General features: G+C 34.1%; 7 protein-coding genes across 15 annotated transcripts; 3 read left to right on the top strand and 4 right to left on the bottom strand.

Annotated features, from left to right (window-relative positions):
• Positions 1–26,574: 26,574 nt before the first annotated feature.
• On the top strand, positions 26,575–31,459 carry LOC110686237 (probable aquaporin NIP5-1). The gene is made up of 4 exons (XM_021862856.1): positions 26,575–27,378; positions 29,713–30,132; positions 30,641–30,702; positions 30,939–31,459. The coding sequence occupies exons 1-4, from the start codon at positions 27,154–27,156 to the stop codon at positions 31,132–31,134; spliced, it is 903 nt and encodes a 300-aa protein (XP_021718548.1). The 5' UTR covers positions 26,575–27,153; the 3' UTR covers positions 31,135–31,459.
• Positions 31,460–32,804: 1,345 nt separating this feature from the next.
• Positions 32,805–38,758, bottom strand: LOC110686236. Its single transcript, XM_021862855.1, has 12 exons — positions 38,045–38,758; positions 37,832–37,907; positions 36,897–36,960; positions 36,345–36,425; positions 36,132–36,248; positions 35,544–36,026; positions 34,940–35,334; positions 34,721–34,820; positions 34,568–34,627; positions 34,401–34,487; positions 33,487–33,615; positions 32,805–33,359 (listed from the first exon to the last, which is right to left on the bottom strand). The coding sequence occupies exons 2-12, from the start codon at positions 37,903–37,905 to the stop codon at positions 33,054–33,056; spliced, it is 1,896 nt and encodes a 631-aa protein (XP_021718547.1). The 5' UTR covers positions 37,906–37,907; positions 38,045–38,758; the 3' UTR covers positions 32,805–33,053.
• A 28,533-nt stretch (positions 38,759–67,291) lies between these two features.
• Positions 67,292–71,979, bottom strand: LOC110686235 (uncharacterized protein At4g19900-like). Of its 3 annotated transcripts, XR_002504165.1 has the most exons (6): positions 71,785–71,979; positions 71,141–71,211; positions 70,127–70,621; positions 69,143–69,572; positions 68,209–68,261; positions 67,293–67,672 (listed from the first exon to the last, which is right to left on the bottom strand). XR_002504165.1 is itself a non-coding variant. In XM_021862853.1 (5 exons), the coding sequence occupies exons 3-4, from the start codon at positions 70,619–70,621 to the stop codon at positions 69,168–69,170; spliced, it is 900 nt and encodes a 299-aa protein (XP_021718545.1). In that variant the 5' UTR covers positions 71,141–71,200; positions 71,785–71,979; the 3' UTR covers positions 67,292–68,261; positions 69,143–69,167. The 3 variants fall into 3 exon arrangements, 2 of the variants coding, with proteins under 2 accessions (XP_021718545.1, XP_021718544.1); XM_021862853.1 differs by having other exon boundaries at positions 67,292–68,261; positions 71,141–71,200; XM_021862852.1 differs by having other exon boundaries at positions 67,293–68,261.
• A 1,335-nt stretch (positions 71,980–73,314) lies between these two features.
• On the top strand, positions 73,315–88,531 carry LOC110686232 (histone-lysine N-methyltransferase SUVR5-like). 6 transcript variants are annotated; one of them, XR_002504164.1, is made up of 14 exons: positions 74,178–75,272; positions 76,309–76,345; positions 78,217–78,755; positions 79,153–79,455; positions 79,627–79,737; positions 80,852–80,962; positions 82,120–84,948; positions 85,727–85,888; positions 86,239–86,355; positions 86,444–86,547; positions 86,623–86,760; positions 87,471–87,558; positions 87,718–87,995; positions 88,257–88,531. XR_002504164.1 is itself a non-coding variant. In XM_021862847.1 (13 exons), exons 3-13 carry the CDS (start codon positions 78,270–78,272, stop codon positions 87,823–87,825), a joined length of 4,557 nt encoding a protein of 1,518 aa, XP_021718539.1. In that variant the 5' UTR covers positions 73,315–73,893; positions 76,309–76,345; positions 78,217–78,269; the 3' UTR covers positions 87,826–88,237. The 6 variants fall into 6 exon arrangements, 5 of the variants coding, with proteins under 5 accessions (XP_021718539.1, XP_021718541.1, XP_021718542.1 ...); XM_021862847.1 differs by lacking the exons at positions 74,178–75,272; positions 88,257–88,531 and adding an exon at positions 73,315–73,893 and having other exon boundaries at positions 87,718–88,237; XM_021862849.1 differs by lacking the exon at positions 88,257–88,531 and having other exon boundaries at positions 74,175–75,272; positions 85,736–85,888; positions 87,718–88,237.
• A 34-nt stretch (positions 88,532–88,565) lies between these two features.
• LOC110686234 (transmembrane protein 220-like) lies at positions 88,566–89,431 on the bottom strand. The gene is made up of 3 exons (XM_021862851.1): positions 89,285–89,431; positions 88,864–89,175; positions 88,566–88,749 (listed from the first exon to the last, which is right to left on the bottom strand). Exons 1-3 carry the CDS (start codon positions 89,364–89,366, stop codon positions 88,670–88,672), a joined length of 474 nt encoding a protein of 157 aa, XP_021718543.1. The 5' UTR covers positions 89,367–89,431; the 3' UTR covers positions 88,566–88,669.
• Positions 89,432–98,398: 8,967 nt separating this feature from the next.
• Positions 98,399–101,694, top strand: LOC110686231 (BTB/POZ domain-containing protein At3g50780-like). The gene is made up of 2 exons (XM_021862845.1): positions 98,399–99,721; positions 100,458–101,694. The coding sequence occupies exons 1-2, from the start codon at positions 99,080–99,082 to the stop codon at positions 101,418–101,420; spliced, it is 1,605 nt and encodes a 534-aa protein (XP_021718537.1). The 5' UTR covers positions 98,399–99,079; the 3' UTR covers positions 101,421–101,694.
• Positions 101,695–105,673: 3,979 nt separating this feature from the next.
• Positions 105,674–117,575, bottom strand: LOC110686230 (BEL1-like homeodomain protein 4). Of its 2 annotated transcripts, XM_021862844.1 has the most exons (5): positions 116,954–117,575; positions 115,292–116,761; positions 113,569–113,954; positions 111,499–111,559; positions 106,003–106,602 (listed from the first exon to the last, which is right to left on the bottom strand). In XM_021862844.1, exons 2-5 carry the CDS (start codon positions 116,711–116,713, stop codon positions 106,003–106,005), a joined length of 2,469 nt encoding a protein of 822 aa, XP_021718536.1. In that variant the 5' UTR covers positions 116,714–116,761; positions 116,954–117,575. The 2 variants fall into 2 exon arrangements, with proteins under 2 accessions (XP_021718535.1, XP_021718536.1); XM_021862843.1 differs by lacking the exon at positions 116,954–117,575 and having other exon boundaries at positions 105,674–106,602; positions 115,292–116,921.
• Between the last annotated feature and the right edge of the window lie 26,604 nt (positions 117,576–144,179).

Raw genomic sequence — 144,179 nt, 5'->3', positions numbered from 1 at the left:
TCATATTTTAGATATTTTCTGCCAAAAATTTGACTGAACTTCATTCTAGACAAAAAAAAAAACAAATAAATTTAAAAAAAAAAAAAAAAAAAAAAAAATAATAATAATAATAATAATAATAATAATAATAATAATAATAATAAAAGACAATACTCTATCTAATATTGACCATATGTGTTGTGCAAAGATTATCCATCCTTGCACCGTGTAAAGGAAAGCAATAGCATAAGCCGAGAGTGAAGTAGTCAATGCAGGCGACTCAACCGTTCAAGAGTGTAGATATTCTATGTTTGGAGTTGTACTTAATACCTTTAATATTGGGCTCTTTCGAACAATTTAGTGTTATCTAGATTTTGGGCTCTCATGTTTTAATTTTGAGGGGGTGTTTTTCCCTTTTTTTTCTCAATTTTTTAAGATCAAAATATGACCATGTAAAAAAAAAAAAAAAAAAAAAAAAAAGAAGAATACAAAGAAGGAAGTGATGACAATTAAATAGAAGTAGAAGTGAGGTTCAAAAGACGAAAATTTTAACTAGTTTGTAAATTAGGTGGTGCTAGTTAACTTCTTAAGAAACTTTGAATGTTTAACTAAAAAAATATAATAATAAGGTAATGGGGGTATTTTTCAAAAAGCACCAACTTTTTGGGGGGGATTTCACAAAGTTTCCTTAAATTTGTTTTAGAATTTAGAGGTCTCTTGTGTTCGGCCTTACTATGCAAATTTTTAATTGCACTTTGCAGTTTGCACCTTCAAATATGACGTCTTTTGTAATTTTATTGTTGTTGTTCAGGCTTTTCTATTTTAGATTACGTGAAATTACGTCTCTAATATATTTATTTATTATCCTTAAATGTTAGTTGTTGTTTAGATGGAGTATTGTTTTCAAGTTATAAGTTTTCTAAATATTTTTCAAAGACGCCTTATTATTTAATTAATTTGAATAGAATTACGTTTCCAAAAACTTGTTTCCAATGTAGAATATAATTAATTTAACTATGACAATTTATTCAGAAAAATTAACATATAACTGTTACTTAATCATGAAATTGAATGTGTTAAAAAAAAATTCAGGAAATTGAATATATTTGACATCTAAAATGTAGAATATGCTTATTTTAGAATGACATGAATTTTTACTACTTTATCTTCTTCTTTTTTGTTTTTGTTTTTTTTTTTTGACCCCTTAGGCTTACAACACTTTTCAATGTACATTTGTCAATCTTTAATCATCAATTATGTAAAACCATTCAAAATTTGTTATTAATAGGAAAACAGATAAATTACTTCGTGTAAAATAAAAGGAAATTTGAGGGCTATTAATCTATAATCATCCCAATAATTATTGGTTTGTTGATATGTGGAAACTAAGCCAAACTACTACAGTAGTATACATTTTGCTCAAAATAATCTGAACTATCACATCAATGTGTATTATACTATTGTGATACTCATTTCTAATAAATACATTATGGGATATTCTGATAGCATTTTTATCTTTAAAATTAATAAAGAAAGTAATTAAATTGTATTTTTTTGAGAAACACTTGTGTAAAGAAGTCTAACTACAAGCTACGTACCACACCCTCTGTATTATACGAAGTAAAATGCAATAGATTGATGGCAGGTCTATCTCATGTACTCAATAATAGGTATTTGTGAGTTTGGAAAACCTTATCATTACATTTCATGTCATTATCTACTAATTTGTTGTTGAATTAGCTTAGTCACAGTGTATATTTCATAATATTAAATTTACTACTCGTAATACAAGTATATGTGCATGATTACAGAAATAAATGATCAAACTATTAAATTTAAAAAAAATGCATGCATTTTTAAAGATAAAAATATATATATATATATATATAAAAAGAAGTTGTTTATTGATCTGATAACAAGAAATAACATCCGGAGTACGTAGTAATATAATTCAAAAGCTTAATAATATCATGCAACCTTCATTGCTTCAGCTGCATACACAATTACATACTTTTGTAGATATATATTTTGGTTATATATTGTTTGGGTCCAATTCACTCCAATTAGGTCGATTTATAAATGATTTAATTATAAAAGCCCAAAGAAGGTTCAACCCTTGTTGAGCCTTTTGGTTTTGATGGACAAATTGACAAACTCGACTAACGAATGTTTTGAGTCTTTGGTGAATAAAGGGTTCAAGCAAAGTTCGTTCCGGAGTAGGAACTTGGATGCGGAGTAGCATTCTCTAAAAAGCCTCATGCAAATCTCACGTTCTAGTTTTAATTGTGAGCACTCAATAATATAAAGTCGGAAAGGAACTCAATGACTTATGTTATTAAAAAGACTACTGGAATAAAAGTTAGTTTTAAAAGATTTCTTAAAGAAAAGATAATTTATAAAAGTTTTATTTAGTCATCTATTTTCGAATAAAGATAATTATCGAAGATAATTATCTAGTTGTTTTAATATAAATAATTAATTTATCTTTTCAAATAAAATCTTTTTAAACAAACTTTTGATAATCTTTTTAAACAAATTTTTGATAAAGTTAGCAAGCAGTTTTCTGTGTGAAAATCTCTGATTATACGGCTAATGTTTATCAAGTTGTTGAGATAGTGGATTAGTGAGATAAGGCTAGGAAACCTCTTCATGATCACCATCTGTCAAGATAACTCCACAAGTTGTTAGTGGGGTGTTGGCATGTGGACGTGATTATAGTGGAGGTTAATGACTAAGCCTTCTCTATAAATACTTATGCAAACTATCTCAGAAAAACATAACTCTTGAGCATAAAAATTCCAGTAGCCATCTAATAACATAAAGAGAGTTATTATCCTTCTTATATTCTTGAGTGCAATAGGTATTTGTAATCACAGATTGTATTCAAGTACTTTGGGGTTGGGATTGTGAGTTTGTGTAAGGTGAGGTCAAGGAAGCTTCGCTGCTGAATGCTTCTGTGAGAGTTGGGAACAAGTTCCTAATTTGTGGAACTTGTTAACGGGTTTGAATCTTCACTTGTAAAGAGTTTGATTACATAGTGGAAATTTAGAAAAGCCTATATCTTCTCTCGTCATTATTTCATTTAGTTAAATTCCGCAAAAGTTTTTAGATTTCACCTCAAATACAATTCACCCCCCTCTTGTATTAGCCAGTTAGACTTTCAGTTGGTATCAGAGCGGGAACTCAGAGCACGCAGGCAACCCTGTTGAGTGAGTTCCTGGGAAAATGGCTTACACAGAGGAAAAGGAATTCGGGAGTACATCCATTCAAAGGCCTCCATACTTCAACGGCAAATATTATCCTTATTGGAAGGATAAGATGGAAATCTTTATCCAAGCAGAGAATTATCAGGTATGGCGGATTATACAAGTAGGAGATTACGAAATTACGAAAACGAATGCTAACAATGAGGTAATCCCTAAACCTATGGATGAATATGAAAAAACTGATTTCGAAAAATTAGAAATGAATGCTACTGCCAAAAAGTTTCTAATTTGGGGACTTGGACCCGATGAACATACTCGTGTCAAAGGGTGCAAATCCGCAAAGGAAATTTGGGATCTTCTGGAAGTTACACATGAAGGAACGTCAGATGTTAAACGTTCCAAAATAGACATTCTTTTATCTCAGTATGAGCGCTTTGAAATGGGAAACAAAGAATCCATTAAAGACATGTTTACTCGATTTAAAAGTATTACTAATGAACTAACGTGTCTTGGTAAGATAATTCCTATAGATGAGCAGGTAAGAAAGGTCTTAAGAAGTCTTCCAGACAATGACAGATGGAGAGCAAAGGTTGCAGCTGTGCAGGAATCAAAAGACTTCACCAAGTTCAATCTAGAACAGCTTGCGGGTTCCCTCATTACCCACGAGATCCAGTCGAACAATCGGACTCAGGAGACTGTCAAAAGTCAAGGGCTAGCACTAAGAGCTAATGAAGAATCCGAAGAGAAGTCTGACATTGATGAAGAAGAAGCTGCAATGTTGGTGAGAAGGCTGAAAAAATTCTACCGTAACAACAAATTCTCAGACAAGAAGAAAGGATACAGTAAAAGAAATCAGGAATTCAAAGCCAAGTCTTCTTGTCACAAATGTGGAAGCACCAACCACTTCATCAAAGAGTGTCCACTATGGGAATCTTAGAAAGGCAAGGGAAAAGAAGCTGATCAAAACAGAAACTCCAAGCCTAACTTTTCTAAAACAAATTTCAGGAAAGCAATGATTTCCACGTGGGGAGAATCAAGTTCCGAAGAAGAGGAACAGGAACACACAGACGATGAAGTAGCCAATCTCTGTCTAATGGCAAAGCATGATGATGAGGTAGTCATTCAACCTAGTTATTTGAAATCTCTCTCAAAGGATAAATTAATCTCTTTATTGTTAGAAACCTTAGATGAATATAAAGAATTATGTGCAAAACTAAGGCAAGCCGAAAAGGCAACTGGAATTTGTAGAGATCATGTTAAGTATCTGAATAGCTTAAGAAATGATGTTCAAGGAAGATTCTTTGAATTGTTAGATAAAAATATTATGCTAAAAGAATCCCTTGAAAGAGTCAAGAGTGAGAATATCATGCTGAATATTGAATTAACTCAATATAAAATGTTGTGTACTAATATTGATTCTTGCAGGTCTACTGAAGTTCCTTTAATCATGTTTAATAATGAACTAGAGCATGTTAAGAAAGAGATAAAGGATACTAATGATAAAAATGAGAAACTAGAAAAGGACCTAGAAATTGCAAGAAAAAGTAAAAATACAGCAAGCACGGGTGTTCCCAAGTGGGAAAAGGAAGCTCAGAAAAAAAGAACAGAAGGTCTAGGCTATGTCCATAAGAAGAAGTCTACTGGAAAGAAAAAGAAGTATGTGGATTTGCCTAGTGAGACTGTTTGTTCATTTTGTGGTAAAAAGGAACATCACAGTGAAGAATGTACTAAGAAAGCAAATCAGTACAATAAGAATGTGAACTATGTTTGGCAGAAGAAAACTGATTTAAACGTGTCAACACAGGAACCCATGAATGAAAGGGTTCTTGCTACTAACCCTTAATTTCTTTTGCAGGTCGCAGTGAGGGGGAACAACCAGTGGTACCTCGATAGCGGTTGTTCTAAGCACATGACAGGAGATGAATCCAGATTTCTCTCACTGACGGCCTATACAGGGGGAACGGTGACCTTTGGAGACAATAAGAAAGGCAACATTGTTGTTGTTGGCAAAGTAGGAAGGTCAAGTTCCCATGCAATTGACAATGTATTTTTAGTCGAGGGTTTGAAGCAAAATCTACTCAGTATTTCTCAGTTTTGTGATAAAGGAAACTCTGTAAGCTTTTCTTCTGAAAAATGCAAAATCATCAACAATAACACTGGTAAAATCGTTTTGGAAGGAACTCGTAAAGGGAACACATATACCGTGGACCTTAACAAAGTTCCAAAATACAATCTATCTTGTTTAAGTGTTATTGAGGATGATCCACTTCTATGGCATAAACGTTTTGGCCATGCTAGTCTTTCATTGCTTGACAAATTAAGGTCAAAGGACTTGGTAATCGGATTACCTTCTATCAAGTTCCTAAATGACGAAATTTGTGAAGCCTGCATCAAAGGAAAGCATGTTCGATCATCGTTTAAATCAAAGAAAATGGTAAGCACCACAAAACCATTGGAACTCATTCATATGGATTTGTGTGGCCCCGTTAGAATTCAAAGTAGAAGTGGAAAAAGATATGTCTTAGTTCTTGTGGATGATTATTCTAGATTTACATGGGTCATATTCTTACATAGTAAAGATGAAACTTTTGATATGTTTATGACTTTCTTGAAAAAGACACAAAAATCAATAGGTAATCAACTTATTCATATGAGAACTGACCATGGTACGGAATTCGAAAATTCCAAGTTTGATGAATTTTGCAGGGAACAGGGAATAAGTCACAATTTCTCAGCGCCAAGAACACCACAACAAAATGGTGTGGTTGAAAGGAAGAACCGAACATTGGAAGACATGGCAAGAACAATGCTAATAGCAAGTGGGCTTCCAAGGAACTTTTGGGCAGAAGCCGTCAACACAGCATGCTATATCATCAACCGAGCCATGCTCAGACCAATGTTGGACAAGACACCTTATGAACTGTTAAAAGGGTGAAAACCTAATATTGCTCATTTAAGAGCCTTTGGATGCAAATGCTTTGTTCACAATAATGATAAAAGGAATCTTGGAAAATTTGATGAAAGGAGTGATGAAGCAGTCTTTTTAGGATATGCATCTAATAGTAAAGCTTATAGAGTTTACAATAAGAGGACTATGTGTGTAGAAGAAAGTATACATGTGATTTTTGATGAAACTAATAATTATGATTGTATACAGGAATATGAAGATGGAGATTTTGAAATTGGTCTCACTCGTTCAACAGACCAAGATGAAGAATTAATTCCCAGAAAGCAGCCTGTTCGAATTACTGAAAATACTGATAAGGAACCTACTGAAGTTCCAAATAATACTGAAGCCTCTGTTCAAAATACAGAAGAAACAGAAAACACAGAAGGCGAAGCAAATGCAGAAGCAGAACACCATGAAGAAATGGAAGAAAGAGCAACTCAAAATAACACTTTTATACCAGCTCAATCATTCCAACCAAAGCCATGGAAACATCAAAGGTCACACCCCCTGGATAAAATTATAAGTGACCTAAGCAAGGGAACTCAGACGAGATCCCAACTAAGAAACTTTTGTGCATTCAACGCCTTCCTATCAACACTGGAACCTCGAAATCACAAAGAAGCCTTGGAAGATGCTGATTGGATTGTTGCCATGCAAGAGGAATTAAATGAATTCGAAAGAAACAAAGTGTGGCACCTTGAACCTAAACCAAAGAATCAAAAGGTTATTGGTCTCAAATGGGTATACAGGAATAAGCTAGATGAACATGGCACAATTGTAAGGAACAAGGCAAGATTGGTTGTTAAAGGCTACAATCAGCAGGAAGGTATCGATTTTGAGGAGACTTTCGCTCCTGTAGCTAGATTAGAAGCAATTCGTATTTTAATTGCATTTGCTGCATTTATGGGTTTTAAACTTTATCAAATGGACGTCAAATGTGCTTTTTTAAATGGTTTTTTAAAGGAAGACGTCTATGTTGAACAACCACCTGGATTTGAGGATCCAAACTTTCCTAACCATGTTTTTAAACTTGATAAAGCACTGTATGGATTAAAACAAGCTCCAAGAGCATGGTATGAAAGACTCTCTAAATTCCTTTTACAAAATGATTTCAAAAGAGGAAAAGTTGATAAAACTTTGTTCTTAAAATCAAAAGGAACTCATTTATTAATTGTACAAATTTATGTTGATGATATTATTTTTGGTGCAACTAATGAATCCTTGTGCAAGTACTTTGCCGATTTAATGAGCAGTGAGTTTGAGATGAGCATGATGGGGGAACTCAACTTCTTCCTTGGGCTCCAAATTAAGCAAACTAACGAAGGAATAATGATCCATCAGCAGAAATATGTGAAGGAGTTATTGAAAAAATACAGTATGGAAAGCACAAAGATAAACCACACTCCCAGGGAACAACCACAAGGTTGGACCAAGACCCCAAGGGAACTCGTGTGGACCAAACAAAATACAGAGGTATGATTGGTTCCTTGTTATATTTAACTGCTAGCAGACCTGACATTTCGTTTAGTGTAGGTCTTTGTGCAAGATTTCAATCGGATCCAAAGGAATCACATCTAACAGCCGTCAAAAGGATTCTACGATACTTAAAAGGGACGGAAGACTTGTGTCTGTTCTATCCAAAAAGTGACTCGTTTGACCTAAGAGGATATGCTGATGCTGACTATGCAGGAGATTTAGTAAATCGTAAAAGCACGTCAGGTATGGTCCAATTCTTAGGCTCTTGCATGGTTTCTTGGAGTTCCAAGAAACAAAACACTGTTGCTCTATCCACTGCCGAAGCAGAATATGTGGCTGCTGCTGCATGTTGCTCTCAATTGCTATGGATAAAACAACAGTTGCGTGACTATGGCATTATTTTAGAGTGCGTTCCTATTCATTGTGATAACACAAGTGCCATTTGCATCTCTAAAGATCCAGTACAACACTCTAAAGTTAAGCATATACATGTAAGGCATCACTTTTTGAAAGATAATGTTGAAAAGGGCTTAATTAAGCTAGATTTTATTTCTACTGAATGTCAAATTGCTGATATATTAACTAAGCCTTTAAGCAGAGACAAGTTTGAAAAGATGCGTGTGGAATTGGGGATGCTACGGCTCAAGTGATTTTTGTTTGGAACCCCTAAGGTAAAATCGGATGTAACTAACAATGCTATGCTCAATCTTGTGTGCATAACACAGCTGAAATTACCCAGGGGAAAGATTTGTGAAGTATTGAAAAGTCACTTATACATACTTTTAATATGTTAAAAATATTGAGCCATGTTGTTTCAAGTTCCCTTTTCATCATTCTTTATTCTATGTATTATGATCACGTAAATTATTATCATAATTTACGATCAATTTGCACTTATCTATCTTTTTTAAAAAAAAATTCTCTTCTGTTTTCCTTCTTGTTATTATTTTTTTTTTCTTATCTTTTTCCTTCCTTATTTTTTTATGTTCAATTCTTTTTCTATTCCTCATACAATTCAAAAATACAAAAAGATTTTTTTTTTTCGTAAGATAAGGAGCTAGTATATTCACTACTCCTTACTTTCCGTATATTTCTTATCTTTTACACGTTTATCTTTTATTGTGATAAGTTTGAAAGTTGAAATTAATTCACCCTATTAAAATCCTACTACCCCTAAAACTACTCTACTACCTCACCATATAAATTGTCACTTTTAATTTCTTTTGCTTTTGCTTGTTTCATTCGGATTTCAGTTTGTAACTCTTAACTTTTGCTACTCTTTCCTGCTTTTGATTTTCGTCTATGGGAACTTGGCTCGTATTTTTCATATGATTGTGTGTGTTAGCTGATAATTTAGTACCTAACTTATTTTTGCCTTGCATTATTTGAGCTCACTATTCCCTACGTAGTCTAGTGGGAGTATAGCAAAATGTTTTTTTCAATCTTTTGATAATGCCAAAAGGGGGAAAAGACAAACTTCATGGCGGCTAAGGTGTTTACCAAGGAACTCACACATCGAAGGTACAAACTTTTGCTAAGTTCAGTTAACTCAATAAAGTCCTAGTAATCTAAGTTTTTAAAGTCTTTGTTAATCTTTCTTTTGCTCAGTCTTTTTAAAATAAATACTTTTTAGTATTTTTCTACGTTCTTTAATTACTCTGTTTTTTTGTTTTCATGTCTTGCTTTAAATTTTTGTTGCATGCCTGGATGATTTTATTTACCTAAGTTTGTCAATGTTTGTCATCATCAAAAAGGGGGAATTTGTTGAGCCTTTTGGTTTTGATGGACAAATTGACAAACTCGACTAACGAATGTTTTGAGTCTTTGGTGAATAAAGGGTTCAAGCAAAGTTCGTTCCGGAGTAGGAACTTGGATGCGGAGTAGCATTCTCTAAAAAGCCTCATGCAAATCTCACGTTCTAGTTTTAATTGTGAGCACTCAATAATATAAAGTCGGAAAGGAACTCAATGACTTATGTTATTAAAAAGACTACTGGAATAAAAGTTAGTTTTAAAAGATTTCTTAAAGAAAAGATAATTTATAAAAGTTTTATTTAGTCATCTATTTTCGAATAAAGATAATTATCGAAGATAATTATCTAGTTGTTTTAATATAAATAATTAATTTATCTTTTCAAATAAAATCTTTTTAAACAAACTTTTGATAATCTTTTTAAACAAATTTTTGATAAAGTTAGCAAGCAGTTTTCTGTGTGAAAATCTCTGATTATACGGCTAATGTTTATCAAGTTGTTGAGATAGTGGATTAGTGAGATAAGGCTAGGAAACCTCTTCATGATCACCATCTGTCAAGATAACTCCACAAGTTGTTAGTGGGGTGTTGGCATGTGGACGTGATTATAGTGGAGGTTAATGACTAAGCCTTCTCTATAAATACTTATGCAAACTATCTCAGAAAAACATAACTCTTGAGCATAAAAATTCCAGTAGCCATCTAATAACATAAAGAGAGTTATTATCCTTCTTATATTCTTGAGTGCAATAGGTATTTGTAATCACAGATTGTATTCAAGTACTTTGGGGTTGGGATTGTGAGTTTGTGTAAGGTGAGGTCAAGGAAGCTTCGCTGCTGAATGCTTCTGTGAGAGTTGGGAACAAGTTCCTAATTTGTGGAACTTGTTAACGGGTTTGAATCTTCACTTGTAAAGAGTTTGATTACATAGTGGAAATTTAGAAAAGCCTATATCTTCTCTCGTCATTATTTCATTTAGTTAAATTCCGCAAAAGTTTTTAGATTTCACCTCAAATACAATTCACCCCCCCTCTTGTATTAGCCAGTTAGACTTTCAACCCTCAAGCACATGCCAAGTCAGTCAAAGGCCCAGTTAACATGGTAAGCCCATTTGAATTCAAGGCCCATTTATCTATTGATTAAGGCATAAAAGGCTTCACTCTCCTCTCTCTACATTCATTCACTTTAAGCCTCAAGCAATTAATACTCTTGCATAGCTTTCTCTCTCTAAACACTGTATTGACTTTGGCATCAGAGAGGCCTTCTTTGGCACAACCCCCGAGGCTAGTTTACGTGTGTTTGCTGTGCAGGAAACCCTCGTCTCAGTCATCACTTAGGCCGAGTTCAGTCTTCAGCCTACAAGAAAGGTCCAGACGAAGGACCTATTATTTTCATCCGAAACAATTTGGCGCCGTCTGTGGGGAAGACATTCAAAACCAAGCCAAAATTTAAACATCTTAGTAACATGACTAAGAGCGGGAAAAGTGCAAAGAAAGCTAACCCTTCTTCCTGGAAGAAAGCTCCTTCTTCGTCATCTTCTTCAGAGGCTGCTTCGTCTGAGAGAGCCGCATCGGAGAAGTCACCATCTCATCAAACTGTGCAGTCGTTAGGCTCTCGTCGGTCAAGCCAGTCAAATGCTAAGAGTCTCACTCCTAGCTTACATTTGCGATCTCACCTAGAGGACACACACCTCTACCGGGTCCCACCTCAGAGAAGGTGGCGAAAGCCTTTGCGGGCTTCATGGACCTCATGAAGGCCCAAGCAAGCAATTTTCCACCACCTCCCAGCCATTCAGTCCACGCCGACACCCCTTAACAACCGAGAAACCTAAGAAGGAGGACCGGCCAAGAGGACGACGGGCGAGCCCTGTCTTTTAAGGAGCTCGGAGAGAAATGGGAAGAGGATACTTGGAGAACTGAACAGGAAAGAAAAAGAAGCCCCTAGTTTTTCGAGGAATTCGAAACTCGAAGCTTTAAAAGCAGTAGCGCCACCTCTGTGTGGCGGGATCCTGCTCGCCGAAACGTTCACAAACGCATCGGCTCAAGAGATGTGAGAGACGGATTTTAGTTTACATAATTCGTCTCTAAAGTAATATTTTACATAATTCGTTTCAAAAATAATTTAAAGACGGAGTTAAAAATCCGTCACTCATATCAACAACGAAAAAAAAATTAAAAAAAAAATATTCGTCTCTAATTTAGCAACAGAAAAAAAAAATCCGTCTCTAAATTTAGCAACGGGAAAAAATCCGTTTCTAATTTAGAGACGAATTTTCAATTCCGTTTCTAATTTAGAGATGGATTTTTTAATTCCATCTCTAACTTAAAAACGGATTTTTTTTATTTCCGTCTCTAAATTAGAAACGGATTGAATTTCGTCGCTAGAATTCTGTCTTTATATGGACATTTTTTTGTAGTGTTCTTCGTTGCTAGAGCAATAACCATGCTTCTCTTCCGTTCTCCAAAGCTTCTCCCGAAATTTCTCAGAAGCCATAGGTAAAGACGGATTAATGTAGTAAGGTGAGGTAGGATCAGAAGTTACAGGAGTTGGATTCGATGCCATCTTCAATCAGATTGAACTGAGAATATGCTAATATGATGATTGACTGATTCAATCAAAGAATTTATCAAAGAAATTTGTTCAAACTCTCAAGATTTCAACTAAATCTACAAAATTTGAAATTGAATACTGAAAATCAAGTAGAATTTTAAAGAAATTGATCGACTAATTGATCAATTTTAAGCAATCAGATTGAGAATTCTAATCAGAGTAATGATGCAGAAAATAAAATTGAATCAAACTTACTGAATTCACTGTATGAAATCACAGGATCGAAGAATTTCTTTCTCCTGCGCTGATACCATAATGAATTTTACAGTGAATATCAGAAAAATAGAGAGAGAAAACTAGAGAGAAGAAGGAGGAAAATTGTATTATGTTGAATGAATGAATTACAACTGCTCATTACAAGTATCCATAGCTCAGGTTGTTACAACCAACTAGCTTATTATTACAAAATCATAGATTCTGTTATAACAGAATATCTAACAATCTGCTGACTCATCATCCAAGCTAGCAGCAGTATGATCATCAACATTTTTTTTTACCAGCAACAGTACTGTTTATATGCTTTACCTTGACTGGCTTTAATGATTTATAGATAGCCAAAAATATAATCATACGGGATTCTGTTAAATTCATCTTGTTTACTATTTTAATATCAAATATTTATAATTTCTACATATTGGTAGTTAAAAATATCGACTTACGTGGAAAAAAGAAGTGTTGCAAGTATATAGTAACATTTTACAATCGTATTTCTAGGTCAAAGCACGGTTTGTGCACTAGTTATAAAATTAGAAACTCATCAATCTATGATTTGGGACTAGTAGACTAATAGTTGTCCTGTTTTCCCAAATTAATTAAGGTATGTTCTCTTCCTTATTTTCATTTAAGTTAAGCTTCATATATCTTCATATAAGATAGGTTCAACTATACTAACTTCTAATAAAGGTTACTCAAATTCAATATACAACTAGATTTAGTTTTAATTAGGCTTAATAAGTTAAAATAAGTTTATACCCCAAATAATTACTTGTATTACTTAATTTAATTTCACGACGAAACTTGATGTGCTTAGATGGAATGTACATGCATTAGTTGTACGTCTTATTACATTGATGAGCATTTGATTTTAGCCTATTAAGGATATCGATCTTCCATCTGATCTCATGGGTCATGACATTCAAGTAAAAAAATTTCCTGGCCTAGTGGCAACAAATTAAGTCATCTGAAATCTAAGATTTTACATTAATTCTGAAATCAATCAAATACTAATGATCAGCTGTGTACAACCAATAGTTTCCTTTTTGCTAATCATATATGCATTATTGTCATATATATTCCATTCTTATATACACCATTATTTATAATGAACATAGATGTTACACATTCGTAACCACTATTTAATGAAGAGTTGAGCACATGCGCAAGTTGGACATGACAAGCTAACTAGCTAATGTTTGCCTTATTATATACCTTGCTAGCTAGTCTAAGCATAGCTTGATACCTACTTAATTACTAGACCAAACTATTATTATATTCCTTATAATCTTACTTGTATAATATATGGTCTTAATTTCGATTAGAGACATCTCGGATCCGCTGCTTAAGGCGTAAAGGTAAGGGTGATAAACAAGGAACGTTCCATTCAGTTTAGGTGTTCATGTGCTATATTATATGGTCTTTATTGTTGTATATTTCATATATCTCCAATTTTTTGCACGTTCCAGTTGAAACTGTCATTAACATGTACTCCCCTCTTAATGTTGTCTTCCAAATTATTAATTATTTTTTAAAGGTACAAAAGTGAATTTAAAGTGAAACTTTATGTGCTATTTCCATAATAAAAAAAATGAATAGTATAATTACAAAATATGATTATACACAAATTTTCATATGTGGTTGGCCACATGGTGTGGCCAGAATTACTTGGTCGGTCAAAGGTTACTCGATCAGTGTTTTGGTGTGTGTCATTTTGACGCACGGTGTGGAAAGCACTGATGATTATAACTTTTTGTTTTGAGGAACAAATTATGATTATTATAATTGGCTGATGATAACTGTAGTTACGCTTTATGTGGTTGATTTTGCAACCAAAAAAAAAAAAAAAAATTTGATACGTTGTTAATTTGTGATAATTCATCTCATTTATTTGATCACTAATAATGTTTGTTGTATTACAATACTTGTATATAATGTGCTAAGATTAGTTCATCCTAAATAATTTTTTTTAGTTTTGTACATACTTCAGAAAAAGTGTTCCCATATCAAAATTAAGTTATATGCCATTTAAATGTCATATATATATAATTAATAAAGAGAGTAGCTCACAAACCATGACAATTAAAAAAAAAAAGGTAGCCAAACAAACTTTATAAACTATGAAATTCCTAACACATACCTCTTTATTGAATCAAATACAGTTACAATAATATTATGTTAGAAATACAATGTGTTTTCAAAGCTACACAAGAAGAGAATTTGAACAAGAAAGTGCTTAAGAATAATAATGAATTGCCAGGCCGTGGCTATGAATTAAAGACCTCTGACTTGAAATCAACATTCGATGCGAGCTGGGAGCTAATTAATTAATTAAATCGTATAATCCGATGTTAATGGGACACTCCACACACAATCTTGGGTGAGAGTTTGTACTCACATGAACTTATGAACAAATCGAGAAAAGAGTAAAAGATAGATTATGTAAGTAGATGATAGTACGTCGTGTATAAATTTTAAGGAATAATCATGAAATCTATACTATATATTAAAAGACGTTTAAAGGTTATACACTTACCATCTCAACCAATTTATATTAGTATTTTAAATTTCACATAATTAACATTATATAATGCTTTCAGATTAGAGGTTATTTAATTTATTTATTCTTCACAAGATTTGAAAATAAATACATATGAGGTAAAAAAAAACCGTAACATCCGAGGCAACGCCCAAAATCACACACTAGCTATACAAACAATTGAACATACTTATCAAATTAAAGAAGTATAAAGTACAAGCTAGCAATTCGGAGCATCACCCGGGACACACACTAGTTAGAGTAATGGTTAGTTGTGCATTGCTATAATTATCTACATTAATGATGTATCATCTAAAGAATTTTTAAAGGGGAAGAAGAAATGTAACAAACTAACAACTTTTCATCACCAAAGGTCACAAGTAATAATGAATAAAATAGTTATCATAGAATTGAAGAATAATGAAAGGTTTCAAAATTAAATATCCAATTCAAGTTATAATCAAGAGATTAAATAATCTTAATATATTGAAACAATACTTAATTTTTGATACATATATATTAAGAATAACTAGAGAGAAAAGATGAAAAATAATTTAAGAAATAAGTTCACCCAGTACACAAGGCGGGGAAAGCTTTAACCAAGAAAATTCAATTTTGTTACATGCCCAACAACGGAGACAAGGCAAGTTCGTGCGGTCCATTGGCCTTGGGCAAGCAAACAACCTACAATTTTTCTCATCATCAATAAATTGATACATGCATAGGGCGCAAGCAAGCAAATAACCCTTTTCAAACATTACTCTAACAATTTAATTACTAGTATTTTAATATCAATTTTTTTTTTTTTTTTGAAACCATTTTAATTACTAGTATTTTAATATTAAATTTGTAACATAGTCCTACATGCATTATACGAAAGAATAATTTCAAAGATTCTACAGCATGCATATGCACCAAACAGAAGTTGTTGATTAAATAAGCTAAGGGTTTCTTTCCTTAAGCGTTGGCTAAGGTATGCTAATCTGACGACGCCACTAATTTATAAAGCAAATTACATAATTACGTTACTAAAGCAGTGCCGTTTTGCATATTAGCATATGACCAAAATCATACTTACTTGAAACTCAAATAATTAAAGTCTTTTGCTTTATACATAATGACGATTAGTAAACTAAAAAATGACACTTTTTGAAAATTTTCTGACAATTAGAATGGATTATTAATGAGTTTAATCACCTTGAATTGGAATAATTCAATGTTGTTGTATTCTCCTGCATTGTGCTAATTTAATTGCTTTTTTATGCTTTAATTTAAACAAAGATTCAAACTACAAGTGATTACCACAAAGAATATAGATCCACCTACTATTATGCTTTGCTTGCACCATGATTAGTGTGTTAATGCGGAGGTTAGCTAGTATTCCCATGATCAGCTTTTTTTTTATGTCGCTTTTCTAAGAATATTCATATACTATTTGTTTATTAATAAGTTTTATACCAATATGTTATTAATATTGTCTTAAATTTACATATCAATGTAAAAGTACTTCATGTATGTTTAAAAATGGTATGCATTATTATCTTTACAAGAACTCCTATAAAAAATGGATTTAGATTAACGTCATAAAGAGCTAGCTTAATAAGGTCATATTCTAATCATCTTAATTTCTTTGGGATAAATTTTAATAAGGATTAATATTATAAGAATTATTCAAGTTCAATTTAATTTACAACTTAAATGAGTTTTAATAAGAACTAATAAGTTCATATAAGTGTATGTAAGTTTTGATAAGATTAGGTAAATTTGAATGCCTAAGTTTTGATAAGATGCTCATCATCTAAGTAAAAATCAAGAAATCACCCTAAATATAGAAGGATACGTAATATATGCACTAATATCTCGTGGACAAAAAATAGTATATTGAAATGTCAAAAAAATAGTGAGACCAAATGTTAGGGAGAGGTTTTGAAATTGAGAGTTGGAGATTTCAATATTCACCTAAAACCAGCTTAACTCTAATATTACAATGATAACCATGTATCAACTTTTCATAATGTTACCTATTCAATGGCTACATAGAAATTGTGGTCACTATCTTTTCCAAAAAAATGTGGCCACTACATTAATTTTTATCTAGACCCTTTATTTTTAAGGAGGAGATCTTATCCATTCATCTTGATCTTTTTTTTTTAATCTAAAGCAAAAAATATTCTTAGTAAAAACTACTTTTACCCTCCAAAAAAAAAAAAAAAAAAAAACCTGCTTCTCCATTGATGTACTTCTTATAAGTTCAGATTATCGCAGGTCCCTCTACAAACTTTTCTTTCCATAAGATATTGGGAATTAATTTCGATACTTTTCATAGGAGATTAGGAATTAATTTCCATACACCTAGTATAATAACATAATATGTTGTATTTATATAATCAAACAGCAAATACGGAATAATTAAACACGGTAGCATTAGATTACAAATTATGAAAAAGATAAAGTACAAAGAAGATGATTAATGGTAGAATTCGACGAATGAAGTTTTGATTTCTGTTATATATGATCATTGATTCTTTTAAAAGGCAAATTTCTTGGTGTATGATGGAGCAGTATGATTAGGGTAATTCTCTGTTTCTCATTGTGAGAAACAAGTTTTGTTTCTCATGGGGTATGTGTCAAGATTTGGAGCGCTCACTCATGACACATACGCGGTCCCTACTAGTGAAAACATTACATTATTTTCCAAAATGTCATTATGAGAAACAAAACATATTATGTACGTGAGGAACTGGGGCTCCCTCGTATGATTATCTAGTAGTGTAGAGAGGGAGGAGATAAAGCAACTAATTTTAATATAATAAATAAAAATTCGTCAAGTCAATTTAATGAATGATGTTGATTTAATATTGACAAATGTACGGCTATTATTTAAAAATTACAGTGGCTACAAAATTTATGTAGCCATTGTAAAACTGTCCTACAAGTATCAATTATCAAAGTTGTAGATTGCATTGACAAATATAACAGTTATATTAACTTTTTCCTTTATTTTAACTTGAAATGATTGAGAGAGTAGTAACATAGAACTGAGTTTAAATTTGGCGCCAACGCATGTCCACTGAATCTTAGTGTAATTTGCGTCATTTGCATCTAAAATTATAGGGAAAAACACGATTTATTAATCTATTAAATCAACAAATTCTATAACTTCAAACTAATTAAGATGGTCACTTGATTAAAATAGTTAGTGGTGCTTATATTCTCAAACAGGAACAATAATAATGATTTACAAATTAGTAAAATTTCTTGGTAAACTTGAGTGAGCATGCAACAAGCTAAGAAGTGCCCGATTTAGACGGAACAACTTTATTTTTATAAAGAGTACATAAAAAATATTTCAATGATGACTTTGTATAATTGATATAGAATAGAATTGTGTAAAGTAGTGACCTTCGATCCTCTAATGAAGCAACAACAGTAGTAATTTGGACACTTTAGATTGACTCTTCCACTAGAACAAACAAGGTGTGGACAGCGTTATCCTAGATCTACTAATGCAACCTTTGTCCAGTAGTAATCAAATTAATAGAGGACCCTTATAGGCTTATATGATATGATAAAAGATAAAAGGTAACACAAATATATGTATTTGATAAATAAAAGATGCAATGAATGAATATGATTTTATGGAATTGATCCATAACAAATGCACGCCTCTACTTTACAATCGGTTAGGGTTTCTTTGCATTTCTGTAAAATTCTATTCATTATGAAGTTTTTTTACAATTTTTTTTTCTATAAAAGAATTCCCTTTTGTAATTGAAAAGTACTGGAATAAAATCTTCTTTCATTTAAAAAATGGAGACTTTAATTTTAACCTCATATGAACAAATTCAAAAAAAAAAATTAATAATTAAAAAAAAGGGGGGATGGTTGAGATTTGTGAATATAATACTTTGTATATGTATATGTTTAGTTTTATACGAAGCTTGTTCTTTTCTAGTGGCGAGTTGCATACATTATTGCATTAATCTTAAGGTTAGGAGACCAATTCCTAAGCAAAATTGTTCTTGGAATAGATACATAAAGTGCTAGCTTATACCTTTCTTACCAGTGTGTGAGAATATAAAGTTAGCAGAAACTTATTGCGTCTATTATTTCTAAGCTAAGGTTAGTTTCTATACCTATCAAATATTCGACCTCCTGAATTAAAGTAGAAGATGTCATATACCTTTTGGTTGAAAAAGAGACTTCTGATTGGAAGGCGAAGAGGGAAGGAGAACCACTCAAATAACCAAGCATATGTATTGCCACTAGCTAGAAATTAAACACTATAAGCTCATAAACTATTTTTCATTTACTTCTACGTACCAACAATATATCAACCACAATTACAAAAGAAAAAAAAAATGATGCACAAGCTTCCAAACATAGAGGACTTTTAGACCTATATATACATATAAAGTACCCCTTATTACTAATCATAAAATATAAACTTCATACTAATCATATAGTTAAATTAGTATGTTGTGTAATAGGGTCTCTTTGTCCAATAAAAAAAACACATGAATTTGATTAATTAAGAACAAATCACGTATAGTACATGCTGCTGCCGACCAATTGCAATGGAAGAAATAATCATTTTTGGGTACTATGAATTTGGGAAATTTTGGATTTGCTACAGTAAATTTAAAAGTCAACGGGATCAAATATATAAATTTAAAATTAATAAAAAAAAGAAGGCAAACGTGGGAGCCAGATTAGCAGAAGGACCCATGCATATTGTACATTATTACTCTCTTGCTTCTTCATTGGATAATTTTATGTTTTCTTTTTGCTATTTTCCCATGCATTTGTCTACTGTTTTCTTCTTCTATTACTATAATAATACATGATCATTTAATATTTATATCATTAGTCAATTAGGATATTTTGATTGGGGAGAGCCAACAAAAATTGGTCGTTGTACCTTGTAATAAATTTGGAGAAATAAAATTATCAAGTTGTGTTGAATTGTGTAGATATATTAGTTATTAGGATTGCAATCATGCAAATATAAGGACGTTCATAAAATATTAATAAAATAAAATCAAGTGTCAAATTGAAATTTAAAAAAAAATAAATATTAATTTAATTAGTGAAATAGTTTAAATTATACAAGTCATCATGCAAGATTTCACATGACAATATAATATATAAACAAGCTAAGTGAAGATATAGGTTCAAATGTAACATGAGTACATCACATTACAAATGCAACTAATAATCTAGGACAGGAGGAGCATGCGACTATGCAATATATCATATGAGTACATTAATGGCCGAAACAAGTTGGACAATGTGCATGGGTGCATCTATGAAGCTAGGAAGAGATGTAATTGATCATGTCGCGGATACGTAAACAAAAGATATTATACAGATCGAGAAGTGTACACAACATTGCAGACGGATTTAGCAAATCAACGAGTGGATCGCATGAAATAATATATACATACATATAATATACTGATGGACTTAATTAGAAGTTGTTGAGGAGTCAATAATCAAATTAAAAAGGAAGGAATTGATGAAAAACATTGAGAGAAGAAGAAGAAGAAGTTATGGTCAGACTTCAGACGAGATGGAGTGACAGCAGGTGGCGGACAGTGGAGCATTGTCAGTCGCAGCCGACAGTAATGGTGGGGCTACTGGTGGTGATGGAGGTGTAGTTGTAGATAACTGTTACACCCATTTTTTTTTCTTCTGTTGGGTTACGTAATGCATTCATCTCCCTAATTATTTCAACCACTTTTTTTTTTTTCAAAAAAAGTCCAATATTGTTTACTCCTTTAACTTTTCTCAATTTTTTCCCTTTCTTTTTGGGTGCAAAATATTCTTTTCTTGCCTTTTTAATTATCTCATTAGTTACCTTTTTATTAAAAAAAATAAATAAAAAATAATGATAGATCACAACAATGGTATAATTTTGTATTAGCAGGGAGTCACATATCTATGAGATGCAAATTATAATTTTAACCTTAGGATAATTCATGTACTCCTTGCATCGTCTTTATAAGTTCATTGTGTTTGGCCGGTAATTGACTTATAAAAAAGTCAAAACAATAAGCTACGGAGTATATAATTACTTTTAAGAAGCTTTCCATATTATCTAGTTATACACATAATTTGATTAACATCACTACATTAGAGCTAAAAACTCTAGACACTATCCGTAACTATAACATGACACTGCCTAACACGAAATTTACTGAGAAACTCAAACAGTAAAACCCAACCCAATCTAATCAGATAAATTTGTTTGTGCAATGATCTTACTTTAACATGATATTGTATTTTCCTATATTTGATTAACATTCCGAAATTAATTAAACAGGAACACAAGTCGTTTATCCACTTTTGCCATCACTAAAGTGACCTACGGATAAGTACACTACACAACAATACGTACTTAGGTATATCCACAATAAATTTATGTACTTTTTGCGTGTTTATTATTAATAATATCATTTTTCATTGAACAATATATCTTAAAATGAGCAGTTGAACAGATGGGCAATGTTTAGGATTGGATAAACCAATATACTATTACAGGCTAATAAATATTGTCACATACTTCGTATATGATATATTAAACAAACTTGTATAATATGGATAAAAGAAATAAACATTATCTCATACAAAACAAAATGATACCATCATACATTCATACCATACTTCTTCAAATCTTAAAGATATAAAACCATAATAATTTTATTTTCTAATTTTCATTATTTCTTCGTTTCATAATATACACGGTTTTGAAATACTTTTTTCTTATCAATATCCTTGATTATATACTTATTTAAAAAATAAATAAAAAAGACTTGATATTCCAATAATGTACATAAATATAAAGCCAACAACAACTTACTTATCACAGTGTGTTTTCTCTACGGCTAGTCACACCGTGTAGCTGCCTGTAAAAAAAAGGAATACCTCCTATAACACAGACAAAGTAACCCCTATTATACTGACAAAATAACTTCTTATTATACTTATTGAGTAATTCTTGAATAATAAAGTAATCCTTACAACATTGGCAGATTAACCCTTATACACGTAATAGAGTAACCCTTATAATAGCAACTAAATTACCCCTATACCCGTAACAAAGTATCTCTTATAATACTAACTAATGAGTAACCTCACGATGACTGGCCACACAATTTGACAGCCACATATATAAGTTAGTATATTATATACTTATTAATAATTTATTTTATATAACAGAAAAAAAATGGTTAAAGTTATGAAAAAGTCAAACTATAACAATTATTATAAAACAAATCAGAGAAATTATTATAAAATAATGTTATACTGATGAGGTAAATTCAAAACCACATGCAACAATAATTTGATTAGAAAAGTGGTTAAGAAAAGACGAGAAGTCATATAATGTAATTTGGACCGAAGGGGTCATTAATTCGATAAAAAAAAAAAAGGGCATATATGGCCTACAGAATATGTGTTTAGGGGTTTTAATTATTTTGGATGGACAAGAGCTTTCTATTCCCCACCCTGAAACTGAAAAGAACATGAAAGAAAAAAAGTACTACTAGACCTAGTTTTATTTTGGTTTTTTCTCAAAGTGGGGACGACTATTATTAGTTCTCAACTTCTCAACAACATCATTACAATTATTGTAGTGCTCTTCTTTAATCGGAGAACGATATATATACATGGATTTGGTATGAATGTGTTTTTATTTTTCTTTTATTATTATTATGAGGTACGTAATGCTAGTTGGAGTTTTGTAATTGAGTCATTTTGTTAATTAGTAGCCTATGTACACTTAATTAATACGTTAATTTGTTTAAGGGTAATAACTTCATTCTCTAATATACTCTCTTTGTTTCTAAATAATTGACGTACTTTACTCATTCGACCATTGACACGCTAACATAAATGAAAAGCTAAGGGAGTATTTATGTTCGAAACTACAGGTAATTATCATATCATATTGTGTCTAACTCATTGTATTTTTATTACGTATTCCGATTTTTTTTCTGCCATTGTTTTATATCAACGTACTCATTGTTACTCCATATTATTCAAGACATTAAAGGGTAGTAAAAATGATTTATAATGTTCTTTCACGCAATGCCATGCGTTAAAATTCATGATTATAAATATACAAAATTACAAAATATAAAATAAAATGAATTAAATGCCAATATGATTTTGTCATCACTCATCACCAACTATTAACAAAAATTATAAATGAGGACTAAATATGGTTAAGTGGGGAACGTGGCCCACTTTCATAATCTTGCTTCAAAATCACACTAGACGAACTTAAATTGACTTGATAAATGATAAACAAACACAATCTCACCAATATATTGTCAACTAAACTACTAGTTTTGAAATATTGAGGAAGTTATTTAATTAAGATTTCAGATCAAATTTCGTCTATATTATTACAATCTCTTGATATCTCATAGCAAAATCCCAAAAGAAAATATGGAGCCAGTGGGAATAATTTGGAGCTCTTTTCCAATTAAGTCAAATAAAATAAACTTGCATAGCGCACATATACCAATTCAATTCAATGTACAAGAACATTACCTAGCTAGCTTACTTTTAAAAGAAAAATAACATACCTAGCTTACTACTATAGGAAAAAGAACATTATTGAAATAGTTTTGTAGTACAATAATGTAGTCTATCAGTGGCTCTTTCAACTCTAAGGTGGAAAAGACAAATTAATCAATCAAAGTGTTTATCTAGTGGTAGTAAAAGACATTTCAATTTTAAAGTTGGAGATTCAATAAATTTCAATCCTATCACAGTTTGAGGATGAAAATGCCCTTATTTTTCATTACTCTCAAAGACTAAGACTCAAAGTGTGTAGTCCAATCCATTAATTTGGGTCGGATTGACGTGTGATAGGTTCTAAACTGGTAAGTCAGTATATTATGTGCTCTTAAATCTAGTAGATATAATGAAAAACTTTCAATAAATGATTAAATCATGTGCATTTCCCTCATTCCATGGCTAATAATTGCATGAATAGATGCAGGGTTTAATTCTTAATTGCACCATATAATATTTGATTCATTGACCCTTAAAGGAAATCTTTTATTCTTGTTTATTTGATTTGCAAAACTATTCCCCGGCCCGTCTATCGATCTTCATAATAAATAATTAAAAAATATAAACAAAAATAGAAGAAGAAAATTTTAATATCCAAGCATTTGCATGTTCTCGCATGAAGGAAGAGGATGAGCATATAACAAACAATATCGTGTAAGACTCCTATATTAATACAAAGCTAAGTATAAGTAATTAAGTATTGAAAAAGGCAAACACAAAGTAAGAAATAAGTTTTTTTTTAAAAACAGTCCTCTGTTAATGATTTACCTAATAAGATCAGCAAGCTAATTAATTTTAGAGCTTAGTTACGCTACGATATGTCGTCATCATTTTGGTTGCACATACAAGTGTTACAATTTTCCTCAAGATAATAGTTGTAAGGGAAGTAATAACAAAATTATTATATTTCGGAGCCGTTTGGTTTGCACGGGGTAAACGGAATGGAATCAACAAAGAGAATGGAATGAAACTCTTTCCGTGTACTATGTTGTTTGTTTTAAAAAAACAAAGGGAATCACCATCACCACCACACAACCTCTCTTTCCCATTTCTCCAGCCACTCCACCGTCAGCCACCACCTCATCGGGACTCACCACCTGTCATTGCACCTCCCCCACCCCTCGCCGCCCCTTCCCTTCCCAGAAACCCTTTCCCCGCCCACGCAAATCCATCCTAGCGGCTAGATTTGTGAAGCGCGATAAGCCTTTACCCCCTCTTGGTCTGAATCCGATGTTCAAGACTTCATCGCCGGCGATCCTCTTCATGGCCCCGTCGTAATTCTCTCTCTATCATTTTAATTTCTTGGTCTGATTTTGGATCGATTTGCAATGATAGATAGACAGACAGCTAGGGTTTTGATGGTTTTGCGTGGGCGGGGTAGGTTTTCAGGGGAGGGAGAGAGGGAGGTGCGACGGGTTTCGGTGAGGAGAGGGGCATGTGCAACGGGTTCCGGCGAGGAGAGGGGCAGGTGCAGTGAGTTCCGGTACGGTGGCTGGGCGGTGGGGGTAATTGGGTAAGGTAGTGGGTATGGTGGCTTAGGAAAGGGAATGGAAAAGGCTAGGGGGGGTGGGGAATCAATGTGGAATGATTTTGGGTAAACTTAAAAATAAAAATGGGTAAAGGGAATGAAAAATGTGACAAACAAACAACAATAAAGGGAATGAAACATGTTCATTCCCTTTCCCTTTGATTATTAACCCCAACCAAACGGTCCCTTCCTCCATTTCAAATATGATGCTACACTTTAAGTTGTAAATATTTAACTTTGATGATTAATATCTATAAATATGTATGGAAAAATTGATAATTTTAAAGCATAAGTTGACATTAATTCCATTCTCATTTGTATATGAATCAATTCACAATTTCTTCAGAAAAAACAATGATAACAAGGTCAATTTTAGTATATGAGTAGTGTAAACTAGGGGGTAGATTTTTGTTTTTAACGGAAGAAAAGATTTATTGATTTATGGAGAGCCATATAGTAATATCATTGTTTACAACTTTTAATTGCATATATATTATATATTGATGATTAGAGTTATACATCACATAGGTGACCGCTTGTTGGATCAATAATACTCGATCTAAACCTAAAAAATTGTATATCCAAATTTACCAAACCCCAAATGTTAATGTGATTAAATTATCATAACAAACATTAAAATTAAAACTTTGCAAAATGAAATACTGCATGCATTGTGATCAACCCAATGTTCAAGCAAATAACTTATAACCGGAATAAAATAAGGCTATGTAAAAAATAATACAGTAGGAGAGTGAGGAATGGCTCGAGTGGTTAGAGCTCTCCTCCCGGTTTCAAGTGATATTGAGATCGATTCTTCTCACCCGCCCTTGTGGTTCTCTAAACACCAAAAAAAAAAAAAAAAAAAAAAAAAAAAAAAAAAAAAAAAAAAAAAAAAAAGAATCAACCTAAAATTGAAGTGAATTGCTTACGGAATAAATGAGACTTTGCAGAAAGCAATACAGAGGAGTCAACCCAAATTGAAGAGAATTACTTATCAATAGAATAATTAAGACTGCAAAAAGTAAAACAATGGAATCAACCCAAAATCAAAGTGAATAAACTTATCAACGGAATATAACCCCAAAATAAATCATACTTGGATTTCGATCATTTATTTCATCACCATTGATGATACCAAGACTCAAGAGCAATATATTTACTATGGTGCCCTTATTTAGACGGTCTCACTTTGTTCGCGTAATCAGGTAGAATTTACTGTCATATTATTTCACAACCATTATTAATAAAAGTATTTCTTACAACTTTACCCATTAAGGCTCTAATTTATTCACCGTATTTACACTTATATATGAAACGTAAGCTCATATAAGTACTCATGGATAAATAGTTAGTAAGGGTGGTTATCCAATTTCAGATAGGTGTAATTTCACTATGTTCACTGTTCAAGCAATAAGTGAAATCAAGTAAATATATTATTGAACCTTACCTTACATTATGTTGAATATAGATACAAAATAGTAAAAATCGAGTGAATAAAAGTATAAAACACACCATAACCTATCTAACAACCAACGAGCCATCGACACATTACTCATTATAATACAGAATATAATTGTATATAATAATAATACTATAATAGTACTCTTAGTACTAATACAAGGATAACAAGGAAAGGGAAGAAAGAAGAGGATGTTACATTTGACTTTCCAGATTGGAAGTTTGCATTAAATTAAACAAAAATAATAATACAATGAAAGAATCCATCTCACTTTTTTGATTGATTTAAAGACACGAGAGGTTCACCCTTAACATCTAGTCACATCATTTTGCTAACCCCGTTTCATTTCTTATTACAACTTCTCGTCAACTTCTTCCTCCTCTTCATCTCTCCCTCACTCTCTCCGCTCCCTCAATCTTTAATTATTATTTCGATCTACATGCTTGTTTTGTTCGAGTTTTCATATTCATCAATCAAATTATAATCCTCGTTCTTCGACTTTCGCTTTGATTTAAGTCTCCCTGGCTTGTCTATCTTTCAAAATTAATACACCGTAAATCAAATTTAATAAAAACCCTTCAAATTATGTAACTTCAGCTTATATCTTCTATTTGATCCCATAAAAAAAAACCCAAAAAAAATATTTTTCTTTTGATTATCATCTTGACATTATGATCATGTCTATCTAGCTCTAAGTCGCTTTTATCTTATTTTCATTGTTGTTCGCGGTGGCTAGCATTCAAACGAAGCCTTAAACAAAATTTTATAAAAACCTTCAAATTATGTAAATTTAAACCCACAATCCTTTAGTTTTCTCATCACAAAAAAAAAGAAAAAAAAATAAAAAAAGTTACTATGAACCCTCAAGCGGAGCCACCGGCGGAAGTGTCGTTATCGGTGCCTCCGACACCGGAGGGAACACCGGCGCCGCTGATATCGAGTCGGCGAGTTGACTCGCTGTCGTACGAGCGATCTTCGATGCCAAGGTGCAACTGTTTTCCGGATGGCCCGTTGGAATTCGGGTCGGGTCCAGCTTGCTTCACTGACTTTAAAGTTCCCGACGTCACCCTCACCCGAAAGGTATCTTTTATGGGCCCCACTTTAACGGCTTAAGTTTTTTTTTTTATTTTTTGGAAATCATAGTGTAGTAAAAAAAATTTATATACGAGTTAAATTGCTTGCATTATAATTTTGGTTAAAAATAAGTTCCGTTGATTTTAGAGTATAATTTTATTGTATTTCATGAGACGGGTGAGGTTTAGTGATTCACATTTCATAATTATAGTAATTTTTATAGAGTAATAAGTCCAAGGTCGTAAGTTTACGTATGACATAGATTCATCTATGATTTTTTTTTTTCATTCTTGTACTAAATTATTTAAATAGAGTTAAGTAATATTAATTACGCAATTCAGAGGTGGTACAACAATATAAAATTTTGTTTAGCTTTTATGTCGCCTTCAATATTTTTGAAAGAAATGCAAATAGGTGTACGATTCTGAATTTCTGATCAACTCATTGAGTAAGAGTGAAAAAATAATTATATTTCAATATAAAATTGATAAATTTAGACGCTTTTCGTGGTCTAACCTTAAAGATTTAGTATTTTATAACACTTAAAATCAATAGTGTATCAATATTGTGGCCGACGGTTTATTACAACTAATAGCAAACAGTCGTCTCAATTATCACCAAGTAATAAAACTATGACTCATTCACAGCCATACATAGAGTGAATATATAATTGCAAGTAATGAAAAAAGAAATAATTCTATTTTTTAACGGTGAGAAATTTAGTTTTGATGGTGTCATGTTTAGTACTTCATACTAGTTATAAAGGAAAAGGTGGCAAGAACTAATAAAAATTAATAATCTACCTATTATAGTGTTTAATTATGTCCTTAATTACAATTTGATCATCTTTATCACCAGATTCAGAGTTTCAATTAAATTAAGTAATAAATTAAAGTCACCCGATTTTTGCGCTTTGTGTCTAAACCTTGTGCTAGCTAGTAGCTACCACATGAACTCGCATTATTTGTCTATTGTTGTGGAAAAAGGTGTGCACAAATGTAGATGAAAGAGACAGCCAAGTAGCCAAAAAACGATACTTGGTACTGAATTTCATGATATTATCATACGGGCTATTGTTTGTGATATTATTTCGTTATATTTAAGTATACAAGTATATTTGTATGTGAAAAAAAAAATAGATGTAAACATCGATGTCAAACAAACAATCAAGAAAGGAAAATTGTCGTGTATTAAAGTACTTTATAGATATACATTTTTTTTTAAAAAATAAATAAATTAAATGGGTATTCTACATTAAAATACATTCTTATTTTAACTTTCAATAAGTCTAAAATTGGGTCTATAATCACTTATTAACATCATTTCACTCTACTTTTTCCACTATCCTTAATCACGGGATAATTTGTAATACATACATACATACATACATACCAATCGAGAGATCGATTCTCGTGTATTTAGAGGATAGAACACTTGAGGTCATACTTTTGAAATAATTATAAGAGTTGTTATATCATTTAAATTAAGCTAACGTAATGTTGTATTATTCTCTCCTAAGCATTTTCTCTTCGTAATCAGATAACTTATTTAACTAATACTTGGTGTGAGGATTATTTGCTTAGCATTTATATTAGCCCCGCGTGACGTAACGTGGGTACTGTGTAGCGTACATGTATATGCAACTTTATTGGCGGCTTTCTAGGCTTCATAATTCATATAAAAATGTACATAAACGTGAAGTACTTCTGTACTTGTACGGTTACCCATAAAATTAAAATTTGATGAAACGAAAGACTTGAAAAAATTGAAAGAACCAATGTTTGGCACATGCAGCTAATTACTGCTTTGAGGAATTAAGCTGTTCATACTTCCTTTATTATTCGTATCCATTAGGAAATTGTTAACTTCCCTTTATATTCACTGTGAAATCTGTTGTTACATTTGCAATTTAGATGATAATGCATTGGATTACTGTATAAGGGTACGGTAGATCTTCTATATTGTTAAGTTCTCGTTGTCTATCGCGAGTGTTAAGTGTGTTTGTTGTATGAATTATGAAGTCCCAATGTCTTTGTCTTAGTACTAGTGATGCTGGTGTTCTAGGGAGTACAATGTCACCCATGAAAATGTCAATAGCTAAAGCATAAGTGTTCGTTTAAACTAGTTTTTGTAACAACTAGTGCCCCAAAAGCGTTAAAAACTACCAATTACATTCGGGAAACATTGGATTATACAATAAATAAGCCAAGTTAGAGGGTATTTTGCAAGGTCATGAGCTAGTGATTAATTAATCAATACTGTTAGTTTCTTGAACCTCTTGCGTAATAGGCTTATTTCCCCTGAAAAGATTTACTCATATTTGGTCATTTGTGTAATCAGCTTGTTGCAGAGTTTGTGGGAACTTTCATCCTAATCTTCGCGGCAACAGCTGGTCCCATTGTAAACGAGAAGTACAATGGTGCAGAGTCATTGATAGGAAATGCTGCTTGCGCCGGACTAGCAGTCATGATCATAATTCTATCAACAGGCCACATATCAGGAGCTCACTTGAACCCGTCTCTCACCATCGCCTTTGCAGCTCTTCGCCATTTCCCATGGGTCCAGGTTCCAGCCTATATTGCTGCTCAAGTTGCTGCTTCAATCCTGGCTTCTCTCGCTCTCAAGGGTGTCTTTCATCCTTTCATGTCAGGTGGAGTTACAGTTCCTTCAGTGGGTGCTGGACAAGCATTTGCCCTGGAATTCCTGATTACCTTCAACCTCATGTTTGTTGTCACTGCTGTTGCTACTGACACTCGAGCGGTAAGTTATTATCATAAACAGTTATACAAGTATTAATTTGTTTTGCAGATAGAACCAAAAGTAATTGTTACTTTGTTAGAGTTTCATATACTGTTGCATATAGGAATGTAACTATGCAAGGCTTCATTTGCTTTCCCTCACAAAATCTTTGTCTGAACTTATCTTGTTAGCTATACTTATTTAACTTATTGGAGTTTATCGGAACTTATATGAACTTATTTTAGCTGTAGCTTGAACGTTAGTAGCCCAACTGCGAGATTGGAAATTAGTGTAACTTGTACGAAACATATCTCCTCAGGGTGAAAAGAACAAAGCAAAAATTTCATCAATGTGTAACTACATATGTATATATATAAATGATCTGACACCCTGCTATAGTAATAGACTTCTTTCTGAAGCTAAGTAGACCATGATATAGTCAAAATAGATACATCATCTAGGTATATTTTGCCACATGAGTTCTAATGTAAGGAAATCTTCTAATGAATCGTGGTTTACGTTGCAACAGGTTGGGGAACTAGCTGGTATTGCAGTTGGAGCCACAGTTATGCTGAACATTCTTGTAGCAGGGTAAGTCTTTTAGGCATTTTCTTAACAACTATTAATTCTCTTTCACAATTGATTTGATTGGTCAATTGGTGCAAGTAGCGCGCAGGAAAGCTACATGATTTTTGTGCAACTAAGAAACAGATTTTCTAACAGAACAGTTTAAGGACTATGCGAATTATTGAACATAAGCTTTTCTTTGAAACAAGAGTGAAGAGTAAATTACTGAAATTGAGTATAAATTCTGTTTAATGGTGCAGTCCATCAAGTGGTGCATCGATGAATCCTGTGAGGACTCTTGGCCCGGCTGTTGCAGCAGGAAACTATAAAGAAGTGTGGATATACTTGGTAGCCCCGACTCTTGGAGCTCTTGGAGGCGCAGCAATCTACAAGCTAGTGCAGCTTCAGGAGCACGAGGTTGAGCCAGCACGCCCTATCAGAAGCTTCCGTCGCTAGATGAACTGTGAATTATTGTGCACCTCTACGGCCTGGTCTCCTGCCGTGTTAATACTACCCCAAAGGAACATTTGTAAAGAATAAGGCGCTGACTATTTGTGCCATGAAACTTTGAAGCATTATAAATGGACTAAGGATGACAAACACTTGCTATGTCTTACTTGGTGCTTTGGCCTTCTACATTTCTTAAGGCCTTTTATTTTCTCTTATGTGCATGTGTGAAAAATGTGGTGTGGGTTGATTTGTAATTGTATGACAGTGTTTGTAATTGCAATGTGTTGCACATTTATAACATAAAATGGTAATATGAACTTTTATACGTGTATACTATTTATTGTAATTCTCTTTTAAGTTCGGTTAATTGTCTAACAGTTAAGCAACTAACATGGGGGGAAAGGTATAAATTGTTCCTTTTACTATACGGCCCAAAATTTTCAGTCCCACCATAGCATGCAGCTAAGCTGGATTCCAAACATAACAACACCACTCTTCAGTGAATATACATACACACTTTCTACAAGAATCAAAAGTCTTTCACATACTTTTGGAAAATCTCCTTTTGTTTGACTGTCTAAATCTAGAAAAGGATAAAGTAGGGCAAAGGAGAATATATACCATTAGGCGCATAACCAAATTGAGCCACAAATGGAAGACAATATTTTCCACGAGTGATGAGTACAAACTCAGAGAAAGTAGTTTAAAGTAAGTAAATGATGGTAAGTGCTACTTTGTTGTCTGATTGATGACAAATTAAATAAGTGTAACAGTAAATAAGTAATAAGTCCACGATTTGTAAGGTTTAAAGTCAACTAAAGTTTTGTTCTTTTTCATTTGAGGATGATAAATGGGCCCATTTTGCCTTGTTGGTTGGTAGAATATGGTGACCATGATAGGTTGGTTTGGTTTCAAGTTGTTTTCATTGTTCATACATCTGATTTTGGTGTTCATTGTTCTACCATAGTACAAAGTCACTTTAATTTCTAATCAGGTAATGGTTGGTAAAGTGGTCATAGTGTAGAGAACCTTAAGAGGATAATTACATTTAACTCGGCCTTACGGAGATTGTATATGGAGATAATACGATCTTACAGAAATTGTTTATGGACATGTAGAATCCTCACATTGGATCGTTTACTAGGATAATTCACACATGAATCCATGGCCTAAGCATGTTCGGAGTTACTTTGGCCGATCACCCATAGGATGGGAGTGGTAAAACACGCTGAAAGGTCCAGCATGTCATTTCGGCCATGTCGTGTCCAGGCCATGCTTAGGTTGTATATGTCATAGGAGCTAATCAGACTCTCAATTCCATACCTCAACTTTCTTTCACTATTAACACTATCCTGGTCGTGATAAAAGCACCATATCTTAGTTTTTGTCAACAGCTACGAATCTAGCCTTTGGCTAATCAACAAGCTAGTTTTAGCAGATTCAACTAATCAAACCAAAATACTGATATCATTTGTCTGGTTGTTATTTGTTGATCTAGTCAAATCACATGAAAATCAATCACTGATTTCAATCAATCTTGTTTCATGACCTGTTAAATCTAGCCATGCTCAATCTTTGTCTTACTGATAAATAATGACACATGAGATACCAGACAAATCAATCTCATATCTAATGATAAAAACAAATTTCATTATTTCATGTCTTAAAATATAAAATTAATAAAGAACACATTAATTTCATTTCCAAACTAAATAAATAGATAAAATCACAACATTTACAAAAGTGGAGGCTACCACTTTCTGTTCTGTACTTCCTAATACTACCCCCTCTAATAATCTCCTTTTCCTTTTGTACAAAAACCATAATTTACTCAAAGAACAAGATAACAGGATGATTTCTCCTACCAAGAACCAAAAAAATAATTTAGTACTATCGACGAATAAGTAGATTGTCAATTAAACATATCACTTTACCAATTCTCTAGATATTAAGTAGCGGAAGGTGAAATTGTGAGGCATCCATTCGATGATGCTCTTGCGAGATTTTCCAGATTGACACTTCTTAAGACTCTTCTTTAGTGGATCAGGGAGTGATTGTTGGATCATTTCAACGATACCGGCTGAGCATAAACCAGTGTCCTTGGCATATGCCTCGACTACCTTTGGCAGGACGACCTTTTGGTCCTTGCGTACACCAAAGGTGGCACGAATGTACTCATCTTTAGCAGATTCGAGATCTTGCAAAACTCTTTTCGGGGTATATACACGAAGCTGTAAATTACAAAACAAGAAAAAACAGGTAAATCTTTTCAGATATATAACTCATAAATTGGTTACATGGAACATAAAGAATGAGTGCTGCAGTAAATGAAAAAATGGTTTGAGAAAAGTAATGTACCGCAGGATCAGAGTGGCTTCCCGAACAAAGTGAAAAGTGTAGTAGGGGTTCTGGATGCTCGATTGCATAGGCCTGGCGGGCATCTCCTGTTTTGAATTTTGTCCTAGGGGAAAGCAGCATGCGTAGCCACTGGAAAATCACGAAAAATAGAAAAAGAAATTGAATACTCTACTAGAATTGCATAGATAAAATCTAGTCTAAACTACAATCTGATTGTCACAAAGATAGTTCATGCTGAGGCTGACACTGGAACAATAGGGGTGTAAAATACAAGAAACGATAAACTGATAAACACGCTTGAAAAAAATGTATTCGTGGTACAGAATTCCCAACCAATATACTACCCAAAAAACCTTTCCTCTTTCCTGCAACTAGAAAAGAAGAATCCTCTGAAAGATTTTGGCCGGGAAGTCAATGGCAGGGTCGACCTATGATACTTGGACATGCAGACAAGTATCAGTGATTTTCCAACACCACTTTCAGTTTTTAAGTCTAGTTTAATTGTCGTATGATTTGTATAAGTGCTAGTTGTAAGGAAACGAAAAATGCATTCAGGCAGCGCATTCCATTACAGAATCAGAGCCCATTAATAGAGAATCTACTTGCAGAATACAAACAATTGTTGAAGAAATTAAAAAATTAAAATACTGTGCTCAGGTGTGAAAATATTTTAGCTGAAAACTTTGGGAAACTTGTGGCTATAACTTGCTATGGGAACAAATAAGGTCCCTGCATTCAAGTTTTAGTCTAAAAGAAGTTGCCTGCATAACCCTTATTTTCCATAGGAGCAAAGATTTAGAGGATGCAAAACTAATCGCACTCATCATCACTTAGTTCAACTATTTAATGACAGCTCAAAATATGAGATTTCAGCCATCTTTATACACGAACAAAAAGCCAATCTAGGAACGAACCTGCCCTGGACGAGACATCCTACACCCCAGGATAGAGCTCTGAATGGTGTCAGCACTTATAGTATGACCCCCAACATTGTAAGCAGCCTGCATATAGGCAAAATAAATTAATACAGCAAAAAGTTACAGCTTCTCCATCCAAAAGAATTCTATTCACCGTCTTTTACCTTCAAGAGTAAGAAGACTCTCTTCACATTATTCTGTGGAATGCCATACGCTAGAAATGCCTACATGCACAGAGCTCACAATGTCATACAGTGTACAAAGGTCAATGTTAATAAAACTAAATAATCAAGTGTACTGGAAAGTGTGATCATTACATGCATCACCAAAGCATTGTGAACATTAATCCAAAATGCAACTTTCTCCTCATGTTTCAACTGCTTCGGATCTACTTCTTGTAATTGGCAAATGAGTGACCTTAAATAAGAAAGATAAACATAATCAAGTTTGAAAAATATGTGTTGTAAAGTTCAATTCTTTATATATTCCCCTGTTTCCCCATCTTTGCAATGGGTAGCATATCATGGAAGCCTTACCTGAAATTCTGTAACATATGTTCCACTTCTCCCAATTTCTGGCTCTCTCTATACATACATGGGACTTCGACCATAGTGCTATAAGGACCACTAAACTCCTTAAGCCCGTCCACATTGAATGGATTATCCAGATGCGCATCAAAAGATGAATCTTTCCCATAACCTGGACTCCATGCATCACATTGATATTGAGGAGAAAATGCACCCATCGAGGATGACGAGGAATTGGGTGATGAGAGACCATTGTTTGCTGCAGGTGACTCTCCCAACTTGCAAAATATGGCTGCCATACACTTCACCATATCTTCTGAAATTCTGTTAGGAGTCTCTGGAACATGGTCTGAGATACGTGTGCCAAGATGCTCTGCAAGGCTGATGACATTTGAGGCTACAAACTGCGCAAAGAAACATATGATAATGTTATGCACAAATAAGTACTACTCCTATTACGGATCAGGTTTCATTAAATAATTCAATTCATGTAATTCAGAGAACAGCAAAGCAAAATGCCGCAAGTAATAAGTTCACCAACTTCATAGAAATTCAGCTTATATTCTACTGGGAAGTACATTCTGATTGACAGTCATAAGGCAGAAAGAGCTACCTCAGACATGGACAATGGCTGAGAATGACATGCACGCAAAGCTTTAGCTACAGAGTCCGGAGAAGGCCTAGTAGGGTGTGCTGTACGATGTGATAAAGAGGAGTGGCAGCGATGAGCATTAGAGTCGAGTATCTTGCTTTCACCGGTTTCTTTGAATGTGTTAGAAAGCGTCCTAGGAACTGGTTGAAATGTTGATTCTTCAACCTTTGTTGCAGTTTCAGCTGCATCTTCATCTACAAAAAGTCGACGTGGAATAACTGGGGGAGACTTGAGTCTTTGATCCTTGACAGTTGGAGATGTAGTGGATATTTTCTGATTCTTTATAGTCGGAGAAATTGACGACGCTTGGTGATCCTTAGCATTTGGAGATACGGTAGACACCTGCTGATCAAAAGCTTTTCTGTACAGTGACAGAAGGTACTGCTCCAGATACCCAACTTCCAACTCGAGCACTGCAATTTCCTTTATCAAATCTGTTGCAGGCTGAAACCAAGTAATAGGCATAAACAAAGTGAAGAAATATTAGAAAAAACTAACAAACTTAAGTACTTGAAGAGAATTTTCTTAGGATTATTATATAGTACCTACCTTTGGGACTGTAGAAGGTTCATTTTTCTCATAAGAAGACGTTCCAGAACCTAATGCATTTTCCAAAACACGCCGAACAGCAAATTGGTCCTGCAACCTTTTTTCGAGTTGAAGAATCTACAAACAATGCCAAGACAGAAAATCAGTACAGAGGAACAATTGAAGAAAAGGAGCCACAATGCAGAAAGTTTAAGCACAGAGTTCACTTCTAACCTCTTGCTTCAGTGAATGAGTTTCAACTCTTGGAGATTGCTGTTTCTTAGCCTTAATAGAGCCTTTAAGTCGTCCTACGTCCTGTTAACCAATCAAATTAAAGCATCAGAATCAAATTAGAAGTGGTACAACAAGAACCCAACACCCATTGAAGTAAATTAATCCTCTAACCATTTATTGAGTTTATCTGGCAGCTATTTCTGAAGAAAAATAGGGAAATTCACAATTTGCAAGCTCGAAAAAAGAAATCACCACTTTATACAAGCATTGGTAGTATGATACATCAAAAGATAACCATATCCAAAGTTACTTAAAAGAAATAATAACATGAAAAAAGGCATAAAGTGCACATCATTATCATCATAATCCATGAAAATGGAATCTAATAAGATTCATGAAAGTTTATAGTCAAACAAACAGTATATAATAAACCAAACAAAAGCATTATATACCAAGCTTCTTTATTTATTTTTCATAAAGAAATTATGGAAAGGATCAAAAAATCAAACTGGAAAGAAGAGAAACTAAAGAAAGAAAAAAAGGTAAGCTTACCAACTTTAGACGAGGAGACTCTTCAAGGGAATCACCATTCTCAACTCTTCTTTTATCCGGAAAGCTGACAATTAGAAAGCACATTAACTTCAATTTAATTCCAGATGATTAAACTCTTTTAGAATCAACAATTTCACCCATTCATAAACACAATATACAAAATATTCTCTCCTCAATTTCTTGAATTCCTTTTTCAAAGCAAAAAAATAATAAAAAAGCAAAAGATTACTACTTTACAATACCCTTTATAATTTAATGAAACACCCTTTTAAATTATTGTAAAAGAGTTCAAAAATGGTGATAAAATAATTAAGCAAGAATCATCAGAGTAAATATCCACAATTAGTGAGCTCAACCTGCTTTTCCAGCATCTCATTTTCCTAAATTTGGTTCTAAATAAACAAAATCTCATTTTTGGTACTGAATTTTTTTTAGGATTGCTAAAAATGAAAATCTAAGCAATTAAATGGGGACCAAAGGGGGTAGTAGCAGACTAACAGTGGCAAATTAATTAGGGCATATTGTAGATAGTGAAACTAAATGGGGTCATGAAAGACAAGTACTTGAATTTAATGAGTATTCTTCCATTCTCATATTGTCTGTCTTAATTCCTTTCACTAATTTCAGTGTCATTAGTCACTTGTAGCAACACCCACTTCAACAACTCATTACTAACCCACAATAACAACAATGCCAAAGCCTTAGTCCCAATAAGGCGAGGTCGGGTTGGGTCGGGTCGGCTGCATGAACCAAGAATTTATCTCCGAATAGTTGTCCACAAACACAAATATACTTTCCCTCCATTACCTTTTATGAAGTGTCACTAACCCACAAAAAAAAGTTAGACAAATTAAAGACTTCAAACCTAAATATTGCAAACCCATGAACCCAAAATCTAGAATAAATATACTGCAAAATTGAAGATTTTAGCTTACCTTTTTGAACGTTTGTGTCTTGAAATCATTCTGAGTGCCAACATTTGCCCATCTCCAATATCTTCCAAACCCATCTCTGAAAAATAAAATTAAATTAAATTAAAATTAACGAAAAAAACAAAATAGTGCTAATGAAAAAAATGGGATTTTGAGTAATAATAATGGTCAAACAAAACATTGGAAAAATCAGAAATAGTAAACCAAGTTACCAACCTAAGTCTGAAAAATCAGAAATGAGTATGAACCAAACAGTAGAACCTCAACCCAGAAGCAAAAACGGGTCAAAACCCGGGTTCTCAAAAAACCCACCAAAATCAAGCTCTTATAACTCTCAAAAACATTCAATTTGCTGTTTTCATTGAATTTACAGCAAAATCAAACACCATTAGAAGCAAATCATGTGAAAAAAATCAGAGAATGCAGAAAAAGAGAGTGAGGGTGTAATAATGAGTAAATACAGGTGCCACTAAACAAAGATTATCCCTTTTGACCAAGGATTTTATTTCTCTAATATAGTGTCTTTCTCTTCTCCTCTTCTCAAATGAATGGAGAGAGTTTACCAAATCTCTTGTAAACTTTTTGCAAATACTGCCCTTTTTGCATCAAAAGATGGTGAGCAGTTTTTATTTTTTTTATTATTGTTTAAGTACAATAATCTATGTTACTATTACCATTGGTTAAAATGTCAAAGGATCAAAAAGGCATCAGTTTTACTTAATTGGAATTTGGAAAGGAGGAAGGAAAAAAAAAGTGTAGTAGATGACAAATAAGAAAGAAAATTAGCACTTGGCAATGAATTTCTGTTTAGTTAAATACAAATGGGTTTTTATGTACGCAATCCTAGCTATTAAGTGTATGCTATAAGTTTGACAGGTTTTTTATATACAATCGGTTGAATCAAGTGCATGATACATATAGTGACGTAGTATGAGGCTATTTTTTTGCTTCCTCGGTATGTGCTTGTACCTTGTGAATAAATAAGCAAAAAAATAGGGAATTGATTGTACAATATGAGATACAGAGTACAATTGGTTGTAATATAGTGAAAACCCACAAACAGTTCATGGAATAATATGGCACTTTGACTAGTATATTTTTTTTAGTACGTATATAATTGGGTAAATAATTACGGAGTAACATTAATAGCGGTTTTACCATATGCAGGATGTTGGGTCTAGCAAACCTAAAGTTAGAATAATTATGCAATATTATGTTATAGATTAGGTAAGTTAAATAAAATTAAGGAAAAGGATTAATATGACAACAATGCAAATAGCCCACATTCTATTCCTTGTTGGGAAGCAAGTGGGAGTTGGTGACCGTCCCTCACCTCTCTGTCTTTTCCTATTAGCATGGTTTCTTGCATTTGTATTGGCTTTGTAAGATGCTACTATTTCAGGGACTTGGACCCTTATTCTTGCCTATGTCCTGCCACCTCACTTACCTAGCTAACCTAGTACTTTTGTGTTTATGGTCACTAATTGTAAAACAGATTAAAGGGCCAAATTTTTCTTTTTGTGATAGGATTTTAGTTCATAATTTTTGGAATAAAGCTTAATTGTAGAAACTAGTGTAGTAGTTGAAAGAATTCGTTGTCATATAGGTTTATACATGTACGACATTGAGGTCTATATAATTAATCTAAAACATAATTTATTATGTTAACGTAATCAAGTGAATTCATATTCATAATCAAGTGTTATTTAAAACTTATGATTATGATCAAAACTTATTTAATAGTTTTTGCGTATTTTGTGAACATGTAAATATGTAATTATTGGCAATTAGTGATGCAACTTGTTGCTGTGGTTGGAAGTAAAAATTATGGAGTACATTAGATCTCTTTGATATACAATCAAGACACTCAAAACCTTAACTCATGCAAGTAAACAATATTTTGTTAATCGAATAACCCTGAAATCATAATTTACACACAATACATGATAAATGATATAATTCCATGTACATGTAAGAGTGTAAGACACGTTGTAAGACTTGTAACTTATTTTGTTAGTCACAAACACACAACTTATAAATTAAAAGAATTGAAAGAGATGAAAAATACTATAATTGGGTGATTTAATTAACCCAATCATTACAATTTATATACAATTTGTTGAAAACTAAGGGGAAAGTGAATCACCTTTATAAATTTAATAGTAGTAAAAGGACATGCACTAAGAAGATGTAAATATGCTTATTTAATGAATTAATTAGAACTAGTGACTCATCTTTTATATTTGGGTGAAAATATTTCCAAGTATTATTCAATGTGAATTATTTGATGATGAAGAGTCCAACGTGACAGCTTCAATGGGTCATTTTTCTAAACTAAATTAGTACAAAGCAAGCCAACAGTGGCATTAGTTAAGTTAGGATAACACTTCTGTCGTTGACTTTAGTTGCTTTCTTTAACCTGAATTGTCAAAGAGTCAAATCAATTAGGAAATCTATAGTAGTCTTTGTCGCTCAACTTACTTCATCTAATCAGTTGAATTACAGGCCAGTAATTCAGTATTAGTGGAACTACTGTATAATCTCTATATAACTTTAATTAGTATTTGTACGGTTGTACCTAATTACATACTCCCTTGGTTTCTCAAAATTTGTGTTAGTTTGACTTTTTAGTTGTCAACACATACTATTAATCATTAATAACCCTTCATTGTAGTCAACTAATCAGCCCAAGTCAAGCAAGTGCATATACTCTCTCTTTAAGGGTAATGCTATATGTAGCTCTTATTAAATACACTCTTGAAAGTTGTATAAAATTAGAAATTCAAGATTAAAAACACGCGCAAATAAGTGTAATTAGTGTTTATTTTTCTATGATTTCCTAAATTTATACGATTTTCTAGTATAAATTCAATGCTTATATGTAGCCCTAAGGGCTATTTATAGCATTTTTCTTTTTTAAATGCAGTTTGACCGGCACATTTGCCAAGTCGTAACTTTGGCCATTAATATCTTTAATTGTCTATTAGTAAAAAAATTGTAACAAAATTATATTATTAAAATAGACATTGTGATGAATTTAATGATATATTATATAATAACATTTATTTATTTTATAATAGCAAAAAAATTAAGTCAAACATAATATGTAAATAGTACAAAAGTCAAACTAATGCATTTAAAAAAAAACGGAGAGAGTATTAGAAAAGAAAGTGGCTAAGTATTATGTCACGGATTAATGGTTTAAATTGCACTGTTGATCAAATATACTTCGTAGTTTGAATAGAGATAGGAAGTATGTGTATACTTAGTACCTTCATCCGGATTTGGGATTATATCATTGTTTACGAAGTATTTGTTGAAGACCAAGTGAACCTATTTTAAGCTATTACTACTCCATTATTCCATACGTTGGCAACATTAATAATTTAAGGGGTAAAAAAAAGGATCTTCTCTAATTCTAATGAAAATATGTTTTTAACTTTGAGAGTGAGGGATAATCCAAGTGGTTAGAGCTTTCCTCCCGTTTTCAAGAGATCCTGAAATCGATTCTACCCTTGTGGCTCTCTAAACACTAAAAAAAAATTATGTTTTTAACTTCGGTAGATTTAGGTGAATAATGAATAGGATAGGAATCTTTATTAATGTATGAGTTTAAATAATTAAAATTTAGATTTTCAATATTAGCTTCTTTTATTTCGTGTTATTTATTCGTTTTTCACTTTCAGTTTATTTATTCTAAAACATACGGAGTATGTTGTGTTCCTCGTTAGTTATTGCGCATTAAGAAACCAAATTATATAGTTCGTTGCTGACAAATAAAAAAATGGAACTTCATCCAATCCATTTTAGTTAACTTCTAGTTAGACACATACAGCAATTACATCACAATTGTATTTGTACATTCGTCATTCTTGTCCACAATTCTTTTAAGCAAAAATAATTTCAAATAGGCCTACATTTTCCCTATACAGTCTACATAACAAAGTAATCCAAGTAAATCCATCCAAAAATCAACACAACTCAAATTACCCTACTAATTTATGAAAGGTTTACATCTCAAATTTATTAACTTTATTGAATAAGACTCAACATTTAGATTTATAGAAAATAAAATAATAAAAACAGAAAAAAGGCAAAAAAACTCGAGTCCTCCTTATCAATGTGTCACCTAAAAAGGGCTGAAAGAAAAGGAGGTTAAAAGTGACATTGGATGCTAGTAAATGTAATCAAGTTTTGTGGGGTTTTCTTTTGTCTAAATCTCAATTTATATTATTTTTCACCTTTTTTTCTTGATTTATTAATTAAAATAAAATATAAAAAAAATAAGAAAAAGAAGGGAAAAGGCTAAGTAGATTCCGAAATTGTCCTTGAGTTGTAAGTAGAGTAACGTTTGTCATAGAATCCTTAGAAATAAACAAAATGATAAATATGTTAATAAAACAAAAAAAGTGTTATAATAAGGTTCTGTTTGTATTTTGGTTAGTATCCTCTTTTTGTCGTCATGTTTTGCGGGGGATAAATAAAGCTTCTTTTTTGTTTTACATTTTATTTTTATATTAATTTTTTTTTTCTCTTTTTATTAATTTAAGTTTTGTGCACCCACGAATGAAGATTGATTTTGCAATTGGGTGCAGTATCAACCACATGATGTAATAATGCTATATTGGGCTCCAGCAACAGCTCTATAATCCAGATTATTATTGGATAATTATTTTTTGATTGTTTAATTAATACAAGTATGTCTTAATACATTTTTTTAATGAAAGAAAATTACTAAAGTAAAGTTAAATATTGGATATTTGGTAGTTGGGTATCCTTTATAATAAGAGCTGAGCAAAACTATCCGAAAAATCGAAAACTATCTTCGTAATCGTTTCGAAAATTAGGGTACCCGATTCGATAATTATAACGGTTCGGGTATTCGTTTCGATATTTTGTTATCGGGTATGGTTATTGGGTATCAATTTAAAATTACCGGTTACCTGATCCGATCCGATAAGCAATTTTTTGTTTTTTTTTTTCCCTACTTAAATCTATTTTTCCAAAATCTAAACTCTTACTTTACTTCATAATCACTTTATAATATCAATTATTAATAATATTATTAATAATTTGGTCAAGATCATGTAGTATTGTTGTTAATTAGTGTTAAATGATATCATAATAACTACATTATTAAGTTTAATTATCATTATTGGATATCTTATTGGGTATCCGATAACCGATTCGAAAATCCTGGTACCCGAACTTATCAGTTCAATTTATGGATACCACTTTTAGTGATATTGGTTATCGATTATCGGTTATCAAAACCGTTAGTACTAACTGCTCACCCCTACTTTAAATTATGGATGTCTACATCTTTAATTGGGTTACCTTTCAAATGGTACTTATATCATTGATATATTGTACATGACAATGAAACACTAAGATTTAGTTTGATAATAGATCAATGAAAATGAAGTCCCTTGATTAGCTAATAATGGACATTTAATTTTGATACTCCGTAATGAATTCTGTTTGATTAGCTAACTACCGCATCCTCTATTATTTGATTCGAGTCTAATAATACGCATTCTCTATTATTATCGACTAGGTTGTGTTAATTCATCATACTTTGACAAAGATTTGACTGTAATTAAAGAGAAGCATGGACTCATATTAGGCTTTATTATTATTATTTTATTTTATTTTTGACATGAGCTCAATTAACTTATACTTTTATACTCTAATATTATTGCACCAAGTTGAATTTTACAATACTACGGCATCTAATAAGCGCGATGCGCACGTCATAACTAGCCATATTCGGGAAATTCTTTCGGTTTGGTGTTATGTTATAACTTTAGTTGTTAGTAGCGTTAATGAGGGAAAATATGTAAACAAATATTTTTAAGGGTTTAATAAATGTCCACACGTTATTATTAAGAGTTCAAAAAAAAAAATATTAATGAAGGTAAATATGTAAATAAACATTTTAGGGACATAAGGGTCTCAACACTATTCATAAAAGTGTGGTCATACTTTTAAAATTGGTAAATAAGTAATTAAACATTTTTAGGGGCATATTCGTCTCAACACTATTCATAATAGTTTACTCATACTTTTAAAAAGGTAGGGATTCATACGCTCTAATCATGTATTGTGATTTATATTTACGGATAATATAGTCATTTGATATTAACTGTTTATAATTTCACAAACTATTGGGTGCGAACATCCGCACCCAATAGTTCGTGCGGGCAGCCTATTTCCCCTTCAAACACAATTGAAACTTAACCATTCATTTCAATTATCAAAGAAAACTGAAATTTTAGGGCTCACAATTCACAGAATAACATCATAATGCTTGAATCAGCCAACCAAATCGAAGAAAATGAGTTATTTTTTTTATTGAATCGAAGATGACGATGACGGGGACGAAGGTGAAGCGTTTATGCGATTTGCGATTTGTGGTTGGCGATTTGCGATCTGCGGCTGTTGTGGTGGTTGCTGTTGACAGGAGATGGTGGTTAAGATGCGGCTGGTGGGTTGCAAAGTGGGGTAGTGGAAGATTGGTGGCGAGTGCCTGGTGGAGGATCGATTGGTGGTGCGGTGCTCGGTTTGGGTGGCTGAAATTGGTGCATGCAAGGCTGCTAGGTGGTGAGACAAGGGCGTCCGGGCGTGGATTGCTGATTGGTGGGAACGCTGCTGCTGCAGCGTAAGAGCGGCGAAGTGGGTGGTGGGGGCGGTGAAGAGTGAGCGAGTGAGTAAAGCATTTCGTGTTTGGTGTTTGATTTTGAGCATTTTGGGTTGGCTGATACATTTGAAAGAGAGAGAAAGAAAGAGAGGAAGAGGGGGACAGAGGAGAGAGAAGAAAATAAAAATATTGTATGTTGTTAATCATATTAGTCAATAAATAACGCATATTAGCCATTAAAATGAACATATTAGCCAATTGATGTCTGATATCAGTCAATATTAGAGACATATCAAACATTAATAAAAAAATGTATCAGCCAACAAAAGGAATATATCTGATATGTTCATTTTATGTAGTATTTTATCCCCGTCTCTTGGTCATAGTTAGGAGTATATTTTTGGCTCTTTAGAACCACTTTTATTACTAATATACGTTTTTTAGTGTTTTCGTAGTTGTGGTATTATTTTACAGGAAACTGCAGATTTGGAGCATTTTCCCCGTACTATTTGAGCCACCGCGAGCATTGGAGCGAAACGCATTACTATGATCATATTCCGGAGCCCAGGGCCGCGTTAGAGAAATCAACCCGATGATTAAGGGCTCGCTGAAGAAAAGAAGAGCTTGAGCATTGGACCGTAATTCGAGACCCAAGGATGAAATCTTACTGGGCCAAGAAAACTAGCCCAAAAGAGATGATATAACCCTTTGCCCGGGGGCTCGCCCGATCGAGCAGGGCTTCGCCCAAAGGCGCGCCCGAACGGGCGAGGGAGATAGTAAAGGGCGAGCTTCGCCCGACCGGGCGCGAGCAAAGCATTAGAGAGGAAAAAGGCGCGCCCGACCGGGTGGGCGCTCGTGTTTACGTTAGGAATTTTAATTTGTTTTAGCTTTTTCCTTAATTAGTATTAGGAGCTTAGTATAAATACTTTGGGGTTGCTTAAATTGTATGACGTTTTTTTAGACCGACGATTACGTTTTTCATTAGATTAATTTCCAGATTTTTGCTTAAGCTTTGTCCTTGATACTCTTGTTCTCTCTACATTCTTTGATTTATGCAATTCATCCTTTCCATTTAATTGGTAATGATTTCTTTCCTTTTTATTTTCAGTAATTTAATTGCTTTGATTAATTATGTTTTGTTTGATTATTTTGTTTAGCTTAGATTTGATTATGAGTGAGTAGATTTATTTCTAGGGTTGTGGGGATCCATGAATAATATGAAGGGGTAAATTATTGTTGTTGATTATTAATGATTAATTAATTTCCTATTGATTGATTTAATGCTATGCAATTAGATTTGGCCAGATTTAATTGTATGAGTTATGCAATATTGATTCGAGATTCGAGAGATAAGAATTGATGTTTAGGCTTAGTTTCAATAGGCATGTTAATCTATAAATGGTTAAGTCAAGATTCGAGAGATGCGATTTAATACCGGTAGATTAATTATGTGATTATAATACGTAGCGAAAGCCCTTTATAATCTGATTAATTTATGCATTGATGATTGATTGTTATGTTTTTACCCTGGAATTATTTATTGGTGAACCTATACACTAGGCCTTTTATTATTGATTATTCCCTTATTTAATTTGCTTAGTTTAATTGTTAGTTTAATTCTTACAATACGAATTGGTTACTTGATAATTTAGATTATAATAATTGATTAGGAATAAAAGAACATTGTTTCCCTATGAATTCGACCCTACTTTCCTATCTACTTTAGTTAGAGGACTTAGGAATTACTTTTGATTAAGTGATACGACTAGAACCTGTCAATATCAGCTAACAAAAGATACATATCAGCCAACAAGAGGAGTATATCAGCCAATAAAAGGTACTTATCAGCCAACAGAAGGAACATATCAGCCAACAAAAGATGCATATCAGCCAATAAAAGGATGAAATCATCAAACAAAAGCAACAGGTAAGCCAACAAAATAAACATATCAGCCAACAAAATGAAACATATAAGCCAACAATTAAAATATACATATCAGCCAACAAAATAAATATATCAGCCAACTAAAGAAACATATAAGCCAAGTGATGTCTGATATCGGCCAACAAAAGAAACCTATCAAAAAAATTTTAAAAATATATCAGCCAACAAAAAGAATATATTAGCCAACACAAAATCAGCCAACACATGAAACATATCAGCCAACAAGTAAAACATATCAGCCAAGGAAGCCGCAAGGAAATTTGCGTGCGGACGTCCGCACGCAATATCTTCTCTTATAATTTTTACTAGTTAACATATTTGTAGTCAAATTGTGTGTTTAAAATAAAACTCTACATAGTGCAGTTTCTATCGGGTCCTTAATGGTCCTATTACTATTACTACAGCAAATCAAGACAAAAAGGCCTTAGGAACTAATATATTACAACACTTGTGAATTGTGATCTAGCTAGATATAATTTGACAAACTAATTTGGTTTTCACACAATTCGAACGTATATTCTTGCCAAAATAATTGGAAGAACATAGACTAATCCAAACATTATAAGATATACTTTATACCTCAATTTTTTCAAAAAAAAAAACTTGAAATACTAAAGTACTTTTTAGTTTTTACACCATTTATAAACTAACTTTGACTATATATTATTTTTACTAAATTAATGTGAAAGATTTTTTTTTTTATATAAAGTAGAATACAGGGGGAAATTAGGAATGTCTTCTCGCAAGACCGTAACCTAATTTGTCAAAAACAAAAAAATAAGAAAACTTGTTGTCCATAAACGAGTCGATATCTTGATGCGTCGGTGTAGAATATCCTAGAGAAGCAACATAATCTGCAGCTCGATTTCCTTCACGATAAATGTGGCGGGAGTCAAAAGCCGCAAATAACTCAAGAATCTTGGTGGCGTCGGGCATGAGCAGCTGCAGTTTCCAGGGGCAATTGAATTTTCCCTGCAAAATATTAATAACAATTAGATTATCACTTTCAATTAAAATATGAGAGATATTATGATCTCAGGCTAGAAGAAGGCCATTACGAAGAGCAATAGCCTCGGTCAAAAAAGCTGGGCAAGAGCCCAAATTATAAGTCGCTAGCTATGTGATTCCCTAGGTGATCACGAAGAAACACACCAGCAGTTGCCGAATTGGTTGAAGCAGACCCATCAAAATTTAGTTTACAAAATTCCGGAAGGGAAGGAGTCCACGAAATAAAAGAAGGGGCTGAGTGGGTACGCAAGGAGGGAACAGGCAAAGTAGGAGACTGGAGATTATCCATAAGAAAACGGGCTTTCCATTCTTGAAAAAGGGAAAATGAACGACAGAAGACAGTATCAATAGTAGGAAAAGAATTCTTAAAAACAACTGCATTACGTCTTTTACAAAGGCTCCAAAACATAATGACAACCTTCGGTATAGTACGGGGAGAGGAACTTTTAAGAGAGCTAAAAAGGTCATGGATTGAAGAAGTAGAGATAGGGGGTCCAACGCAGTTACTGACAGCCGGAGAAGACCAAACATCCCTTGAAAAGGGGCATAAAAGAAAAAGGTGATCTTGAGATTCAGTCATCGAATTACATAGGGCATGACAGGAAGGAACATCAATATTACGAGAAATCAAAGTTTGTCTAGTAGGGGGACTATTAAGTGGCATTTGCCATAAAATGGGAATTTCGTTGGATCTGGAAATTAGATATTCCACCCAAATCATATCATTAATAAATAAAGCCGGTCTCGCAGCCATGCCATGAGACAAAGACACTTGGCATTTCAGTTTTTCGCCAAGTGTCGCGCCACATAGGATATAAATATGTATTATTGTGACACATATGATGCTAAGTAAGCAATTTTTGGATATATTTTTTAAGATAAAATTGTTGTATAGATTTTTATTATCGATAGAATTCTAAAATTTTATATGTACAAAATTAATCATAACTTTTAATAAATTTAATATAACTCTGTTCTATTTCCATCATCAAGTTCGTTTTAAAAAGTTCTTTGAAATAAGATCCATTTATAATATATTTAATCACAAACTTTTATACGTAGCTGATCAAAGCGTGTCACCAACTATTATAAGAGTTACTTCGTTAGTGCTATAGGGGTTACTTGGTTAGTGTTATAGTGATTACTCAATCAGTGTTATAGATAGGGGTTACTGAGTTAGTGTTAGAGGTTACTCATTTAGTATAACAAGAGTTAATCGGTCAGTTTTATAGGGGTTACTTTGTCCGGCCAGATGGTGTGGCTAGCCGCATACAAAATGCATTGTTATTTAATTTATTTTTAAAAAATATTAGAGAATCAGTAAAAATAAGTTTTAATCAGTAAAAATAATTTTATTTTGGTAAAAATACTTTCAGTTCAGTGAAAATAATTTAAGTTCAATAAAAATAATTTCAAGTCATAGATATCAATTTACAAACAAAACTACAAAAAGTACACTATCATATATATATAAGCCATATGATATCGTATGTCTAAATATCCTACATTATCAGAACGAATTACTGACCGTATTTAACATTCAAGTAAAAATATTATCTTAAAATTTTATCAACCACCTGGGCATCGCCCGGGCTTTACATAGAGTTTTATTATCGATAAAATTTTAATATTTCATATATATAAAATTAATCATAACTTCTAATAAATATCCTATATCTCAATTCTATTTCCAACATCAAATTCGTTTTAAAAAGTTTTTTAACATAAGATCCATTTATAATATATTCAATCACAAACTTTTATACGTAGCTGGCCAAACCGTGTCACCAACTATTACAATATCAGAGTTACTTCTTTAGTGTTATAGGGATTACTTGGTCAATGTTATAGTGGTTACTCAATCATGTTATAGATAGGGTTACTTAGTAAGTGTTAGAGGTTACTCAGTTAGTATTACAGGGGTTACTCGATCAGTTTTATAGGGATTACTTTGTCCACAAATGGTATGGTTAGCCGCATACAAAATACATTGTTATTTAAGTTATTTTAAAAATATTAGAGAATCAGTAAAATAAGTTTTAATCAGTAAAAATAATTTTGGTTTGATAAAAAATACTTTTAGTTCAGTAAAAATAATTTAAATTCAATAACAATAATTTCAAGTCCATAATAACATAGGTATCTATTTTCAAACAAAACTACAAAAAGTACATTATTCTATAAATAAGCGATATGATACGTATGTCTAAATATCCTGTATTATCAAAAGAGATTAGATGATCGTAATATTGAACATTCAAGCCAAAAAGTTTATCCTAAAATTTTATCCACAATCCGGGCATCAACATAGATATCTACTTATAAACAAAATTACAGAAATTACACTATTATATAATATTGTAAGTCTAAATATCCTGCATTATCAAAAGGGATTAGATAACCATATTTCACATTCAAGTAAAAAGTTTATCCTAAAATTTTATCATCAATCTAGGCATCGTCTGGGCACAATACTATCTAATATCATATCATATCACTAATAAATAAAGCCGGTCTCGTAGTCAGGCCACGAGACAGCGACACTTGGCATTCCAGTTTTTCGCCAAGTGTCGCGTCATGTAGGAGATAAATAGGTATTATTGTGACACATATGATGCTAAGTAAGCGAATTTTGGATAGATTTTTAAGATAAAAATTGTTGTATAGAGTTTTATTATCAATAGAATTCTAAAATTTCATATATACAAAATTAATCATAACTTTTGATAAATTTAATATATCTCTGTTCTATTTCCATCATCAAGTTCGTTTTAAAAAGTTTTTTGAAATAAGATCCATTTATAATATATTTAATCACAAACTTTTATACGTAGCTAATCAAATTGTGTCACCAACTATACAAGAGTTACTTCGTTAGTGTTATAGTGGTTACTCTATCAGTGTTATAGATAGGGGTTACTTAGTTAGTGTTAGAGGTTACTCAGTTAGTATTACAGGGGTTATTCGGTCAGTTTTATAGGGGTTACTTTGTCTGGCTTGATGGTGTGGCTAGCCGAATACAAAATGCATTGTTATTTAATTGATTTAAAAAGATAATAGAGAATCAGTAAAAATAAGTTTTAATCAATAAAAATAATTTTAATTCAGTAAAAATAATTTAAGTTCAATAAAAAATAATTTCAAGCCAATAATAACATAGATATCTATTTACAAACAAAACTACATAAAGTACACTATTATATAAATATAAGCCATATGATATCGTATGTTTAAATATCCTACATTATCAAAACGAATTATTTGACCGTATTTAACTTTCAAGTAAAAATGTTTTTTTAAAATTTTATCAACCATCTGGACATCGCCCAGGCACAAAACTAGTTAATTATATTTTTATGGCAAATGCTACTTAATGTGAAAGATTGTTATTAAGTTAAATGACTAAAATCCTATTGAAGCAATTCCAATTGTACATCATAATAAGTTTTTTATACGACAAAGTGGAGAAACATTATATGTTGTAAAGAGTATTAAACAAATAAAGTGGTGTATATTTTTTCAAAAAAGTGATGTACTAATTATTATAATAAAATCCCATAATATTGAAGTTACGAATGAATAGCATGATGCTCTATTACCGAGAAGATATCATTCAAATATAACAAATAATTTATCTTTCGCCACGCACTCATCAAAGACTAACAAACAACATTAAAAAAAAAAAAGGAGCAATTCTTTAGTTCAGCAAAGGAAAAAAAAAAGAGAGCAAATCTTTAGTTCTCCAAACAATATTCAATTAGGACTTAGGAGTAATTCTTAAATACTTCAAGAACAACAATATGGTGTTAATTTGTTTATGATCGATAATTTTGTGACAAAAATTTTGGATTTATCCAAGTGCAAGTTTAATAAGGTCCATCAAATGAGCAACCCAAAGCAATAGTTACCACTCCAACAAATAAACAAATAATGGATCTTCTATTTTATGCTTTTTTGTGGGAGTCAGATTTGTGGTTTCCAATGTTTCCTGTTGAAATAATCCAAATCTTGATCTAGTACTATAATGTTTTTTACTATATGGTTTTTATTAAATTTTTCAAAGAGTGGAGCAAATGTAACGTCCATCTTGTTTGTTTTCAATAAAAATTTAAACACAACGTCAAAATATAAGATAAAATAAAATATTAACACTGAGAGACAGTTTATGTTTTGTAGTTATATCGGTATCATCTTGCACATCTCTAGATAAAAATATGACTAGTTACTACTTTGAAAGAAGTAGCTCATTGCTAAATATCCAAATCGTTATTACCAATTGTAACACCAAAATCACTAAACAACAAATACAAAACTAATTGGAATTGTCATTGTTTTAACTTTTCTATGATAAATTAATTTGAAATGATCTTAAGTATTAGTAGTATGTTCAAATTTTTGTGAATTGTGAGAATTGTGCTCAACAATATCGAGTAACTTGTGCATACGGAGTATAATAGTTGACTTGAATAACAACAAATGGATTCAAATTAGATTATTAGAGAAGTTAGTTTGAATTTAGCTTGATTTACGGTAAAAATAAGTTCAGATTTTTAATTTAGGAAAATTTTATGCGGTATAACAAATTTAGTTCTGAAATCCTCATGAATAATTAATTAATTTCGGCAACCGAAAATCAAGTAGGGAAATAACATACCCTTAGTTTAAATTTTTAGCACAATACTGTTTATGCATACTTTAAATCATTTTAAATTTATTGCGTGTATTTTAAGATATAAGAAACTATCCATGATCAGGGATTTACACAATATTAGAAGTCGGTCGGTGTTGTATCTGTTAATATTGTATTTATGTCAAGTTTATCTTGTTAGAAGTTTTAGGCAAGTCAAGTCTCTTTTGTATTGTGTAAATATATCGGGGTAAATATCAATACAAGGCTAAGCCATTTTCTCCAACTGTTCTTGAGTTTATCATGGTATCACAGCATCTCTACTTTTTCTAGAGAATTTTCGATCCTGGTTTGTTCTTCCGCTTAATTTTCACTACTAGAAATAGTCTTTGTTCCGACAGACTTGCTCCGACGGACTAGAATTCCCTCGGAAAATTTGAAATTTCCGACGGAAATAAGAGTTGTTGGAAAAATCCGTCGGAAAAGGTACCTTCTGACGGAAATTCCGTTGGAAAAATTCCGACGGATTTTATTTCCCTCGGAACTTGAATATTCCAGTTCCGAGGGAATAATTTCCGTCGGAACGCTACAACAATTAAAAAAAACGGTTCAATTGCGACAGAAACAGAACAACAAGTGAAGAGAGAGAAAGGGAGATGAGAAAGAGGAAGAGGAAGAGGAAGAGAGAGAGGGAGAAAGAGATTGATGCCGCCACCACCATCCCGCCGTTATGAACGCCGCCGATAAGTGTAGCATTTTAGGTTTTTTTTTTTTTTTTTTTTTTTTTTTACAATTTTGGGGAAAACCCTAACCACCACCATGTCACCTAGGCTTCACAAGAATTCAACACAACCACCGCCGATTTTCACCACAACCACCAACACTCAAAGCCGCCGCCGTTGGATAGTGGTAAGTGGTGTTCGTTTTTTTTGGTTTTTTTTATAAATTCACTGTTTTCGGGTTTTTGGGTGTTTTTTATTTTTTTTAATGTTTTTTTTTGGAGTTGTTACTAACCTAAGATGTGAACCTCACAGCCTTGAACACCAGCTGGCTGCCGGTCTGCAACCAGACGACGCCCAGCCGCCGCCGACAGCAGGTAATTTTCCCGTTTTTTAATTTTTTTATTTATATTTTAATATAAGTTGACAGCATTTATTCATTTATTTTTTATAGAAATTGCAAGCATAAACTTAGTTACTAAGTTTTTAATTTGAATTATTTGTAGGATTTGTAGATTTATTTGGTTCTTTGGCAATAACAACTTCAGATCTACAGGTTAGAGAGTATATAAAAGCTAAAATTTGGTTGTTTAGTTTATACTTGGCATGGTAGTGACTAATGGTATGAAGATATATGTTAGTTTATTGTTGTTTTTAGTGTAGTGTATACAATTTGTTGTATTTATATTTTAATATGTTGAAGTATTTGAAATGAATGTGTTTGTGTTATGATATGTTAGTTTAGTTTAGTTTATTTAAGTTTAGTTTTTAATTGTTGTATTATAACATGTTAGTTTAGTTTGGTTTAGTTTAATATAATAATGTATGTTATTTTAGATTACTTTAGTTTAATATAGTGTATGTTAGTTTATTTAGTTTAGTATTTTTGTTTGATATAATATTTAATATAATATTTAATAATTGTGCTTTTTATTTGCTTAGTTTAGTTTAATTATGATATATCTCTGTTTAGTATAATGCATGTGTCCTTCACTTTATATATATATATATATATATATATATATATATATATATATATATATATATATATATGTATAATAAATGAATCATTTGCATAATCATTTGCCTAGATACCCGTTCAAGGCATACACATTAGGTGTATGTCTTGAATAGTCCCCGGTTGGGACTGTCCTTGTACGCTTATTCTCACTTAGGTGGTGAATGTAAGCCTTGCTTTTGATTCTAGGGAAAATCCTGCCTTTTCATTTCTTTACAGTGCTCTCTGGGTACATATGTAGGTGTGTTTAATCGCCTACATCGTGTAGTTGGAGAACTGTAGGGAAATGCTGGCTGGATTTTCCATAGAATTGAAAACATGGCTTGCATTCACTAGTGAGATTAAACGTACAAGGATGGGTTAGGTTGGAGTGATAAGGACCCTTTGGAAGCATTTCAAATCTCATTTGCATTTCCATAACGCTTTGGTGGATAATGACTATGAAATACGGTTTATGACTTATGGGATTGTACATATGCGTGAATTGTTGATAAGTCTATTATATATATATTTTTATTCACCGTCCCACGGTCATATTTGTGCTTATTTGAGCTCTACGGAGCTATTTTTATTACTAATATACGTTTTCTAGTGTTTTTGTAGAGTTGATATTATTTTGTAGGAATTTGCAAATTCATGTCAATTCCCGAGCTTATTGAGCTACTACAAATATATTGGAATTTAATCGTATTTTATGATCGTATATTTAAAGCCCAAGGCCTAGTCAAACAATTTTGGTTTGGTGATTAAGGGCTCGATTAATAAATAAGTAACAAATATCCAAGTTGCAATCATAGACCAAGCAAAAGAGTAGAAGATTGGGCCAAAGCATTAAACGGCCCAAGCTTACTAATGCTCCTGCTGCCGGCTGGGCGTGAAGGCTGATCGGGCCCAATCGGGTGGCCCAATGCCCCGACCGAGCGATTATACAGCAAGGTGCATTAAGTTGGTTCTGCTGTTTTATTTGGGCCTAGTTATAACACTCCGTATCTGCCTGGGGCCTTTTCATTATAATTGAGTAATCCTTGTTTTAGTGGGAGTTGGATACTTGTATTATGGGGTTGACTTTTCTTATATAAGGAGGTAGGAGTTACGTAGGCTAGGAGGTTAGTTTAGGAGATAAGCTTTTATGTATAGTTTTGATTTTAGTTTTGTTCTTCTTTTATTATTTGTTTTAGTTTTAATTTCTTGTTCGTAGGTGTTCTTCGACTTTTCGTAATTAGTTTTATTGTTATTCTATTTTCTTGTTAATTTATTTAATGTTATTGTTTTTATTATGTTTACTTTAATCGTTTTGTTTAGTTTAGATTTAATTATGTGTGAGTAAATTTATTTCTAGGGTTGTGGGGATCCATGAATAAAACGAAGGGGTAATTTATTATTGTTAATTATTAATGATTGATTAATTTTCTATTGATTGATTTAATACTGTGCAATTAGATTAGGCCTGGTTTAATTGTATGAGTTTTGCAATATTGATTCGAGATTCGAGAGATGAGAATTGATGTTTAGGCTTAGTTTCAATAGGCATGTTAATCTATTAATGGTTAAGTCGAGATTCGAGAGATGAGATTTAATACCAGTAGATTAATTATGTGATTATAATACGGCTCGACAGCCCTTTATAATCTGATTAATTTATGCATTGATAGTTGATCGTATGTTTTACCCTGGAGTATTATTTATTGGTGAACCTATACCCTAGAGCTTTTATTATTGATTATTCCTTTGTTTAATTTGCTTAGATTTAATTATTAGTTTAATTCCTTCAAATATAAATTGGTTACTCTATAATTTAGATTATAATAATTTATTAGGAATAAAATAACATTGTTTCCCTGTGGATTCGACCCTACTTCCCTATCTACTTTAGTTAGAGGACTTAGGAATTACTTTTGATTAGGTGATACGACTAGATCCTGTCAATTGTGTAGAAGTTGTAATTATGAAACGAAGAGAACGTAGCTGGATGTATGAAAGGAAGGTTGGGCAAAGTATTAATCAACAGTTCGTGAAAGGGGTTGATGAATTAATTGAGTACGTCACAGATCATCCCGAGAGTAGTAACCCGAATGAAGTTAGGTGTCCATGTGTTAAATGTAAGAACAAACGGCTTTGGGATGCGGATACGGTTAAAATTCATCTGCACCGCAAGGGTTTCATACCCAACTACTATGAGTGGATGTGTCACGGGGAAGGGTTTCCGGGAGCTCCTGAACAGCGGTCCAACGAATATCGTGAAATGGTTTTCGATGCTTTTGGTCATTTCAAGCCCTACACACCTAAAACTATGTATAATTGACATGTTAGGAGGAGAAATGAGAACATTAGCTAAGAAATGGAGAAAATGGGCAACATAGAAGTCACCTAGGCCAATTTTGGTGCATTTCTCATGAATATGGACCCAAAACTTAGTTTCTTTGTTTTTTTTTTGGTAATTTCAAGCCCTACACACCTAAAACTATGTATAATTGACATGTTAGGAGGAGAAATGAGAACATTAGCTAAGAAATAGAGAAAATGGGCAACATAGAAGTCACCTAGGCCAGTTTTGGTGCATTTCTCATGAATATGGGCGCAAAACTTAGTTTCTTTGTTTTTTTTGGTCATTTCAATCCCTACACACCTAAAACTATGTATAATTGACATGTTAGGAGGAGAAATGAGAACATTAGCTAAGAAATAGAGAAAATGGGCAACATAGAAGTCACCTAGGCCAGTTTTGGTGCATTTCTCATGAATATGGGCGCAAAACTTAGTTTCTTTGTTTTTTTTGGTCATTTCAATCCCTACACACCTAAAACTATGTATAATTGACATGTTAGGAGGAGAAATGAGAACATTAGCTAAGAAATAGAGAAAATGGGCAACATAGAAGTCACCTAGGCCAGTTTTGGTGCATTTCTCATGAATATGGGCGCAAAACTTAGTTTCTTTGTTTTTTTTTTTCATTTCAATCCTTACACACCTAAAACTATGTATAATTGATATGGAATGAGAACAAAAGAGCTCATTCACTAAGAAATGAAGAAATTGGGCTAAGTAGAAGTCACCTATGCCACACTTGGCTCATTTTTCATGAATATGGTATCCAAAGCTTATTTATATAACTTACTAACTTGTTTGCTCCTTTTCATATGTATATCTTGTAGGAGGCCTATCAAAAGAGGGTTGATCAGGCTAGCACTCAAAGGACTCAGAAGAGTCCGAATGAGCTGTACTGGGAGACCGTGGGTGGTCGGAACAAAAAAGGGCGTGTGAAGGGACTTGGCGGAAGTGCAGACCTTTACTACGGTAGCCAGATGGGTCAACTTTCCACATCTTCCCAACAGTACACGCCCTTCCTTGTTTCTCAGATGCAGGATTAGATGGAAAACAGGGTACATGCTCTTCGGAGTGAAATCCGGAGTGAAATGTGGAGTGAAATGGAAGCCGAGATGGAAGCCCGGATTCAAGCCTCAATTCAAGCCCAAATGGAATCCATGGAGAGGAGGAACCAGGAGAGGTGGGAACAGTGGATGACGAGTCATTTCCCTAATGACACATATTCCACCTTGCGACCTCCTCATCAAGACCCCAGGGACGACGACCCGGGTAGTGGCGGAGCAGGGCAGGGTACTTCGGCAGTTGCTTAGCTTTATTTTATGTAGTGTTTATATGTAATAAAGTTGGATTACGTTTTATGGCTGTATACAACGGAATTATTAGTATATATACATAAATATTTTTGTAAAAAATACAATAATTTAATGTCGTGATATTAGGTGTAGGAGGTATAGGTATTAAATGGTAGCAATTTCCAGTCAAAAACCCCAATTACATTTTCTAATTCCATCGGAAATTCCGTCGTAACTTCCCTACGGAATTTATTTCCGTCGCAACGCACATAACTTTTCTACAGACAATTTCGTCGTAATCTTCCTACGGAATTTTATTCCGTCGCAAAGTTCTGACAGAATTAATCCGTCAGAAGGTTTGTCACGTTTCGACGGAAAAATCCTTCGAAAGGTTCGCAACATTTCGACGGAATTTTCCGTCGGAAGCTTGGTTGGTTGCGATGGAAAATTCCGTCGGAAGGTAACTCATACCGACGGAAAATGTTCCGTTGGAACATTGCGACGGACTTCCAATAAAGTCAAACTTGACTCCGACAGAACAAAATCCGTCGGAAATTCCTACAAAATGTAATGCGACGGTGCCTTCCGACAGAATTCCGTCGGAAATGGGCATTTCCGACGGAATTCAAGGGTTTTCCGACGGATTTTTTCCGTCGTTGATTGGCTGTTTTCTAGTAGTGTTTCTATTCCGCAAATTTGTGAGATTAGGGCTTCAAATTTATTTGATATTTTTTTTAATCATCATCGTTGGGATTAGGGTTCTTCTTCCCTAAGTTCTGTTTGGGTTTGGTTGAATTTAGGGTTTTTTATTTACTCTATTTTTCTGTTTGGTTTGGTTTAATTCAAGTGTGTGTTGCACTTGTTTGTTTGAGTTTGGTGCACTGCCTAGTTGTGGCGTGCTACTGCCTTGTTGTTGCGTGTGGTGCTGCGAGTGTAGTGTTGGGCGTGTGGCAGTGTGGTGTGGAGCTGTTGTGCGCTACTTGTGTGTTGAGGGCAGTGCGGTGTGGTGTGTGTGTGTGTTGCAGCGTTGCGGCGTGATTGTATTATTGTGGTGTGCGCTACTGTGCGAGTATGTAGCACTCTGGTATTGTTTGGTTCAGCGTGGTGCAACGTCTTGGCCTAATCGTCACGTGGTGTATTATTGTGCTTTGTGGTGCGTTGTTGAGGCTGGTGCTTGCTATTTTTTTTTATCAAAGGAAGAAATAGTTAGTGCATTGTGATTGTGTCCTTTTATTAGAGGAAATTATAGTGAGTGGTTCAGTCTCTATTTTTTTTTAATTGCTATCATTCCTTTTATGGGAGCAAGTGGGGTATCTCTTGTTTATTGCATTGTGGTGGTGTAATTTGGTGGTATTTGTGCTTAAATACGTACCATATTGTTTTTCGGTTGCATAACTAGTGTCTCATTTGTTGTTGAGCTAGTTTGGTGTTCTATTTTTGGTGCGTTTGGTTGGTGCTCTGTTTCGTTGTTTTGGTCTAGTGTATCTAACCGCGCATTTGAGCATATTAGTGAATCTGATTGTCGCAGTGTTCCTATTATCACCGATGAGCAATGGAAAGATCTCCTAGCCACTATGAAGTGTTTAAAGTCTGGATCTTCGTCCAATGGTACACTTGGTACCTATAATCCTATTGATTGGCTCATTGACACTGGAGCTTCAAACCATATGTCTAGTAACATTAACTTATTCACAGATTTATTTGATATTTCGTCACCTGTTGGTTTGCCTAATGGAAAGAGTACGACGACGATGAAAGAAAGGCAAGTTATTTTGTCTGATGGTTTGGTTCTTGATAATGTTCTTTATGTTCCTGTTCTCCAATGCAACTTGTTATCTGTCTCTCAATTATTAGAAAAACAATGCTATTTTATTATGTTCACTGACAAGCTATGCATTATTTAGGACCGCAGTTTGAGGAACCTGATTGGAGCGGGGGTGCAGTGTGATGGGGTCTATATTTTTCATCCGGTTCGTGCTCAGAATCTACAGGCTAACAAAGTTGTTATTTCAGATGTCAGTTTTTTATGGCATCGTCATCTCAGGCATCCGTCAATGCAAGTTGTTGGTTCTCTTCTGGGAGTCTCTAGTAGTCGTCATGGTCATAATGGTGAGTCTCATTGTTCGTTTGATTGTGACATTTGTTTTATGGGGATGCAGCTCCAAAACTCTTTTCCGTTGAGTATGAATAGAGCTTTCGAAGTCTTTGATTTGATACATAGTGATATTTGGGTTCCAAATAAAATCGCTTCTAGTTGTGATGCTCGTTATTTCCTAACCATTGTTGATGATTTTTCTCGTGCTACTTGGGTGTTTTTGATGGTTGGTAAGTATGAAGCTTCACAGTTGATCCGTGAGTTTTGTGCTATGACTAAGACTCAATTTGGCCGGAAAAGTGAAGGTGGTTCGTAGTGATAATGGTCAAGAGTTTCTGAGTTTGGAGTTGTTCTTTGCAAAGAAGGGCATCTTGCATCAAACGTCGTGTGTTGACACGGCTCAGCAGAATGGTAAAGTTGAATGTAAGCATCGTCACATTTTGAATGTGGCTCGTGCTCTTCGGTTTCAGGCAAAGCTGCCCAAGTATTTTAGGGGTGAGTGTGTTTTGACGGCTGTTCATCTGATTAACAGAACTCCGACTCCGGTTCTCATTGGGAAGACCCCTCATGAATGTTTGTTTGGTTAAGTGCCGTCTTATGATAGTATCCGGGTCTTTGGTTGTCTTGCTTATGCTGCGAATCGTCCTCGACATAAAGACAAATTTGACTCACGGTCTTGAAAGTGCATATTTGTTGGCTTCCCCCATGGGAAGAAAGGTTGGCGTCTATATTATTTGATAATGAATTTTTTGTTAGTCGGGATGTTCAATTTTTGAAGATCGGTTTCCGTATCTTGAGTCTCTTCCCGACGAGCGACGATTATTGTGGGAGGAATATTTCGCAAATCCCCCGGCATGAAATGATGATGTGGGGGGGGGGTGAGTATGTGTCTCAAGGCGGTCTTACGGAGGGGGAGTCGTCAAAATCAGTTTACCCAGCAACCAGGCTGCGGAGCATGCTTCCTAGCACCCCACGCAAGAATACCAGCGCCCGCACGCAAGCAGCTGGCCATCCCATCCACCGCCACTGGTTAGCCCGCTGGGATGCCAGCGCCCGCAAGCCTGACTAGTGGCGTGCCTGGTTCACAGCAGCCAGCGCTAGGCAGTCAACACCCCAGCCTGGTCTGGCTGGACAACAGCCCCCGCAGACCTCGACTGGGCACTCCACATCCTCTCTCATGGCTGCCCGGCAACTTGAGGTGCTTGGTGATGACTTTTCGCACAACGATGATAGTGGTGCGCGGTCTTCGAGTGTTCGAGAGCAAGAAATTGTGGATGAAAATATTGTTATAACGCCTTTGAATTTGAGGGGGAGTTCTTCTTTGTCATTAGAGGAACTTGGTCGTGGTCACCGTGAAAAACGTCCTCCTTCGTGGCATCGCCACTATGTCACTAAAATAGTTATCACTGAAAATATAGACCCCACTCCATCAGTTGTCGTCCCTCCTCAATCTTGTTCTTCAGGTAAACCTTTCTCTATAGCTTGTCATGTTGAATATAATAGTTTTTCTATGAGACACATGTGTTTTTTGGCGACGATCACTAAGGGAAAGGAACCGTCTTCGTTCAAAAAGGCGGCTAAAGATGTCGGTTGGCGTAAGGCGATGCAAGACGATGTTGACGCGTTAGAGCGTAATGGTACATGGACCGTTGAGGATCTTCCCCCTGGCAAGAAGGCGATTGGTAGTGGTTGGGTGTATAAAATCAAGTACACTGACAAGTCAAAGGTGGAACGTCTCAAGGCTCGTTTGGTTGTTCATGGTAATCGACAGTTTGCTGGAGTTGATTATAGAGAGACGTTTGCTCCTGTTGCAAAGATGAGTACGGTACGTCTTTTTCTAGTTGTCGTTGTATCTTTGAATTGGGATTTACATTAGATGGATGTTCATAATGCTTTTCTTCATGGTGATTTGGATGAAGAAGTATATATGCAGTTTCCTCCAAGGTACGGTACTCTAACACCTGGCAAAGGCAGTGGTTTTCGAAGTTGTCTCTTGCTCTGCGAGATTTTGGGTTTAAAAACTCATATGCTGATTACTCTCTGTTTAGCTATGTATAAGGCAGTGTATCTTTGCATGTTCTTGTCTATGTTGATGATTTGATTATTGCAAGGTCCTCTCATGATGCCATTGTTCGATATAAAGCTTATTTGTGCAAATGCTTCTATATGAAGGATTTGGGTGTTCTTAAGTATTTCTTAAGCATTGAGGTTGCTTGTAGTCCGGAGGGGATCTTTCTTTCTCAACAAAAGTATGCTTTGAATATCTTGATTGAGGCGGGTATGTTGGGTTGCAAACCCATTGATACTCTAATGGAGCAGAATCATCGCCTTACACATGCTACGGGTGAGTCGTTTACTCATCCGGATCAGTATCGTCGGTTGGTTGGACGATTGGTTTATTAATCGGTCACTCTGCCAAAGTTGAGTTATTCGGTGCATGTTCTGGCTCAGTTTTTGAGTGATTCGCAGGTTTCACATTGGGATGTGGCTATTCGTGTCTTGCGCTACCTTAAGGGTAGTCCGGGACAAGGCATCTTGTTACGGCCTATGAGAGATTCAAGGTTAACGGCATTTTGTGATAGTGATTGGGCAGCGTGTCCTTTGACTCGGCGTTCGTTGACAGGTTATCTTGTTTTCCTAGGTAGTTCACCTGTTTCTTGGAAAACTAAGAAACAACCTATTGTATCTCGCTCTTCGACCGAGGCCGAATATCGTTCGATGGCAGTTGCTACTTGTGAGTTGAAGTGGTTGAAAGCATTGTTGCTTTCTCTTGGTGTTGTTCATTCGAAGTCTATGCAGTTGTTTTGTGATAATCAGTCGGCCTTGCACATTGCTAAAAATCCGGTGTTTCATGATCATACAAAGCATATTGAGGTAGATTGTCATTTTATTCGTGATGAGTTGTTGAAGGGTAATATTTCTACCTCTTATGTTTCGACGAATCATCAGTTGGCAGATATTCTTACAAAGGCTCTTGGACGACAGTAGTTTGGGTTTTTGTTACGCAAGTTGGGCATTCGTGATTTGCATGCTCCAACTTGAGGGAAAGTATTAGAAGTAGGTTGGTGTTATATATGTTAATATTGTATTTATGTCAAGTTTATCTTGTTAGGAGTTTTAGGCAAGTCAAGTATCTTTTGTATTGTGTATATATATATCGGGGTAAATATCAATACAAGGCTAAGCCATTTTCTCCAATTATTCTTGAGTTTATCAAACACTTTGTTCCAAATATGAATTTGAATGAATTAGATTAAAATGGGTTGTTTTAAGGGATTTCACTATTTGGCTCTTGAAAAAGCCTTGATAACTATGACTATTTGGTCCAAGTAGTCCTATCCTATTCACCGGGTCGAAGATCGGAAATATAAATTCAAAACTTGAAGACTGGACCGGTTCTGTTTGGGCTAGTTTTAGAATATCTTTTTTTATATATTTAATAATGTTAGGAAAAAAGAGAAAGATAAATCTAAGAAATAAGATTGTTAATGCCTATTTTGAATGTCTAATATATGATAGCTCATAATATAATAATATTTATATTATACTTAAGGTAAATAAATAAATATTATAAACGTTGTTAAATGCAAAAACCAATCTAATCCAACGTTGATTTTTAAGTGGTTTTGGATTGGATCGGACTGGACCGAAGACCAAAAATTTAACTTTCTTGACTCAAAGACCAAACTGGTTCTCTTTAGTCCCAGCCAGTCCAGTCCACATCGATTTTTGAACACCCCTAGACCCTAGGTCCAAGTCATTAATAAAGTTCTGCTAATGATTTGTTGTAAAGGTTTATGGTAAAAACTTATCATTGCTTTTTAGTGATACTATTGATTTTTTTATTTTTTTAACATAACAAAATAGAACTTATATAAATAGGCTAAAGCCAAGTTTACAATCACCACATATACCTTCAAGTTGATAATACAAAACTTGGTGTAGACTGTAGAGCAAAATAAGGCAAATTAAATGCCTAAGCATACATCCGAAACTTAAACCGAGACTAAAAACTAATACAACTGTCCAGACATACTTAATACACACAACTAAGTAGGAATAGTTATCATCTTGATCAGTTAGGACCAGCAACAGCCAGAGCAACCATAGCAGCTTCCCTGTCAGTTTCATACTCAATCTTGACACACTCGGGTACCAAATAATGGGTCTTGTACCCCCCAGCCATTTCCTTCCCGTGGACAGCAAGCTTATGAGCAAGCACATTGAGCTCACGAGGCACGTGTGAAACGAAAGCAACTTCAAATATAATCCATTGATCAGAGCAGCAGCATCACAAATGGCAGCAGCTAATTCATGACGGGGGTTCCCTGCTGTAGTCAGGACCATTGTGCGCAGAGAGTTGATATCTGTTTCTATTTCAATCTTCCTTATTCCCAAGTCTTTTGCCATAACAAGCACATCAATGATAGCATATAGCTCTGTTGCAAGAGGGTTTACAGCATTGTATTTGGCAGAAAATCCAATGTACCAGGATCCATAACTGTTGATTTTAATTGTAATATGTTTTACGCCATTTGTTTTTGCATAGTGTTATGAAATTATATATTGTTATAGGAATTGTGAAAAGAAAAATGCTGCATTTTGAAATCGTAAATGTCTCAAACAAAATCAAACAGCTCCTAAATAATTAAGTTTGAAAATTGAAAGTCTTTATACAAATAACAAAAACATTTGTATACACTTAATTGACAATAAAATAATTGACTCAAAAGACTAACAAATAATAAATTTTTTTTGGTGTTTAGAGAGCCCACAATAGGCAAGGGTAAGAATCGATCCCAGAATTTTCTGAATCGGGAGGAAAGCTCTAACCACTTGAGCTATGCATCACTCTCACAAATAATAATAAATATAAGGAATTTTTTTTTGCTGTTCGGTTCAATTTAGACATGTGCACATTACAATCCATTAGTCATAAGTTCGTAACCTCGTTCAGTTGTTCCTTTATTACAAATTTCCATAAATCCATAATCCATACTTCATTATCATGCCAAAATCATTTGTTTCAACTGACGTCATACAAAAAATAAAATGCAAATCCACACACAATTACTACGTATTGTTTTGTTAATAAATTTTCAATGGGCCTATATTACACATGACTGTAAGATTATGGTATAGCGCATACAAGCCCAACTATTTTTTATTTGTTTTTTTTAAGCATAAAAAATCTAGTCTCTTTGCTAAAGGTTTGGACTTATGCCACACCCATGCAGGAGAAGTCAGACTTGAGGCAGAAGAACTGAAGAACAAGCAGCAAATGCTCGTGCTCCTGTCTTCGGTGAAGTAGCTTTAGCACGGCGATGCAGCATTTGGCACAGGCGTGCAACTCATTCCAGGAAGTTCGATGTGCACAGTTTGCCATCAGTGCAAGATAATTGAGAAATGAAAGAAAAGCCTCAATTGAACTGAGTATGGCATAATGGCTTACATTTGTGGGAAGTTTTTTTCTTAATGACAACCTATTTTAGACTTGTCCAGAAAAAGTTGTTATGATATTAGTACATGTTAAGATTTCTAGAATAGTAATACTCGTAATTTATGGTTGAGTTTATCATTATACCCTTGCTAAGATTGAGTGATGAAAAAGATAGGAAAGTGTCCAACTTTCTACAATAATTTTGAGTGATATCTTGTGTCATATGCCTAACTATAAGATGTTAAGGGCACATGATTAATATTCAGACCGGACTAGTATTGGATCTGCAGGGTCCCAAATGAATTGGTTTATTCGAAAAAAGCCCTGTTCTTTGGAAGATCTATCTCGTGGTATGCGACAAGCAATTGCATGCATATTTGGTGTGGGAGATCTTCTGTAACGAGATGAATTCTAAGACTTGGAATCCGTATTTCATATCTATAAACATCATAATATTTCTGAATCAATGTCTTTGTACCTAAATAACCTCCTCTATTCAATGAGCTTCCTTCAAACATTTATGGTTCAAATGCTTCTTGTTATAATTCACATCCTTTTGACCTAGATACAAGAAAGAAGAAACCGTAATTCATCAGCATACTACAAAGGACTACTTGTCTACTTCTATTCTCTGTTCACTCAAAATATGACAATGAGAGCCATCTATTTATAAGCCGATAAATTTACAGAGAGAGGATATGGCCAAAGATTTTTAAGCCAGTGAAGCAGATGATATTTGAACAACGGATTTCCACATGGCAAGAAGACTACACAAGATATGAGGTTTATATATGGTGCAAGGCTAGAGTGGTGATAAGAGAAGCGCCAGCTACGAAAAGAGTATGAGCTAGCATAAGATCAGCAGTGATGGAATGGCAAACTTTGTTTGCTTTTTTTTCACCCCACCTTTGCATTTTCCTACGGATTAGACTACCTTCGCCAGTTACGAAGGAAGTTTCTAAGCTGATAGACGATCAGCCGTGATGGAAATCATGGAATGACAAATTTTCTTCGCCCTACCTTCGATGAATCCTACACTCGAATCTATAGCATACATACAGCTCTGACCAGAGAAATTTTGGGCTCAGTGATCTGCCCTATGTTTTTCGGCTCCAGAAACTGAACCTCAAAGGATTGATACTTCACATATCTGCTGACATAAAACCTCAGACACTTGCTAATCTACATAATGTTTTAAAAAACACTATTTATGGCGTCTGCAAGATATCACAGCTAACTCTGCTATTTTTTTTAGCATGAACATGCAACAGTCAGGATTCTTTTTTCAGGATCTAAATTCTACAGTGCTATTCCTACATACTGATTAATTACATTCTTTCTTAACGTCAACCTCCCTCAATCAAAGGGAGACCCAATTTGATCGAATTTTGGACAACTCAATGTTTGCTGGGAGCTGTTTTCCACTAATTATAGTTCAGAGAGGTATAGATAAGTAGTACAATACTGTAAGCGATAATCAGATATGTTCTCTGAAGTAGCCATTAATGTGAATTGACAACCAAAACCTCAATTGCTCACAAGCGAACAAAGAACAATCACCAGATAAGAGCACGTAGCAAAGCCAGCAAGTAGTAGGTTCAACTCAGGTACTCAACAACATGGCTTTTAAGGCATTCGTCCTCAATCCAAAAGGTCAGGCTAATATCAACTACATAGGAGATAGGTGTTACTCAATAAATACAGACTAAAGATAACTACATTCTCAGACTTTCTTCACCAGTTAAATAACAGATAACTTAGTAAATAATTAGTATATCTATTTAACCTATTCCCTCTCCCCATTGCTACAATTCAGCTGACCTAATACAAGCTTCACCAATGTCCTTGTCTCCTCTTCCCATCGGTACATCATTTTATCAATTAGTTTCCGATTCCATTAGAGTTCAAGAAAAGTCATCTCCAAGACACTGGAATCCTTTTACCTAAACTCACCTTTCAGCTTCTATCATCAAAAATGGTGACCAAACCCTTGGATTTGATCTTCTCTACTGTTTTGGCTTCTTGCTATTCAGTCAATCTCCAGTTGTGTGGTACCACTGTTTACGAGGGTTGTTGTTAAGTAAATCAAAGAAATTTAAATCATTTCAACTCTAGTTTTTGGCAGTCCAAGATGGGATTTATAGTCAAAGAACAAAGAGACAAATAAAAGTCTACCAAATTCAGCTCATATGTGTGAACTGAGGAGTATATATTCTTTGGTCAGAATGTGCTGCTTATTCTTAAAAGTTAAAAGCTAAACTCAATTATAAGTGGAAGCTAAATAAAACAGGAAAATTACTTATTTGACATTAAAAGGAGTGTCCATTCTAAAAAAATACTTCATATATCATATATTTTTGTAATATGCCTAGGAGCAGAGATTCAAGAATAGATGGTAAAAAAATTGAGTACTTAAAGTTTAGGTATAAAATAAAAAAGGGGCCAGGGTAAACATTTAATATGGATGTTCACCATAGGTAGAATGAATACATTAGCCCCACACTAAAAAAAATTCATACAGCATTCACTATTTTCACTTGTTCATTCCCGAATTTGAGAGTAATCTTGACTTAAGATGGGTCATGATTATTCCTTCAAGAATGTATGGAAGTGTAACAGAACGTTTTCCAAATCACAAACTTAATTAAATTGCTAGGGTTCAATATCCAAATTCATATCAAACATCTTACCATATTGGTAGCATCATCCTTTGCCAGGCACTTCATCTCAGAAAACTACACACAAATTACCAAGTGAGTCTACCAAGTACAAGTACTAATTTAACAAATTGTATCAGGCAATCTAAAAATAATAATTTTTTTGATAAATTGCCATGAAGAAGATGGGGAAGTATTCCACAATTCCAAAAAACAACCTAACATATAGACAGTGCCATAACTCATAACTGCATACAACACATGGATTGGGGGGAACCAGAGAAGGGGGCTAAAATAGTTAGGTCCTTCACTCGCCCCCAGTCATGAAACTCATGAGTAAAGACAGGCCAAATACAGTTCCATATTGCCTCCCAACCGTTTCAGTAACTTTCAACTGACTATTCCAGCAGAACTCAGGGTCAGTCTCTTCTTGTAAAATTTCAGCTAGCATACTATGCTCAAATCCTTACTTAGTTACTTGTCTTCCACACTTAAAATCAGTGTTATTCCACAAATAAGACGCGGTTAAAAATAAATGATATACCCAATGCATTCTATTTTACTCTGTAGAATAATAATAAATCCATGATAAAGCTGAGACCCATCAGCCATACCTTGAAACTGATTTATAAAGCTTGAGCCAAAGTTCCTTCTAGATAACTCCTTCCTGTTCAACATAATCAAATTCAATTTAATCATCAAAGAGTTAACACATGAATGAATCATACAAGTTTCACAAAGACTTCTTACTATATATTTGAATATTTCTTTATATGCCCAAAAAAGGAACAATCCCTACACAAGCCACACCTTAATAATAGAATATTAGTGTGACCAGAATATCATTTAACCACACATGTTTAGTAACATTCTGGTTCTGGTTTCATTCCCACTCTGTGTACCCCAAATACCGATTAGGTGATATATTATGTCAGTTCTCAAGCTCTGAAATCCAGGGTGATTGTCAATATCAACAATTGTACTGAACAGACATTATTGTAAAGCAAGACTAATGAGTTCCCAAAAGACATGATTGTATATAAATAACTACCAATGTAAAGCAGCAAAATCTATCAACATTCTAAAGCCACTATTAGAAGACCGGAAAATAAAACTTAGAATTTTAATATTAAATGAGGGGGGTTTATTACAGAAGAAGAATACCAGCAGTTAAACACAAGAATACCAGCAGACTACCAGAATTCTAGCAGCACATATAAAGCTATAATAGTTAAAAAATTCTCATGCTATCAGTTACCAAAACTCTGAAAATCAGGGTTACTATGAAATCTCCATATCGTGTCCCAAAAAACTGATAACTAGGGCTATCATAATACTTCCAACAGTTTTCCTTCATAATACAAATAATTCTCCCTATAGTAAATGTTGCAGGGAAAATGATATTTTTGCTAAGTGAAATCATAGTTAGCAGCAACATAGTTTGAAGATTAGTCTATAAATAGCAAAAATGTAATTAATTTATCAACAAGAAGAGTCCAGATAGAAGATAGGAACACAAATTTTGAGTCACTAAAAAGAAAACTTAACCTTAAAACAGGTCCATTTGGGATCGTCATATACTAGCATGATTCACACTACTATGCATTTTAGCTGAGTGGTCAGCATCAGCTTCCTTTGATTCAATATTTGAACCACCCAAGGGCTTCTTTTTTTTCAATCTGTGGAGATATTCCTTCAGCACAAGCTTATCTCCTCTTGTAAGTCCAGTTACACCAAACCCATCAGGGTCCTGCAAGTGCATATTGTTCACAGGATTCAACAACTCCAAGCTGGACCTGAACATCCTATCTTTTCTCAGAAAAACACTCTTGGCATCGAACCAAGCTGCCCAACCCTCCCTCAGCGGTGAACCATGTGAATCCAACTTTAATAGAAGCACATCCTCAATTTTATTAACCTTTACCACCTTCCTTCTCACCTCCTCATCTACAGGCATATCATCTGAACCAAATGCAACCTAGTCAAACAAATCTTTTCCTTTTAATCAGAGAGATCCATATTAACACACACAAATGATATATTTTAACAAAAACATACACAAATGATATTTTATTACAACAACAACAACAAAAAAAAAAAAAAGGAAGTTGGCAACTGCCAAGAAAAATCAACTTAGAACCCAACTACAACCCCCTCTCCCCCACAATTAAAAAAAAAATGAAAAAAAAGGCAAGATTTAAAATAAAAGGATCTTGCTAACAAACGTCACCGGGGCGTTAGATAAGCATTTAAAATATTACCTAAATTGGTATTAATTTAGGAATGCATGCCAAATCACGCATCAATCGGTGTAATTAATGTTCATTTTAATTCAACATTTCTACTTTTAGTTGTCTTAACCAACACCCCCGGGGCGTACATTAGCTTTTGCCAAAATAAAAAAGGGTTTGTAGTGAGGGGCTTTCAGATCAACTAATAACATTTATAGGCATCTAGCTATCCAGAGTCTGAATTCATGACAATATATAGTAAAGTACTCCATAGAGAATAATCAAGAGAAAAAGAACCAACCTTGCTCAGCTTTTCCTCAGAAGCAATCCCAGCCTCAAACATCGTTGCATGAGCCTCCCACTGGTCAAACTCATCAATAGACTTTCCATCAAATGTACGACGAATAACATGAGATGCGTGATCAAAGAAGTAACCAGAAGATACAGTAGATGAAATCGTAGTATGCTCATTTTCCTCCCCTTCAGATTCTAAAACCCTCAGGATTTCCTCCTCATTGGAAACCTTGGAGTCATCATCGATGACATCAAGCTCATCAATTCGGTCATCTGACAAAGTGGCTCTTAGGTCAGGATCAGAGTCTTGAAGTAGTGGATCCTCAACAGCAAAAAGATCGTCAAAGACTGCAACTCCATCATTCAGGAAAGGACCCCTCCGGTTTGCTGTGAGGCGATTGTAGAGAAGAGTGACTGAAAAGAGGAGGAGCATAGCTGATGCAACTGCACACAAGTGCACTCCATACCGATTACGACGTCTTGTACGGAGTGTTCCAAGCATCTATACAAAACCAAATTTGAATAGAATCACAAACAACTTCTAGAGCTAAGACTCTCAACCTAGCCAACTTTAAAAAGGACTGTATAGACTGAAACAAATCTGCGACTTAGTTTAACTCCAAAAGGCCTACTTTATACAGTGTACATATTGCTATAAGTTGCAGCTACTTTCAAAGTCACTTAGAGGATGAACGGAAAGCGCTCAGTGGGCTCATTTAGCTGCTAACGAAAGAAAGCTATTTAGAGAAGTATGCAGATCATATGATTTAAAAATGCTACAGCCAGTACAAGGTACTGAAATGTGTGCTTTGCTTTCCCTTTGGAAGAAAAAACTGTCGAACAAACTGATTCTCTACAGCCATTCTTGTTCCTTACTTGTTTTGATTGAAAAGTTTGAAAATTTGTTTTGCTACTCAAACTAAATTATGCTAAGCACTGAATTATTTATTCACTTAATGCAAATTATGCTTGTAAGTTGTAACTATTGCAAGTATTAAGTTGGGGAAAGAGAGAAGTGTACCTCTGATAAAACTCACACAACTAGCTTCTCCAAGTAAGTCCTGATTGCACAATGAAGTGCCTGCACACCACCTTTATGAAAAACATATCATCAATTGATCGATCGCGTCTACTGATGATTTACATTCTCTATTATCAATGTTTACACAAATACTCAACACCGCGAAAAACAACTTCCAAGTTAGACCATGAACTGAACCAATATACAGTATTTCTACCTTCATTACACCATTAACAAATAAACATCTTGCTCCAAATTTGTAATTCTCAAACAATTGGATAATATCCCATTATCCCTACAAGATCCAGGTATATGTCCGAATAATTAAGCAAATTACAGTCAATAAAAATTTTTTAAAAAAAATTCCACCTTTTCTGGCAAAGAATTTTCCAACAAAACATTACTGTAATTGATTAATATAAACTTTAGAAATAGTACATGTGATAAATTTTCAATCTTAGGAGTTAATTAAATGATAATTAAACATGAATAAAACCAACACAAATTACTGATCTTTATAGCAAATTTGATTATTACGATTTACGAAGAAATAACAAACAATAGAAGTTGAACAAACTGAATTTTTTAAAAAAACTTACGAAAGATCAATTGAGAAAAAAAGGGAGAGAAGGTTAGTTACTAACCCAGTAAGTTAAACAACAATGACTGACAACATCTACGACATTGTCATTATGATCTCGAATTTTCCTGCAACTTGTTTGCCAATAAAAATGGGAAATTTATTGGACAAATTTTGATTTACAGACAATTTAATCGGGGCAGCAACGCCAAGCGCAGCAACGGGTCTAAAGTTAGACTTGTATTTGAGTAGATTAATCATATCTGGTATTCTGGTCAGTTATGTTTTTACTTGCCGAGTACGAGTGCTCCGTTTTTACCGATCAGTGGGTTACAATTAGCTACTAGAGTCAAACTGGCTACTTCTTCCGTTTCATATTAAGAGCATAGTCAATGGATGCCCATTTTGGGTAGGCATGAAGCCATGAAGTGAGAAAATAAATAAATAAATAAAGCTTAAAAAATGAAAAAGTTGTATTTTTGGTGAGAAATAGTTTATGACCAGGTCATGGCCATAATCATTTGTTGAATGTGGGCATTTAGTGGTATTTCGTCACTTGTTCAACAAAGAGAGGTGGTTCAATTTTATTTTTTTTTAAATTCATGTGGGAAATAGAAGGAAAGGAGAATCAATGCCCACAAAATTGAAGGGCAACCAATGGAAGTGCATGGACATAAGTGGATATGAGAGTTGGGCATAAATGAGGTGGAAGAAAGAGAAAGTGATAAAAATATGATGACCACCATTAGCTTGAGCATCCATTGGCTATGCTCTAAATGCAACACTAGGGTGCTCATAAAATTTAAGAAAATTTATAGGGTAGGGCCCAAATGTGAATTTTTCATAATATAAAGTATTGTCGGTAGGAGTGAGAAATAATTAAAAAAAATATTATAAGTGGGGTTTGTACGAAAAAGAAATAATAAAATATTTGTGAAAGTTGGGTTAGTGGGAGAGATAAATTATCAAATAATGGTGGGTCCTTGCCAAATATAGTAGTGTTGCAAATATTATGAAACGACCGAAAATAAAAAGTGTTGCATTTAATATGAAACGGAAGTAGTAATACTTATCGAGTACGGAGAACATGTTCTATTCGTCTCATTAATAAGTCCAGCTCAATAAGAAATATTGTTGTAAGATTTAAGAGAAGGGCCTAACTTTTTTTTTTTTAAAGAAAAGTTAGTGTTTTATTAATCAAGGTTTAGAGACAAACGATCCATGAGAAGGGCCTAATTTAAATAAGACAAATAGAACAATGCTTAATTGATTTTTGTACCATCATCAATTTTTGTGGAATGTATAGTATTGTGATTATTGCAAAACATACAGAGTAATTCTACATTTAACCGCATACTCTCTTCATTTTTTACTATTTCGTAATAATCACAACACTTTTCATTTACGTTCATTTCATAATAATTGCAACACTTCCTTATTTGGTAATAAACCAATAGGAGTACTCCGTACTATTTTATTCTTTCTCTCTCCTACCAACCCTACTTATACTACTTTTTTTACTATTTCTCTCTCTTACTAACATTTAAAAATATATCTCCACTAATTATACTTTACATAATAAAATTCTCCTTTTGGTTTATATCCTAAAACTTTGTACAACACTTACGAATGGAGAGAGTATTGTGAGAAGAATAAGTATAGTTATGTAAGGTCTAGATTTTTCTTAGCATAATAATTCACGATATCAGTTGCTTATAATTTTCAACAATAATAATAAAGAGATATTTAAGGTTCAAAATAGCGTTCTACCGTGGTCAAATTTTATTTTCGTAGCTTAGTATTTAAGGTTGGTAAGATATGAATAAAATATCTACCGACTATTACTCATTATTTGTATTACTTAGAAATCCGTAATATTCCCCTATTTTCGAAAGTTCAACTTGTTTTCCCCGTCAAAAAAAAAAAAAACTTGCTTTCCATCTTGAGTCATTATTTGTAGAATCAATGTCAAAAACAAGTATCTCGTTTAAATTTTCATCTCCAAATCTGCATTTTGAGCCCAAATTTATCGAGACCTTGCTGCAAATTCTTCGAGACCTTGTTGGATTGCTGCAAATTGAAGGTTGCTTGTTCAATTTGGTGAATTTGTTTCAAATTTCTTCATCAGCACTCAAATTTTCACTCGAGCATGCAAAATGGAGCTCATAAAAAGGTATAAGTAGATTATTACTCATAATTTCTTAAGTCTTTTGTAATCTTAGCTATAATTTGGTCTAAATTCAACAAATCGTTTCAAATTAATTTTATCTGATTTTTACTAATATAATTATAGATGTTTGGATAGAGAATTGTGCGATTTGATGTTTTTTTCTTTTTATTCAGTTCAAATTAATTAAGAGTCTTTTTATTTAAAGGTTGTACTTTTTGACAATATTATTCTTTTTTATGATTTGCCATCCTTTTTTCTTTAACTTTTTTGTACTTTTGACATTCTCTCTCATTCTCATTAATAATTCTTAATCATTTTTTTCTCTCTCTATCCCTCTCTAACCCCACATAGATATCTACAACATTTTTAATTATGTGAAAAAACCCAAATATGTTCTTAATAAAAGGGAGGAGGGAGTACCCTTTCCTTTGATTTTTTTAAAGTAGACCCTTAATGTTGATAACGAAAACATAAGAACGAATCCCGCAAGCCGTAATCTTGTCTCTTTAAGGACTTTCTCTCCAGTAACACAAACCCAAAGGCCAAAGTAGATCCATTGAACACTTTCATTTTGTGACACACATCAAGATTTAAAGACTTCTTCTTTTCCACAGTTTGGTTTTCTGACAATATCAACACTCAAAACTAACCAATCTTTGAACTATGCAGTAATTTGCACAGAAAATTTTCAATTTCATCCCCAAATTCATACAATTACTTCGTAAATCAATACTCAAAATTGTCAGAACCAATCTATTTCGTCAATTACCCAATATATATATATATATATTTTTTTTTTTAAAAAAAAAAAAACTTGAGCAAAAAGTCAAAATTACCCCTAAAAATCTACAACAAGCTTAGCTTACAGCTGCCTGTCCCACACTGACCCTACCATTAGTCCATTACCCTGATATCAGCAACAGTTTCATAGCCTATAAACCAAACTTAACCCAAAAAATATAAAATTAAAAAGAAAAATAACAAAATAAAAAAAAAGCAAACTTTGATTTACGAATCTCAAGGGTTATACCTGGAAACTTCAAACCAAATTACAGAATCCATAGTTTTAACTGTTAAGTTCCCCAAATTTGTTTTCCCACATACCCTAAATCCGCAAGACCAATTTCTGATTTTTTCCATGTTACAGAAAATTTAATTCAAGAAAAAAAAACCCACAAAAAATAAGAGAAGAAAAAGGTACATTTTGATTTTATAATAATTGGCCTAGTTAACCAAAGTCCAAACTTTTGTTAAGAGTTAGAGAGAGAAACACACAAATTCGAAGAGAGAGAAAGAAATACCACACCATTACCATTACCATTACCATTACCATTGTCAGACCACCAATTTCATTTTCACCCCCCTACCATGGCAAAATTAAGGTACACTACATTTTTCACAACATTTTTTTAATCTGCAATTTTTTTTATATCTAAGTTTTAATTTCATATAAATTCATTGTTTCTGCATTTAGTATATTTTTGGGTTAGGATTAGAATGTTACAGTATATTTTTATAAAATTTATGTCACGTTGTTACAGTACATTTTCAACCCCCTTAAAGCTAAGCTTGCTTCCCCGTCACTACCAACAAACCCAAAAAAAAAAAAAATTTCTTGGTCTAATTATGAGAATAAAACCCCATTGATCATATTATTAGATTTGAACAAACCCAGGTACAATTAAATTTTGTCTGCTTTTTAATTAATTGGTTCATGTTTTAGGATTATTTAATTTTTAAGATCTATGCCTAGGGTTTTCACCTGAAATAAACTTGTTCTTAATTTATTAATTCTTGGGTTTTAATTCATTGGTTGTGTGAAGTTTGAAACTTTATATGGGTTTCAATTCAATTTTGGGTTTTGAAGTGGATTGGATCTTGAAAATTATTAATTTGGTTGAATTGTTACAATTGGGTGTGCTGAATTTGAAAGGTGACATGCACAAGTTGTTGTACCTGTTCTTGAAAATGTTACTCTCAGTTCATAAAGTATGTTACTCTCAGTTCATAAAGTTTACACCTTTAGGAATTTATTACATGCACAAGTTCTTGATTGTTCATTAACATGCTAGTTTGTTCTGAAAGTTTATACCTTTCGCTCGAAAATCGGTTCCGGTGTTTCTTGGTGGAATTGAATTGTGTCACTTATACGAACAGCAACGTTACCTGAACTGTGCATTGCTTGAAAGCCTTGAATACCTCCCTCCCTCAAAACAGGGAAAAAAAAGGAAATAAAGAGAAGAATATATATATATTTTTTTTTGAAACAAATAGAGAGAAGAATAATAAATTCTATTTTTTTTTACGTTAATTCACTAGTGCAAAATTGGGTATGAAAACACAATTCACTCCGTAATTTAGTAATTTAGGCCATAATGTGCCACTTTCATGTATTAATTTGCCTTTTTTGGTTCACAGTTTGCGGCAAATTCAGTAATTCTCAGCGATTGATAAGGTAAGTATTTGATGATATTCTCTTTGTAATTGTGTCTATTATAGGAGTATTATTTTATGATTTTTGTAAACAAATTTTTTTCGTTGTGTAATAGCTACGATAAGTGTCACTATTAAAGCCTCATTTCTCCTAGTTATTGTATGGAAATTTTTATATACACCCGAGACGCACTAAGGTTTTTTTTTGGGTAACTAACCATTCTCATTTAGTCATCAAGGTATTGTTAATTAAAGTTGAATAAAAAAGAAGACGAAAGAAATTGTTTATTGTTTGCAGGTAGGTTGGGAAAAGCTGATTGAATTGATAATTGACCTAAGTGACCTGAAAATGGTTTTGTAAATTTGTAAAATGGTTTTGTAAATTTGTCGACATGAACCCGACCCGAAATTAAATAGGTTAGGTTAAGATTGAGAATTTTTAACTAGGAAATGACCCATGTTACCGAACTAATATAGGGGTCGGAACCCAACCTTATAACCCGAACTAAGGGGCAAACCAAACATCCTTTTAGGCCCATATACAACAGCCAATCACCCTTTGAAAACTACTCCCAGTGCAACTACCTATGTTTACAATCGACTAACCCTAGGTTTATTACCGCCTACCCTTTTTTTAACCCTCTCTTTCTCTTTGTCTCTTCACTTATTCAATGGCAGTGATTTAGTCCTTTTACTTTCTTTATAAGTCCTCACTGTTGCTATTCACCACCTTCACCGGCCCTATTGCTCCATGAGCTCACGCCAACCCAAATATGGCAGGTCAAATGGGTTTGAGTTGTCCATTTATTTCCTCTGTTCTTCTAATATTGCACCATGCTGACTTTTACATTGCTAATGCACAACTTTGATCGTTAATAGGTTTAGCTCTTAATAAATAAAATTATACAAAGTTGATATTTTAAAAGTACAACTGTATTATTTTTTACATATAAGTCACAATAGATTGTCGAAGGAGAGCATGCGAATAGTGTAAAAGTCAACATGATGCACTATCAAAAGAACGAAGGAAGTACAAAACGTTAAAACAAAATTTTAAAAATTTGGGTTAAACATGTCAACCCGAACCCGATTTGGAAAAAAAATAGGTTAGGGTTTAGAAATTGAACCTGAAAACTTAAACATGTAAGGTTTGATTTTGTGGTAGTCAAACCGATCTTAACACAAAACCAACCTAACACGACCTGGTTGCCTACCCAATTTTTAGGGGAAGTGGAAGAAACTAAAAGGGTTTTTGCTGATTGAAAGTGAATATAATAAGTTGGTGTATTACCAAAAATGTAGTTAGTGGATGATGGTCTCCACACAAATGATAAGGCTTTTGTTTAGGGACAAGAACTTCGGGTCTTCTGAACAATGGGGTTTTAATTTAAGGCAATGTATAAAAAAGCTCAAGGCGCAATGAGGTTATAAAGGTCCTGCAGCTAGGCGCTCCTTGGCCACGCTTCGGTGCACCTCTTGGAAGTCAATCAATCAATCAAACCCTTAATCCCATAAGTGGGGTCGGCTACATGAACTAAAAGTGATTATTTTGTATAGTCACTCACAAAAATCTTCCTCCTCCATCCCTTATGATCAAATACCTCATTCTCATGCAAATCCATATATTTTATATCCTTCCTAACTCCTTCCAACCAAGTCATTTTCGGTCTCTCTCTGCCTCGTTTAATCTCTCCATGATCCCACTCTTCGTACCAGTGCCCCCAAGGGTCTCCATCTTACATGCCCGAACCAACACAGGCGATTTTCCCTTAGTTTGTCTACAATGCCTGCGACACCCACTTTCTTGCGAATAACTTCATTCTTGGAAGTGAAGCGCACAATATAAATTGGTTAAAGAAATCTGCTTGATTTTGGATTTATTTTTTTGTTTAGGTATATGAATGAGTGAAGAGATTTAATGGCATTGTGGTTTTTATCTTGGTGATATGGAAGTTCTTAAGTGTCCTGCCCTCCTCTATGCTGAAAATTCTTGCCACTCTCAAGAGAAATCAGTCATGGAGTTTGTGCAAGATTCAGAATCAAATAGTGTTAAGCATGCCGAGCAAATATCTGTAGAAGAGAAGGAAGTGGATCATTTTCTGCCAAGTTTGAAAGTGGCCATAGGCACGATGCAATGTGATGGTCAAGACCAAGATGGAGAGGCTCTTATGTTAGAAGAGAGATCTAATGGGTCTTCACACTCTGGTTCTGATTTGTTGAGCCAGAATTTGTCTGGGGTAGTTCTTGATCATGATGATGATAACCTCGAGGAACAGGTCCAATATAAAGAAACTTACCTTGATTTTCAGAACTCTCATGTAGATGTGAACACAATTGAAAGTGAGCCACATTCTGAAAATAAAGAAGACGAGTCATTAATATCAGCAACCAGGTGGCCTGAGCAAGATGAATCTCTTGCATTATGGGTTAAGGTATGGTTTCTTTTGCATGGTTATTGCAACTCTGCCAATCATGTCTCACCCATTATACTGAATAGTTGGACTAAGCTGTCAGGACTTGAGTGTTAAGATTAAGATTTAAAGTTGTTGTTTTGATTTTCAAAAACTGTATTCTTAATTCAATTTTAACAATTTCAAAAGAAATTGTGACATTTTTTGTCCAAACATTTTAAAAAGCTTAACGTCCTGATCTTCTTTGTGCCTAAATAACACTCATGTGTAGCTTAAAAGTTTTCTCCTGTCATTTAAAGAAATTTAAGAAAGATTTGTGGCCTTGTATATTAGAAGACATGTGATTCTTTTTCAAAACCAGATAGTGGAGCTAAACTTTCTTTTCTAATGTCTGTCTTAATCTACTCCGCAAGTATAGTGGAGAGGAAAGTGGCAAGCTGGAATCAAATGCGAAAGGGCAGACTGGCCATTAGCGACTGTGAAAGCAAAACCAACTCATGACAGGAAGAGTTATATTGTGATATTCTTTCCACACAAAAAGAATTATTCTTGGGCAGATACACTGCTTGTTTGTGCAATTGATGAGCTTCCGCAGCCTATTGTACACCGGTCACATAAAGTTGGAGTGCAAATGGTTGAAGATTTGACTGTTGCACGCCGCTTTATCATGAAAAAGCTAGTAATTGGCATATTGAGTATTGTTGACCAGCTTCCTGTTCAGGTGCCAATTCTGTGGTCCTCTTTTCTTCTGACATTTCTTAACATATCTCTTCTTATGGTACAGTTAATGCTTTTAAAAATTGAAATATGCAATGTCTTGTTACATGCAATTTTAGTGCTTTGAGATATTCTCACTATTAGCTGTCTTGTAATGGCGATTCAATTGTCTTAGGTGTTGCTCGAAACTGCTCGTGATGTAGTTGTATGGAGAGATTTCGCTGCAGAGGCTTCTCGCTGTAAAAGTTATCCTGATCTTGGAAGATTGCTCTTAAAGCTTCAGAATGTAAACTCCTTATTCTGTTAATATACTACAACCCTTTTTCTCTATATGTTATTCACATGTCATTTTTTGCACTATTATTTCCAAATGTGAGCTGGTTACATGGGTTCAAGGAGGTTCTCTCGTAAACCGTGAATTATATAATCATATACCAGTAATTCTTTTGTATTTCATTATTTGAGTCAAATAGATGGATACTTCTGCAGAAAATATAGACCTGCTATCTGCAACTTCCTGGTGGTAATTACAGTTGCTAAGAGTATGCCCATTAATGACCAAGGGCCTTGGATTGGTCACCAATTTTTTTTTAGTCCCTTTGTCCCTAAATAAAAGGCCCATTTCCTCCAAAACTCTTGTCCCTAAATAAACGCCCAAATTCTCATTTTGGGTGGAGTCCTTCATCACTAACTTTTTTTTTATTGACTTTTAATCAACAAAACCCCTCTAGCCCACTGTATATTCCCTTCACTTCCCCTAAAATTAATAAACTATTCACACTACCTTATTTTTTATTCAACTTTAATCAACGACATCCCACTATAATTCCTCTCCTAAACCCTGTGGCCAAGGAAAATGGGGATTGTATTTAGGGACAAAGAGGGAGTAGTAAATTGTGTGGAGAGAGAAATGAGTCAAATGGTGACTAAATATTTCTCTCTTTTCACCTTTCCTCTCTCTCTCTCTCTCTTTCTCTATATATTGCTCCCCTCTCACAATTTCCCACAAAGTAAAGTAAAACACAGCCCTTGGTCATGGATTGGCATCCTCTAATTCCTAAATTGTTGAAGTGTCAGGTCATTTGAGGCTTTGAGCTGTTTTAAAATGACATGGACTTGACTGTAAAGCAACGCCATTTTCTTGTTTGGTGTGGCTCATGGCATTTAGATCTACAGGCTAGGGTTGTTACAGCTCGGAGTTTGGTTGTGCTCTAGGTGGTGTTTGAATTTGCAAGCCGTTTCTAACTCTATAATTTAACTCCTTGTGTGATATTTGAGTTGCATTATCATCTGCTGAACTACTTTCTTTTTCTTATCTAATTGTTTGATTTAAATTACTTTTAACTTATATTGATACTCTTCTTATTCTCCTCCTCTCCTCTACTCCTCCTTTGCTACAGATGGTATTGCGGCAGTACATCGATGCTAACTGGCTGCAACATTCTTTCCAACTGTGGGTAGATAAGTGCCAGAATGCTGTCAGTGCTGATTCCATTGAACTTCTGAAGGAGGTAACTTCTTACCTCAAAAGAATTTCTCTGTATACCATTGGATGTGTATATGTGAGGATGCTCTTTATATACAGAATTTTTATTTTAAGAACAATTAAGCATGACCTCAGCTTGCTTACTAGCCATCAGTGCTATATGCATAAGTTTGGCGGAATTTAATGATATCATATTAAAATCTGTGTAGAAATTAATTGGTAAGGAAGAACTATGAGATTTCTCCCTTCACTCACTCTCGATGTCACTCCCTCTCTTCACCTTCTCTCTCTGCATAAGTAGTAATTACCTTCCAAGTGAGTATTGAAGAGCTGCAAGTAGGCTCCTTTACCTTGCCTGATGTTGGTAAAAACCTTGTGGATCTAACTTGTGTAGCCAAGGGCCATTGCTTTGAAGCTTTATTGATTCTGAGCTGTTGGCCACCGTTGAGCTTTTATTGCCCCCATATCTCTCCCTATCAGTTTTTTGGATTATACCTTACAAATAATGTTTGGATTAATTGATCTAAGTCATGTAGCCAAGAGCCATTGCTTTGAAGCTTTATTGATTTTGAGCTGTTGGCCACCGATGAACTTTTATTGCCCCCATTTCTCTCCCTTGATAGTTGTTTGGATTATAGATTACAAATAATGTTTGGATTAACTTACATTATTGTATGTTATTGATGACCATGATTGTTGATGTAACTTCCAAAGTTCCAAGACTCTGTGATAATCTGTTGCTCCCTTTCTTAAAATGTTGGAATTCTGAACCAATTCTGCTGCCGTGGTTGCTATAATTCATTGAGGACAGTGACGGACCAATGACAAGTTCAACCATTTCCTGAGCTTTGCTGGAGGCCTGGAGCAGCAAAATGAATTCATGTGACATGGTTTTTCCTAAAATGATTATTGAATGATTAATTACTTTATGCACCAATGGGTTGTTGCCCCCCTCAGCCTTATTCTATTCATTGTAGCTAGTCATTCACCAACCTAATTAAGTTGTGGGGACTTGCAATTATTAGCCTCCTATTTGACCTTTAAATGTGAAACTAGAGCAAAGTAATGTGTAAACTTCCCCTCATGAGGAATGCTTTCTTGGAATATTTTTATTCAATCATTTTTTGCGGAACCTTCCTTCTAACCTCTGCTTATGTCCCATTTTATAACTTATTGCTTCAGGAATTGGTGAATTCTATTTTGTGGAGTGAAGTCAACGATCTTCGAGATGCCCAAGGACAGCCTGCATTAGGTTCTGAGTGGAAGATGTGGAAGCATGAAGTTATGAGAAGTTTCTCAATGACGCAGTCTGTGTCCGGTGGTGGAGGCGTAAAACAGCCAAGCAAAAATGGCATAGAAGATTTTAGTGTTAGTCCACCGATGACAAGTCTTCAAATTAGCCGGAAGAGACCTAAGCTTGAAGTTCGTCGTGCAGAGCCACATAATTCTGTAGGTGAAAATAAGAGCTGTCAGGAAAATACCATTGTTGAGATTAATTCGGCATTTTTTTCTGATCAGAGCACTATGAATGCTGATAATGCGCTCTTGCCTCCTAAAGAGGACCTTTTAGGCCAGACAATAGCACAAATTTCCTCACCGAGCAATGCCATAGATGGATGGGATGGGGACCATGGGGTTGTGGTCGATACTTTAAACGCAGAGTCTACCCAGAAAGAAGATAGTAGACTGCAACCCGTTAATGGAGTGGTCGAGACAAAATCCCCAGCTTCTAGAGTCAATAGTCGGAAATGCATTGCTTTTATTGAGGCTAAGGGAAGGCGGTGTGTAAGGTGGGCTAATGATGGTGATGAATACTGCTGTGTTCATTTGATGTCTCGTTTTGCAACACAATCTGTCAAAACAGAGACCTCTACACCAGCTGAATCATCTATGTGTCAAGGAACTACCACTCAAGGTACCAGGTGCAAACATCGCTCTCTCCCAGGTACCTCCTTTTGTAAAAAACATCGCCCCCATGGTGATGGAACAATGCCCCCAAGTTCACCTGGAAGTCAGTTAAAGAGAAAACATGACGAGCTGCTAGACAAGTCCGAGAACACATGTAAGGATATTGTTATAGCTGGGAGAGCTGAAAGACCTCTGGAAGGACATTTGAACACACTTATGGAAGGAACTACCTCTAATGGAGGAGAACTTGAACTGATAGTGCCTGAACAACATGCTGAGGATTCTAACAATAAGAATGTAGAGATAGCTTATTGTGTTGGATTGGGCATGCATGAGGGCCATTCAAACTGTTTAGAAAGCCCTAAGAGGCATTCTTTATACTGTGATAAACATATACCTAGCTGGCTGAAACGTGCTAGAAATGGTAAGAGTAGGATAATCTCCAAAGAAGTTTTTGTGGATCTTTTGAGGACATGTTCCTCCCAGAAGCAGAAAACTCATTTGCATCAAGCATGTGAGCGTTTCTACAATCTCCTTAAAAACTTATTATCCTTGAGAAACCAAGTTCCCAAAGAGACTCAATTTCAGTTGGTGTTGTCTGAAGCTTCTAAAGATATACATACAGCTGAACTTTTAATGAAGCTGGTTTCCAGAGAAAAAGAGAGGTTGACAAGGATATGGGGCTTTAATTTAGAGAAGGATGCGCAAGTTTCCTGCTCTCCTGTAGAGGAATTAGCTCTGGTCCCTGTAGAAGAAGAGGCTGTTGATGATGGAAGTTTCAAATGTAAAATTTGCTTTGAAGAGTTTTCTGATGATCAAACACTTGGGACACACTGGATAGACAGTCACAATAAGGAAGCACAGTGGCTTTTTAGGGGCTATGCCTGTGCTATTTGTCTTGATTCTTTCACTAACAGGAAGGTTCTTGAGACACATGTACAGGAGAGACACCATGCTCAGTTTGTTGAGCACTGCATGCTTATCCAGTGTATTCCTTGTGGCAGCCATTTTGGTAATTCTGAGGAGTTATGGTCACATGTTCTTTCAGCTCACACAGAAGGTTTTAGACAATCAAATAGAGGGCACAACGGTCACCAATTAGTGGGTTCTCAGCAGAATCTTATTCCCTCGACACTTGCCTCTGTTGATAATTCTGAGAGTCAGAGCAGTATTCGGAAGTTCATTTGTAGATTCTGTGGGTTAAAGTTTGATCTGCTACCTGATTTAGGCCGTCATCATCAGGCAGCTCATATGGGGCCAGGTTTGGTAAGCTCTCATCCAAAGAAGAAAGGCCTCCGCTTTTATGCGTATAGACTAAAATCAGGAAGACTAAGCCGTCCCAGATTCAAAAAGGGTCTTAGTGGAGCATCTTATAGACTCAGAAATAAGGGTAGCTTAGTTTTAAAGAAACGATTACAGCCTGTTAATCCTATTGGCGCTGGACAAATAAATGTGCAATCTCATGTAATGGATACTGCTGGTCCTGTTAGACTTACCGAGGCTCAGTGCTCAGCTATTGCACAGATGTTGTCTTCTGAAGCTCAGAAAACAAGAGCACGTCCTAGTAATAATGAAATCTTATCTATTGCTTGCTCTGCTTGCTGCAAGGTGAGTGTTCAGAGGTCACTAGAGCAGAAGTATGGAGAATTGCCTGAACGCTTATACTTGAAAGCTGCTAAGCTTTGCAGTGAACATAACACTCCAGTAGATTGGCATCAGGAAGGGTTTAATTGCTCTAAAGGATGCAAACCACAGGAAGATTATATTTTGGGGTCTGTTTTGTCTTGTCCCATTAATGAATGTGGAAGGCTAAATTCACCTTCTCCAAATCCACAAGAGGAATGCGAAATGGATGAGTGCCACTTTGTCATGAATCCGCAATATTTTAGTTGGAGACACTTACAAACCACCATTATCTTGTGTGATGATATAAGTTTTGGAAAAGAAAAGGTATCAGTTCCTTGTGTGGTTGACAAAAACCTGCTAGATTCACTTCATAATCCAACATATGACTTTGATGGGCAAGCATTTTTCATGCCGTGGGAGAGCTTTACATATGCGACTAAGCCACTGTTAGATATATCCCTTGAAGTCAATATGCAGGTATCTTCAAGCATCTCCCTTTGAATTTCAATTATGCTTTACTAGATTATTAAGCTTCGAATCAGGGGAATATATTCCCCACCTGAAACTGTTTATGTATGTTTCACTAATATCATGATTAAAGTGGATCACTTTATGGCTTATATGTACAGCTTATTTAGTTGGGAGGAATTGGATGAAAAAGAGAGGAAAGGATTTAAAGTATTAAACAACTTTCAGCGTACACCAAACTTATGAGAACTGATAGGATTTGGATAGAAAGGGAGGAAATAAAAGTAACTTCCTGAATAATGCATTTGTGGAAGTGTGAAATGTCATTCTTAATTTTGGCATTAGAGATGTGTACTTAGACATTTGTGAATTAATAAAATTGCTGGAAGTTGTGCTTTACCTACCTCCACTCTTCTTTGAGGGCAATGCCTTGCCCTTAAAAGCTACTCCCTCTGTTCTCTTATTTTTTTGCTCCATAGAGGTAATGTTACTTTATTAATATTTGGTTGGAAAAAATGATGAGAGAGAAAAGTGGTGGGGTTAATGGGGTGGTTGTGAGAGTAAAGGTGTGGTCCCATATGTCCAAAAATAGAATGGGGCAAAATTAAAGGGACAAACTAAAAAGGAAATTGGGGAAAAATAAGGGACGGAAGGAGTGCTTAATATCATTGATTGAGAACAAAAGGATCCTTTTCTTCTTCTTCTTCTTCTCCCCCCCACCCCCCCCTCCCCTCTTTTTTTTTAATTGTTTTTTATTTGTGTGTGTGTAATTTATCCTTGCTTTCAGAATTTGCAGTTAGGGTGTGGCTGTTCACAATCAACTTGCTATCCTGAGACATGTGATCACGTATACCTGTTCAACAATGATTTCGAGTATGCGAAGGATATCGATGGAAAGCTTATGGAAGGAAGATTCCCTTATGATGATAAAGGTCAACTAGTTCTGAAGGTACTCATTTTAGAGAATACGAGCTCTTTACTCTTTGTATTCTTTAATCTCATTGGTTATAGCTTTTGTGTAGAACTAATTGCAACTTAGAAAGGACTAATTCTTGTTTTCCTATTTGTTATTTCTTTTGAAATCCTTTTGTATTGTTCTTTGCTTTCTGCAAATACCTAGTTTGCGGTAAATGTCCTTTTCCACCTTTATTTGAGATTGATATATACCACTATTATGTTGGTCTTTAAAATGTTGATGCAAATTTCATCTATATATAACCTTATTATTCTCTTTTCTCTTTAGAACTTGGCTATGTACTGAAGTAATAAAGAATTTTTTTAATTCTTGGTGATGTGCAGGATAATTATCTCATCTATGAATGCAATAACCTGTGTAAGTGTAGTAGCAACTGCCCAAATAGGGTATTGCAGAATGGGGTTAGAGTAAAGATGGAAGTCTTCAAAACATTGAAAAAGGTTTTATTTTATTTTATTCTATTATCTAATGTTTTGAGATTGTTTTGACATTTGGAGCATCAATTGACTCTTCCAGCTTTATTGACAGGGTTGGGCACTCCGAGCCGGTGAAAAAATTTTGCGCGGCACCTTTGTATGTGAATTTGTTGGTGAAGTATTAAATGAACAGGAAGTTGACAGAAGGCGCAAAAGGTTCATGTCATATCCATCGTTGTTGTTACCTTATGGAATTGCTAGTGCACTTACATAAGCCCTTTGTGTTGTTAGGTGTAAAAAAGAAGGTCGTGATTATATCTATGACATGGGTACCCATATGAAGCACATGAGTGAATTGATTGAAGGGGAAGCCAAGTATTTTATTGATGCTACAAAATATGGAAATGTTTCGCGTTTCATAAATCACAGGTGAGAAAGCAGTGGTCTAAGCTACTTGGTGAAACATAATTTTTTAGTCTGGCCCATATTTTAGGTCAAATACCTGAACCTTTTCTTTTAGGTTCACATTTAATGTGCCTCTGATGAATAGCTGCAAAATTGTGCTATTTTTGATATGTTATTGCATTGTGAAAAATTCTTAAGTCTGTGTATACTTGTTATTGCAATATTGCACTGTCAAAAAAAGTTTTAGGTTGTCTATGAGATTGATTTTGCTCAAATAAAGGAAAGTCTGTTATTAGGGTTAGCTAAATTGCTTACTCATTTTCTTGGAGTCTGCTAGATCTAGTGAGACTGATAGAACTTTTAGGTGTTGGTTTATAGATTCTTTAATCATTTTCCGCCATTTTGGGTGCAAGAATCATGAATTATATCCATTCAAAAAAGTTTGCCTTCAGTCATAGCAACTTAAAAACTATTTTATTAAAGATTGGTAGATACATCAACCTGTTGCACGAGACAAATTGATGTATCATAGAGAAAGTTGACTTGTGCAAGCACACATTTTTGAGATATCTAATACAACCAGATTCTAGATTTATCGTTAACTAGTGATAAAGCATTTGTATAATCATGCCCGTTTTAGATGTTTGCTTCATACTCAAATTATAATTTTACTTACTTTTCTATGTGCTGTCTGATTTTGTTGCCTGGTGCTCTAATTGTGTTTTCTTGTGTAGCTGCTGTCCAAATCTTGAAAGTCACCTGGTTCTTGTGGAAAGCATGGATTTTCAGCTTGCCCATGTTGGTTTCTATGCAAAACAGGATGTAAGTGAATATTCAACGAATTGATCTTTTATAATTTTCTGGGGTATTCATAAGAGAAACTATTTTGCAAGTGGTTTTCTTATTCATAAGAGAAACATCATTTTTTTCCAATCTTCATTGCCATCACTTTCCACTTGTAACTTGTGTATATTGGGACAGATAGCTGCTGGGGAAGAACTTTGTTTTGACTTTCACTATGAGCTACTGGCTGGAGACGGATGCCCCTGCTTGTGCGGAGCTTCGACTTGTAGGGGTCGCCTTCACTAATATTATTAGCAAATTAGCATCAATGGCCAGGCAATCAGTTGCATCACAGAAGCTGATTTTAAGGGCCTTTGTAATGGTCTTGTAGTCACGCTGCTAAATTTTCCATTGACTGCTCGAGTAGAGCTGAGCTATGCAGTGTCGGGAGCCTATTGCCTTCTTGTAAATTGATTGTACCATTCTCTCCTCTTTCACTTCTTTGTATATACAATTTTCCATTTCTATTGTCTGATTAGTTGCATTTCTAGAGAAACATAGAAATTTCGTAGCATCTTTGGAGAAATTAGTCTCTTGTTTTAGTTTATATCAGTGATCCTACGGGAGTGACACTAATATGCAATTCAACTAGTGAGTTGCTCCTGTAAGTTCTGGCGTTGGTAACAATTTACATACCTTATTATCTGTTTCCTGTTTGTTTGATAAACTCTTTGCAGGATTGAGATGGCGAATTAAAGGCGTGGGTTGAGAGTTCTTGAAATTGGATGTTCCAAGTTGTTTCATGTAAAAGAGTTGTACCAACCAAGTACTAATGATCATACTCGTAACTCGGAAGTATTTTGTTTGTAGGGTATCAAGGGCTAGTCTTTCATTGTACAATTCCTTTGTTGCTTCCTCTTGTTGTAATTAATCGAATATGTGAATTAGGATTCGAATACTGAACTACAAGTAGTTAATCAAAGGTGCATTTTTTGTAAGTATTTTGAGCAAATTCTGTATCTCAAACAACATGATTCCACTTTACATTCCAAGAACCGTATCTTTTTATTGAAATTAAACATGAAATAGAACATTTCTTAGGTAATAAAATTTGGGACATTATCTTGAACAGCTGGATAGATTAGAAGATTCAGAACATCATCTCTTTTTCATGATGCACTAGAAAGACAAGGGAGAGGCCATAGCTAATCCCCACCAAAATCGCCATCCCTACAATAACATTATTCAGTTAACTAATCGACCTCTACAAAAACTTGTATACAACGGATGTATTCTATCCAAAATATCAACTTCCGAGAACATCTGCTTGGCCAAAAACCTTACCATATTCGATGTATGATCCGAGTTCCATATTCTTTGTAGGATCCATCTCCGACGATAATTGCAAAATCATAGAAGAAGTGACTAACCCACTTCCAATCTTCTCTCTAATCAATCTATGTCTCATATCAAGAGACCAAATCCCAATCATGTCACCAAGGTAGTCTTCCAAAAGAACCTTAGTAAGCAAGAATATCCCTAGCCAAAGTGTTAGTTTACCTGTTGCTGTAGTTCTTTTTAATGAAACAGTTGCTAAGCTGCTCATCAGGTTAACATAAGCAGCACAAGAATACAGAGGAATCCAGAAATACCAATCTAAAAATACAAGAAAATATTAATTAATAAGTTATAATAAATGTGCTTAAGTCTTACAATAGTGTAGTATTATGTAAGGTGATGGTCATGTTAAGGGATTAAGGGATACCTGGATCATTAAATTGAACTGATGCAGAAGCAAGAAAGAGGGCAGCCATTAGTATAGAGCTTATTCTGTAGAGTTTTGCCATTTTTCTTTTGATATGAAGACTATTTTAGGAAATAAAAATTCATATAAGATCAATATAGTATATGCATAAAATATGATATTATTATATGTTGTCAATGATTGTTTATGGGTTTAATGGAGCTAGTAAAATTGAAGTCAACAGTTATTAAACAAATTGGAAAAGAAAGTTTTTATATATTGAACTCTTAATACACTCTAGGAGATAACAAATTAAGGTACTCTGAATTAATAGACATAATGTGCCTACCCAATTATTCTGATTAAGGGGTTTGATTGTTAAGGTTTATAACTTACTATTTCACAATAAATTGTGAGAGTAATAGTTATCTCTTTTGTTCAATTGGCTTTTTCACCACATCTTCATTTAATAAAAGAATAATTAGCCTATATGATACCGACCGACTATAATAGACTGGTGCATGGAGCAACACCAACTATGAGGGGTGTATAGGTGCACACCAACATCTATTTGGGTGTTAACACCAAAAAATAAACATCTATTTGGGTGTGCATCCTTCAAAACCCCGTCCTCCCCTTCCTACTCCCCACCCTTGCTTTATCATTGCTTGAAATTCGAAAACTTTACTTGAATATGGCGGGATTTCTTATGATATTGGTATGTTAATAGGTGTAGCCGTGTAGCAAACATTATAGTTGGTATTGTCTTGTACACCCGTTTTAGATAGGACTAACTCTTATACCTAAATGTTACATTTAGTGCCATACTAAAGCCAATTTTTCATTTAATGAAGGTGCCAAATATTTCTAGACTTTTATATAGTACTCTACCACTCTCTCATTTCATTCTAGTTACTCCATTTGCTTTTAAAAGACAAAGTTCATCAACTTTGCCTATGATTTCTTATGAAATCTTGCTAGATCTGTTTAAATAAAAATATTTCCGAGAGCAAATTAATGAGGCCACTATAGTGTAATTGACTAAAAAGATTGAGATTTCAAATGAAACATGATGCATCTTGCATGAAAGAGAGGTCGTTAGCCTTCTAGGCAAGCAACTAACCAGTAGTACTTATCTTCCTCTGGATAACATGTCACATGTAGACAGCGATGAGTGTGAAATGCCAAAATATAGACATGCTTGCATAATTTTCAATTTTTATGTTGATTTTTTTTCAGTTTTTGACATTAGCTTTGTCCCTGTTTCTTTCATGTCTGCAGGTTCTTCTTGTACCCAATCCCCAAAACCCAATCAAACTTCGGATATTTGCTGCTCTGGCAAGGAGAATCATTGCGTTGGTGACTAACTAGTTTTTGATTTTTAAGTACGGATGTTACACCGACACGTTGTCCTTTCCCTTCTTCTGCAATTGAATTACATTCTGTTTCGGTAAGAAAACAATAGGACCTTTGGCAGATCCTTTTCGAGGGGGAAGACTAATCTCGGTCTAAGTGACAACTAGCCTCGGGGGTGGTTGCCGAGAAATGTCCCTCTGATGCTAAAGTCAGTTCAGTGTATTGAGAGTAAATGCTATGTAAGAGAATTAATTGCTTGAGGCTGATGGTGAATATTTCTGAATATATCATGAATGAGACAAATGAAGGCTATTATACCTTTGCACAATAGAAGAGAACTGGGCCCTTGAAGTCAAATGGGCTTGCCATGCTGACTGGGCTTGGCTGACTTAGCATGATTTTGGAGAGTTGAACCTTGCATTGGGCTTTTGTTAATTAAATTATTTGGACCGGCCCAATTAGTGATAACTAAATTGGACCCAAACACATTCTATCGTCGTGCAATATACCCCGTACGTATATCTTATCATATTCGTGTGATGAGTTAATTCATTCAACTTCATGTCAGGTTAGATTACTAGTATTAGAATCGAGTCATATTCGAATCTATTGTCATTGATGTATTTAAATCATAATCGAATATTAAAATATCAATGCGTTATTATATGTATTCTGTCTTTATAACTTGTGTGTAACCTTAAAAAACAATTAAAAAGGAATGTAAGGATTACACATGTATAGCAGCTAGATTACACAAGAAAGTGCAAATATGACATATGACATCAATATAGAATGAGATAGAAGAACTTTATATGTATAGTATAGCTAGAGGTGGCCAGTGGGCCGGGTTGGACCCAGCCCACCCTAACTCGCACGGCTGGTGGGTCACGTGGGTCCGACCCGGTTTCAATCCGGCACAGCTCGGCACAGCTCGGATTTAATCCGGGTTGTGTCGTGGGTCCAAAATTTTCGACACAACCCATTTCAACCCAGCTCAGTTTAACCCGTTTGATTCGACCCAAATCGCACAACCCGTTTTGACTCATTTAATTCGACACACCTAGCCCGTGAACCCACCTAACCCGACCCACCTGGCACAACCCAGCCCGCACGGCCCACCCGCACGAATGACCCACCCAACCCGCACGAGCCAACCCACCTAACCCGCACGCATGACCCACCCAACCCGCACGCATGACCCACCCAACCCGCACGGCCGGCACAACCCGCACGGCCCGCACAACCCGCACGGCCCGCACAGCCCGCACAATTCGCACGACCCGCACGGCCCGCACGGCCTAACATCCATTTTTTAAAAAAAACGGCTAGTTTTTTGTATCTAACGGCTAGTTTTTTGTATCTAACGGCTAGTTTTTTAAGTGTATGATCATCCATTCTATTTTTCCTATAAATACCAATTCCATTTCACTCAAATTTCCACACAAATTCAAGCTTTCTTTCTCTCTTACTTAAAAATTCTTATTGTTCTCAAATTCTCAAGTGTTATATAGAGTTATATTTTTGTTAAAAAAAATCTCCTTAATATTATTATTAGTATTCTTAAGATTCTAAAAAAAAAAAGTTCTTCTCCATATTATAATTAGTAATCATACAAAAAAAAAAAATGAGCTCAAGAGGAGGAATGGGAAGGAGTCAAAGTGGTGGTCGAAGTGGTAGCCAAAGGAGTGGTGGTGCAAATTTTTCGTATGAAATTAATACGGAAAATTTAAACCAATTTGTCAATGAATATGGAGATTATGGTTTAGGAGATAGGCAAAATATTCAAACGTCTCCACCACAACATTTCTCCCACGAGTCCCACCAATCATCAAGTTCAACTATGCCACCTCCATCGCAACCAACATCTCAACCTTCATCTCAAGGTAATTTCTAATTAAATTTTTATTGTTATGAATATTTAAAAAAACTATTATTAATGATTATAAAGTTAGTTTAGTTTCCAATTTTCTATGATTTACAATTAGTTAATTACCATGAAAAATGCGTTTAAATAAGTATAATTAAAATATTTAAAATTTAAAAGCTTATTTTCATGAATAGCATTTAAAAATTAATTTTAATAATTTGATTTATGAAAGGTGGTGGCGGTGAAAGTAGAGGTCGAGCACATTTTTCTTGGGTGTGGAAACATTTTGAACGAGTTGAGGTCACACCCCCGGGATGGCAACCTGGTCAACCAAAGAGGTTCACGTGTACATGCCTAGTTTGCAAGGCGCTAGGTGCAAATGTCAAGTCATATAATTGGAAAACGGGAGATGGAACCGGAACCTTGAGTCGGCATTTGCAAAATAAACACGACTTGTTCGAAAATGGCCCCCGTCCTTCGGGGGGTGGTGTCCAAACACAATTGGGTGGATACATGAACCAACCCGGCGGAGGTACACCTTTCATTTATAATAAAGATAGAATGATTGATGAAATGAGTACTTTAGTTATTGCTAATGAATACCCTTTTAGTTACGGTGAAAATGCAAACGTTGAGCATTTTAATAAAGTTGCATTACAACCTGCATTTACTCGTGTCCCCCGAAATACCCTAAGACGTTATACACAAACTTCTTATTATAAGTATAGGAGTGGTTTGATTGAATTATTTCGTACTTTTGATGGTCGTGTTAGTTTTACAAGTGATACATGGACTTCTAGTTTTGGCGAACCTTTTCTTTGCATTACTGCTCATTGGGTGGATGATGATTGGCTTATTCAAAAACGTATACTATGTTTTCAAGCTATGGAAGAAAGGCATACCGGTTTTAACATCAAAGTTCGTATTTTGGATTGTTTAAAAGAATTTCACTTGAATAATAAAGTTTTTTCTTTGTCTCTTGATAATGCAACTGCAAACACAAAGTGTATTGACTATTTGAAAAATGACTCCGAGTTGAATTTGTTGTTGGGTGGTAGTCTCTTGCATGTTAGATGTTGTGCTCATATTTTGAATTTGTCTGTTCAAGAGGGTCTCGCTGAGTTGCAACCATTGCTAAACCCAATTAGAACAGTTATAAAATGGATTAGGATTACTCAGTCAGTTAGAAGAAAGTACATAGCTATGTGTAAAGAGAGAGATCTTAAGAAAAGACAATGGTCTATTGATACCCCTACCCGTTGGAATTCTACTTTCAAGTTGTTGAGTGATGCTATAAAGTATCGTGATATTTTGACCCAACTTTACAATGAGACTCGTGTTGATCCTACTGAGTTAATAACCGAAAGTCATTGGACTAATGCTTCTTTTGTTCGTGATGTTTTAAATGCTTTTGATAGTGCAACTCATATTTTCTCTTATATTTATGAGCCTAACGTTCATTTAGTCATAATTGAGTGTGTTAAAGTTGTTCACACCATCGAAGAGCATATGAAGATTGATGGACTTCGTCCCGTTCTTGATAGCATGAAACGTAAGTGGCATACTTATTTTAGTGAATTTCCAATCATTTATGGAATTGCTGCTATTCTTGACCCCGGTGTCAAAGCTGAAGGTTTGGAAAATCTTTTAGAATTTTATTATACAAGTTTAAGTATCGATTATGATGTTAGTGAATATATTAACAAATGCAAATCTGTTTTGGGAGACCTTTATGATCATTATGCATCTATTTATGGTTTTGATTTGGCAACACCAACTACTACTAGCACTTCCGATTCTAGATTTGGTTTTCTTGATAAAGTTATGAAAAAAAAACACAAAGCATCTACATCATTCTCATCATCATCTTCTTCAACACTTGCTATTAATGATTATTTGTCATATCAACATGAGACCAACAACAACTTTCAAATTATAAAATGGTGGCAAGAACATAAAAAAAGTTTTCCTATATTGGCGAGAATTGCAAAAGATATACTTGCAGTTCCCGCTTCATCTGTTGCTTCCGAGTCTGCTTTTAGTGCAGGTAGAAGAGTGTTAGATGAAAAAAGATCTCGCTTAACTCCGGAAAGCATTCAAATTTGTGTTTGTAAGAAAGATTGGGATCAAGCTGAAAGAAGAACTCAAGGTTTAAAGGAAGACGAAGACGATGAAGATGATCCTGTGATGATATTGGAGTCGTCAACGGATGATGCAGCTTCCGGGGATGATGATGCAACAAACATGGGTGGCTAGAAAAGTCTAAATCAGGTACGCTAAGAACTACGTGGGCTTTGATTCTTTCGGGATACGTAGGCAACTTATTTTTCGAAAATTACAATTTAATTGCAAAATTAAATTTTAGTTTTCTAAAGATAGGTCCAAGCCCCCCCCCCCAAATTTCAAAAGAAGTACAATATAAGAACTACGCTGGCTTTGATTCCTTATTTTATAATATAAGGATACGTAGGCATCTTAATTAAGAGCAAGCCATCAAATTGTTAATTTTGTAAAAATTAAAACACCACACAACCCACCCGACCCTAACCCACGAACCCACCCGACCCTAACCCACAAACCCACCCGACCCTAACCCACCTAACCCACAAACCCACCCGACCCTAACCCACTAACCCACCCGACCCTAACCCACCTAACCCACAAACCCACCCGACCCTAACCCACTAACCCACCCTTCGACCCACCCTAACTCACTAACCCACCTTGACCCGTCTAAACCACGAACCTAGCTCGACCCACCCATGACCCGTCTAACCCACAAACCCAGCTCGACCCACCCACGATCCGTCTAACCCACAAACCCAGCTCGACCCACCCACGACTCGTCTAACCCACGAACCTAACCCTGGTGTGTCCAACTTCTCCGACCCAACCCACGACCCGGCCCACCCTACCCTACGTGTGTCGTGCCGTGTGTCATGAAACCCCAACCCGCGACCCACCTAACCCTAACCCAGCTCGCACGACTCGCACGGTGGACACCTCTAAGTATAGCTTAAAAAAACAGCAAAATATAAATGAATACAAAGGTCAGCAAAACGCCAAACCACATGCAGTTATACAAAGACAGGTTGGGCAGCATTATTAGAGAGAAGGCCCATCTATCCTCCTTTAGTAACTGCATTATCATCATTCAGCTCCCTTTTATTATAAAAAAGTTTATAACCGCATGATAGATGATGGATTATAGATGATAGATGATAGTCACAAAGTTGAAGCATTCTTTCATCATATCTTCGATCTTATTCATAACATAACATTTTAGGCCCATTCTTTTGTCCCTGGCCTACTACTTTTTCATCACTCAAAAATCGATTTTAGAGCACCACTAAAAAAAAGCAAGGTTCTAAAGATTATACTCTTAAAAAGAATTGTATACTACTGTTCTATTTATTTATTTTTTTTTATTTTATTTTTTTTTTTAATTTTTTTTTGGGAGGGGGTGGGGGGATATATTGCTTTTGCAAAGGTGAAATAAACTAATAGAGGATTATGAACGATCATATTTATAATGATTATTTTCTTAAGGAGTTGCAATGATTTGACATAAAGTAGAGAGGAAAAATGTCTCATCATTGCAAATAATTGTTAACGGAGGTAGTATATATATATGAGCACCGACATTCAAAATGGGTGAGTTGCTCTCTATCCTAATATTCTCTTATGGTATCACGAGTCTAAAGAATTCCACGATCTTAAGGCATAAGTTATTTTTTCTTTACCCTTATTCAGTTGCGGTTACTGATTAGCTTTCTTGGCAATACCACATTATTTAGAATAAATTTGATTAGCTTGATTGAAAATATTTATGGTCAAAGGAATTCAAAATTATCTTAATTAAATCAACGTGATCAACTCCTTTGATTAATAAGCTAAGTTTACGTTAAAATTAAGCTGGTTTATCTAGTTAGCTCAATCGTATCCATTAATAATCTTAAGTAATATCGTAAAATTAATACTAGCAAAAATCTAATTAAGATTACATTTTGTTAACCACACATTTTGTTATGCAAAATTACAAAAATATCTCATATACTTCAAACGAAAGTCGTAAGTGAATGGTGGAGAAATTGGCATATGTGCGTTCTCAAAAGAATGGCAAAGTTCGAGAAGAAATAACATTTTAATACAACTACTACTTTATTGCATTGCGTAGACGGCACAGGACATCTAATTCTTCTGACTTATGGAATTAATTTTAAGCAGTATTTTTATTATAATTTTATAAGCAATTAAGAAAAAACAAATCACCTAGTTATAACTTATAAGCAACGGAATTCATGAAACAGAGTGTGAGTCAGTGAATGTGAGAGAGCATGAGATTTTCCAAATTAACAGGATCCACATTATTTTCTCTCTTTCGAACATGTGAAGCTACCTTAATTAATAGCGTGATATGAAGTACTCTTTTCGTCCCTTAAAATTATATGAGTAGTACATCTTTATTATATAAGACCAGTGATAAGATTGTGGTGTCCACGTAAATACTTTCTAACATACACTTATCTTTTCCTTAATATTTTTTTTTATAGATGATTAGCATATAGTATGATTTTTGTATATAAATGAATTAAAAATGAAAAATAGTAAGCATAACACTGTCCGACATATGATTTGTCATTTCTAAATTAATTTGAATCACTAATTTAGGATGTGATAAAACTATAAAAGGTTCTATAAAGCCCTTAATAATATAATGCCAAAAATATTGGTATTGACCCCACGTTAAATGCAATTAAGTGTAGCCTGTCCTTTAATCATTTATCTCTTTTTACTCCAACAAATTAGATGTGCAATTTATTAGCGTATTGGTCCAGCTACTTCCACTAACATGCCAGTTCAACTTGTCAATGGTTAACCACTTAACCATAACCATAACAGGAATTAAATATGCGTTTTTTGTGCTCATTTGCGCAGCTCATTTGTACATTAATGCAATTACATACTTCGAATTAGCAGTCTTATTAATAGCTCAATTAAATGTCTTGTTGAAGAATAGTTAAAAGTTTGTATTCAATTGGGAATTTCGAGGAAATAGGGGAATTTGTTGAGAATGACATGATCAAAATAGTTTGTCAATATTAACAACATGACATATTTCTTAAGTTGAGACTAGTCGTAAAAGAAGATGAACCTTACAAGTATATCTAAGTTTGATGTTAACATTTACCAAATTGCAATTTGATAGGTAAATTTGAATTTGTAGGGTGAAGCTTTAAAAATCTCATGATTAATTAGTACAGTATGATATTACCTTACTCAATGCATAATTGATTACCAATACATTTCTACAAATATGAGATGTGAGATTAACCACACTCATACTCATAACAGTGTCAATCATATGTAACTAACATACATGTTACAATAGTACTACATGGTGAAAAATTCCGAGAAAACAAAATATTCATTCTTTAACATTTGATTAACATTTGACAAACAGAAAATTGATTAACATTTGATATTAATGAGATATCGTATAATATATTTTTGTTTATCTATTGTATTTTAGTTAACTTCTCAGGATTCTAGCATATCTTTTGATTCTATTGTTAGGAGGTGTAACTATTATATGTTTGACATTACGATCAATTAGAAATTCAAGCCATTTAATTTTATTTTCAATCTAATTTATCAGATATAAACATCGGATTCTTACACTTTGATTATGCAGTGTGAGCAAGCTAACGTAGGCCATCTTCAACCAAAAAACAAAACATAACCAAAAAGAAAAGGCAAGCTAAAGTTAAAAAAGGCTAATTAACAGAAACTCAACATCATGTCACTATTAGCAAAAATTATCATCATCTTAACCTTAAAGTTTGTCCTCTAAATATGTCATAAAAACCATATTATAAAGGAATTATAAAATAAAACCATAGAATAAATCACATTACATTACATGAAAAGAATTAAAAAATGTTGTTTTGTCTGGTACGAGTAGATATTATGTACTGGGACCAAGGGAATCCACCTCCAGGCTCCAGTAAACCAATTTTTCTGCACAAAAAAAACTAAAATCCAACACAAAAACTGTTTCTGTAAGGCGTGCTTTGTTTGATCATTCTCTCTCAATCTTTCTCTCTCTATATTTTACTCGTACAAAGCAAAGATAAAGCAAAAAAGTGTTGTTTGTACAGATACCCACACTACTAAAGTTATTTGCAACATTTTGTTCTTATAAACCCACCTTAGAAATTATTCTTTCCATTGTTTTTATCTTTTTGTAATTTTTTCTGGGTTTTCTGAATTATTTTCTGGGTTTTTGCAAAATTTGCTTCATCCTTAAGGTCAGTTCTTTCATGCCAAAAGGGTTAATTAGTAATTTCCTAGACTGATATATTTTTTTTTTGTTCTTGTTTGTTTTTAGTCAAAAAGTTGGTTGGAATTTTCTTTTATTGGGTTTATTTGTTGAAAATTTTAATGGGTTTGGTTGAAACTTGTATGATCAGCTGAAATTCTGGGTAATTTATATAATTTGTAGATTTTTTTGTTTTGTTTTTTTTTTTTTTGATATTTATATCATAATCTGAAAACTGGGTTTCTGAGCTTTTTTTTTTGGTAGTGAAATTATGTCTGAAGTAAAAGTTAGTAAAGGTGGAACAAAGATCAGAAATGTACCAATTGCTGTAACTCCTGAAGGTTTCTGGTGTTGTCCTTCACCTGTTGTGTTCCAAAAAAATCTGAAAACACAACATCCATTGAACAAATCAAAACCACCACCACATCCATCTTCGCCACCACCACTACCGAGCAGTGGCGAATCAATAAAAAAGAAACCAATAACAAATTCACACGAGAGGAAACCGTCCTCGCCAAGCCGGGCGAAGACGGTCCCTTCAGATGATCATAAGACCCCTGCCTCTAATGTGGCAGAGGGAGTTGAGAGAACAACAAATAGGAATAAGAGTGAGAGTTTGCCTAAAAAAGTTTCAATTGAGTTTGGTGAGTCAGGGACTAGTGATATGAAGGTTGTGTTGTATGGAAAACATGGATTTTCGGTTAAATTGAATGTTCATAAGGGTGTTCTTGTTGAAAATAGTAGTTTTTTTGCTGAGAGATTGGCTGAGCAAGAGTCTGATGTTGCATCACTTCAGATTTTGGAATGCGAAGATGTTGAAATTTATGTTGAGTGTGTTGGTTTGATGTATTCTAAGGATATGAAGCAAAGGCTTCTTAAGCAAAGTGTTCAACGAGTGCTTCGTGTTCTTAAGGTAATTCGAAAACCCGAGTAATGAAATTTATCTGTTTCGTATTCTTGCTTGTTAATCATTAGTTTGCTGCTATATTATTCCTGCTACTGTGTGGTGAATTGTTTCAAGATCTCTGTGATATAATTGTTTAAAACATTGTCAATTTGTCACCAATTAGTGAATTATTTCCTTAATGATACTAAATTTAGAGTAATAGATTGGCTTCGGATGTTGAATGTCTTGTGTACCTTGATGAAACTCAGTAATTTGACAGATTTGGCATCTTGGGTTTAGATATTTGATTATATTATATTCTTAAGCGATTATCAATTTCGTTTTTTTATAGGTGCAGATGTAATCGTTTTCATAGAGGTTCTTAATGTATGACTATGAAGTGGGAACTCAAGTGGATGAGTTTTAAGATATGTTTATGTATGCCTTCTTTTAACGGGAGCTTATTGATAGTGTAGTTTAGGTTTGGTAGATGAGGCTAGTTTGCTTCAAGAGCTAAAATGTGAGCTACGCCTCTAGAACGCGTGATTAATATCATTCATATGCTTAAATGCTTAAGTGGGTTTTCGTATTCATCAACCATACTGCATTTAGTGTTAGAGAAAGATGAGAACAAAACCATGAACAAAGATATATTATCAGTGAAATGCAAATTTGGTTCCCTCATTTTAGCAAATTCCTTATAAAGACCTTTAGTCCTTTAGACTTCTTCAGTACGTGTGAACTAATGATAAATTCATTGCAGGTAGCAGAAGTAATTGGTTTTAGCTCATGTATCAAGGCGTGTTTAGATTACCTGGAAGCTGCCCCTTGGGTTGGGGAGGAGGAAGAGGAGAAAGTGGTGTCTTCAGTTCTGAGACTTCAGAGTGAGGGTGTTGGTGTAAATCCTGTCCTGAAACGAGTCTCTTCGCAAATCTCAAGACCTCCAAAAGACACACTATCTCACATTGTGGAACTTGTTCTTAAGAGTAATGAAGAGAGAGGACGGCGTGAAATGAAATCCATTGTTCTTAAACTTCTTAGGGAGAATAACAGCAGCTCAGATTGTGATAGCTCACCTGATATCTGTTATGAAACAATTTATGCTTCATGCAGAAGCTGCTTAGATTCATTATTATCCCATTTCAAGCGGGCAACAGGGCCTGAGTTTAGTGACCGGCCAATGGACAATCAGGATCCTATTGCCAAGCAAATTGCTCTAGAAGCTGATAACCTTGCCTGGTTGCTGGATATTTTGGCCGAAAGACAGTTAGCAGACGAGTTTGCCCTTATGTGGGTGTGCCAACAGGAGCTAGCAGGCTTACATCATAAGCTTCCTGCTATGACCCGCTACCACGTTAGCTGCATAACAGCGAGGTTGTTTGTTGGGATTGGCAGGGGGGAGCTGCTACCATCTAAAGATACCCGTCATATGCTATTGCAAACGTGGTTGGAGCCATTGACCAATGACTACAGCTGGCTGAATCATGGGTGCAGATCATTTGATCGGAAGGTGGTGGAGGAAGGGATTGGGAGGACGATCTTGACCTTACCCCTGGAGGAACAGCAGAGTATTCTGCTCTTTTGGTTGAGCAATTTCCTAAAATCGGGTGATAATTGCCCGAATCTTCAAAGAGCATTTGAGGTTTGGTGGCGGAGGACCTTCATCAGGCCATATGCTGAGCCACGAGTAAATCAAGGTCAGTCAGATAACCCAATGACTTCATAGGGTGTAGACTAAAATAATTCATACAGGTATATGTACAATGCTGATTGTGTTTATGGTTTGAAGAGTGGTTTCTTAACTTGAAATTTGGAATGACATGGTGTTGTAGATTATGTACTCGACCCACCAAATTGTTGGGATGAGGATGCTTATAGGAAGTTTGAGACCTGTGAATCCAATATTGTGTTTATAAGCTGATATATATAGCTGTGGTTATCTTCATGATATCAGAATTGGTGAATAAAAATGTTAACCAATTCCAAGTGATTCCGATAAATATTAGTCCTGCTTAGAATGCTTGTATCTGCAACTTCTTATTAGCATGTATTTCTTGAGTTAGCGTTTGGTTCTTCAAATGTTCCTAAGATCGAAAGTTAAAGATCAAGAATTTGTGGTGTACAGGAGGAAATGCTGTAAAAATTAAAGCAAACTGGTTTTCTAATTATACTCCGTAGTAGGGTATTGATTTCCGCTTCCTCTGGTACATTTGAGCTTTGAACAGGTGGTTTTGTTAGGAGATGCCTTAACTCATCTAGATTGGTATCTAAGGAGCACTTCTACACCTCTCTAGCAGGATGCTGCTTGAGCTTTACTTGCTGGTAGCTGAGTAATAACACAAATAAAAACACTAATTGGTGCTATCTTTTGCTACCAAAAAGCCGAAACAATGCAGATCAAGAATAAAATGCAAGGGGGTATTTGTCTGAAAGATATAAATCACATATTCACATGTATATTGAAATGAGGACCTCATTGATTCACCACATCATGGAAGGAACAAAATCGACGGGATTAAAACTTCCGACTGCATAAAACTATTTTCCTTCGTGAATTAAGCCATTTCAACTGTAAGACCATGCTAAATTTAAACTTGCTCACAAGTGGAAGAGTCTTGTATAACACCAAGCAACGCTTGGCTCCCATGGTAAAACTCTAATTCTACATCCTTGATATTTAAGGTTCGAAACTTACCAAGTGAGAAGGAGGCTTGTTTTTGGATGAAATGAGACTTGTATTTGGAAACCAAGGAAGAATAAATGTCATGTCCCAACAAGGCAACAACTATATAAGCAACTATGTGGTTAGATCCTTGTCGGCCTGAAATTATTACTAGTTGGGTAGGCTGCATGTTTTGGGCTTTTACCAAGTTAGTAAGTTCATTGGACAATCAATTTGGATCGAACTGTGATGGAAAATTATTAGAATTGGAATTTGACTATTAATATCATAATTTTGAATATTAAAAAAACTGAATCATATGAACAGTAATGAACTCCAAATTTCAAAAAAAATATATATAAAATAAAATATAGATATGATAAAATTATAAAAGTTTAATATTAAGAAAGTATAAATTGAGATAAATTTAACAAAAATTTCAAAACTAATGAAGGAAAATAATAAGGTAGATTGTAGATCTCACTCTCTCTCCAAGAAATGTGGGTTTTTTATTTATTTATTTATTTGCAAACTTACGTAGGACTTGAAAAGTCGAACATATCCGATAACCCGACATGAACTCAGCTTAATATAAACTGGTGACATAAAATTTAAACCGGTTAAGGTTGGACATTCTCACTTGAAATTAATCCAATTAAATTTGTTTAATTAATTAGGTTGAGTTTAGGTCAAGTCAACTCATTTAATTAGCCCACCTATATACATAGATAAAATAGCTTTGAGTTGAGCATGTTAGGTATCAAGCCAGGTTCGTTAAGTCAGTCTATTTAACTAATTTGAATACATTTATTTATTTTTATTTTCTTAAAATAGGGTTAAGAAATTAGGTTAAACATGTCAAGTTGAGCTTAAAGATTCTAATCCGCTGATGAAAATCAGTCAATTCCATGTTAGGATTATAACATGAATTAATTTAAACAGGTTAAGCCAAACCTAACTTAACCCGGTTGATTGCCAACCCTACTATCTCAAATAAGTCAATTCAGTATTTTTCCATCTTTCCTTCTACTATAAAGTCTTACCCATTCAAAACTCGTAACAAGTATGCCCAAATCCATCAGGAATAGGATATATGTTAGTCAAGAGTGTTATTGCATTAAATTGCATATACCGTGAATTTGGTGGCCAAAGTTGGAAAAAAATTGCAACCTTAAGAGGTCAAAATATTGCAAAAACTTGTAAAAATTTATGAATGAAGAGAGTTATAAGAAAATCATGCAATATGGAGGACCACAATTTAAAATTTGAATAAAGTATAACTTTGGGCTTACTCCAATTTCTTCGTTAATACTTCGTAATACTTTTAGAGCTTTATAACTATTCAAACCTTGTAAAAAGGTTTCATGAAACTTAATCGATAAGAGTCGATAAGTTTAGAGTTATACACAAGTGAAACACCCTTAGACTTCATTATGAGTCAATTTTTTTGGTAGTATAAATCAAAGTTCGAATAATAAGCTGGATCCAACCAAACAAGCCCTAGATACATCATCAATTGATTACGCTCATCAGTCAAGTAAAGTAGAAGATAGGTGGGGCGCAACGGGTCCGACCCGTATAGGGGCAGTCTGCTCCATCGTTGTCTTGCCACGCTTTCAATCAAAACATTTGATGATCAAGGCTCAGAGGGGTGTAGGGGACCAAATTTTAACCCACCAAGATTTTTATAGAAAGCGATATACTCTTCATAATGTATAATTGGTCCTCAAAAAATAGTTATCCCCACATTTTTTAACTCATTTAATATAATCTTATGTATGAAAATGATGTTGTCATTGCTGCCAATTATTTATATCCAACTAGTAAAATGACAAGGTTTAAAAACCATCTATTAATTGCAACAATTTTCGTTCAATATCAAAGTACGGAGATCCATCCCTCATCTTATTCTGTGAGAATTATTATTGCCAAACTAGCTATTCTCAGGTCACTGCACATGCTTTAGATGCTAGTCCCTCAAGTAGTGGTCATTTGCCTAAGTATTGGTCTTGCATTATTTGTAGACCCCGAGAGATTCACACCCGACCCAACTCGAATGAATCGAAAGAGCTTCGTAAAGAGACTATTCATCAATGTCGAAATTCATCCATAATTTTGATCCAAGATAATTTGTGTTTGTCAGTTTTGTTCTCTATTGCATTGTAAACATTGTACTCTTTAAATTGATTAATTAATTTTACCCTCAAAATAATCTTCATCTTATACAAGGTATACCTAAACTCGCATTTCTGTTCTCATTGAAGAAATTAATTTCGTTATAACATTTCATTTTATATTTGTTTTAATTGATAAGTATGATATGTAATGTTCACCCTATTCCCACTAAAATGAAAAAGTTCCATGTTCAATTATGTCTATTTGGGATTAATCTTCTAATCAAATGTAAATATAAAGTGAAATTAGAGTCAACTAGAACTAATAAGTTTAGCTCAGATAAGTTTAGGTGAACTGGTGAAGTGAACACACTGTAATATCTTACAATAAGAATCCATCTATGACCTAGTTGTGACAAACTAAATTTTGTTGTATTCCTTTGAGTTATTAATATTTTTGAATGGCCTACTATATGCATTTAGGATTTTTGAAGACATCTTTTTATAAATAGCATTGATCGATCTTAGGGAATTTTAAAATTACAACAAATTTTCCTTACATCTCACTTTATGTGACAATATTTGTTCTACGTATATGGAGCTTAATTAAATTAAACTACTTTGCTTTTAATGTATTTGTTGACATGAAACATTATAGATGGAGTATATACAAAATTCTCGTAATCTCATATAAACCAATTCAAAAGTTACATTTGAATATAATCATGACACAAGTAGATCCTATAAAAAGTGCAAATAAAACGAACATTAGAGCGCAAGAAAGTGCAATCAAATCGATATAATCATTATATTTTATTTATTTATTTATTTATTTTGAACAATTGATCTAATTAATTCATCATCTGTTTACTAACTACTTTACACCATTGTTCGATCATTCTCTCTCAAATTGTGACAATCCATCATTTCAATCATTTATCAATCACCACTCCCACTCCAATCTCATGAACATGCTTAGGCCCTCAACTAAATGATTGGAAATTATTATTACATCAAAATGCCCTTATAATTTGTCAACCGATATATAATTAGCCACATCATAATGACTATACTATCACTTCTTGACATGGTCGTCATCTCATTGGTTCCTCTTATACACTATTCTTAATTATTTAAAATCATTCACAAAATTATACGTAGTATAAATAACAATTAACTAATTAAACTCCACTCACCCAAAAATAAAATTCAAAAAAGAAGCTTAATTCTTCTACTATACAATTTTCCAACAAATAATAAAAAGGTAATCATAATATGATGCATGGACCAACCTAGCTAGCTAGTTTACTTAGCTACATACATACATACGTACGTCCCTGAAATTGCACCAATCTATATTTTTTTCACCCCTTTTTTTCACTTTATTCAATTTTTATAAGCTAGGAAGACATATTATTTTTTGAATTTGTACGCCTTTCCCGCTTATTTTCTTTACAATAACAAAAAAAAAATAAAAAAGAATATAATAAAAATTAAAATTTAAAAAAAAAAAAAAAAAAAAAAAACCAATTTTAGCAGCTCCCAAAGTCCCTAACAGAAAAGGCAGCACCTTTCTCCGGAGCATTCCCGGCATGACGAAGCCCTAAAGTAAGGGACACGTCATCAGTCGAAGTCCCAAATCTAATCATAGTAGTGGGGCTCATGTTGTCCCCACCACCGAAATGACATGTATCATCTGCTGGTCCATGAAGAAAATCCTGGGACCCACTCGGCTGAAGATTTACAACGGCTGCAGCCGAGTGGGACGGTAGTTGGTGATGGTGTCTATTGATTGCAAGAAGTGAAGGGTCGCGGTCAGATGGCGGGGCCGCAGGTGTCATTGTATCAGCGGATCTTTTGCCTTCTGCTGAGACAGTGGCAGTGGCAGTGGCAGCAGGAGAAGAAGAAGGCATTGGGTTATGTGAAGTTGATGCTTGTTGTTGTTGTTGTTGTGGCTGATGTTGTTGTTGCTGTGTTGCGAAGCTGTTGCTAGTGCTGCTGCTCGTTTGGTTTCCTTCTCGATTGCGTTCTCGTTCTCGCTCTTCTTCCATTTCTTTGGATTCTTGTTGGTACATCTCTTCAATCATGGGTTTCCATAACCGTACTCTTGCATTTATGAACCAGTTTGATACCTGTTTTTTTTTACAAAAATTGTCCAATGTATATGTGGTCATTACACTTATGATATAAATTCAATAAAAATTACTATATACTGATCCATGCATTAATTTTTAATCTACATGCCATGTTGTCATTAACTCTTGGCATGTTATAATTTCTCCGTCTTAAAATAATAGACATTATTTAACTCGGAATATTTTATTATGTACGTGAGCTTATACTACCCCATATATAAGACAAACAAAGTTATTTAATCCAACCTTTCTAAAATATTAATTACTGATTCATCATTCTCACTTTCATAGTTTTATATTGGCAAATATATATATTTATTGATTAGCTTTAAGAAAATATAGTCCGTAATGATAAACTACTAGCTACTCCATATTTTTTAGCTAAGGTACCATTATTTTCTTAAGTATTGTACCTTCTTGAAAGTGATAAACGATTATACTCTTAATTGATAACTATCCGCTCTAGTATGAAGTATTTCGTAGAAGTCACACTATTCTATTAGTTTTCCAAATGCCTCTAACTTTTACCTTCTTTTAAAACAATGGAAATTCTAATCAATTCAAAAAAAGCTCAAGTACGGTGAATTAATAAACACAACCTTCTATCTATATACGGAGTAACACAGTACATAGTATTATCGTTGGACTATTGACTCAAAATAGTCACAATATAGTATGAGACGACCATTGATTGGATGTACACCAACTTAAGTTTGAAAGAAATAAATGGGATAGACAAATTAAATACAAGGTTCAATAAATTCAAAGCAGACACTGAATAAGTGGCACTGGTAGTACTGATGATTTGAGAATTGACCTTACTGAATTGTAATTTTGAGGGCATTCAATTTTGTGAAAGTGAATGGTGAATAGTATTAGTGGGAACAATTATAGTAACCAGACCCTACTTTTTTAGGACCATCCTCTTCTATTGCCTACGCACGTTATATCCTATCCTCACTTCATCACAAACACATCCCAATCAAAATTTTCTAAAGGTAAAGTAAAAATAAATGAAAGGTACGTATAAAAAAAATACTCCACGTGATCGTTTTTAGAAGAACAAAGTAATTCTTATAACACTCATCGAGTAACTACTATAATACTGATTAAGTACTCCGTAACCCCTGTAACACTGACGAAAAAACCCTTATAACACTGATCGAGTAACCCTATAACACTAACGAAATAACCTCATGATGGCACATTAAAAGTTTGTGAACAAGTATCGAAAGGGAGATATGATAGTTTATTTTGTTTATTGCATTAAAAACAGTCATGATCGTGTAGATTTCTGTCTTATTTATTTATTTATTTTTACATGCAACTGACAAGCGACCCTATGACCTAAAACTTCCACGGTATCCTTCTTCAAATAGGGCTACAAGACTTGTGGGATACCTATACACTAGGGACTAGGGGTACCATCCTTTATCTTTTAAGCACAATGAAGAGTAAAGAGACAATATATATTTGACTTTTTATTATTCATTGTTAGACAAAAATGACAAAAATGACATTCTTTCCGATTCCACTTGTACGTATAATGAAATAGTAACATACTATTGTAAAAAAAGTCCAATTGGTCATTGCTTAAATTGTTTTTTGGAGCATACTTTTAGAAACAAAGACAATATTTTACAGCATGCACGTTAGACATTACATGCAATTATAACCCTAGGCTTGCCATGGCTTGACCCATTTGCCTAATCTCAAGTTTAGCTCAATCGAAGTAAATCTCTTGGAAATCTTAATAAGAGACAACCAAACATTTTAAAAATGATAAAAGCTCCTAAAACTCGTAACAAGGACCATTTAAAAAGCATAAAATCATTTAAATAATGGAATCCAAATCAACAAACAAACCTACCTATAATATTGTTTTCCTTTATTTATGTGAAGGCTCCTATGTATATAGAAAAGGTTCCATTCCAATTTGTATACTTAAAAAAAAGTTTTATTTTTAATTCAATTCTTTTGATATACATTTATATATCTTACTAAGAAAATTGTATTCAGCCTCAATAATATTATGCAGTTGGTATGTTAGTAATCTTATAAAATCATCGAGAGACAAGAGAGACCCTTTATATTTTATTATTTAGGCATGACTTTTATATTGTAGGGATAACTTTATTTACTTGCCTAATGATTAATAATCAACAATCCTATTCTATTGATTACACTTAAAAATGCTCAAATTAGGAGGGGTAGGAGTTGGTTATGTTCAGAATAAAGAAGACCTAACAAAACAAGCATGTCCTTCCTAATCTTTTCCCAACCGAAATAGTTGTACAATAATAAGGAAAAATCAGGATTATTTAATAGCAACGGAAGAGGCTGAGTAATAACCAATGGGCAATGACGTAGCATGCATTTTAGTGCTTGTCACGCACTTACATGCAATGCAATGCAATGTTCCAAGAATATGCTCCTTTTTTTTTGGCCTTCTTTTTCTATTAGTTGCATTGTTCTTTTTAGATTTCTTTCGATTTTTATATCTTAGCTAGCTAATGGGAAAAGACTTTATGCATATTGTGGAAGTTGGATTGTTTCAAAGATGAGATTAGATTTTACAATCTTGTTCTTAATATTGTATTGGAATGCTATGAGATATAGGCTGTCGATTTTGATGACATGTGTCCCGTCTATATTTATCAATGATTCTGTATAATATTAAAATTTCAACTTATTTTGTAATTTTACACTCTATAAGTATATTGAAAAATGGCATATCTTTGTGAGTTTAGATCTGAAGGGTAAATCCAATAGTATAAGAAGCACAAGTCAATTCTTCTTGGAAAAAAAAAAGGAAGCACAAGTCAATGCTTTGAAAAACAAAAATTGGTGTAGATTTTATATCTTAGTGCACCCTTCTAGAGTTCTAGGAAGACCCTTAGGCCTCAAGTCTATCTCTATCATATGCAACATCATCTCAACCTTCATAACACTGAAAATAGATTCAATAATTATTTAGACTAGCAGGATTTTCATTATTACAATCATTTTTTAAACTTGTTTTCAAATTGTGTATTGGTTGGTAAAATTTTCAATTACCAGAAAATATTTATATAAATATGTAAGCAATTCATAATGATCAATAAGCAAAGAATTTGTTGATCAAATTAGCTAATACAGTCAGCTATCAGTTTACGATTGTTTGTCAATTATCTACTTCAAAATGTAGTTTATAAACTTTTTATATACCGTAGTATGTTTCACATATCATGGTTTGTTTTTATGCAAATTATATTATCCATCGTTTTTATGCATCTTTTGTAATCTTTCTATTGTAGTTATAATTTTATTAATAATTTATGCTTGGGATTAATTAAACTAAATGAGATGCTAAGGGTATGTTCATCAATGTTGTTTGTTTTCAATTTTATATTTTTTAAAAATAATGAAATGGAAACCATATATATAAAACATTAGTTTTCTTCTGACTAATTAGTTTTCTAAATCAACATCATCATCATTATTATTATTATTATTATTATTATTATTATTATTATTATTATTTTATTATTATTATTATTATTATTATTATTATTATTATTATTAACTAATATAATTTTTTTTATACATCTCATATCATATGACATGTAAAATCAAAAAACCAAAAATTGAAAACTAGCATTATACTAAACAAGCCCTAAATGTTACGCAATCATAATATTTTGGCAAAGCTACTAGCTATGATGTATAGTATAAGTCTCTAAACTCTAATTGGATTGGGGATTGAATTGAACATTTTTCTAATTAAAATATATCAAGACGTCTCTCGCTCTATGATAATTGATAAATAGATAGCATTTTTCTAATTGGTTCCCTCACCAAAAATATATAGTATTTCCCTCTAGTAATGTACCACAAATTTACCATACAACCTTGATAAGATGAACTTTCTTTTTAAGCAAACTTAGAACTAGCTAGTACCAAAAAAATGAATGTCACCACCTATCTACCCTCTTATTAATGTTTGATATCATCAATACTAATTAAATACTAATGTGCTCAATGAGTAGTCAAATATACCCTTTTGAAATTTCGTACATGTATCACGTGCATATTAATCTATTACACTTTGGAATGACACAATAATCGAAAAAATTACGATCAACAAGTATGACATATAAACTAAGTACAATGCACAAGAAAAATAATAAGTCCTATTTTACTATTTATCTATCGCATAAATATCATTATGTACTGTTACTTTAATCATCACTTTGGTCGGTCAACTGATAAAATAATCATATAAATTCAATAATAGCATTATAAAAAAGAATCATAATATACGGAGTAATAATATATGATGCACATTGCATAGAGAAAGACAAAGAGAGGGAAAGCTCTCTGCAAACTTTCTTCAACACCATGCATCTTTTAATTATTTTTTTCCGTACTTACATCTGCTTTTATTATCATATGATTCATCTACCTATATTTTTTTGTGTGTGTACCCTAATTATGTGAAAGTACATCAGTAAAATTAAAGCCAAAAGTATAATATATAAAACCCACTTAAAAACATACTACTATAGTAACTTTTTAGGTCATTCTCAATGACAGTAGTTTCATCAGTTAAAAAAAAAAAGGGGGGGATAAAAACTGTAGTACAAAACCTATAGGTTATATCCATGCAATCTTATTCTTTATTATTATTGTCATTTTTTTACTGTCCTATAGAAGTTACAAAGGCATTCCAATATAAATGATGAATATGACTTCCTTTCTTTCCTACTCAAATTTAATTTTACTCTCTTGCATTGTTATGTGTCTTTTATTTGCATACATGTCTGTGAAATTGTGCATATGCATAATAGCTAGAGACAGAGAGAGAGAGAGAGATAACCAAACAAAAAAGAAAAGGCGGTACTCAGCTCGTACCTGATTTCTTGATAAACCAGTCTGCCGTGCTAACAAATGTTTATCAGCGTCGCTTGGATACCTGAGATAGTGACCAGAAAATGACATCATATAGTGTGTCCAAGCTCGATCAATGAGAATACTAGTCTATTTACGTCACCCAGTGTATAATCTACCCATATACAATAATCATATGAGATAAATCATAAATGTGTACCGTGTATTAAATTTGTAAAATCTACACTTGCTATATTTGTAAACCATATGCTTTTTTGGTGTAACAATGGTCATGTTTTTCATCTAATAACACATTTATATAATTAATACACAAGAAAAATAAAAATTAATGTAAAATGCATAAATATATATAGAAATTCTCTCTCATCTTAAAGGGGGCGTGAGAATCTAAGAGAGAGAGAAAGGTCATAAGGACAACTGTATGATATAGCCACTTGAATCTTTGTCATATCTTGAATTAAAATTAAATGTGGTCTGAGAAGAAAAGCATGATTGTTGTATGTATGTAGTATAACGGTTGATCAATATTATTGGCTTTTCGCTTCTCATTATTTCTTCGAACCTTGTTGTCATTGATACAGCAAAAAAGCATGAGCATATATTAATTAATTATAATAATTTTAATTTAGACATTCATTAATTAGTCAATACTGATCTGAATCAAGGGACTATTATATACAGCATTTACTCCCTTAATTCAATGGTTTTGATTAGTACTAGTCCTAGTTCTTAACAATTTACATGTGCATCATTTCATTTTGTTTGGTCAATTTCAATATATTACATCTTGCAAAAATGAGACTTAAGCAATTCATAATAAAATTGCAATATGACAATGCAATAACAAATAACTAAAATATCTCTACTTTGAATAAGAACCTTAGAATATGAAGTCAGTTTTGTTATGTTTTATGGAGTAGTACTTTAAACAAATATTTGTAAGTAAATAAGTGTTGTATAAGTAACCTCAAAAAATTAATGTAATATTTTACGTTTTAGACAATATAAATATGTTTTAGACAATATAAAGTAAGAAAGCGTAAACTACATCAATATATAGTATGAGTAACATACAATAAAGTAAGTAAAAAAAAAATGAATAATCTGTAAGAGTGATTTGAGATGAATATGTTGTCTAATTTAACATAATTTGGATGTATTTTCTACTAATTATATATAATTACTCTTCAAATTAGAACATTAAATCAAAGTGGGATTGAGATTATAGTACATCAACTTGCATTTAATAAGATTCAAAGTGTACCTTATTTACTAGAGTGGTTAAATATCTAATTCATTATACAATGATATAAGTCATACACCTAAATGCATTTAGCAATCAATTAAACAACAAAAAAACAAATAAACTTTGATATTATTAAGATAGAGAGTAAACATCTTTAAATCAACAAGAAATATCAATATAACATATAATAATCACCTTTCTTAATTTGTATATTAGTCATAGGAGCGGCCACAAAATAAATTAATACAACAAATATGTTTCAAACTCATTATATTCCTTGATACCACGCCATACAAACCTTATAAATGAGCTAAATGAAGAGCATTTTAACACTCGATAATGACAATTTATACTTCATTAGACTATACTAATCTCCTATTTGACTTAGACCATATAAAATGAATTTCTCAACTATGTTGACCTTTACATAAACATCTTACATCATCATTAATTAATCATGTACTAATTTAACTGAACTTAATCCTATTTAATTTTTTAAAAATAAAACAAGGTTATAAATCCCAAAAAAAATATTCTATTTCTAGAGATAGATGATAGATTGACAAAAGAAACTGTGCTAAAAAGAACATACAGAAAAAGAATAAAAAGAGACATGACTATGATGATGATCAATAACCTTTAACTCAGCTTTTTTTCCCGTTTGTCCAAACCATTTTTTAATGCAACAACAACAACAACGACTTACACAAAGTAATTTACCTTGGATCCATCATTCATCATATTATATAATATCATGCACATAATATTAACAACGAACCAAACAAAAAGAATAATAACAAGAGAGCAAAAGAAAATAAAAAACATACGGATGAAGGAAGTGTTCGAATAGCCATGCCCTTAGTACATTCACCGATCTCTCTGGTAAGCCACGTTGTGGGCGCCACGCTTCTTGATCCATCATCCCCATTTGATGAAACGCCCTTTGTTGTCTTAGACTTTGTTCTAGTACCTTCAACCTTGGTGTTTCACCCTTTGTTATCCCCGAACTTGTGGTTGGATCTTTTTCTCCTAGCATTTCACAACTATGCTTAAGTTGTACTTGTATTGCATCCTTTAGACATCTAAAATGCCTAGACATTGCCTTTTGGGCTAACGCCGTGTATGGAATGGCTGCGCCGTAGCCCATTATTAGGTCAAACGAGTTTACTACCATCTGCATTTGCTCACAGTAATGGTTGTACCTTCTATCCACCTAAAAAATCAAAATCAAAGGAAATAAAAATTAATTAATTAAATCATACAAGTATAGTATAAATTTAGAAAGTTGATTTTGGAGGTTGATAAGTCACAAGTTTCATGGGTGTACGTTAGTTGTTGAAGAGGTTACTAAGTTGTTTTCACTACTCAACTACCTAAGAGAGTAACTTAGTTAAAGAGAAAAGATGCCTTGATTATTTTTTAATTTATTTAGTGCAAATTAAAAACACAATCATATTTATTTTTTAATTGATTTTGTTTTTCTTGGTGGGTATAGAATAAGACATATGTAGGTATGTATATATATAAGATTTCAGGAAAAAGGCATCTCAATTACCTTACTATTTATATGTAAAAATATTTATGACAATGATATGAAAATGAAAACAAGAATTTGTTATACATACTCAAAACGCGTTTCAATTCGAATAACAAACAAATTCCTATGAAAATAGCAATTTTTAACCGTAAAATCAACAATCATTACATTATAGTCTTTAACCACTGTCACTATTTATAAACCAAGATTAGGAGTGTAAGGAATGAAGATTTGGTATTAGTATCATTCTTCATTTTTCGGGTAATAATTTATAAACCCTAATTAAATAAAGAAATAGGGAAGAAGGTTTGTTACTCTTAAAGGGAAACCAAAAGTACACTAACATAAAGTTTTAATATAATGAATAAATAATTAGGGAAACTAACCCAAAGTATTTGGGATAGAGACAAAATGATTATTGTTAATGGAGAAGGAGGCCGAAGGATGAAAGAAAGAATATACTTTCGGGTGTTTCTTTGCCTGCCTTCTCACTGTTAGTCTTAGCCAATAGAAATTCAATCTATTTTTTAGACTATACTTAAACAAAGTTCCTAGAGTAGACCCTCTACTATATTTGAAAAGATTTTTAGAAATTTTCCTTAGCTTAAGTCAACTCAATCTTATCATATTCTTAATTATAATAGTAACAATAATTATAATATTATATAGTAAAACATATACATTATAATATTTTGATTGGTAGCTTATATACATTATGAAGATTTAATTTTGATTAACATAAGATTGAATGAGAATAATCCCTATATGCCCAACATTAATACTATATTTTGCCGGCCAGTAGAAAGAAGGTTGATTTTCTTTTGTGAGTAAGCATGCCGGATCTTTTAAATAAAAATCTGATTTGGGTGGTTTAATAAAATAATTGGGTTTGGTTAAGAAAAGCAAAGGATTAATTAATTAAATAAAATAAGATTTGGTCTTGACTCTTGGTGTGAGAAAAAGAAAAGGGTGCCATGATTAACAAAATGAGTAGTAAAGAAAGAAAAACATGCCTCATCAAGCATTGCTAGTAGTTTGACCTTCCTTCTTTGATGTTCTATCCTATCAGATGGTGACAATTGAGGCGGATCTTTCGTCGATGACGAAGATCCACCTCCGTCACCAGCGCCACCGCCACCACCACTGTAGCTCGGGTTTTGATTTGACGAATTCTGTCTCCCTAGTTTAGGCTTTTTTATTTGACCCCTTCCAACGCTACAAAATTCTTCAAGTAAATCTTGAGCAGGCTTAGCATATTTTGAATTCCTCAACACATTGACTACTCCCAATGATGACGTGGCCGCCGACCCGTACCCAAGGTGGATTTGGTTGTGATGAGCATTACTCGGACCTCCGAACGCTCCCACGGGCTGTAAGTGGTGTGGACTTGGGGCTAGGTTCTTAAAGAAATGACCGCCGGGCGACGAGGTGGTTGTTGATGATGATGGACCAACTCCAGTAGCATTAGCTTGGTGTTGGTTGAAAAACATGATATGACTTTCATTACTTGGACCTCCAATGTTTCTGAATTCTACTTCAGCTTGTTTAGCTGCTTCTAGGTGTTGCAACGATGACGATAACGATAATGATAGCCCTTGTCCTTCCACAATTCCGCTTAATTCAGCTGGATTATTGATATGTTGAGTGCTCCAAAAATTAGGATGATTGGTTGTACTTGTACTATTATTATTAGCTGATGGATGGACTACTCCTGCCGCGGCTAGGGAGTGAAACCCACCTCCCCCAATACCCGGCTGAATGTTGGATTGCGCTTGCGCTTGTGCTTGTGGTGGTGCTGGTGGCGGAGATGGTGATCTCGGTGGTGGATTAGTCATAAAAAGTTGCATGGCTGCGGCCGAGTCATGTGCACTTATACCACCCATCTGATGATGCTGCTGTTGTTGCTGCTGCTGGTGCTGATGCTGATGCTCTACGATATGTTGTTGATCATCTCTAGTTACTTGTCTTGTATTCCCATACCAGTCGGCGGGGTCCATCCCACCCACAGCCCGGCGATAGTCCAACAGCTCGGGGCCTGGACCAGGCCCCGAGCCGTGCCCAAAATTGAACATCTCCGACAACATCCCAGCAGTTTCATACACAGGATGTAATCCTCCTCCTGCAGGGTCTTCAGCAGCCACAGTCGCCTGCTCAGTCTGCTGGCTTATTCCAGCAGATCTGTCGAACCCATTCGGAAAGCTGAAGATATTACTTGCAGGTTGCTGGTGGTGGTGATGATGTTGATGAGGATGATGATACTCGTGGGACATAGAATTGTCAGTATTATTATTGTCGGGCTGTTGTTTATCAATCGCGACAATTATTTGTTGCAACTGATGATAAGGTGAACTGATGATGGTGGTGGTGGTGCTAGTGGTAGTCGTCGTCTTCTTTGATGACGAACAAACTGATGGTAATGGTTGCGCTACGCCCATCTTATTTCTATCTTTTTCTTCATCATCATCTGTAACATAAGTAACAACCTTAACCAAAAAAAAAACCATCAATTTGTCAGCACCATATTAAAAAAATAAATTATAAACCCTTCAAAAAAAAACACTGATTCCCCTTTCATGAAGATGATAGCTAGCTAGATAATAAAAACGACCCAAAAATAAAAAATATAGGAGAAGATAAGAAAAAAAGCATAACTTAAAATGGTAAAATGGAAATACCTTAGAATGAAAGAGAAATGCTTAGTACTGCAAAAATGAAATTTCTCTGAGATTAAGTCGATGAATTATGCTTCAATCTGTAGGTTGTCTGTTGTCGTCTGGTAATAAGGTCTATATCAATCTTTATCAAAATGAAGCTAGGCTGTATTATCTTTAGTTATTTATGAATATTCGGGTTAAGTTCGGGTTCGGGTTACGGTTTTTTTCCTTATGTGGCTCTCTTTGTAGTTAAGTGTGCTCCCTCTGCGATCGCCTTCTGGAAAGAGATATCATCAACTAACATTAAATTATGTGGACTACTTGAGAGGGAAAGCAAAAAAATGGAGCAAAATTTGGCAAAAATTATAAAGAGGGAGACTTCCTTTTTTTTTATTTTTTTTATTGGTTTTGGTTCTTCAAAGGATGAGAGAGGAAGTAGGAGGAGAGAGAGAGGAGGGAAGTCGCTATTGTTCCTCTTCTTCACCCACTCTCTCACTCCATCCTTTATTTTAAAGTTTTCTTTATTTTATTTTATTTTATTTTTTACTATTTCATTTATTAATTCCCCAATTGCTCAAAGGTATTGGAGAGGGTTTTACATGGAAGGAAACCATATATATAAGTAGTAGATAATGACATAGATTAACGTATCAAATTTGTTTTTATTGTGTATTACCAAACTCTTTTTTTCACCTTATTTACAAGTTTAATTTTATTGACTTTTTTCAAATTTTTAGACGGGGTCAATAATGTATGCACGTTAATCATCACATTGTATAATCAATTGGTAATTTCCTAATTTGTATCATGACAGTTGGAAATCTCCTAAGATCATATCAATTGGTTTTGAAATGTATCTCGATTGTCATGGAATGGAAGAATAAAATTTTGTAAGAAATTACAAATGATTTTAACACTTTCTACCCCATTTATGAGATTATAGATAATTTTTTTCTTTCATAGATAATCCATTTCAATGAAGACGGATTTCCCTACAGGATACTTTTTGAAATAGGTTGCTTGAGATTAAAAGCCACAAGCTAGGGTTGTCGCTTATCAAGTAAAATCTCTTCTTTTATAATTGGTGGAAAAAAAATATACATTTATCTATAAATTCTCAAATATACACTGAGTAACTTTTGATACTTCTCTTAGGTTATATTTACCTCGAACTTATTTAGGTTTTCTAGTATGAAACTCTGGGGGTTTTTAAAGCTTGCTTGGTCTAATTTGAATCTTTCTAATCTAAATTTATTGTGATAAGGTATGAATTGTTATCTTTTAAATATTGTATATTCTAGTTTTTTTATAGGTTTGGTTTTAAAAATAAGTATACTCCGTGATAAAATCAAGGTGAATTAACAAACCCTAGTCTTAGTGAATCCTTTTTCTTCTCAAATATGTACAAAGTTACCATCCTTGTATTATAATACAATTAAGAGGCTTCATATAACACAAACTATTGGGTGCAGACTCCCTTCTCTTTCTTTCTCTTTCTTTCTCTTTATATCTCCTCTGCTCCTCTTTTACCCAGATCAAAATCGAAATCAAAATAAGAAATTCACATCAATTGCATAAAACATTCATAATTAATCCAAAGGGGGATATTTGTTTCGAAATTTGCTATTGAATCAAAAGGGGGCATGGCGGAGAAAGAGGCGGCGGTGACGACGGAGGAAAGAATTGCGAACCCTGGTGGTGTAGGAGGAGGCGGCGGCGATGGATCCCTGGTGGTGGCGTTCGCTGCTTTGTTTGCGTGGTTGGGGTGCAAATCGTGCTTGGTTTGCATGGTTGGGGTACGAATCGCGGCTGGCCTTGGCTGCGGTTGGGCTCCAGCGTGACTGCTGCAAGAAAGAGAGAGAGTGTGGTGGTGGTTCTATTGGTGGTTTGTTGTTGCTAATGAGAACATATTAGCCATTGTATGTTCTTAATGAGAAAGAAAGAGAGGAAGAGGGGGAAAGAGGAGAGAGAAGGAAATGTGAATTTGTTGTTGTTAATGAGAACATATCAGCCACAAATTTTGTATGTTGTTAATGAGAAAGAAAGAAAGGAAGAGGGGGAAAGAGGATAGAGAAGGAAATGAAAATATCTTGTATGTAGTTAATCATATTAGCCAACAAATGATGCATATCAGCCATTAAAATGAACATATGAGCCAATTGATGTCTGATATCGGTCAATATTAAGGACATATCAGACATTAATAAAAACGTATCAGCCAACAAAAAGAACCTATCAGCCAACAAAAGATACATATCAGCCAACAAGAGGAATATATCAGCCAACGAAAGGTACTTATCAGCCAAGAGACAGAACATATCAGACAACTAAGGAAGCATATCAGCCAACAAAAGGATGAAATCAGCAAAAAAAGCAACAGGTAAGCCAACAAAATAAACATATAAGCCAACAAAATGAACATATAAGCCAACAATTAAAATGTAGATAAGAGTTAACAAAATAAATATATCAGTCAGCTAAAGAAACATATAAGCCAAATGATATCTGATATCAGCCAACAAAAGGAAAAAAAAAATATCAGCAGCTAACAAACGGAATATATTAGCCAACACAAAAACCACATGAAATATATCAGCCAACAATTAAAATATATCAACCAAGTCTCTCGCACCAAATTTGCATGTAGACGTCTGCACCCAATACCTTCTCTTCATATAATACGGTTAAGAGGTTTCAAAATGGTAAAACGGGCAAACAATCAATTAGAGACAATAGTGTCTATTGCTTATATGAGTGTACTTGTATAGTTGTATGCACATTTAAAAGGGGCTAGTAAATTTTGAACTCAAGAGTACTTACATCATATCCCCTTACAATCAACGTATTAAGTATGAACTAATATACAATTAGCTGTCAAGTTCAAGAGTCATTGCTAACCCCACCTCGAATATAAATTAGGCCCCATTAATTGATTTTTATTGTAACGTGATAAGTTGAATTTACTATATATTGGTGACATTTGATATAGTTGTTGTTAATTTTACTTATAGGATAATACTTTCTCTGTTTCTTTTTAGTTAACACGTTTTTTTAGTCATGTTTGTCAATGCACAATTTCAATTATTAATATCTTTAGTTACCAATAAGTAAAAATTATGAAAAATTGATATTTTAAAATTATACATCGTGACGAATCTAATAAGATCTCACATGACTATATTTTTCATTACGTATAAAGCATAAAATACGGTCAAAATAAGTATGTGAATAGTGTTAAACTCAAAAAGTGTCAACTAAAAAAAACAGAAATAGTAGTACAGAGTACTAAACAAAGGTTTGGAAATCAAACGCAAAATTATACGAAGTATTATATGGAATATTAATAAAGATAAGGTCAGTACAACTGTACAAGGTCATCTGAATGATTTATGCACGCCCGTCATCTTTTTGGCGTTGTGAAATGTCCTTATTACCCCTCCTGTTTATAATGAAGATATCATAATTGTTGGTGGTTGGTACATAATACTTGATACAAACTTGATAATCGGTTGTTTTGGTTAAGTGGACATGCTTACGTTTATACTCACTTTGTCTCATAATACTCTTTGTCCTTTTATTATTTATGTATTTTTACAATAATATTATTTACATGATCATATTTTTGTCAATATCTTAATACTTCTCAAAATCTCTTCTCGTTACTTAAAGGTTATTTTTCCATATCCTTGCTTTCTTATTCGATTTGAAAAACACCCACGGGCTCCAATCCCACATCCATCTTTCTAATAAAATAACAACTACTACATGTCCAAACCATCATTTAATTAAAATTTCATTCGTTTTTTTAATTATACCATTTGTCATTTCACGTTTGTCGATACAATACTTTGGCTATTAATATCTTCAATTATACTTAAGTAAAAATAATAAAAAGTTGATTTTTGAAAAGTAGATACTGAGATGAATCTAACGAGATCATACTTGATTATGTTTTTCCTTACAGATAAATCACAAAAAATAGTCAAAAAAAGTTGTGTGAATAATATAAAATTCTAAATGGTGCAATCAAAAACAAATGGAGGAAATATAAGTGCATACATACATCTTTTCCGAACAAAAGGAGTAATACAATTATGTTGGTGTGATTTGGGTGTATTGACACCAAATGAGGGAAGGAGTGATGGAGAAAGCACAATTTTATAAAGGTTGAAGAAGGGGAGAACATCAATAAGGAAAGCTAACAAAAGTTAACCAACATTGATGGCACGTGCTATTTGGTTGGGGGTCTATGATAATGTTAGGTTTGTATGGAGGGAGGTTGACGTTTGAAAGCCACATGTAACTGTTGGCCTTTAGGGTTTAACAATTACAAGAAATTCACTACTTCTTATCATTATCAATCGTAAATTCGTAATACATGCTAATATGTCATCATTAAGGGCAAGCTGGCAACGGATCTTGGAGTGTGGTAGGCATTTTCATTCGACTCTTGTATCTTTTACGTTAGAATATGTCTTGAATCAATTCTTTCGTTTATATTTATTTTTGGGCTCAATTATGTAATTTAACATACTCCGTATTTTAATTATGTAATTTAACACAATATGCGTCAAATTTTTATACATAATAATGATATTGGTTTTTAAACACATCACATACATTAGTATTAAACAATATTACAAGTTATCTTAAGTGTAACGTGCTAAAAAAAACAAAGCTTGAGTTCTTACGAGGATATTTTAGTCATTTATCCGTACTTTTGCTAGGTTACTCGACTTAGACAGCTAAGAATTTGTCTCTATTGTTCCTCTTAACATTTTTATGGCTTTATGTTTATGAAGGAGTGACTCCTAATTTGGGAACCTTTCAATAATTCCTCTATCATTGTTCAATTAGAAATATTGTGCCTCAAGACTCATTTTGTAGGCGTATATAAATTAAGGGTTCATATTTGTAAGAAATATATATATTCACATGTCACATAAGGAAGAGTGGTCCTTTGAAACCTAAAGTCAAATGATTCTTCAAATAAAGGCACATCAAATTCATCTGTATAACTGTATTGCTAAAATGAGAAGAATCATTGTTACTACTAGAAATTACAAAGTGTTATGTTACACCAATTTTAAAAGTGTGAAAAAAGGGAAAATTCTGTACATGATTTATTGGAGAAATAATAGGATTGAAACTTTTCTTGAAAAGGGAAGTCCATAGTTATTACTTTCGGTTATCTTCATCTATACAAATTATACAAGTCCATGATCTATTAATGTTTTGCTTGTAGAGTATGCTCAAGTGTAGACTTAATTAATCATAAGGGAATCTTTGATGATATTCATTTGCTAAACAACACTTTTTAATTTCCAATTAGGAACTAAAACACGTCACTTTACGAACAGATTAGATTAATAACCTTGATTTAGTTTATACTAATCTTTATCCCCTACAGAAAAACCACATTATGAAGCTAGAATAACAATTTCTAAAAGGGTATTGCCCACCAATAATGATATCTTAATTGTATTGTTAGTTTAGCGTAAGTGGAATAATTAAGCAATTAATCAATTAATTAAATGCCGAATGAAAAATTATAAAAATACCTTTTACCTAATGACGTTAAACCACAACCGAACATCTTCCAACAAATGAAAAGAGCCAAATTAAAGGTTATTTTCAATAATACCGCAAAAAGGCCATAATTTGAATGACTTACATTCTAAGACATGATAATATTCATGTAGTATTGATTCAGTTTTCACGAGAGATTGGCTCAAAAAGTTGAAACGATCCTCTCAAAGTTTGATTGAGGTCGTATCTTAAGAAGAAAATTAATCATCATGATTACTAAATCAATTAAACAATAATTAAACAATTATAGTTTTAAATTTAGGGACATAACACAAAAGGTTGTCTATTTCCAAAAGGTACCATTCATGTCATGTCACTCATGAGTGACATGTAGAGCTTATGTTTATTTATCTTATAAAGTAAGTAATAAACAAATCAAAGAAGAAACCTTCTTGTTACATTAATACAAATTTAGTCAACTCCTAATAAATCATGTGAACTAAGCCGTATCATGTTTACGTGCTCTCTTATTGTAATTTTGTCTAAACTTTTTTTGCCATCCGTATCGGACTAATTTGGACCGATTTACATATTTTTCGTATTTAAATATTTCTTTTTTAGTACGTAATTTGGAGTTGTGATTACTAACTATCTAGTCCTAATAATTCTATTTTTAACTTTTAAAAAAGTGTTATAAAATTGAACCTATAAGTTACTAATTTGAAATCAAATGAAATACACACCATAACCATGAAAATTGGAAAATCATGTACGATGCAAGTCCAAATGTAACATATATTTTCATTCTATTATAATGAAAAAGTAGACAAATGAAACTTTGTTCATGCATTGGACTAAACACGTAAAATGATGGATTTAAGTCATTATAAAATCAAATCAGCATATCAAACTTAAGTTATCGATCATATCAAACCAGATTAGACTAGTTGCGCGTCATTAGACCAACTCCTAGCTTACAGGATTAGATAGAATCCATGAACAGAATCCACAGTATGTAAATGAAGATGTAATCATTGGGTGTACAGGAAATTAGTACAAATAAATTGTTGAAAAGAACTTCCCAACTTCCTTCCAACTTCTTTATGGTGAATCTCGTTGCCCACGATGGGGTATATTATACACTGTATTTAGTAACCTATTTATAGGTTAAAGGTCATCTTAATAATATGATGGAAAAAAAACCTAATCTTAGTAAATTATACTGTAGCCCTCTCAAGTTTTGTCTCATACAAAGATAGCAAATCCTACCCCTACCAATATTACATTGAATGATTAAGTTATAATTAAATAAATTAGATTAAATTTTGTCTTCATTAATTAATCGTGTCGGTACTATATTGGTCGATTTCTGGTTGATTGAACATTAAGTCCTCTCCAAATTTCTCACTACAAAACTCATCAGATTATAGGATAATACTCGGTATTATACTTGTATATATACTACCTCTGATTTTAAATCAATGTTAATATTTTATATAATTATAGAAGTACTTGAATTGCTAATACAAGTATAAAACTTTAAAACACTTTTTTGTATTTGTAAAAAGGGGGGTTTTCTTTAAATTTGGCTGCGTGCAAAGCTACCAAAATATATTTAATTTTACAATTTAACATGTGTACATGGCCACACATTAAATAAACTATTGTAAAACTTAGGAAAATTTGTGAACCACTACCATTTACTTTGCACTTTTTGAAAACAACTACCATTTAAGTTGCTTTTTTTAAAACAACTACCATTATTAGAAAATTTGTTTGAGTACCACTACCATTTAACGGCAACAGTTAAAAAAACGGTCTTGTGGGACCCACTTGAACCCTAACCATCCACTACTCCCTACCTGAACCAAACCCCAACCACCCACCAATCCCCTACCTGAACTCAAACCCCAACCACCCACCACTCTCCTACCCAAATCGAACCAGCCACTCACCACTACTCCCCCAACTTGAACCGAACTAAACACCCACCGCGGCACCACTCCCCCACCTGATTATGCGGGTGTGAGTGGGCATTGAGGTTCCGACAGATGGAGGTGAAAGAAGAGGTGATGCGGAGGGGTGGGATTTGGCAACGGAAGGCACGGAGGAGAGAGAATGGGAGTACGTCAAGGTGAAGAGGAAGGAGGGGGGTTTCATGGTGGCTAGTTGAGTTGGTGGTCTTGTGGGGTCAGTGGTGGTGGTGGACTGGTGGGGGAGTGGTGGGTGGTTATGGTTTAATTTAGGTGGGCCCCACAAGACCCTTTTTTTAATAATTATCATTAAATGGTAGTGGTACTCAAACAAATTTTCAAATATCGTAGTTATTTTTAAGAGAAAAAAAAAACTTAAATGGTAGTTGTTTACAAAAAAGTGCAAAGTAAATGGTAGTGATTCACAAAAAATCCTAAAACTTATAAAAAAAAAGTTCATATTTTGAAATTACACATTAAAACAAATCTACAAAATCTCACATGAATCAATTGATTCAAAATAAAGTTACACTCATAAATCCACTATTGATGATTATCAACAGTTAAAAGCCATATACGAAGTATAAATATTCTGAGTACAGTGAAGCTGCAATATATGTTGTTTGGTTCAATTGAGCCTACATATTTAAGGTTAGATAAACAACAAACATCTTTCATTTTATATCATCAATTCTTTTAAAACACGTACTCGATCTATTTCAAATTATGTACTTCTCAATTTCATATAATACCAATTTCATCACCATATATATGTTAATCAAACGAAAGAACCTATTAACTTTGCAAAATAACAATCCCTAATAATACAAGTATAATCTAAGTCAAGGCAAAAAATTTAATAATTTATTCTAGGAAAAAACAGCGGTGTCCTTCTCAAAAGTGGGACTCATTATGAACAGATAAATACATGCGAGGACCAACATTCTCATGGTATGGCTGCCTCCCATGCATCTCCTTTCTGCACATAATTATTTCACTTTCATTATTTTCTTCGTTTATGACACACTTCTTCACTCTTCCTGTTTCTTTTCTTATCACCATCGTATTCAATGCTACCATTATTTAATCAGTTAAATTATATGAGCATACATTTCGTTTTTATTTGTTGAAATTTTTTGTGAGAGAAAAATAATCAAAATTTTTGACCAACAAAAAGAAATGGAGAGAGTAATATTTTTAGCCTTTTTATTATTATTATTATTATTATTATTATTATTATTATTATTATTATTATATGATAGCCTAGCCTAAGTGATCTAATCTAATATCAAGTGTTTGTTTGGCTAGCGAAATAAATAAATAATTCGGAGTACTAATTTGTGTACTAAAATTGTTTTGTTGAAAAAAAAAAAAATCCTTAATGCATGCATAACGTATGAGATATTTTGATTTCCATGATATGCACAAACTTGCTTGTCTAGTCTCCTTAGCTAGAGTTGATCATTGATAATCTTATACTTCCTCCGTTTTTTTTGTTTACACCATTTGACTTTTACACTATTCACAAACTACACTTTGACTAGCTTTTGTAATTTATAGCTACGATAAAATATAGTCAAGTGGGATGTTGTTTGAATCGTCTCAATGTATATTACTTTTTATAATTTTTACAATGTCGAGAATTAGAGATATTAATCGTTAAAATAGTGCGTTGGCAAAAGTGATAAGAGAATGGTGTCAACTAAATAACAACGGAGGTAGTATTAAATAGTGTAACTGTGTAAGATTGGGTGTCTCAAAATTGTGTATTTATGCTAAAACCCGACCAATAAAGGCCTAAAAAGCCCATCCCATTTGGACTAAAGTTCAACCCGTTGTTTGATTATAACTCATAGAGTCATAGATATATTGTGGAACAATCAAGTTGAAGTTTTTCCCACGAGTAGGCGACTAACCAAACAATTGGATTTTTTTTTTTTTTCATTTCCTCTTTCCAATTTCTCCTAATTGGTACAGAGTAATAAATAATCTCACTTTTAATTATTTGATCGTTTCATTACTATAAAAAAAAAAAAAAAAAAAAAAGGGCAATGAGACCTGTTCTAATAGGCCTAAGAGACCACTTTAGAGGCAGTCTCCAAGTCACTGATCTCTTTGATAATGAGACCTTTTTAATAGAACAAGTATCTTTGTAATTAGTAAGAGACCTATTGAGTAAGGTAACAGATCTCTTTCCATGTATATTTATTAAAAAATTAAGAAGGGAAAGAGACATATTATTTAACGTAACAGGTCTTTTCAGTATTATGAAAGAGACCAATTACGACAACTTTTTATGAGATTTGCTTTATATTAAATTAAAATACTTATAATTAAGTTATGTATTGACAAACATAAAATTATTGTCGTTAGCTTTAGCTCGAAATGTGCATTCTCCTCGTTTGAAGAAGAAAAAGTACAGAAAAACAAAACTAAGGAAAAGAAAAGAGAGGGTGTTGGGTATTTAAAGCAAAGAGGGGTGGACTGGTGGAGGGGTGCTTGGCAATTGTGGACAACTTTAGGAGATGGTCCCAAATTTAATGAAAATGACGGCAAAATTAATTATTATAAAAAAAAAAGTATAGTAACAATATAGATTGATTTTGGCACTCGTTATTATTTTTTTTTTTTTCTGAACTAAAAAAAATGATGTAAGTGAATGTGATGTTAAGAGATTATTGATTCAAAGTTTGATGATATAGGAGGTAGATGAATTTAATTGTAATTTCTTTAAATCTTTTTTGAATTAATGGTGGTCCTACTTCTACGTTGTATTTATACATGTGGTAAGGGGTCCACGTGGCGTCCGGCAGGAGGTGGCCAGAGCCACGTGGGAATTGTGGTCCAAAGGGATCAAAGTCACATTTCGAGTAGGCCACGTGACCTCATTAGGCAGGCTGTTTGGCTTTGGAGGGAATAAGATCAAGTTTTTTTTTTTTTGGGAAAAAGTTCAATATAAACAAATTACCTAAAATTACATTAGTACGTTTATGTAATTGAGTTATTATTGGTGTTCGACGTGTCATATAATTAGTTACTATCAAAAATAAAATAAATAAAACTATTAACTATTACTAAAACAAAACATTGCCGACATTATCCAAAACTGTATGTGAATCGCTAAACATCGCCGCAAATTACCATATAAAGCCCACAAATATGACTTGGTGTGACCATTATGCCCATTTTCTAAAATTGAAATAATCTCGGTTTAAAAAATGTGGAGCCGTACTGGCTCGCCGGGGGAGACCGGAGGGCAGGCCGGAGATGCGGGGGACGCCGGAGGTACGTCGTCGTCGACGAAAAACGAGGTAAGTCACCGTTAAAATTCACGGTTTACCGTCGGAGTGGCTCTGGCGCCTAGGATGGACGCCCAAACCGTAGCCTGGACGTCCAAGCCAGACGCCAGAACCACCAGAGTGGCGTCCAGCCCAGACGCCCAGACCACCAGAGTGGCGTCCAGCCCAGACGCCCAGACCACCTGGCCAGGCGCCACTCTACTGGCTGAGGCGGCCCTGCCAGGCGCCAGTCCAGTGGCTGTGGAAGCCCTGGCAGACGCCACCCTTATAAATTAATTTTTTTTTTTTCTTTTTTGATTTTGTTGTTGTTTTTTATTTATTTATTTATTTTTTTAAAAAAAATCGAAAATGATTTTTTAAAAAAATTCGAAATGGGTTTTTTTTAAATTAATTTTGAAAATTCGAAATAGGTTTTTTTAAAATTAAGTTTGAAAATTCGAAATGGTATATTTTTAAATTTAGTTTGAAAATTCGAATTGGGTTTTTATAAAAATTAAGTTTGATTATACATAATTATGCTTTTTTTTGTGTTAATTATGTGTAAATATAGAAATTAAATGTATTATCCGTTAAATGTATTTATTGTAATATATAATTGATGCAGGATTATGGTGGAGACGGAAATGATTACAGTGGGATATTTGGACATGATGGTCCATTCGAAGAAGCTCAACAGGCGATTGATTGGGCAAAACATGTTGCAATTGCAGCTGGATTTTGCTTGGTAGTAGTAACTCATAAATCTCAACGGGATGGTAGAATGGATCGCATTTTGAGATGTGACCGTTATCGCAACAGAGAAGACAGAGATATTCGTACAGCCACTCGGTTTGATACAAAGCGGAAAGGTTGTGACCGGATCCACGAATGGAACACCCTAGCTGCATTTTAGTTTTTCATGTTTACATTCTTCCTATGTAATCTTATTTGTACGTTGCTCTTTTAATGAGAACATTAATCTTTTATATTGTATTGCTTACTGCATTCTATATGTTGCATGGATAAGTTGCGCGGATCCACGAACGGTTATATCAAAATTTAAAAACAGCAATGATAATATGTTTAAGTTGGAAGCTAAAAGAACAATCTAAAATGTTACAAACTTACAACATAATGTCCAATTTAATAAATTAAAACGATAATATTTAAAGTGCTCTATAAATAAAATGACAAAACCATCAGTAATCCCTCCTCGACGACGACTCCCACTGCGCAAGGGTCTGTTCCAGACTATCAACAACAGCTCTCCCTGTTGCACTCATGTTGTCCTTCTCAAGAGAGAGTTTCTGTACGTCCTGCATTATCTTTCCCATCCACTGCATACAACAAAAAACAAAAGATGAAATACAATAACAACATATAAAACTTAATTAAAAGACAACGATAAATATAATATGAGACATACCGCTTCCATGGCAGTAGGCGGTGGCACATAATCATCATCGCTGTGGTCGAGATCTGCGATCAACCTCGAGTGCGAATACCGGTTGAACCATTCCATGTAGTAATGGTCACACATGGGAGGAACCCCAGAGGGCGGCCGCTGCAACTCCGCAGCCCATAAGCGGCCCACCATCGGAAACTGGTCCCACGTCCCGGTCATGATATCCGGCCATTGCACGACGTAGTCCCTCGACGATGCAGGTCGGACCGCCTTCATCGGGCATGCCGGGGGAGGAGGGACAACTTGCAGTGATACCTGTCGCGTCAGCCCGACTCGCAAATCCTAGTTGGCGATACAAATACGCCAACGTAGCCGATCCCCAGGAAAACTGGCCTACACTGTCGGGGTCACACGCCTCTACTATGTCGCGTGGCCTGAGCTTGTTTCCGCCGCTCTTATCCGGAAACAAGGTACATTCGAGGAGTAGAAAAACATAAGCACTCAGCTGTGCGTCGTGCGTCCTACGTGCACTGGGGTACAAACACCGCTGCAACACGGATGCGATCTTCACACCTCCGTGTTCCCAAACACCTAGCGCCTCGGTGTACAGTGCAGCCCTGTCCACCGCCAACAACTCCGCCAGCAAATCTGCCTGATCCGCATCAGCCACAGCACAAAGTCGTTTACCCTCAACACGAATCCCCAGAATGGCCTCGACGTCATGTAACATGATCGTCATCTCACCGAACGGAAGGTGGAAAGAGTTTGTATCCGGCTGCCATCGCTCAATGAAAGCCGTGATCAGCGTACTGTCAATCTTATCGTGCATGGTGGCAGGAACGTGATTCACCCCAGTGCCCTCCAGTCGCTCGAACATCTCGCTCTCCGCCGGCCAAGCCTCAGCCCATGTACGCAAAAAGCTACAAGTCTTTTCCCGGGTATGACATTTCAACAACCCCGTAACTGAAGGCCTCTCCTGGTCCTCCCAAATACGGGCAGCTATGTGTCCTAGAAAGCTAGGAATCACACTCCCGTCAACAGGCCCACCGGGCACCTCACTCCTAACAACCCAAGAATCATTACCGGCCCTCGACCGTTTCCTGCTTGCCCCAGATACAGTGGACGCAGATGATGTGCCAGATCTACTAACAAACCTACCACCCCTACCCTTACGCACCTCCACCATATGTGTCTCGTACATGTCATCAACCCTCTGACTGAATGGACCGTAATCATCATACGGTCCACTGCCATCGTCCACATCCTCATCCTCATTTGCGCCCTCCTCCTGGTCACCCTCCTCAGCATCATCATCGTCATCGTCATCCTCATCCCGACGGTGGATCCGTTCTCTACGAGCTGAGGCCGAAATACCACGGGATCTGACATGTCTATGCCCCGACCTCTCCACTGAATAGCTTCTACTAAGAAGCTCTACATTCTTCCCCGCACCATGACGACCCAGTGAATTCTACACAAAATTTTAAAATATATAAACATACAAAAATTTATACGAAAAATAGCTACCACTACCCAAATCAAATAAACTAAAAACATACTAAAAAATTAACATAATAAAGAAATTAACAAAACACTTAAATAAAAATAATAGAATAAAAAATACACTTAGAAAGGAAATAAAACCAACACAGAAGAATATATATAAACATAAATAATTCATTCCCAATTAAAATAAATTAACTAACCAAAAACAATATCAATAATAAAATTTAAAATAATTAACTAACCAAAAACAATATCAAAGTCACAAAAAAAATTTAAAAACAAATCAAAATAGAGAATAAAAATAAAAATGTACAAAAAATACAAACAAATAATTGTAAACAAAATATAAACATAGAAAAAATACAACAAAATTGAAAAAATTTATAAAAATAAACAACAAAATATAAAAACAATTCAAAAAGATATTACACAAAAAAAAAAAAAAAAAACAATATTTTAAAACAAATATAAAAAAAAAAAAAGAAAAAGAAAAAAAAAGGGGGGGGGGCGCCTTGGCTGGACGCCCAGCCAGCGGTGGTGGCGCCAGCTGCAGACGCCGCCACCAGTGGGCTGGCGCCTGGGCTGGACGCCACAGCCACGGCTGCGGCGCCTTGAATAAACGCCACAACCGTGGCAATGGCGTCCAGCCCAGGCGCCAACCTACTGGTGGCGGCGTCTGCAGCTGGCGCCACCACCGCTGGCTGGGCGTCCAGCCAGGGCGCCCCACCTCCGTCACGGCGGTTTTTCCTTTTTTTTTTTTTTTTTTTTTACAAATTGTACCTTGCCTCCTTGGGACCTCCTTCCCTCCGCCGCCACCGCCAATTCCTTGCCTTGCCGCCTCGACATTGCCGTTGTTTGAAATTTTTTTTTTTTAGAGAGGTTGAAGAAGATGAGCGATGAGAGTGTGAGTGATGAGAGTGTGAGTGTTTTTTTTAGGTCAAGGGCAATATTGTCAAACCAAGTGAATTTTGTGGGCTTTATGTAGTAATTTGTGGGCGATGTTTAACAAATCCCAAACTGTATTCGTGTCGCTTTCTTATGAAATTTTTTCCCACCTAAAACCATTGATGATGTCATTTTTTTGTTTTTTTTTTCTTAAAGGATTGGGATTTTTTTCCCTCTTGTGTGATACTTCGTAAACAAGATAATCAAGTTCTTTCAACAAGTTTAATCTAGAAAACCGAAGTATAGTATATTGAATAGCAACTGTATTTCTTTTGATTTAAAGATCTATCATTCCCTCTCCTCAAAACCTTAACACTAATATTCAAACGTCCAGAAATTTCCTTAAATATTCAAACTGTATTTCTTGTAAGAAATCTCCTTCTAATGAATTTATGACAAAATTGAAAAAATTCATTGTATATACGAGTTCTATACTATAATTTTTTTATTAAAATCGTGCATCGCACGGGGATAATCTAGTAAATAAATAAATAAAAAGTAAGTGGCATTATCTTAAAACTAAGGGCCTGTTTGGTTTGTAGATTTTAGATATGAGATATGGGGCTAGAATGAGTAAAATTCATACCTAATGTTTATTTAAGAAAAATCTAATTTCTTAACCCATAACCCAAGAGAGAAGATGGGTATGGCTCATACCACATTTCTAGGTATCAAGTAAAAGGATTCATTTCCGAACAACAATCAAATTCAAGGTATTAAGAATCAAGCTCCAACTTCATAAGGCTTTTCACCCTAATTTCACTCTTGATTCTAAACTCATACCACTTTGTGAACCAAATGCCTCCCTAAGAGTACCAAACATTAACTTAGCTACCAAAAACATAAAAAAAATTGAAAAAAAAAGGCTCAAGGGTGCGTTCTATTCACCGGATTTTTACTTATTTGAACTTATCTGAACTTACTAAAATTATTAAAACTTATTTTAGTTATAAATTGAATTTGGGTAACCCTTATCATAATTTATCTTTTATAGACTCATTTTTTCTAAAATGAACTCATCTGAACTTATTAGACCTATAATAAGTGAAAATAAGGTGAATAGAACAGACCCTTAAGCCTCACCTATCTTGTTCAAGGAAAATAAGTTTTGATAAGGGTTACTCAAATTCAAATTAAATTACAACTAAAATATGTTTTAATAATTTCAGATAAGTAAAAATCAAGTGAATAAAAACACCCTAATCTATACCTATAGGCGTCATTCGAAGCGTGCCTACGTTAAGCATGTTGTGAATATGCTTGGCACTCATAGGAAGTGGGAATTGACATACGATTAGGGGCAACGATGTTGGATTATTTAGAGTGTTGTAGTGGAGAAATCGCTCCACTTGTTAGCGCGCCTGTGAAATACAAGCGCGGACCGCTCCAAAAGCGCGACAAAATCGCGCTGAGTTTCTGGAAAATCTATAAAGTTTAGGAGGTGCGCCCGCGCCTCCGGATGGCGCGCCCGCGCCATGGTTTGGCGCGACCCGCGCCTAAACCGCAATAAAATCGCGCAAGGTTTCTGGAAAACTTGGTTTTTTGGAAGAACGAGGAGGAGCGCCCGCGCGAGCAAGTGGCGCGCCCGCGCGCAGGGGTGGCGCGCCCGCGCCTCCTTACTCGTCTTCGGTTTTTTGCGGTTATTTCCTTTATATCGTGAAGGGGCCTTTGTTTTTATACAGAACAGAAAATACCTTCCTCTCTGAAATTTTTCCCTCTCTACACCTTTATTGAAGAAACTTGCAATCTCTTCAATAATTCTTCATCTTTAAGTCTTTTGTTTGAGAATTTGATCATCTTTCTACACATCTAAGTGCTTAGTGTGCAGTGTTCGTCTATTGTATCTCAAAGCGTGTTTCTAGTTCAACCCAAGCACCGTTGTGGGGGAAATTAACGCTTTAGGAAAGTGTTCTCACGCCTTAGACGAGTATCAAGAATTGAAGACTCACGTGGTCCATGGTATTCTCATGTGCTTGGTTGTTCTTTTGGCTTGGAGTGAGGCAAGTATAGTCTTTCATACTTATAGTTTAGATTGATTCTCTGTATTTTGTATTTTCTAAACTTGTTGGTGTTTGGTTGGTGTTGTAATTTGTATTAATTTACTTTATAATTTCTGTTTACTCAAATTCTAGGGTTAGAATTTGTTTTAGCACTATCTTTGTTTGTAACAAATGATTAGGGACAAATAAAGTAGGGAGCCGCCAACAAGTTTTTAAGGAACCTGTAAACCGTCCACGGATCATTTAAGGTAGCCATAATAAAGGGACAACGATAGGCAACAATGATTGACCCGTGAAGGATACACCCCATTCATAATCCATGAGATTACTAACTCCATATGGTTCGGAACCACGAAAGGAGGATCGGGGATGATGGTATGAGTGAGTTATGGAGTCACATTCGCCCGTATTGGCCTCTACTCGATTCTTATCGTGAAAAGTGATTTCTGCAATCTCAAGGCATACAAACAACGATTCAATTTGTTCCAAACTAATATTAGCCAAATTGGTTGAATGTTAATGCAACACATAATTCTAATATATTGTGATCACTTCAATCAAATAACAAGATTAAAAAGGATCCTAAACCGGTTGTCCAAATTATCTAATTAATCGTGATATTCAATTACATATTCCCTTTAAACATGCAATATGGTGATTATTACAATAACAATAGAACCATCATTAACATTGGAAGCAATTCAGCCATAATAACGTTAGTAAAATCAAATCATAATAATAACCCTAATCATGATACTAGCAATAAGAATAAAAATAAGAGTAATTAAGTGATTAATAACTCACGTTCCGTGCGCTCCTTTAAATTGCTACGTCATGAATAAATTGTTCATAACTTCAAAGAATAATAAATCAAAATTGAAATTAAATTAAATAAAAGTAGAGTTGATTTGGGGCCAAACCCTCAATCGGTTCTACCTTTCACGCCTTGGTTTAAGTTTAGAACCTCGGGTAAAGTACGAACTCCGGGGAGTGTTTAGGGGATGTATTGTTGAAGAATAGGGAAGGCTAGTGTTTAGGCTAGAGCATAAGAGAGAGAAGAGAGAATGATTTGGTGCATAAGAGAGAAAGAGAGAATTGTTTGGTGCCCCGAAACTTAGAGATCAGCCTCGTATTTATAGAGAAAATATGAGGGGTGAAGCACGAAACCCTAGGATTGAAGCGCCACGAAGATATTAAACCTAAAAATTGTCGTGTCACGGCAGAATTGTCGTGTCACGGCAGAATTGCCGTGGCGTGGCAGAAATTGCCGTGTCGCGGCATTTTGGTTTCCAGGAAAATCATCTAGGTTCATTTTTATCTTTAAAAGTGCATTAAGCACGTGATAAATTAGGCACCGTTTCAGAGGTATGGACTTATTTCAGGCTTAGGGGTTTTTATTTATTAATCAGGCGGGCTTAATTAATAAATAAATAACACGAAATGAATTAAAAAGGGTTTGGGCTGAAATGTGGATTGGACTGAGTTTGAATAAACATTTGGACTGATCTGTTGACTGATTTGCAGGCTATGTTTGACTGAATGTGAGTTTTAAGCACTCCCAAGATAGATTAAAACTTCGATCGTTTTTTCCAATTCAAAATATTTTAATGAGACAAATAAAGTCAAAATCGAAATTAATATAAAAAAAAGTGGGCTTTATTAAGTTTATAAAATACATATTATAAAGTTAAAATGGGAATAAAAAAAAATAGAGGAGATAATATTCACTTAAAATAAGATAAGTTTAATAAAAATTCATACATTAAAAAAAATTCAATTTAATAACTACTATGAATATATATATATATATATATATATATATATATATATATATATGTATTATAAAGGTAAGATAAAAAGAAGCATTAGGATCGGATGCTCTCCTCACTAGGGGTAATCCTAATGTATCAAAAGTAAGAATAGAACAAAATAGAGTTATTACAATTTACAAACATCAATATTCATATTATCAAGACATAAATGTCCCACATTAGCTATCCAATATGGTGCTTGATTAATAAATACATTTTTATATGTGGCTGGCCACATCGTGTGACCGGGGTTACTCGAGTTACTCGGCCAGGGGTTACTTGAGTTACTCGGTCAGGGGATACTTGAGAGGTTCGGTCAGGGGTTACTCGGTCAGAGATTACTCGAGGGGTTACTCAATCAGGGGTTACTTGAGGGGTTCAGTCAGGGGTTACTTGTAGGGATGTCAATGGGGCGGGGCGGGGCGGATGTTGGCCTTCCCATCCCCATCCCCACCTAAAATTTTCATCCCCATCCCCATCCCCATCCCCATCCCCATCCCCGCGGCGGGTCTAAAATTCATCCCCATCCCCGCTCCGGCGAGTACAATTCCAAAACCATCCCCACCCCAACCCCCACTTGCATATCCACCCCCACCTAAGACTCGCCTAATCCCCGCCTCCCAAATACACAATCCTTCATAATTAATAAAGATTGCAAAAAGAATAAAATTATTGTTAATATTACACATTTTTTGTTTATAATATAAGTGTATTACAAAGTATTATATTTACTATTTTATTTTACATAATTTTTTTTATAAAATAGTATAAAAGTATATAATTTTGTTTTTAAAAATATATGGATGTGGGGATGGGGCGGGTACAAAGTGGGGTAGGTGGGGATAGGGCGGGTACAACCTAAAATCCACCCCGCCCCATCACCTATGACGGGTATGGTTTTTACCCCCATCCCCGCCCCATCACCCGCCAAACCAAGACCCACCCCGCCCCGTTGGGGCGGGTCTCCTATTTGACCCGCCCCACTAACATCCCTAGTTACTTAGTCAGGAGTTACTTGAGGGGTTACTCGATCCCGAGTAACTCGAGTAACCCTTGACCGAATAACTCGAGTAATTCCGACCACACGATGTGGCCAGCCACACAGAAAAATCCCACATTAAGTAAGTAGCTTTATTTTTCTCACAATAGTAAAGAAGTACGTAGTATTTGGTTAATGAAATAAAAAACCAAATCTTTGAAATGTGGGAATTTCAGTGCACAATAGGTTAATGAGGACGGCTGGCTATCAAAAGCTCTCTCCTTAATTGGGCACCTTCTGAGTTGGTGAACTGTGAGTTACAATAAAAACCCAACTTGTACCTCTCACGTTTCTAATTTTTTTTGTTGATTAAATTGTACACCTGTACCTCCCGTATTGGTTGATTTTGATTTTGTTTTTTTTATTTTATTTTATTTTATATAATAATATAATCCGACTTGTCCCAAGCCATATTCAATCTTTCAAAAACCTTGATCTAAACTAGTTTGTGTCTCAAATTATGCCCTAATTTAAGCTATTACAATTTACATAGTGATGTACCATCTTTACCTTGATAACAAGTTAATCATTATTTTTATAATTGATTCCTAATTTTCCTACCTTTTATAAAGTACTCCGTATATATGAAAAAAACACTTATAAATAGCGAGAACAATTATATCCTTACAATGTATGCTTACTTATATACCTCTATTGATATGATATTAAGTGCCTCTAAGTTTTTCCTTGTGTGATTTAATGATTTAACTCTTTAAACAGTGTTTGGACAATTATATCTTCTAAAATTTTTATTTACTTATTTGCTCTCGATAATGTTAGTTGCTTTTTTTTGTAAAACTTTTAAGAATAGTGTGAGGACATCTATACCCCTAAATATATTTGCTTACATATTTTCCCTCGTTATGTTGCCAATAACTGAAATAGCTCTCTAAAAATGACTAACTATGGCGCACACATTGCACGCGTTAGCCACCCTAATTATTTATCAAGTGCCCTTATTGTACGGAGTATTATAGTCATTTATTATATGTTGAATTGTAGTATGTGACATACTTTGTAATTTAATGGTTAACTCTCTAATCTTGGATTGTCAAATGGATTCAAGTAGTTTTAAAAATACTATACTAAATCTTTCAAAAAAAAATAAAATTATAATAATATTTATAATTTTTTTTTCATGTAAGTTTTTCTTTTTTATTTATTTTAACTAGTTTTCAACACACGTTGTATCACTAATATCCTTTTTTTTTGGTATAATTTATCTTTATTATCTTTAATTCTATAATAATAATAATAATAATAATAATAGTAGTAGTAGTAGTAGTAATAGTAATAGTAATAATATATTATTACTATTATTAATAATAATTTTATTAATATTAATAATATTTTATTAATATTAATAATTATTATTAATATTAATAAAATTAATAATAATAATATTATTATTATTAATTTATTATTATTATTATTATTGTTGTTGTTGTTATATACTAACTTTAAATAATGAGTGTACACTAACATCTTTAATTGTATAGCGATTGTAAAGTAATCCTAGGCCTCTAAAATACTTAAAGTTACCTCGATATAAATAAAAGTTACCTAGGTCTCTTCGGTCACAGAGCCGACCGATATCGGGATCTTTATAAAAAGCTTTATAACGTTTTTAGGTTTTAGTTGCGAGCAATCTACGTTTGTTTTTATTATTGATTGATAAAGTTTCTATTAATAGAAAAGTAAAAATTCATCCCAATGTGAAAATAATGTAATTATGCTTATAGAACTTATGTCATGACCTATCTACATTAAAACTATATTAGGTTTTTACTCCACAACATGTTAAAAATTATCTAAAATTAGCAAAAAAAAAAAAAAAATCCCTTAAATTGTTAAATTTACACTAATATTATTGTACACAAAAGTTTTTGGTTATTATATAAAATGCACTTTCTTCTTCAAATAATAAATAATGAAAAAAATAAAATATGCTTTTCGTTCCTTAAATTTCTTTCCATTTTGACTGTTCACGTATGTCAATACATTACTTTAGCCATATATATCTTAAGTTGTATATTACTAATTAAATATTAATAATTTACTATCGAGACAAATTAAATAAGAACCAACATGATTATTTAATATTTTTATTTTATATCGTGAGTAATTTTCAAAAAACTCTCATCTTATAGATAGTGCCAATATTCTAGGTGGGAAGAACTTTAGATTTGAAGGGAGTAATACGAGTAAAAATAAACATAGTAGCCGCTAGCCAGTAGAAAAAAGGCTGAACAGAAACTTTATAATTATATCCAAACTATTGATTTCTGACAATATTGAATCAACGGTTTATGGCCCATCAGGCCCATCAAACTCTTTATGGGCTGCCTGATTTAGAAACTACAATAATCCAAATTTAATTAAGCAAGAGCAGTACCGGTGGAGCCGTAGATAGTTCTAGGGCCATCTTATCTAAGAAAGAATAGTAAATTGCGACTTGGAATCATACTACAAGTCCGTAAGAGTTGCTTAAAATTTTTAGGGTTGGGACTGAATACCTAAGTTTCACTTATGTTACGTGCGAGTTGTGATTCTCTATACGTCGAAAAAAGTAGTATACTTCGTAATATAAATTGAATTCAATAGTACTTTTATCCTTTATGATGTTTTGAAATAGAATCTTTATTAACTTTAATGCAATTGGAAAATGCAATCTTGATATATAATCTATAAGAAAAATAAATTGAACAATAATTAAACAATCAAGAGCGAAAACTTAAAAAATAATGTGTAAAATCGAATCTAATCCACATAAACATCCCTTGTTTCCGTTCTTTTTATAGAGTGTTCTACCATTAATTGTTCGAATACACTTATCGAAATTATTCTTCAAATTATCAACTTTAAACCACTTCTTGTTCTTGCTTTTGCTCTTTTTATTCGTGTCTTCCTTGGTAAAAGTGTAGCTTCTTAGATACCTTTGCCTAGAAGCATATTGCAATTTCAACAACAATGATTCTGACGGTGATGGTGGTAATGGAATTGAAAATTTAGAGTAATGGTTTTCTTCGTTGTCATGACATCTCTCTTCTCTTTGAGTTACCTCCTTCAAGAATTCGGCATCCGAAATAGGCCATTCATAGAGCTTCAAGAAATTTATATTCATCTTTGTTCTTTGATTTAATTTGCTTTCTCTCCTTTCACCTTGTACTTTAATTTATAATTTATGTATATAGTAATTATTCATGTAACTATTTTTATATATATTGCATACACGAGCAAAGCAAATTCGATTTGAAGTAGAATTTGTTTTCAAGTACTCCGTAGGTATCTAAGATTGTATAGGTTTCTTATATATGTTTCCTAAATTAAAACTACAGTATATCATCTTAATTTGTTATCTATTTAATTTTTTTTTCAAAAAGTTGCTTAAAGTTTTTTTTTTTTTATTTTTTTATTTATTTTTGTAATTATCTTTTCTTATATTTATTCTGTAATACGGAGTATCTATTAGAGTTCAAAGGAATTTTCTAGATTTTTTTAATAAAGATTATTATTACAAGTTTAAGCGTATGGCATAGTTCTCACCTAGTCTCGCATGACACCTTTTTATGGACAAACAATACAATTCATACAGATCAAACATCGAAAATCTACTTAATTAATTATAAAATTATAATTAAAAAGAAAAATAAAAGTCAACGTAGTAATATCCTGATAAATAAAAGGTCAACTAAGATCCTAAAATATCGAAAATTCAATTATGTCCAATTTATTATTCACATGGGCAAAGCACAAAGTTCCCAACATAATAAGTTAGCTCAAATAATAGAAATAAAAACAATAAAACAGAATTACCGTTATATTCATACGAGTGATCATCTCACAATTGACTTAGTACGCGAATACCGACGGCGACCGGTAATTAAAAAAAAGGATTGATTAAAGTAAGTAATTCAAAGTACTTAACTTTGAACCAAATTCTATTTCTAGGAGTTGTTCAAAGTAGGTTTGTCTCTTTTTTGTTAACAATTTATGAACGGTAAACTGCTTCTTTTTTTGGGTTTCTAGTAACAAATCCTAACTTTTTTGTCATCATCCCATTACCATTACGCATGTTCAACCGAAAGACATATGTCTTTTCCTTAGAGATGCATCATATTGGATTTTATGGGTGCACGAAAATTCGGATTAAGTTATAATTTTAGACTCATTAAATGTTGTAAAAAAAAAAAAAAAGACTCGTTAAAATTACTATAGCTAAAAATGAATAACATCGAACTTATGCATAATATTGCCAAATTTGTGTATTGTTAAGAAAATAACCCATGTATGAGTTGAGACTCGCTAGTTAACTCATATTAAAAAAAAGGGGGGGGGGATGAGTAACATATTAATTATGTAATATCCATAGTCAAGAAAGTCAATCTAAATTGCATGATTAATTATGAAAATGTTTTTGAATACTCAATAGCGATGCTAATTTGAGAAGACGAGTGAAATTTAACTTGTAAATATTTACAATATTTTCTAAATAATTTAAAGAACGTTAGGTCGAACCGACATGACTTAAAAAAGTTTTAATTTGCATTTGTCTAACTTAGCTTGAACATCACTCCCCTCTATACAAAGCCTACTTTAGTGGGTGTTGGTATAGTACGTGTGAGTGACACATGAAGTGTTGAAACATCTATAAATTGATTAATTAGTGAGTTATTTATTGGGCCAATGTAATGTTTTAGGCCAAGAGATTCTCGGGGAAGGAAGTTTAAGTTGGTTTGTGGAAGAAAATGCGTGCTTGGTGGATAACTTGGTTAGAAATTTGGAGTAAAAAGTATCTTTGTTTAAAGAAAAAGACTAGGAGTTTACAAAGGATACCGCAAATCGTAATACAAATCCAACATAAATCAAATTCATAAGCACATATTCGACTTTTATCATTACAAAACAATACTTGTCGTATCATTAATCGTAGTTAGTTGTGATATGGAGTATTTTTTTTTAATAACAACAATTTAGGGAATGTAATCCCTACCTTTTTAAATATATGAGAAACACTTATGAATAGTGTGAGGACAATTATATCCTTAAAATGTTTGTTTACCTATAAGTGTGAGGACAATTATATCCTTAAAATATTCGTTTACCTAGCTGTATGCCCCTATTAATATGTTAGTAATTGCCTCTAATTAAGTTTTGCTTTGTCTGATTTAATGATTTGACTCTTATGAACGCACACTAGTGCCTCTAATTAAGTTTTGCTTTGTCTGATTTAATGATTTGACTCTTATGAATAGTGTGCATCGCACACACTATTGCCTCTAATTAAGTTTTGCTTTGTCTGATCTAATTAAGTTTTGCTTTGTCTGATTTAAAATGTTTATTTACTTATTTGTCTTCATTATAACATTGATTTCCTTTTAAACTCTTAAGAATAGTGTGCGGACATTTATACCCCTAAAAAAATATTTGTTTACATATTTTGCCTCGTTATGTTGCCAACAATTGAAGGAGCTCATTAGAAATAGCTAGATATGGCGCGCGCATCGCGCACGTTAGCCACCCTCGTTATTTAAAAAGTTTTACTTTATATTAAAATGAAGTTCTTTTTTACTTTCACCTACCAAATTGATTTCAAACTTTATATAGAACTTTTCTATGAGATAGTATGTGATAAATAAATATTTATTTATATTCATGCGCTATTAGTTAGGATTAATACTAAGTATAAATTAGTTTAAACTTGTGATTTAAACAAATTTTATACTTACATAATAAATTCAAAAGATGTCAACTTTTAACTAAGAAGTTTAAAGTATCGAAGTAAGGTTTAGCATTCGTTTAACGGGGCACCAAAATGACAACAACATTTTTACAAATATGTGTGATAACAACAACTCGGGATATATAGAAGCTTAAGAACTAGTATATAATAATAATAATAATAATAATAATAATAATAATAATAATAATAATAAAAGAAAGTACAATATGAAATAATGATTTCCAACGCCACTGTCATTAAAATGCTAAAAAATGGAGTTTTTTTTTTGGTGCAAATGAGGGGTAAGCCCCAAAACAAAAAAACAAACACACAACTAGGGGTGTACACCGGTCCAAAACCGGACCGGACCTGGACCGGACCTGTTTGGACCGGGGACCTGAATTAGAGAATTTTGAGGACCGGAGACCGGACCTGAATCAACAGGTCCGGTTTCGGGTCAGACCTGAAAATTCAGGTTCGGTCCGGGTTTAGACCTGAACAGACCTGAATTTGTATTTTCCCTTTTTTTTTTTCTTTATTCAAGCCAAAGTTTTGACTAAAAACTATCATCAACAACCTCCTACGAACAACCCACCACCACTAATACATACACCCCTACGCACAGCCCACCACCACAAGCTTCTTTCCTTCTACCACCTACCCCAACTCACCCCTTAACCACCTTAACCCCCTTAACCCAGACACCATAACCCCAACAACCCAGACCCATTGATACCCACCCATAACCCAGAAAAACGAAAAAATTACCCCCTTAACCCAGACACCATAACCCCAACAACCCAGACCCATTGATACCCACCCATAACCCAGAAAAAACGAAAAAATTGAAAAAAAAACCCACCACCGTCAGGCATCCACCGCACCCACAACCCAGAAAAACAAAAGAAAAAGAAAAAAACCCAAATCGATTCCACACATACATCCAACATCCGAACAAAAAACAAAAAAACGAACAAAAAAATCGCAAAAAACAAATTATACATAAATTGTCAGAAAATCCGAGAAAAAAAAATACAGAAATTTCGAAAAAATAGATCTACAAACTTAAATTACAAAATTTATAATTTTACATTACAATTTCATTAAAAAAGATAATTATAATCGTAAATTATGTGAAAAATAAAACTAGATCTACATACTAACCTATATTCAACTAAAACTAAAGTATAAACATACTCTGGTGACGGCAGATGGTGGACGACGGGGCCTCGATGTTGGACGACGGTGCTCCAATCCCACGATGCTGGAGCCAGGAAGAGAGAAGAGGAGAGGAAGAGGAGTCGTTGAGAACCAGAAAGAAAGGGTGAGATTGAGAATCAGAGAGGAAGAGGGGAGATTGAGAATTAGAGAGGAAGAGGGGAGATTGAGAATTAGAGAGGAAGAGAGAGGGGATACTGAGGAAGAGGAGTCGACGGTGCTCCTTAGGTGAGAGGAGAAGAGGCGTTGAAGTTGAAGTATTAGGTTTTTTAGGCTTTTATATTTTTTATATATATATATTATATAAAAAATCCGGGTTTCAGGTCCGGACCTGAAAACCCCGGTTTTGGACCTGATCCGGACCGGAACCGGAAACCTTGAATTTCAAGGACCGGGACCGGACCTGAATCTACAGGTCCGGATCAGGTCCGGTCCCAACAGGTCCGGTTCAGGTCGGTTTTCAGGTCCGGTCCTGTTTATGTACACCCCTACACACAACTAAAAGCAAAAATAAAAATAAAAACAAAGACAAGACCCCAAACTAACACTAAGTTTTTCTTCTCGGAACAAGCCTAGCTCTAGCTACTTCACTCAAATCCTCCAATAAAACGACCCAAAGATCCCGAGGGACCGCTTCAAAAATCACCAGTCTTTAAGGAGAGTTGACACCATAGTTAGCCATCAACCAATCCGTAGCTCAGTTCGCTTCCCTATAGCAATGACTAATAGTCACTTTCCAACTTGGACGCAAAATAATGGCTTTGCACTTCCGGATGATATTGATAAAAGGAGAGTTAGTCGGACAAGGTTCAACTAACAAG

This window comes from Chenopodium quinoa, unplaced genomic scaffold, assembly GCF_001683475.1.
Source record: "Chenopodium quinoa cultivar QQ74 unplaced genomic scaffold, ASM168347v1, whole genome shotgun sequence".
Taxonomy (NCBI): domain Eukaryota; kingdom Viridiplantae; phylum Streptophyta; class Magnoliopsida; order Caryophyllales; family Amaranthaceae; genus Chenopodium; species Chenopodium quinoa.
The sequence above is the reverse complement of the archived record's forward strand: the minus strand, read 5'-3'. Positions and strand labels throughout refer to the sequence as shown.

Coding starts and splice junctions, on each gene's coding strand:
- LOC110686235 (XM_021862853.1), bottom strand. CDS start 70,621: ATGCTTGGAACACTCCGTACAAGACGTCGTAATCGGTATGGAGTGCAC. Junction 69,573..70,126: donor CTGAGGAAAAGCTGAGCAAG/GTTGGTTCTTTT, acceptor TTGTTTGACTAG/GTTGCATTTGGTTCAGATGA.
- LOC110686232 (XM_021862847.1), top strand. CDS start 78,270: ATGGAAGTTCTTAAGTGTCCTGCCCTCCTCTATGCTGAAAATTCTTGC. Junction 79,738..80,851: donor TGCTCTTAAAGCTTCAGAAT/GTAAACTCCTTA, acceptor CCTTTGCTACAG/ATGGTATTGCGGCAGTACAT. Junction 86,356..86,443: donor TCTTCAAAACATTGAAAAAG/GTTTTATTTTAT, acceptor CTTTATTGACAG/GGTTGGGCACTCCGAGCCGG.
- LOC110686230 (XM_021862843.1), bottom strand. CDS start 116,782: ATGGTTTTTTTTTTGGTTAAGGTTGTTACTTATGTTACAGATGATGAT. Junction 113,955..115,291: donor TACTAGCAATGCTTGATGAG/GCATGTTTTTCT, acceptor TTGATTTTTTAG/GTGGATAGAAGGTACAACCA. Junction 111,560..113,568: donor TTCGAACACTTCCTTCATCC/GTATGTTTTTTA, acceptor TCACTATCTCAG/GTATCCAAGCGACGCTGATA.
- LOC110686234 (XM_021862851.1), bottom strand. CDS start 89,366: ATGGCAAAACTCTACAGAATAAGCTCTATACTAATGGCTGCCCTCTTT. Junction 89,176..89,284: donor AGTTCAATTTAATGATCCAG/GTATCCCTTAAT, acceptor TTGTATTTTTAG/ATTGGTATTTCTGGATTCCT. Junction 88,750..88,863: donor CGGATCATACATCGAATATG/GTAAGGTTTTTG, acceptor ATGTTATTGTAG/GGATGGCGATTTTGGTGGGG.
- LOC110686231 (XM_021862845.1), top strand. CDS start 99,080: ATGTCTGAAGTAAAAGTTAGTAAAGGTGGAACAAAGATCAGAAATGTA. Junction 99,722..100,457: donor GAGTGCTTCGTGTTCTTAAG/GTAATTCGAAAA, acceptor AATTCATTGCAG/GTAGCAGAAGTAATTGGTTT.
- LOC110686237 (XM_021862856.1), top strand. CDS start 27,154: ATGAACCCTCAAGCGGAGCCACCGGCGGAAGTGTCGTTATCGGTGCCT. Junction 30,133..30,640: donor TTGCTACTGACACTCGAGCG/GTAAGTTATTAT, acceptor ACGTTGCAACAG/GTTGGGGAACTAGCTGGTAT. Junction 30,703..30,938: donor CTGAACATTCTTGTAGCAGG/GTAAGTCTTTTA, acceptor TTAATGGTGCAG/TCCATCAAGTGGTGCATCGA.
- LOC110686236 (XM_021862855.1), bottom strand. CDS start 37,905: ATGGGTTTGGAAGATATTGGAGATGGGCAAATGTTGGCACTCAGAATG. Junction 36,961..37,831: donor AGACACAAACGTTCAAAAAG/GTAAGCTAAAAT, acceptor TCTAATTGTCAG/CTTTCCGGATAAAAGAAGAG. Junction 33,616..34,400: donor GGATGTCTCGTCCAGGGCAG/GTTCGTTCCTAG, acceptor GTGATTTTCCAG/TGGCTACGCATGCTGCTTTC.